This window comes from Littorina saxatilis, linkage group LG17, assembly GCF_037325665.1.
Source record: "Littorina saxatilis isolate snail1 linkage group LG17, US_GU_Lsax_2.0, whole genome shotgun sequence".
Classification (NCBI taxonomy): Eukaryota; Metazoa; Mollusca; class Gastropoda; order Littorinimorpha; family Littorinidae; genus Littorina; species Littorina saxatilis.
Window position 1 is genome coordinate 66,744,197 of NC_090261.1, and position 143,180 is coordinate 66,887,376.

General features: G+C 41.4%; 9 protein-coding genes and 1 long non-coding RNA gene across 14 annotated transcripts in view; 6 read left to right on the plus strand and 4 right to left on the minus strand.

The window, feature by feature from the left end:
- The window catches only part of LOC138952260 (protein numb-like), a 94,957-nt gene extending 94,503 nt beyond the window's left edge, over nt 1-454 (minus strand). The window contains exon 1 of one of the 2 annotated variants that reach the window (XM_070323885.1): nt 181-454. In XM_070323885.1, the coding sequence (XP_070179986.1) occupies nt 181-257 (77 nt within the window). In that variant the 5' untranslated portion in view covers nt 258-454. The remainder of the gene's footprint in view (nt 1-180) is intronic. The other variant, XM_070323884.1, reaches the window with a different exon arrangement.
- Nucleotides 455-6,966: 6,512 nt separating this feature from the next.
- On the minus strand, nt 6,967-36,631 carry LOC138952265 (cytoplasmic dynein 2 light intermediate chain 1-like). Of its 3 annotated transcripts, none has more exons than XM_070323895.1 (15): nt 36,496-36,631; nt 31,404-31,472; nt 28,763-28,818; nt 26,453-26,487; nt 26,106-26,175; nt 22,923-23,011; nt 21,679-21,865; nt 21,190-21,258; nt 18,625-18,702; nt 17,012-17,091; nt 16,409-16,479; nt 14,670-14,715; nt 14,523-14,574; nt 10,218-10,310; nt 6,967-9,219 (listed from the first exon to the last, which is right to left on the minus strand). In XM_070323895.1, exons 2-15 carry the CDS (start codon nt 31,453-31,455, stop codon nt 9,145-9,147), a joined length of 1,053 nt encoding a protein of 350 aa, XP_070179996.1. In that variant the 5' UTR covers nt 31,456-31,472; nt 36,496-36,631; the 3' UTR covers nt 6,967-9,144. The 3 variants fall into 3 exon arrangements, with proteins under 3 accessions (XP_070179996.1, XP_070179995.1, XP_070179997.1); XM_070323894.1 differs by lacking the exon at nt 36,496-36,631 and adding an exon at nt 31,588-31,690; XM_070323896.1 differs by lacking the exon at nt 36,496-36,631 and adding an exon at nt 31,588-31,689 and having other exon boundaries at nt 22,923-23,005.
- LOC138952261 (KIF-binding protein-like) lies at nt 31,867-35,182 on the plus strand. The gene is made up of 2 exons (XM_070323890.1): nt 31,867-32,603; nt 33,039-35,182. Exons 1-2 carry the CDS (start codon nt 31,896-31,898, stop codon nt 34,146-34,148), a joined length of 1,818 nt encoding a protein of 605 aa, XP_070179991.1. The 5' UTR covers nt 31,867-31,895; the 3' UTR covers nt 34,149-35,182.
- A 39-nt stretch (nt 36,632-36,670) lies between the features above and the next one.
- On the minus strand, nt 36,671-47,218 carry LOC138952263 (WD repeat-containing protein 25-like). Its single transcript, XM_070323892.1, has 5 exons — nt 46,297-47,218; nt 45,001-45,170; nt 44,111-44,248; nt 37,426-37,566; nt 36,671-37,126 (listed from the first exon to the last, which is right to left on the minus strand). The coding sequence occupies exons 1-5, from the start codon at nt 47,216-47,218 to the stop codon at nt 36,908-36,910; spliced, it is 1,590 nt and encodes a 529-aa protein (XP_070179993.1). The 3' UTR covers nt 36,671-36,907.
- On the plus strand, nt 40,290-45,128 carry LOC138952266 (uncharacterized). The gene is made up of 3 exons (XR_011451337.1): nt 40,290-40,434; nt 44,132-44,334; nt 44,989-45,128. It is a non-coding gene; the product is annotated as an uncharacterized lncRNA (long non-coding RNA).
- A 1,519-nt stretch (nt 47,219-48,737) lies between the features above and the next one.
- LOC138952264 (tryptophan--tRNA ligase, cytoplasmic-like) lies at nt 48,738-63,174 on the plus strand. The gene is made up of 8 exons (XM_070323893.1): nt 48,738-49,426; nt 54,302-54,416; nt 56,610-56,729; nt 57,339-57,527; nt 57,858-58,065; nt 58,552-58,725; nt 59,336-59,476; nt 60,250-63,174. Exons 1-8 carry the CDS (start codon nt 49,195-49,197, stop codon nt 60,406-60,408), a joined length of 1,338 nt encoding a protein of 445 aa, XP_070179994.1. The 5' UTR covers nt 48,738-49,194; the 3' UTR covers nt 60,409-63,174.
- A 504-nt stretch (nt 63,175-63,678) lies between these two features.
- Nucleotides 63,679-75,044, plus strand: LOC138952233 (tryptophan--tRNA ligase, cytoplasmic-like). Its single transcript, XM_070323849.1, has 10 exons — nt 63,679-63,810; nt 65,436-65,576; nt 66,632-66,740; nt 67,184-67,303; nt 68,763-68,945; nt 69,891-70,098; nt 70,712-70,884; nt 71,029; nt 71,218-71,358; nt 71,707-75,044. The coding sequence occupies exons 2-10, from the start codon at nt 65,441-65,443 to the stop codon at nt 71,863-71,865; spliced, it is 1,230 nt and encodes a 409-aa protein (XP_070179950.1). The 5' UTR covers nt 63,679-63,810; nt 65,436-65,440; the 3' UTR covers nt 71,866-75,044.
- Nucleotides 75,045-75,218: 174 nt separating this feature from the next.
- On the minus strand, nt 75,219-98,872 carry LOC138952603 (leucine-rich repeat-containing protein 73-like). Its single transcript, XM_070324295.1, is given in 6 exon segments — nt 75,219-76,655; nt 81,154-81,366; nt 81,724-81,883; nt 81,885-81,945; nt 90,433-90,593; nt 98,607-98,872. Coding segments are annotated over 6 exon segments (1,068 nt in total). The 3' UTR covers nt 75,219-76,448.
- A 4,161-nt stretch (nt 98,873-103,033) lies between these two features.
- LOC138952234 (tryptophan--tRNA ligase, cytoplasmic-like) lies at nt 103,034-116,269 on the plus strand. Its single transcript, XM_070323850.1, has 8 exons — nt 103,034-103,708; nt 110,350-110,464; nt 111,723-111,842; nt 112,475-112,663; nt 112,992-113,199; nt 113,968-114,141; nt 114,756-114,896; nt 115,673-116,269. The coding sequence occupies exons 1-8, from the start codon at nt 103,474-103,476 to the stop codon at nt 115,829-115,831; spliced, it is 1,341 nt and encodes a 446-aa protein (XP_070179951.1). The 5' UTR covers nt 103,034-103,473; the 3' UTR covers nt 115,832-116,269.
- Nucleotides 116,270-132,829: 16,560 nt separating this feature from the next.
- LOC138952270 (tryptophan--tRNA ligase, cytoplasmic-like) overlaps nt 132,830-143,180 on the plus strand; it is a 306,357-nt gene continuing 296,006 nt past the window's right edge. For both annotated transcript variants that reach the window (XR_011451338.1, XM_070323900.1), the window contains exons 1-5: nt 132,830-133,004; nt 135,680-135,788; nt 136,232-136,351; nt 137,835-138,017; nt 138,509-138,716. Coding sequence is in view for 1 of the 2 variants with exons in the window: in XM_070323900.1 (XP_070180001.1) it covers nt 132,869-133,004; nt 135,680-135,788; nt 136,232-136,351; nt 137,835-138,017; nt 138,509-138,716 (756 nt within the window). In the remaining variant the exon portion in view is untranslated. The remainder of the gene's footprint in view (nt 133,005-135,679; nt 135,789-136,231; nt 136,352-137,834; nt 138,018-138,508; nt 138,717-143,180) is intronic.

A 143,180-nucleotide genomic window follows, 5' to 3' on the forward strand; every position in this document is an offset into this window, starting at 1 on the left:
TGTGTCTGTACTATATGTCTGCTCGTCTGTGTGTGTGTGTGTGTGTCTGTCCGCCCCTCCGTCTCTGTCTGTCTGTCTGTCTGTCTCTCACACACACACACACACACACACACACACACACACACACACACACACACACACACACACACACACACAGAATAGCAAAATCAAATCCATTACCTCGGTGCTGTGTCCAGTAAGTGGTGGTGCACTTCATTCAGCTGGTCAGCCGTGTCCACTGCTGGTCGTTCCGGCATTTTGGCCTCTATACTCAGTCCCGACACGCCAAGGCCTGAGAATCTTCCTCGGTCCAGCCCCACAGGCTCTTTTGATCACTCGCACGTTAAAATGACCGCAAAGGCTATCTTTCTCTTAGAACTGTCAAGACTCGGTCCAGCCACACAGACTCTTCTTTTCACTCACACCCTTAAATGACCGCAACGACGATCTTTCTACCATCAAAAGACAAGAAAGGTAATTTGTTGGAACGTTAGTTATTGACAAAACAATACGTTACAATCACAAATATGTCGACCCAACGGTCTTTTAAAGTGCACAGAGAAACAATAAGTAACAAGAACTTAGCTTGGTTGAGTTTTCGGCCGCTCACTGGAAAATCGCCAAATGTTACTGATTTGTAATTGTCACTTTACATGCGTGAGTTCCGGAAACCTAATGAACTAATAATAACTGTCGGTTGAAGTGCAAGCGCATGATAAAAATGACATTTGCTGGTTTAAGTCGTGTTATAAAATCGACCCCAACCCCCCCCCCCCCCCGGCTCCGCTTAATACATACACGTGTGTGTGTGTGTGTGTGTGTGTGTGTGTGTGTGTGTGTGTGTGTGTGTCAGAGACAGACATAGACACACAGAGAGACGGACGGACGGATGGATAGACAGTATCTACTAGAAATGATGTAATTTTAGTTTGAGAGTACCTTGAAAGCGTGCTTTTCAGCACTACACAGATGGCTATCTCTTTCGCGTTACATTGTCAAAAGATAAGCAGAGTGCTTTGAAAATGTATTTCACAAACTTTAAATTATTCTTTAGAAAGTCCTTTGATGCGTAACAAGTACAGCAAGTATAATGTGACAACAACAACAACAACAACAACAACAACAACTTTTTGTAAGTGTTTACAACTTAAGTGGCACTGTACATAATGGTAACTCTGTGAGTCGTGGGCATTATTGTTTTTTTAACAAATGGGAAAGTGGTAACTCGGCAACAGTGAATGCTGTTAACCCGTGATTTGTAAAAATGTAAATTTTTTTTTACAAATTACGTCGATCCTATAACCGCGATTTGTGAAAATGTAAAAATGTAAAAATATCGCATTCCACAAAGTAATACATGCCTTTCATTATTATTGTAATTCAATCAAGTTTGCGTTTTAATGAAACAGATCCTGTGATTGGTCAGAATGCCCCAACTCATTAAAAATTACTGGTCATTAATTGTCGATAACCACTCGCTAAAAATAGAGAATACTACATGGCTTGCTGTGTCGTACCAGATTTACACGAGGTTTTTTTTTTAAATAGTGAACTGCGAGCGAAAGCGAGCTGTTCACTATTTGAAAAAGCAACGAGTGTAAATCTGGTACGACACAGCAAGCCATATCATTCGCTGTGAGTTCAGTAAGTGTTGAGCATATTTCTTTTCTTTTAAGTGTTTATGACTTTTCGTTGTGGATTTTGCGATTACAGAGATTAGTTGCAAATTGACCATGAGTCGCCGCCGTAATTATCAACTTGATTGGGTCTTTGAGAGTGAATGCTTACAATCGTTGTCCTCGGAAACACAAATCCAAAGCCGCGATGGTTCCACACATCAAACAATCAGCCTGATTGGCTTTTACTTTGACAATCCACGTTTCACCTGAAAGCTCAAACCCATTCACCACCTCGAGTTATTGCATGGGAAACATGAGATTTATTTCCCAGGTGTTTGTGAATGACTTGACAACTCGTGAAAATGATGACAATTGATTTTGTATAATGTTTTACATTTTTACAAATCACGGGTTAACAAATGCGCATGCTGAAAGTCCATCTTACGGCGGAGATAATGGGAAAAGCCCTTGGCAGGCAATCATTTTCCTGGTTGTCACAAAAGACCCACTTTCATTTCCGGGATGTTGAAAGAGCTGCAAGTAATTGTTCTGGGGATTCAAGTAATGAGCAGATAGGCATACATATAGCTCATTTGTGCTGTGCTGTGATAAGCATATTAGCCTACATGTAGTTGAGTGTATTTGTTCTTGATTTGTCACACACACACACCCACGCACTGTCACACACACACACCGGCACACCCACGCACTGTCACACACACACACCGGCACACACACGCACTCCGACTGCGCCGCACGCACGTTCACCTAGGCTGATGTGAAAGTATGCCGCATAAACATTGATGCTCTACGGAATCTTTCCGCTATTGGCACAAGGAACTTAGTCGATAAATATCGACAGGGGGCCGACAAATGGTTTAAATGGGAAATGTGTGTATATGGGTGTGGGTTTGAAACAAACAAACAAACCAACCCATGTGAACCCCGGGCCGCAGGCCTTCGATGTAGTGATTGAAAAAAAAGGATGTTCTCAAATGGTTCAATTCTCATTTGGTCTGATTCTCAAATGGTACCGGTATACTCCCCCCCCCCCCTGGCCGCAGGCCTAGGAGTAAAATTTTTATAGACACTGACCTTCTTCCCAGGGGTCATTGACCCAGTTTTAGCTATGAGAGGTGGTTCGCCCAGAGGCTGTAGAGTATACTGGGGCGGTCTCTTTGATGTCTTGAGAGGAAACTTGGCCAGGGTAGTACATGCACCAGAACTGGTGGACACCAAGGACAAACATGAAATCGAAGCAGTTTGCTTTCAGAGAGAACGGTCGTCAGCAACTCAAACTTCTCTGTTTTCTTTTTTTTTTTAAATCTGACTTTCTTTGTGGCCCCCTGACTCCGCCCCCTCCCTCTGTAAGGACCCTCCTCCACAAGGACCGATTTTTGTCAACATTTTAAAGGTCGCTAGAGAGGGGTTCCACTGTATGACCTAACCGCTACTGGCAGACGGCCTCAATCTTCACGCGCAAAGACGAGATTAATAGGTGCTCGGTTTTGGTATTTTGAATTACATTACATTAAACCTTTGTTGGGTTTCATGGTCATGGCAACAGCCATAATAATATTACATGATGTATAATATCATATTTCAGCATATGTGAATTACATGTCATCATACTAAACTGTCATACATTTTTATTCCTACATTATTCTGATTGATCACAACCAAACCTACTATCATTGGACACATCCAAATGCAAGCGCCTGTTCTTGACAATTTCTCTCTGATCTAAATATAAAATCAGTGCAATTTCCTGGGTCGGGCTTTGCCACAGACACTCACGGTTTGGCCTGTAGGTAAAATGTACAATGTATTTTCTGATTTGTGCACAAAAGCTTTTTTTCTTTTTTCTTTTTTTTAACATAACAATGTTTAATGTCACTGTATGTTTAAAAAACCATGGTCATATTTGTAAAAAAAATGTTAAATTAGAAAATAAATAACATTTTGGTTCATGATTTTTCCTACACCTGTGCTAAAAATAAGAAATAAAAATGTCGGGTATATAAGTCACTCAAATACAGCTAGGTATGAATGGCTCGGTTTGAGTTTGTTGCAGTTGACCCTGCACAATGCGACATATCATGTTTTTGTTGAACAATTTTGACGTCACCCCTCCCATAGGGTGACGTATTTCACAACTTCCTGTGTTACACAAACTCTGTGATGACCAATTTTGACGTCACCCCTCCCATAGGGTGACGGATTTCACAACTTTCTACAGATGAACAATTTTGACGTCACCCCTCCCATAGGGTGACGGATGTCACAACTTCCTGTGTACACAAACTGATGACGTATTTCACAACAAAATGGCGCTGCCCATGGTCAACCTCGAAACTATCCGTATAGAATGGGGGCGTCCTCGCCCCCATAACAATTGGCAGTTAATTGTTATAACCGCGACGTCGTTGTATTGTGATCTTACATTGACATGTCTTTCTGCTTCCTGTTACAAAGTTGTGTAGTGCCTGTCATTGTAGTGGCAAGAAGAAGTTATTGTGTAAGCGAATGTCTTTGACCCAAAACGGAAAGCCGTCGATTGTTCATGGTCTGTCATGCGCAGGCCAATGGCATTGTTGTGTGTGCGCGTGTCAGCGTGCGTGCGCATGTGTTAGTGTGTGTATGGATACGTGCGTCAGTGTGTGTGTGTGTGTATGCGTGCGTCAGTGTGGTGTGTGTATTTGTGTGTGTTTGTTAGTGTGTGTATGTATGCATGCGTCAGCCGTGTGTGTGTGTGTGTGTGTGTGTATGCATATCAAAACAGTGGAGGCGAATTCAGTATTAGAGCTCACAGTCCTGTGTTATAGCTGCCTTGTTTTGTTTAGCGTGTGCTGACAAAACACTAGCCCCTGCTCGTCAAGCGTTAAACGGTTTGTCTTTCGCCGCTAGCCTGCAGGCGAGTTGGCGTTGTTTATCTCTGGTGGCCACTGTTTATAATTCAGAATCTCGGAACCGAGTCTCAGTAAAAACTCTTGGAGAAGTCTGCAAAGCGAAGACCAGAGCTTTTTTGCTATGTATGTGGGGGTTTTGCAGACGACATTTTGAAGCATACGCGTTGCCATGACTGCATCAAAATGTTGTATTAAAAACTTCGATAAAGTATCTCAGTTGCACATTTTAGCAAGGTCAATCATTATGCTAATTTAAAATCGCTTCAAGCACTTATTGATTAAAACCAAAACTGTGAAATATAATCTGCTAACACTTTCTTTTATCTATCTTAGAGAGTAGGCCTATTGCCAGGATGGTCACGTGCTTCCGTCTTAAATAAACGGGATTATGTGTGCCACAGTATGGATGGACCGAGTTGCATTCACTGAAGTGGCCGTAACACAGGTTAAATAGCAATCTGTTTAACAGAGCTCTGTAAAGCACACAATCTCCCCCCCCCCACTCCCCAGCCCCCCAAACAGATTAACAAAATAAAAGAAGATGATTTTAGAAACAGCAGCCGGAGAGAGGCCCGGGGGGGGGGGGGGGGGGGGGATTAAAGATTGGAATTTAATTATTATTGGATAGATCCGCCGCACTGCCAAGAAAAGTGTACAGTGTTTCACCCACTTTCCCGAAAATATATGCATCTGTGTTAAAATTGTCAAAATGGAGTTCCAACTTATCATCAGTGATCAGACATAATTATGTAGATAGATGATCAATGTAGGCTATATTATATCTCTGTTATCATGCACTACTGACTCAACAACACAAATACTTGCTGAATATAATATCTCTATTTGAAAGCATATCCAAAGGAACCTTTTGTCTCTGTTGATAAATATCGAAGTTCATTGCATTATCTTTACTCTAGACTTGTATTCAGTTTCTCTGTCAGAGCGGCAAAGTATCGTCTGCTACAGACACCGACCCAGCAGTAAGAAAGCATAGGCTCTAGCTGAATACATTTTATTTTTTTCTCGTCAAAAGTAGAAAATACATTCATTCGTAAAGAAGAACTAGGGTTTAGATGAAAAGGTTAGTCAGTGTAATATCATATATACCAATAGATTAAGGAAGATTTTTCAAGAAAGTGCCGATTGTGTTTTTTGTGGTTAGGCCTATCTTTTATCGCGAGTTCCGACAGTAGCGGCTCGGTTACTGCGGACCAGCATAACTGAGTTCACACAGAACTATTCTCAGCTGCACTCAACATGGAAAAAACCCTGTGTTAATTGTTTCAAGACAACCACATTTTGTAACACTACTTTGAAACTTCTGCTTCTTGTCATCATTATAATCATTGCAAGGGCTCCAGGAACTGAGAAATGTTAAACACACTTAAAACCACGTAAATGTTACAGGAAGGCGCCTTTACCGCCTATGCATGGTGCCACAGATTTCAGCAGCTAGCGGCCGCCGTGACCTTGCAAGGCGGAGCATCGAAATTTGCGCGGAATATTCAAAAAGCTTAAACCACACTCACTTTTTTTTTCTTGAAAACAGCATAAATATTGTTTTAAGCGTAATAAGTTTAATCTGTATGTATGCTGGAGGTGTAAATGCACTAACATGCATATTTTGTTGCTTGTAAGATGTAGTGTTCACTTACAAAACTTTGACAAGTTTGGTCTTTCGGTTGGCGGTGTAATGTGATTCTTATGTACCGGTTCGACATGTAGGAAACAGCAGTATTTAACTGATTTCTTCCGCATTGAATGTTTCTTTGTGCAATCAGTATAGAAGATTGCAGAGAGTGTATTCTGATGATTTAAAATGTGTGTATTATTATTAAGCAGCCCTGATAGTACTGACTATGTCTCTTTCTACTAAACTGACTCAGTGTGTGACTTCTTAACTGTGCACATTTTCAGCCAGAAATTCATTTCTCTTCCTTGTCTTGCTTGCAAATTTGTTCTTTCCTGGCCGAGCGATAACATAAACACTCCTGCCAAGGGTTGTGTTCTGCGATGTTTTAGAGCTCGGAAAGGCAGCAGAGGGCTTGTCATCAGCTTTCCCTAAATGGATTGCTTGAGGGCTAATAAGGAAGGGATACTGCTATATCAGTGGTGGTTGTTGACATCTTGTATATATACAGCTTGCTGAATCCTAATGCATGGGCCAAAGAAGGAAACTCGGCTCCACTGATTTGATATGGCGCGCGTGCGTGAGTGTGTGTGTGTGTGCGTGTGTGTGTGTTAGTGTGTGTGTGTGCGTGCGTGCGTGTTTGAGAGATGGGGTTGGCTGGATGGTGGGGCTGCAGGTAATAAGTTTCAGGAGACCCTTATCACCAGCCCCCAGCCACACACACACCAAACATGTGTGATGGGGTGGAGAGGACTTGAAGGGGTGCTCAGATCAGGAAGCATTCACATTCACGCCGCAGCCGCAGGGGTTGCAGTAACGTGACTTTTATTTTAACATGTACCAGAAGGCAGTTTAGTAGTCGATCACTCCTCAATGTATAGCACAACTCCTACAGAACTCGTCACACAACTTTCCTCCGACGAAAACCGGTCAACTCGCTGATACAAAACCAGCTCTAAACGATTGTTCAAACACACACCGTGAAAGGCCTCTTCACTTGCTCCTGCCAAACGAAGTTAATAAGGGCTCAACTACACTCCCTGCATTAACACAGCCATCGTTCAATCATAAGTTTGAACAACACAAGGCAAAATCACAACCTCTCACTTCGAAAATCACACCGGGTACTGACGCAGCCCACGCTATCAGTATGATTCTCGCGCGCACCCGTTTTAAACAATCAACGAATTAGGGACCAGAATTAGGGACACACCGGCCACCAGCTACAACAATACAGCGGCGATCCTAACGGCAGACACTAGCGTCAATGGGTCAGGGGAAAATAATTAGATAGGGACTAAAGGAGAGGAACAATTAAATGGCCGTGAATAACTTTACTATATCATTGGTGACGGTGCACCCTGTCACACATGTGCATGTGGTCTGTCAGGCCAGTGGGATGGTGCTCTCTCGCATGCACCTTCCCCACAACACAGTGGGCAACAATTACGTACTTTTTAAGTTGTAACACTATTCCTTTTTCCGTAGGTACTTGTTTATGAACCCTCACTTTTACATACGTAAGTGTGTGTGTATGCGTGTGTTGGTGCTAGGGTGTTGGTGCTAGGGTGTTGGTGCTAGGGGTGTTGGTGCTAGGGTGTTGGTGCTAGGGGTGTTGGTGCTAGGGGTGTTGGTGCTAGGGTGTTGGTGCTAGGGTGTTGGTGCTAGGGTGTTGGTGCTAGGGTGTCGGTGCTAGGGTGTCAGTGCTAGGCTGTCGGTGCTAGGGTGTTGGTGCTAGGGTGTTGGTGCTAGGGTGTTGGTGCTAGGCTGTTGGTGCTGGGGTGTTGGTGCTAGGCTGTTGGTGCTAGGCTGTTGGAGGCAGTGCTTGCCCTTGCCCACAAAAGGTATGATTATTAATTTATATTTTACACAGATCTGTTTGCCCTATTATGAAGAGTCCTTGATGTACACACACACACAGAGAAAAAAACATGCACATATAAATGACAAACAAACCCTTGTGCACACACTCGACATATTTCACTCAAGCACATCCACAAGTACATACAAACACACCCTGCTCCCCGTTCACACAAACTTGACATTTTTTTATTACTCAGACTTTATTCTGTATTCTTCAAGACCGTAGACGCCTAATTTTTGTCAGAAAAGACTGAGTCACATTCAAAATAAATGTAACAAAAGTAAAGATCATTGACATTTTGGAACTCAATATCTCCCACCAAGCCACCACCATACCAAGAAGGGTAACACAGAAGCACGTCTAGGCCCCACCCCATTACCATAAAAAGAAAACATCTCACACAACTTTATGAACAAGTCTTATACCTGACAACAAACTTAACCAACAACCTAGAAAAGATGGACGGAATTTGAACAGAATAATGACACGTTGAAAGATATGTTCACACTAAATGTAGCATAACAGTTGCCTTACATTATGAGTGAAACTGGTTTGAAAAGTAAATCAGGATGGACGGATGATGTAATGTCAATGTCATTAAGGTCATTCTGCGTCAACACTGGTCAGACAGCAAACACTCGCCCCTACTGCGCCTCATCAAGTTCATCCTTCACACTTATTCATTCTATTTTTGAAATGTTCACCACAATTCAGTTTGTATGTAACGATTGAACATTTGATTTCTCTTCTTTGAGCCATGTGATGTCAGAGGCAGACTGAAACTCAGATTCAGGCGGCTGGCTAAGACTACAAAAGAGTGCACGTTTGTGTGCATTCATTCATAAAAAAATTAAAAATTCTAACTAAAATGGATAAGTACATTAATGTTTTTTGTATTTTTGACCATCTGGGCAACCTTTTTCCATATTTTAGCTCGGTCTCATAGAACAACTGGTGTCTCGAGCTGTGTTCTGAATTCGGTCAAAAATACCAATATTGTATCGTTTATTGATGCAAGTTGTTTGTGTTGCTGCCCACACATACCCTGGCTTGACACACACATCACAGATACTGCTTGCAGTGGATGGAATGACGAATAAACATGCTCTCTTCACAAGGTCTCTAGTACGCTGCATACTGATTGTTCTCCGCTTCCTTAGCCCTGCGCTCTGCCAGGCGACGGTACCGCTCCAGTTCCTGTGGACAAGAACAGAGATGTCAAAAACTAACACTGGCTGGATCCCTAAAATCAGAATACGGCTGCCCAAATGACGGGGTAAACACAACCATACTCGTGAAAAAACCCATGAGCGTATGAGGGAGTTTCAGCCAATGAACGAAGAGGGGGAGGAGCAGGAACACTGGCTGGAGAACAGCTGATGACAAGAAAACTATGAAAACTGGACAGCATTCTGGGGCTGCCAAGGCCAAGCCCGTGGGGGAAAAAAAATTTGGACACGTTAAAGTCAATTTAATGTCCTCTCCGTGCAAGTACGAAGCACAGACATGAATGAGGATTCAAACTTGAAAAGATTGCTCATCGATTGTTTTCTTCAGAGAACATTTGATTCCTGGGCCAATTTTGTTCTCTCAGGAAGAAAGTTGCTTTTCTTGACAAATCACGGATCTAAGGAGAGTTCTCCAGATTGCTCACTGTTCCAACAGGCAAGAAAAGAATGGTGTGGTAAGGAAAAGGAAAAGGTCACGTTCAGACACAACTTACATGCAGCCTAAATTATTGTACACAGACATCACAGTCAATATTCAATTCAGTCCAGTAGAACTGCAGTGAAGGGTAGACAACTCCAACAAGTTAAGGTTTCTCTTTCATGTACGGAAAGACCGCTTTAAAACTAGCTTAAAGAAGCGTTGAAGTCCAAAGTCGCTCTGTGAGCATTCTCACTCCCATTTTAATGCATGCACACACACACTATGGACAGCAAGCAATCATGAACTCACAGCAATAAAGGATAAGATGTAATAGGAATGTTGGCTTCATCTCATCTTTCTGAGCTCTCAGGGCATCAATATCATGGTGTGTGTGTGTGAGTGTGAGTGTGTGTGCATGCGTGTGTGCCAGCTTGTGTGTGTGCCTGCTTGTGTGTGTGTGTGTGTGTGTGTGTGTGTGTGTGTGTGTGTGTGTGTGTGTGTGTGTGTGTGTGTGTGTATGCATGTGTGTGTGATCGTGGCCTCACCTCATCTTTCTGAGCTCTGAGTGCGTCAATAGTGTGTTCCTTGTACTGCGGGTCCTTGGCTGGGTCATCTGTGATGGCTGGGTCACTCAATTTCTGCAAGGGAGATAAGATACTCAGCAATACAATGAAAGCCATCTTTTATATACCCCCCTATTCAATACCTCCTCTCTTTAAACACTTCATTGTTTTTTCAGATTTTCTCATCGGCACCTCTGCAGATTTACTTCCATTTGTTAGACTCCCTCCGTTTTAAGACCTGATTTTCTCCTATTTGTGAAGGTTTGAAAAGGGGTGTTCCACTGTACGTGTAAGTCTAAGTATACTCCGCAACACGCATAGTGCTGTGTATTTCCACAAAAGAGCAGCATCATTAAACACTGGTTATTTCTATTTTTTATTACGATACATGTATACTACCTACTCAAAACAAACAAGCAAAAATAGTTAAATCTCTTCGTTTGATTTTTGTTGTGTATGAAGAAAAATTGCAAAGCTTTAAATATCAGACACACAGTCCTCGAGTCCTGTTCTGTTAGATGCTGACTCCCCTTACTTCAAAGTTGAAGTCAGCTGCATACATTCATGCATTCATTTGTTGATGCACATACACACACGTTCAAACACACATGGACTCATACACGTGCACACTCCCCTCCCCCTCTTCCCCCCTTTACACACACACACACACACACATACACACACCACACACACACACACACACACATTAAACACACCCAATGCACTACACAAGGCCCCACAAAGGTGGATTAAAAACAGCAAATGTTCCAAAATAAGTAGGCAAACATAAGTAGAAGTACACATTAATGTTTCAAAAGAAAACGGCAAACACAAACTGGACATATTTGTGAAATGAAACACAAAGCTTTAACAATTAACTGTTTAATCATACGATAAAACTCACAAGCCCTCTGACTTACAACAACTGAAAATCTCAATGATCTCTATGTCTAACACAATGCATAAAGAACAACAACAACAACAACAACAACAACAACAACAACAACAACAACAACAACTAAAGCGGCAGCAGCAGCAACAGCAACAACAACAACAGGCCCCCTGTTCTTTGTTTTGAAGTGTAAAACAGGTAAGGGATAACAGTGCTCATAACATTCTATGCTGTAACCTTCATCTGCTTGTCACCATTTGCTCAGCATGCATATTGTTTAGTTAATCCCTTTTGTGGTTGAAATATGGTTATAAACAATGTGCATATTGTGCATGATTAAGATAATGACTCATCAACAACAGGTAATACTTTTTTGGCAATAATCAATTAATGTAATTGAAAACAAGAGAAAAGCTCACAGACACGCAGAACCAAGCAAAGTCATCCTCTCAAACAAATGAGCATACACATGCACATAAACATCCACACACACACACCCAAAGTGGGGAAATTAAAGAAGTTAACACTGCAACCCCAGATAAATGAACAAATTTTCCACTGAAAGCAATTACATGTTCCATCTTTCTTCTTCTTCTTCTTCAGCGTTCCAGAATTGTCTGGTTACGTGTGAGCTCGTTTGCCCATTTGGGTTCCCCACACTATACTCTGAGAGCATAGTGAGCTCACTCCGCTTTCGTTGAGTAGGCATGCTGGGTATTTTCCTGTTTCCATAACCCACCGAACTCCGACAGGGATAACAGGATCTTTTTTGTGCGCACTTGGTCTTGTGCTTGCGTGTACACACGAAAGGGGTTAAGTCACTAGCAGGTCTGCACATAAGTTGATCTGGGAGATCGGAAAAATCTCCGTTCTTAACCCACCAGGCGGCAGCGACCGGGATTCGAACTCACGACCTCCCGATTAGGAGGCCGACGTCTTACCACCACGCCACTGCGCCCGTCCCATCTTTTATTATATTGCCTCTCTCTGACCCAAGCGACAACAAGCTAACAGCACAACTCAAAGCGTGACACAGCCAATCACAACAAACAAATAACACCAAACTGGACACAGTCACCAATGTACCAAACCTAATCAAATCAAATCAACCTAATCAAATCAAATCAACCTAATCAAATCAAAATAGAAGTGTGATTAACAACACCAAACGTTATGCAGACATATAACACCAATTACCTGCTCCTTTGATGCGGAATGCATGAAATGAGATAACAAATCTAATGAGACATGCAGCAATGAGCACAACCATTATATAAAATTCATTTACTTAGAGCGTACATTGTAAGGTACAAACTACAACCAAGAACTCCAATTACACTTCTTCAAATACGCTTAAAGCAAATTTACAAAGAATCGCAAATACTGGCTTACTTTTTCGGCCAATTTTTCTAATAAAACCAACATGACAACCTGTAAAATTGTCTAAGGAATCATGGGGATGTAGGGTCAGTGTTGCAAAGAGTTGACAAGGCAAAAAAAAAAACAAGTCGCGTAAGGCGAATTTACTACATTTAGTCAAGCTGTGGAACTCACAGAATGAATCTGAACGCACTGCATTTTTTCACAATGACCGTAGTCCGCCGCTTGTGCAAAACGGAGTGAAACTGATGAGCCTGTTTAGCGCGGTAGTGGTTTCGCTGTGCTGCATAGCACGCTCTTCTGTTTCAAGTTTCAAGTTTCAAGTTTTATTTATTCCAATAAAACCCCGTGAGGGTACATGGAAAATTAAAAAACACAATAAAAACACATTTCATTCAACACCAAATAAAAGGAACTAAAACAAAAAGAAATCAGACTATGTACAGAAAAGGGAGTTGAGGGGTGAGGGAGAGCAAAAACAATACAAGAAACAATTCAACAATAATAATAATAAATAATAATAATAATAATAATAATAATGATAATAATAATACAAAAAATAATAAAACATTACAAGTGCAAAGTGATTACATACATTTCTTTACTATGGGGAAAGGGGGGAAGGGAGAGGGGGGGGGGTGATGGGTGGGTTAACATAAGGACGAAAATACTATTACAAACAACACAAAACAGATAACGGAGTATAAAGCTAAAAGAGAATTAAATTTTACTCGCTTCTCAAACAGTCCATGACAAGTGTCATGAACTTTGCGAGTTTTAGCAATAAACTCTTTTTTGTAGTGGAAAAAAGCTCTCTGAATTTAACTGAATTGGGGCGGGCATAATAATAGCACCGTAACAACTGTTTTCTATAATTGGTAAAGAAAGGACATACAAAAATATAATGGAACTCGTCCCCAAGGTCACCTGATGAACATTTGTGACAGATTCTGTCTTGTCTGGGAATACCAAGAGTCCTACCTTTTTGTATAGGCAATTTATGATTCAGTGTTCTAAATTTTAAAACAGCGTTTGCTAAATTAACCGGCAGGATGGACAAGTACTTTTCAAACTCAAAATTCTCTTTATACATTCTATAATTATAATAAAACTCATTGTTATTTATTTCTGAATGCCAGGTTTGGACAAATTGGTCTTGTAGCCTATTTTTCATCAGTGCTTTGAAAGTATTAAAATAACCACCATCTGTGCCTCTCTTCGTTTTAACTTTCTGAGCGTGTTTTTAATCCAAACATATCATATCTATATGCTGTTGGAATCAGGAACCGACAAGGAATAAGATGAAAATGTTTTTAAATCGATTTCGGAAATTTAATTTTGATCATAATTTTTATATTTTTAATTTTTAGAGATTGTTTTTAATCCAAATATAACATATTTATATGTTTTTGGAATCAGGAAATGATGTAGAATAAGATGAACGTAAATTTGGATCGTTTTATATAAAAAAAAAGTTTATTACAATTTTCAGATTTTTAATGACCAAAGTCATTAATTAATTTTTAAGCCACCAAACTTAAATGCAATACCAAAGTCCGGCCTTCGTCGAAGATTGCTTTACAAAAATTTCAATCAATTTGATTGAAAAATGAGGGTGTGACAGTGCCGCCTCAACTTTTACAAAAAGTCGGATATGACGTCATCAAAGACATTTATCCAAAAAACGAAAAGAACGTCTGGGGATATCATACCCAGAAACTCTCATGTCAAATTTCATAAACATCGGTCCAGTAGTTTACTCTGAATCGCTCTACACACACACACACACACACACACACACACACACACACACACACACACACACACACACACACACACACACACACACACACACACACACACACCACGACCCTTGTCTCGATTCCCCCTCTATGTTAAAACATTTAGTCAAAACTTGACTAAATGTAAAAACATGTTAAGAAAGCTAAAAATAGACATGTGGAGAAAGCTAAAAATAGACATGCGGAGAAGGCTAAAAATAGACATGTACACACCTCTTGTGGGAAGTACCCAGTGAAGGCAACCTTCCACAGCTCAAAGGGAGTCCTGCAAAATAACACACACCACATGAATGACAATATTTTGACCTAGAGCCCCTGTCAGGCCTCATTTAAGAGGAGGAAGAACGGAAATGAACTCACTTTGCCTGTACCCTGCCCAGGTCATTGTCTGAGATGGGTGGCGAACCTGAAACAAATGCAATACATGTTATGATAAATCTGCCAACATTGTAGCAGAACAAACTTTGTTTTCTGTCACAAATGATTGAAACCTATTGCACAAGCTACCAGTAAGACATTTCTGCAGTCAACAAATAATAGTGAGATGTGTTTTTTGTGTCATGTTCATGGTTCTAGTGTACTCTTTTCCACGCGCCAGCATCAATGAGTAAAAAAAAGGTTTCACAGAAACTGAATTACAGTAATGTAATCTAATCATGAAAGCTTATTAAGCATAAATCTTAGACGGTTTCTGTGCTCTCCTCGTTACAATAACTACGAATAACAATACACAATTTCAACACTTAATAACATCTAAATTATAAACTAGTTAATAAAACAATAAATGACAACAACATCACATCTACTTTACAGCATAATAACATCTGGGTACTGCAGTTTCCGTTAGGTGAAACCATCACTGTGATATGGGTACTGCAGTTTCCGTTAAGTGAAACCATCACTGTGATATGGGTACTGCAGTTTCCGTTAGGTGAAACCATCACTGTGATATGGGTACTGCAGTTTCCGTTAAGTGAAACCATCACTGTGATATGGGTACTGCAGTTTCCGTTAAGTGAAACCATCACTGTGATATGGGTACTGCAGTTTCCGTTAGGTGAAACCATCACTGTGATATGGGTACTGCAGTTTCCGTTAAGTGAAACCATCACTGTGATATGGGTACTGCAGTTTCCGTCAGGTGAAACCATCACTGTGATATGGGTACTGCAGTTTCCGTTAAGTGAAACCATCACTGTGATATGGGTACTGCAGTTTCCGTCAGGTGAAACCATCACTGTGATATGGGTACTGCAGTTTCCGTTAAGTGAAACCATCACTGTGATATGGGTACTGCAGTTTCCGTTAGGTGAAACCATCACTGTGATATGGGTACTGCAGTTTCCGTTAAGTGAAACCATCACTGTGATATGGGTACTGCAGTTTCCGTTAAGTGAAACCATCACTGTGATATGGGTACTGCAGTTTCCGTTAAGTGAAACCATCACTGTGATATGGGTACTGCAGTTTCCGTTAGGTGGAACCATCACTGTGATATGGGTACTGCAGTTTCCGTTAGGTGAAACCATCACTGTGATATGGGTACTGCAGTTTCCGTTAGGTGAAACCATCACTGTGATATGGATACTGCAGTTTCCGTTAAGTAAAACCATCACTGTGATATGGATACTGCAGTTTCCGTTAAGTGAAACCATCACTGTGATATGGGTACTGCAGTTTCCGTTAGGTGGAACCATCACTGTGATATGGGTACTGCAGTTTCCGTTAGGTGAAACCATCACTGTGATATGGGTACTGCAGTTTCCGTTAAGTAAAACCATCACTGTGATATGGGTACTGCAGTTTCCGTTAAGTGAAACCATCACTGTGATATGGGTACTGCAGTTTCCGTTAGGTGAAACCATCACTGTGATATGGGTACTGCAGTTTCCGTTAGGTGAAACCATCACTGTGATACACTGGAACCCCCTTTAATTAAAAGACCTCCACAATTCTGAAAAACACTCAGGTCTGAAAAAAAGAGGGAGTCTTAAAATGGGGGTAAATTTACGGAAGTTCTGAACAGCAAATCTGAGAAATTAAAAGGAGGGTTTCCATGTCCAAACAGTTCACAGTAACACCTGTGTGCAGTGACTGACCTATCTGCTGTATGGAGTCGAGGCCTGCAGGCACCAACAGAGGTTTGCTGTGTTCTGTCTGCATGCTCTTGCTGCAACCACACACAGACACTGATCATAGTCACACCTACACTTCAGCTGCAGGAATGTCGTTTGGCACAGGCAGTTGGCAAAACGTAGAAGCTTATCTCAAATTGCTGAATGCAGGATTGCCAAATTCTAACACAGCAGTGGCAAGGAGACACCAAAGACTGCCTAAAATTTCCTCAACTTGCAGACATTTGTGAGGCTATTTCAAGAATTTACCAATATATCCCAGCTACATCTGATCAGGTTAACATTGGTCATATCCCATATTTTTACATACTAGTCTGTTACAACCATGTCTTTGCACCATTCAACCAACAGCAAACACCTTTTTTTAATGTATTTTCCAAAAAAGCTTTTAAGATAATGATCACCTGAAGACACTTCAATTGTGAGTGACCATGCCTTCGTGGAAAAAAGCACTGTAAAACATGCATCACTTTCACTGATATCTTCATCTGGTAGTAGCTGCAAATAACACGCCTTGTAAATTGGCAGAAATGACAATGAGGGAGAGGTCAAGAGGTGAGTGTTTACCTTTGAGTGGTGCCGAACAGGTAATGACTGACCAGTGCCCTCATCCTGCCCACCAGCTGTTCCTGCTTGGTGCTGAAAAACTGTCCACACACACACACACACAAACACACACACACACACACACACACACACACACACACACACACACACACACACACACACACACAGGCCTTAGCTGGTACAGTGGAACCCCCATTTTAAGACCCCCACAAATCCCAGAACATTGGGTCTTAAAAAGGAGGGAGTCTTAAAACGGAGGTAAATTGACAGAGGTTATGAACAGCACATCTGGAAAAGGTCTTAAAAAGGGGGGAAGTCTTAAAACGGAGGTAAATTGACAGAGGTTATGCAGAGCACACCTGGAAAAGGTCTTAAAAAGGAGGGAGTCTTAAAACGGAGGTAAATTGACAGAGGTTATGAACAGCACATCTGGAAAAGGTCTTAAAAAGGAGGGAGTCTTAAAACGGAGGTAAATTGACAGAGGTTATGAACAGCACATCTGGAAAAGGTCTTAAAAAGGAGGGAGTCTTAAAACGGAGGTAAATTGACAGAGGTTATGAACAGCACATCTGGAAAAGGTCTTAAAAAGGGGGGAAGTCTTAAAACGGAGGTAAATTGACAGAGGTTATGCAGAGCACACCTGGAAAAGGTCTTAAAAAGGGGGGGAAGTCTTAAATTGGGGGGTCTTAATAGGGGGGTTCCACTGTACAGTTAAACCTGTGCTGGTGACAACCTCTTGATAACCACCATCTTCCCATTACGACCAACCCATGGATCCCTGACGAGATTCTTCCCTGTATAATTGACCTTTCCACAATAAGCACCTGTCTATGAGGACCCCTTTTGGTCGGTCCCTTGAGTGCTTGTTATTGACAGGCTTGACTATACTACTGGCTCTTCCCTGTCACTCCATTCTTCAAATTCTTACATGACAGAGGCATTTGTATTTCTATTGTCAAAACTAAGTGACTCAGTGTTAGGTAGTGGTGGTGGTGGTGGTGGGGAGGGGGGGGGGGGGGGGGGGGGGGGGGGGGGGTTGAGTGGGACTTTGATGTGTGATTCCTGATTTCCAAATGTTCAACATTTTCTTTAGCTGCATTATTTTAGTTATTCATGAGTGGGTGGGTGGAGGGGATGGGCTAGTTCTAACTATGCATTAGATTATAAAATTGTATTCTGTGTAGACCCTTCCACCAGCATCTTAGACCACTCTTTGTACATTTTCTTTTAATAGATGATTGTCATTTGTTTTACCTCATGTCTGCCCTGCGTGTGATGGTGTGATCGTGACTGCTGTAGTGTGGGCGTGTGTGTGTTGGTGTGTATGTCAGTGTATGTGTGTGTGTGGGTGTGTGTGTGTGCGTGATTTTACCAACACTACGCGAAATTCCTTGTGCTTTAAATGTTTTTTAATGTCACTTGGCTCAATAAATACTGTATTCTGTATTCTGTATAAAGATCTCTATCAAGAAACAAAAACATTCAAAATACAATAATCAACTAACATACTCCAAGCAATAAGTAAGTTAGAAACAAGTCTTCCCTCATATGGACGGTCATACAAGTTCTTGTGTTTGCTTCAGATTTCTTTTCATGCTCGTTAATGGTGTTACCTGAAGAGTTGCACCGTGGATGTGAGCCACGAAGCGTAACGTCTTGCAGATCACTTTGCGCTTCTCCGAGTCAAAGTCCTGAAACAAAGTTCGTGACAGTCAGAAACTATCCCTGAACACAAAATGAAACAAACACACACACACACACACACACACACACACACAAACTTGCACGCAGGCACGCAAACACACACACACACAACAACATCCCATGTAGGTGTCAAGTTGTACTGGATATGCATTGATGAACACTTTAAAAACACAAGAACATGAATGTATTATGCCATGTTGCCGAAAAGGCTATTGGTAACTGTCCAACAAAAACCAACTATTATGCCATGTTGCCGAAAAGGCTATTGGTAACTGTCCAACAAAAACCAACTATTATGCCATGTTGCCGAAAAGGCTATTGGTAACTGTCCAACAAAAACCAACTATTATGCCATGTTGCCGAAAAGGCTATTGGTAACTGTCCAACAAAAACCAACTATTATGCCATGTTGCCGAAAAGGCTATTGGTAACTGTCCAACAAAACCCAACTATTATGCCATGTTGCCTAAAAGGCTATTGGTAACTGTCCAACAAAAACCAACTATTATGCCATGTTGCCGAAAAGGCTATTGGTAACTGTCCAACAAAAACCAACTATTATGCCATGTTGCCTAAAAGGCTATTGGTAACTGTCCAACAAAAACCAACTATTATGCCATGTTGCCGAAAAGGCTATTGGTAACTGTCCAACAAAAACCAACTATTATGCCATGTTGCCGAAAAGGCTATTGGTAACTGTCCAACAAAAACCAACTATTATGCCATGTTGCCGAAAAGGCTATTGGTAACTGTCCAACAAAAACCAACTATTATGCCATGTTGCCGAAAAGGCTATTGGTAACTGTCCAACAAAAACCAACTATTATGCCATGTTGCCTAAAAGGCTATTGGTAACTGTCCAACAAAACCCAACTATTATGCCATGTTGCCTAAAAGGCTATTGGTAACTGTCCAACAAAACCCAACTATTATGCCATGTTGCCGAAAAGGCTATTGGTAACTGTCCAACAAAAACCAACTATTATGCCATGTTGCCTAAAAGGCTATTGGTAACTGTCCAACAAAAACCAACTATTATGCCATGTTGCCTAAAAGGCTATTGGTAACTGTCCAACAAAAACCAACTATTATGCCATGTTGCCGAAAAGGCAATTGGTAACTGTCCAACAAAAACCAACTATTATGCCATGTTGCCTAAAAGGCTATTGGTAACTGTCCAACAAAAACCAACTATTATGCCATGTTGCCTAAAAGGTTATTGGTAACTGTCCAACAAAACCCAACTATTATGCCATGTTGCCTAAAAGGCTATTGGTAACTGTCCAACAAAACCCAACTATTATGCCATGTTGCCTAAAAGGTTATTGGTAACTGTCCAACAAAACCCAACTATTATGCCATGTTGCCTAAAAGGCTATTGGTAACTGTCCAACAAAAACCAACTATTATGCCATGTTGCCTAAAAGGCTATTGGTAACTGTCCAACAAAAACCAACTATTATGCCATGTTGCCGAAAAGGCTATTGGTAACTGTCCAACAAAAACCAACTATTATGCCATGTTGCCGAAAAGGCTATTGGTAACTGTCCAACAAAAACCAACTATTATGCCATGTTGCCGAAAAGGCTATTGGTAACTGTCCAACAAAAACCAACTATTATGCCATGTTGCCTAAAAGGCTATTGGTAACTGTCCAACAAAAACCAACTATTATGCCATGTTGCCGAAAAGGCTATTGGTAACTGTCCAACAAAAACCAACTATTATGCCATGTTGCCGAAAAGGCTATTGGTAACTGTCCAACAAAAACCAACTATTATGCCATGTTGCCGAAAAGGCTATTGGTAACTGTCCAACAAAACCCAACTATTATGCCATGTTGCCTAAAAGGCTATTGGTAACTGTCCAACAAAAACCAACTATTATGCCATGTTGCCTAAAAGGCTATTGGTAACTGTCCAACAAAAACCAACTATTATGCCATGTTGCCGAAAAGGCTATTGGTAACTGTCCAACAAAAACCAACTATTATGCCATGTTGCCGAAAAGGCTATTGGTAACTGTCCAACAAAAACCAACTATTATGCCATGTTGCCGAAAAGGCTATTGGTAACTGTCCAACAAAAACCAACTATTATGCCATGTTGCCTAAAAGGCTATTGGTAACTGTCCAACAAAAACCAACTATTATGCCATGTTGCCGAAAAGGCTATTGGTAACTGTCCAACAAAAACCAACTATTATGCCATGTTGCCGAAAAGGCTATTGGTAACTGTCCAACAAAAACCAACTATTATGCCATGTTGCCGAAAAGGCAATTGGTAACTGTCCAACAAAAACCAACTATTATGCCATGTTGCCTAAAAGGCTATTGGTAACTGTCCAACAAAAACCAACTATTATGCCATGTTGCCGAAAAGGCTATTGGTAACTGTCCAACAAAAACCAACTAAGCGATAAAGCTAAGAGAAATGACAATCAGATAATAAAGGAAGCAGTAAGAGAGACGTCACCTGGAAAAGGTCGTACTTGGATCCCACGATGACCAGTGGTACCAGGAAAGGGTCCATCATGTTTTTGTCCTGCAATGTAAGACGTGGAGTGTACAGCTAAGTGAAATGTTAGTGCCGAGAAGCTAAAAACCTCTTTCTCAAATACTTTCTTCCCCAGCGCAGCATTTCTACAACCAATGACCATGTTCTAATCCAAAATGCACTTGTTCTCTAGATTCACCGTCATTTTTACCTTTCTGGAAAAAGAATAACAAAACTTAAGATAGGATTGCTCTGGGTGAGAGAACCCAAGATATTTTGACATCAGTCTGCCCTAGCAGAATGGATAGCAATGAGAGGTTAGCAACCTTAATCAATGCAAAAGTACAAGTAGGTTCACGCATCACAGAAGATAAACATCGAAAGGGAACCCTTCATGATAAAATGACAATACCAATCTATACTTTACGACATCAAAACTACTACCCCGATTAAAATGGCAAATCCTACCGGGTTTTCATCTCCCACTCTCTCCCACGCTGCTTTCTGCAGCTTCTGCCTGATGTCTGGGTCGGAGGACTTCATCTCGGCGATGATGTTTTCCACGCGTGACTTGGCGGCCTGCAGCATCGACTCCAGCGTGAACCACAGCTCCTGGAGCTGAGACAGGTCCAGCACGATGAACAGAGCTGTGTGTCTGGTGAGGAGACAACAACCTGTCACACTTTTGTATCACAATCAATTACTGCAGAGTGACACATGAAGCAATAAAACATAGCTCCTGGGGCTGAGACAGGTCCAGCACGATGAACAGAGCTGTGTGTCTGGTGAGGAGACAACAACCTGTCACACTTTTGTATCACAATCAATTACTGCAGAGTGACACGTGAAGCAATAAAACATAGCTCCTGGGGCTGAAACAGGTCCAGCACGATGAACAGAACTGTGTGTCTGGTGACGAGACAACAACCTGTCACACTTTTGTATCACAATCAATTACTGCAGAGTGACACGTGAAGCAATAAAACATAGCTCCTGGGGCTGAAACAGGTCCAGCACGATGAACAGAACTGTGTGTCTGGTGACGAGACAACAACCTGTTCTCAAGCTAAAGCCTGTCCTTAACTGAGTGAAGTCGACTACGCGAAGTATACTTGACTTAAGGCTTAATCAAGAACGGGCTTAACTATCATTCACGGCAATAAGTGGCACGTGAAGAATGTAATAAAACCAAAAAGAACACAGTAAAATCTTTCTTTTCTGTTCGCATCATATGAGGCAAATGAAGCTAGCGGCTGTGTATGTCCTGTAATCTAAGAAAAATAAGTACATGATTCCTAAGGCCGGTAAGGAGACAGCAGACATATTGAAAGGGGGGGGGGGGGGGGCAGGGGAGGAGGAAGCCAGTGTCAAAGCTGACAGAAACAGTGTATTCTACTTATCTGTTGAACACAGTGCTGCTGTTTCTTCAGTTGAACAAACATGGTTGCATTCTGCATGGACACACCAGTCCGTTTCTCTGACACGGTACAGAGAGATACTTCGTGGAGGCAATGTTTGTCACACACTGTGAAACCTATAGTCCTTTCACAAAGACAATTCGGATTGCTACAGAAAATCTAGAAAAGGGGTAGATTTGGGGGGAGGGGGGGGGGGGGGGGCTGGTGGGAAATGGGACTCTTCATCTGCAAATATGAGCAACAGATGGACAGAAGGGTTAGGATGAATAGTTGTAGTGAGAGCTACACGCTTACCTGATGGTCTCCGGGTTGAGTGGAATGTCAATGAGTTTGGTCAGCCAGGTGGCACCCCCCAGCTCCCACACGTGGCCCACATCCTTTGCCTGCACACACACCAACATTGCTACAGTGCTCACAAGACACGGGCATTTCATTATCACTAACAGCATTTTAACTCTATCTCAGTGTTCACAAAACACATGCATTTAATTATCACTAACAGCATTCTAACTCCATCTCAGTGCTCATAAAACACAGGCATTTAATTATCACTAACAGCATTCTAACTCTATCTGTCAGTCTCAAGTAGCATTAACTGCTGAACAAAATATAAACAATAATAACCAACTCTATCCGTTTACAATGATTTGTTTATATTCAGAGTCAGATTAGACCTCACCAACAGCATGGATACGTTTAAATTTGTGATGTAGTAGGTAGTTGTAGATAAAACCCTACACTTTTTTTTTTAGCAGTTCTAAAGAAAAGTAACAGAACAGGGTTATCAAGCCTTATCATCCTTGCAAACACCAAGCATTCAATTATCATGCATACCATCACCTTCATTGATGATGAAGACAATTACGAATAGAAACAATTACAGAAAAAATAAATAAAACAGACAACACATTTTCAGTGAAAAGATGTGATTTATGCATTGAGCTCCACATATTATGTTAATTAAGATTTTTACTTCAGCTAAACTGTCTCCCAAAATCATCCATTACCTGTCCAGCAAGTAAAGATTGAAAAGTTCATGCAAAGATTGAATAAAATTAGCCCACCAAAGCACTTTTACAAAACTAGTAATCAAAGACGTTTAACAACAAAATAAAAGAAACAGAAGACGTTTAGACCTGTTCATATTGATACACACTGAAAGTAGATTTTTTCATGTGAAATGTACAGGCACCAGAGAGAAGCTTTACAATAAAAATTCAGACGGGCGCTGTGGCGTGGTGGTAAGATGTCGACCTCTTAATCGGAAGGTCGAGGGTTCGAATCCCGGCCGCTGCCGCCTGGTGGGTTAAGTGTGGAGATTTTTCCGATCTCCCAGGTCAACTTATGTGCAGACCTGCTAGTGGCTTATCCCCCTTCGTGTGTACACACAAGCACAAGACCAAGTGCGCACGGAAAAGATCCTGTAATCCATGTCAGAGTTCGGTGGGTTATAGAAACACGAAAATACCCAGCATGCTTCCTCCGAAAGCGGCGTATGGCTGCCTTAATGGCGGGGTAAAAACGGCCATACACGTAAAATTCCACTCGTGCAAAAACACGAGTGTACGTGGGAGTTTCAGTCCACGAACGCAGAAGAAGAAGAAGAAGAATAAAAATTCAGAAAAAAGAAAAGGGAGAAGAAGAAAAAAGAAAAGAGGCAAGCATGTTCACATCAGAATATGACCCACCCCAAATAAACAAACAAACAAATTAAGAAGAAAGCCCACAGCCAGTAATGCACATAACCGGCAAACACTGATACACACAAGAACAAAAGCATGTCTGAAGCAGTTTTCTACACAGATCTGTATCAACAATAAGATCACTACAGAAATTTACAGAAAGCAACTCAAGCCATAAATAAAGAGTACAAGAAATGAACAGAAAATGTTGGCAGTCTGTCGTGTCCAACGTCATGTCAGAAAATATTCAAACAGTAATGCACATAACCAACAAACACTCATGGACATATTTCCCATGACCTAAAGCAAGTCCAAAGCATTTCCTACACACGGAACAGCAAAAGAAGAAAGAATAAGAACACTAGACAACATCTAAGAGAGAAACCCAATCCATCAACAAAGGGTACAAGAAGTGAACGACATGTGCACTAAAGAGAACGCACTATGCAAGATTTTTGTTCTAATTAAAAACAGGAGTCTCACCCAGCAATTAACACAAGTTGCACAATGCCACGGTCAGCGTCAGCCAGGGAAAAAAACAAACCAACAAACATTGCATGAAAACTCACTTATAACCACACATGTCAACCATCAGGTCAATCATCAGTCAGACCAACAAATAAACAATTAGTTCAGTCATTCCCATGGAATTAGGGTGCTAATCACTAAACAGACAAACAAGCCCTACACATATCATTAGCCTTGCAGTAACCGGAAAATAATTTTCTTGAAATACAAATCTACATAATTATGGCTTCAAAGGTGCAGTCAAAGCAAACATATACATGTGAATAACACCAACTAAAATTAGAAACAGTAGTATAACTTCACAAACTGCACCTTCATCTTAAGAGTATCAAGCAAAGACAATAACGAGTGCATGTACATTTAAGGTCTGCAAAATTAAGTGAGCATAATGCGTCATAGTGTCTGCTATCTTGATTCAGCCTTGCATGGAAATCTTGAATTACTGCACACAGCAAGTACATTAAACTGCAGTAGTGCCTTTCATGTCATATGCCTCATCTATCAATGCATCCTCAAAATAAAGGATACATGTACCTTCTTTAGTGCCTTTGTCTATTAACTTGGGAAGTATAGACACCTACAATGAAGTCATAAGGCCCCCCCAAAAATAGGTGTGGTTACGGTAACATAGCCAAACAAAATAGGGTGGGAAGGTAGGCAATCACTTTTTTTTTTAAACTTTTTTTTCTAATGTGTACAAATTAAACCTACTTGACAGGGAAATAAGTGTGCGACTCGGGCACTTTCGCTTTCATTGCGTTTTCTGCACTCGTTTTCTTGTTTTTTGTGGGTTTTTTTGTGACAAATGTAATAAAAAGTTATAGGGTCGGCCCCTAAAAATAGGGTAGGTCGGGTTACCGTAACCACACCTTTTTTTTTTTTAGGCCTAATAGTATAGTATTACTATTATACATGTATTAACTGGGCTTCTTCCAACAGCCCTCTCTCCTGCCAGGCACAGCTGTACTGTCCCACAGACTGCACAGTAATATAGTATAGTATTACTATTATACATGTATTAACTGGGCTTCTTCCAACAGCCCTCTCTCCTGCCAGGCACAGCTGTACTGTCCCACAGACTGCACACTTTACATCTATTTTGTGAAACACTCGCTGCAACACCACATTTCTTACTGAGATATGCCAGGGCAATAATGTGTGTTTTGAGTCAGAATGATGAGTATTTAGAAATCTTCACATCATTACAACCACACTGAAAGGTGCATCTCACTTTTAGCACAGGATTTTGAGGGGAAAGAAGTCTTACCACATTGTGACCTTTGGCTCTTCTGCCAAACGTGTACTCTAGGGCCACTGTTGGCTTGGGAGCTTCGTCTCTGGAAAATGATGTGTACGCAGACGTATCACACAGTGAAACAGCAATTTTTTTTTCTCTCACAAGCTTTCATTGCACCAATACACCATTCACACTTGCATGAAAACAGCACTGACAAATTGTATTTCAGTCTTGATCATAATGCTCTGAATAAGTTTCAAAGGGAGTCTGGATCTCCGAATACTTTCGCCCCCCCCCCCCCCCCCTCCTCCTCCTCCCATACACACACACACACACTTGTATCTCCTGCTTTGGGAACAACGAAGAAGCATACATACCTGTCCAGAAATCTCAGAATGATTGATGTCTTTCCCTGAAAGAAAAAAAGTACATGTAAGCAGAAAGTGTGTTGACAGTGACACTGGACATGTATACTTTCCTGCTTCTTGTAAAAGTACCAAGATATTACATGGATAGTCCTGGCACCAGGCAGGTATCCATATTTTTTATTCAAACAGGTAAAGTTAGAAAACTGTTCTGGACCGAGTAGGCAAAAGAATAATACTGTAATTGCCATAAAAATTACATGTATTTCAGAGAGTCATTTTCTTTGTGTATGATTGTATGAAGGAAAAAATTGACCCTCGCCCATATATATATTTTTCTGTTCATTTTGAATTTGCTCATTTTAATGCGCAATGAATTCACAGAAGAAGACAGATTTCATGCAGTACAATGGAACATGCGATGTGTGGCCCCTCTGAAGAAAGAAAACCTCCCAATAAAGGACACCTGTAGTTCCTTTGTGTATTGTCTTCGCTAAAATATACCTGTCATGACGGACCACCTGTAATCAGACCTGTGCACACTCAAAACGCTCATCAGTAGTAAACAAACCAAATTTCAGTAGTTTTTAAAATGTTTCAGTAGTAAGCTGTAACGACAGTTCAAGACATAATTCTGCTCACAAAGCATAACTGGAGAATAACTGGACTTCCAGCACTGTTGTTCCGTTTTTACATTTAGTCAAGTTTTGAATAAATGTTTTAACATAGAGGGGGAATCGAGACGAGGGTCGTGGTGTATGTGTGTCTGTGTGTGTGTCTGTGCGTGTGTGTGTGTAGAGCGATTCAGAGTAAACTACTGGACCGATCTTTATGAAATTTTTCATGAGAGTTCCTGGGTATGATATCCCCAGACATTTTTTTAATTTTTTCGATAAATGTCTTTGATGACGTCATATCCGGCTTTTTTTAAAAGTTGAGGCGGCACTGTCACACCCTCATTTTTCAATCAAATTGATTGAAATTTTGGCCAAGCAATCTTCGACAAAGGCCGGACTTTGGTATTGCATTTCAGCTTGGAGGCTTAAAAATTAATTAATGACTTTGGTCATTAAACATCTAAAAATTGTAATCAAATTTTTTTTTTTACGAAATGATCCAAAATTACGTTCATCTTATTCTTCATCATTTTCTGATTCCAAAAACATATAAATATGTTATATTCAGATTAAAAACAAGCTCTGAAAATTAAAAATATAAAAATTATGATTAAAATAAAATTTCCGAAATCGATTTAAAAACACTTTTATCTTATTTCTTGTCGGTTCCTGATTGCAAAAACATATAGATATGATATGTTTGGATTAAAAACACGCTCAGAAAGTTAAAACGAAGAGAGGTACAGAAAAGCATGCTATGCAGCACAGCGCAACCACTACCACGCTAAACAGGCTCGTTAATTTCACTGCCTTTTGCACGAGCGGCGGACTACGGTCATTGTGAAAAACTGCAGTGCGTTCAGTTTCATTCTGTGAGTTCCACAGCTTGACTAAATGTAGTAATTTCGTCTTACGCGACTTGTCTTCTTCTTTGAAGACAGAGCTGGTGCCTCCTCTTCACTATCTGAATCTCGCAATCTTTTTTTCTTTTCCATGTTTCACTTCAATCACAAGTTGCCACGCAGACGCTGGACGAACTAAGTCTAAGAACAAAGACTCAATGCTGAGAACACGCGCGCTTCCGGTAAATCGGAAAACGTCTTTTCAGCGCAACGGCCAACTAATTCGTCAAAGCATCTTAAAACAGAAAAAAAGTACACATTTTTTGTTGTTGAGTAAAACATCGGAATTTCGGAATTTTAATTCAAAATCCGTAGCACCGTATTCTGCATATAAAAATCGGAGAAATTACGGAGAAACCGTAGATGTGCACAGGTCTGTGTAATGTAGGGACACTTTTGGCTTGTAATAAGAATGTCCTTTAAATCACAGGTACCACTGTACTGAATAATGAAGAGCCAATCCCATGAGGCAACCTCCATGCAGTTGTCTACCAGTCAGTTAACTTAATCACAGCATAATACAGTGGAACCCCCATTTCAAAACCACAAAACTCTGAGAAATCAGGTCTTAAAAAGCCTGGAATCTTAAAATGGGGGTAACTTTACTGCGGTTATGAACAGGAAATGTGAAAAAGTAAGGTCTTAAGAGGGGGAAGTCTTAAATTGGGGGTTCCACTGCATATCTCTTACTGTCAGAGGAAAACACCGGCCATGTCCAGACACTATGGGCAACGTCCAAAGGATACACGTCCTCTAAACATTGAGCATATGCACTGTGTATACATTCTTCTGGTAATACTTACTGCGTTTTTGCTGCCAAGCAAAAAAACGGCTGAATCTTCACCTGATTTGCTCTCCTCTGCGTAAAAAAATTTAAAAAATGAATGTACTGTAGAAAAAGCATACCAAATTGTTTAACAAAGAACCATGTCCTCAACAAACACATGCACACTACACAATAATAATTCAATTCCTGCAGCCCTTAATTGCTACGTAACAATTACACATTAACATGCTTCCATTTGACGCCCGACCAAAGGTAATTGAAGCCCGACGGAGCGAAGCGACGGAGGGCTTCAATTAGACTTTGGGAGGGCGTCAATCCACGATGAAGACCGAGAAGTTTTAAATGGAAGCATGATAATGTTATTGTAATTCAATCTGACGATGATCTCTTTCTTGCTTTCATGCGATGGTAAACAGACAGAATTGGTTCTGTTCTGTTCACACACTACTTTCAGTCCACCTACCTGCAAGGGTCAAGTCCCAAGAAATATGTCTCTGTATTCCTATCTTATCACTCTGCTCCTGTTTTGTTTTCTTTCACATACATTTTCCCTTCTTTTTTGACAGGTTTCTGAACAGCAAACTCTAAAACAAATTCTTTTCATCACAAAAGCGATCTTTGGAATTGACTGACGTAGTCCGGAAGAATTCATGCATCACTTACGTCACGTATTCGACGTCATCACTTCGCATACCTTATGGTCTCGGTATTTCGTTGGCCTTCATATTTCCTACTTGTAAAATGACCCTTAAAGCTAACCGAGACTAGTTGAGGTTGTATCAATGCGCCTCACCAGCAGGTGGTTAATGGCTTTTTTAGCGAGTGGTTATCGACAATTAATGACCGGTAATTTTTAATGAGTTGGGGCATTCTGACCAATCACAGGATCTGTTTCATTAAAACGCCAACTTGATTGAATTACAATAGGATATATTTTGAGGACAATAGCACGTACCCGTTCAAACTTCTTTCTTGGTCTTTTTCATTCAAACATAAAAATCTGCACAAATCCTCTAAGTTTAGTAGTAGTAGTAGTAGTAGTAGTAGTAGTAGTAGTAGTATGTAGGGGCGGCTATATTTGTTAGCCGAAGGCCGCGAGGCCTTATTGGTGCCCCTTCTTTGTCAGATACTTTGCATGCCTAAATCCCTATTCTTTCAATGCTTTCAATCAAAGTCATAAAAAAGGTTAAGAAATTTTGGAGAATTGTCCAAGAAGTTTTTGAAGGCGTCTACTGTGGGTGCGAATTTTATGTTAGTGGGTAGTGCATTCCAATTGTTAGCAACTCTATGAGAAAACGAAAACTTGCGCTTGTTAGTCTTACAGTGTTGAACAAAGATTTTTCCCTGGCTGTTTCTGGTGTTGTCTGTCTGCTTGAATGTGAATATTGTGTGCATGTCAATATCATCCACCCCATTTATAATTCTATATGTTTGTATTAGGTCACCCCTTGTCCTCCTTCCCTTCAGAGAGTGGAGGTCTAAGTATTTGAGTCTGTCCGCGTAAGACTTATCACGGCACTCCTTTAGAATTTTAGTTGCTCGACGCTGCACCCTCTCAATTGTCTGAGACTGTCTCTTGAGGAATGGACTCCACACCACATTTGCATATTCCACCAGTGGTCTCACAAAGGCTTTGTATAGCTTTAAGAAGGTGTCCTTGTCAAGAAATGAGAACGCTCGTTTGATAATGCCAATCCTCTGATTAGCTTTTGACACAACTCCTCACAACACAACACAACAACTGGGTGGCCGAGTGGTAACGCACTTGCGCTCGGAAGCGAGAGGTTGCGTGTTCAGGCCTGGGTCAGGCCGCAATTTTCTCCCCCCTTTCCTAACCTAGGTGGTGGGTTCAAGTGCTAGTCTTTCGGATGAGACGAAAAACCGAGGTCCCTTCGTGTACACTACATTGGGGTGTGCACGTTAAAGATCCCACGATTGACAAAAGGGTCTTTCCTGGCAAAATTGTATAGGCATAGATAAAAATGTCCATCAAATACCCGTGGGACTTGGAATAAAGTAAAAAAAAAATTCCATCTCACACGGCATTAAGTCTCAGGAAACATGAATACACGCATGCAGGAAAAAAAAAAAATATGGGTAGCGCCGTATGTATGGCAGCTCGCTTTCCCCGGGGAGAAAGCAGCCCGAATTTCCATGAGGGTAACCTCAATGGACTGTAAATCTTATCCAATCCAATCCAATCCAATATGCGGGTCGAATGACAAATTGCTGTCGAAAACAACACCGATGTCCTTTTCTTCATCACATTCATTTATTTTTTCAATAGCATCATTGACAGTCATCACGTAGTCATATTTGGGATTCTTTTTACCAGAATGCAGAACATTGCACTTTGAAACATTAAAAAATAATTTCCATTTATTTGTCCAATCCTGAAGTAAGTGTATGTCTTTTTGCATGACTGAACTGTTTGTTGCTTTATTGTATAGCTTTGTATCATCCGCAAATATCTTCACTATACCACTAACCACATCTGGTAAATCATTTATAAACACTGTAAATAGAACCGGCCCCAAAACGCTGCCCTGTCAGAGGTGTCACGCATAAATGTGGCCATGTATTAAAATCAACTTGATTGATCTTATTATGGTTTGAAAAAATGTGCATGAAGCTCAATTCACCAGTCATACATATACCTTTGGCAACCTTTTCTTGATGGATAGCTAGGTCCCACAAATTCCCTTCCATCTTGTTTTATCTTCAATCTGCAAGAAACACAATTCAAGGGTAATTAGAGGTAATCACATGCACTTGATTACACACTTACATCAACTCAGATAAACAAACGGTTTCTTAAAATTTCCCAAAATTGCTACCAACCCACAAAAGTCGTTTTCAGCGGTTCAGTCTCTACATAGCATGTCGGCTCAACCGGATGTTTTGCAGTCGCCACTGAGGAATTTATCTTCGCAGCAAATAGGATCCAAAAGTTGATTCGGTTTTATTCTTGATAAACTATATCAAACAATTTTTAAATCATCCCATTTTGATACAAAAAAGGGTAAAAGACGTAGCAGGATTATAAAACGACGTACTTGTAATTTCTTATCTTTTTGCAGTTACAAGAATGTAATTACTACTAATTAAATCTGACGTTGTTATTCAGTTCTGTACTGCTGCGCATCAAAATGGCCGACCTGCACACTTTTCTGGAAAACGAGGGATATGAACAGTTTAAGAAGGCCAATTACCTCAGCAGAGAAGCTGCGAAAGAGGATCCTGAGGATGAACCGTACAAGTCCTTCTATGAAGCGCGAGACATTTTGTCTGGCCTTCGAACAAAAATAAGCGATTTCCTAGAAAATGACCCGAACAAGAAAGATTTGGTCTTGGCTCTGGCCACTCTGGACTTGTACCTGGGCTGCAACTACACAGACACCGATGAAAATAGCACAGGAGAGGAGCATCTGTCGAGGGTGCTGAAGAGTTTGGAGGACATGAATATGGAAGATGGTGCCGTATGTATTTACTTGCATGCACTCAACCATCTGGGCGTCTTGTGGTCTGCAAGGGGGCGGCATGACAAAGCAAAAGAGTACTTGGATCAAGCTGAACACATTTTCCACGAGTATAAGAAGAATGTCGGGGATGCACCCAAACGAGCTGATGAATTCTTTTTACAACCTGATGAAGATGAGAGTGAACTGTTGCGAACAAGAGCCAGCAAGTTTGAAGCAACCTACACACATACTTTGTATTACAAGGCTCAGGTGCTGGCAAAACTGGGAGACAGTGAAGCGTCTGCACAATATTGCCACACAACTCTGCGCAGACAGCTGGATTCAAATCAGTATGATGCCACTGACTGGGCTCTGAATGCTGCCACATTATCTCAGGTAAGGGATTTCTACTCTAGCTGTTGGTCACCACAAAACGAAAACAGCATAGCTTTTGTTTCAGAAATGCAGTTTATGGAAGTAAGGTCACCTGTGAACACGACACTATTTACACACAAAAAAAGGATGAAAAGCTAGTCAAATTCTGGAAAATAAATTATCACAGAAATAAGTTGATTTTGCATGAATTAGCTAGTTACATCCTCCGAAGCAAGATTGAAATTCAAAAATGTTGGGCAAGACTTTGTATTTTAACATAATAGCTGAAGAAAAAGAACCATATCTTTAAATGATGGCCCCTTTAGTTTACTTTAAATTCATAGTGCAAGGGGCTTGCAAGGCTAAAGCTGAAAGGTGTGTGTGTGTATGATTGCCTGTATGTGTGAGCAAGACAAAGAAAATCAGCAGATTCAATTACTTTCATTTTTGTAACAGGTGTACATCACTCAGGAGAAGTTTCCGCTGGCTCGACACTGCCTCGCGTGTGCTACCATCATCTTGAAAGAAATGCGGCCAGATGGAGAAGCGTCGGAGGAAGCGAAGGAGGCGTGGGGCTACAAGGAGGCCGACATCCGTCGCTGCTGGATCAAGTACGGCCTGCAGCTGCTGGAAGTGTCCAAAGACAGAATGCTCGACGGGGTCAGCACCTTTGACCAGGACCATGGCCTGGAGGGAAATAAAGACGCAAATGCTGCCACTGCTGACCACAACTACGACAAGGCGTCAGACAAAGGAGACGAAAAAGAGAAAGGAGGGTCAGGTGATGAAAAGTCCTATGAGCCGTTCAATTTGGAAGCCACGGCGCATGAGGAAAAGGTGACTGACAAACTAGTGACGACGTTTGATGAAGCCCGCACAGTGTTCCTCTTCATCCAAGATAACATCACGGAAGCCAAGAAGACGTACCACTTGGACGGAAACTGCACCGACTTCATCGAGCTGACGCAGGACCACACCAAGGCATTCAAACTGCTGGCCTTCTTTGAGCTGGATATGGAGCGACAGTGCCGCATGCACAAGCGACGCATCGACATGCTGCTGGCGCTGATCAACGAGGTCAGCCTGCAGCACTACCTGTTGGTGTGCCGGCAGCTCATTTACGAGGTGGCCGAGACCTACAGCAGCATATTGGACTTGAAGCTCAGCATGTTGGAACTGGAAATGGCCCCTCCCACGCCCCATGCTGTAAAGAAGATCAACACCTTAGCCCATCAGAGCATCAAGCAGTACGAAGCCTACCTGGACACGCTGAAAGGGGGCAAGCCCGAGCTTCCAGAAACCTTCCCTGACGGAAACACACGACCGGCACTGGTGGCCTTGTTCTGCTGTGGACGTCTGTGGGGCAAGATTCTGACGCCGGATGTGAGCGAGCGCCTGGCCTGCATGAAGAAGTCGATGGACTGTTACAAGTTTGTAGTGGACTACTGCAAGCGTCACCCTGAGGCCAAGATAGAGATGGAGAAAGAACTGTCGCTTTGTGAAGAGCTTTCCACGCTCCTCCCGCTCAAGATGCAGAAGGTTGCAGCAGGAGATTTGAACATTTGAACTCATTGAATTTCTCTTTTATATATTTCGTAAAAACTGTCGGGGATCTTTTTGGGTGGGCTTTATAGGCAGGTGGTCTTTATGGACAGTTGGTCTCATGGGCAGGTTCGACTGTACGTTTAAACATCTGTCTTTCAAAGGGACCAATGTTTAGTTTGATAGATTTTGGGGGGGGATAGATAACTGCCCGGCAACCAGGATACAGGTGTGCAGCAATCTCCTTTGTCCCCCTTGGTTTGAAACCAATGATAGCTGATGATATGCACCCCTGGGCTGCCCTGCATTCATGCTTTGAGGTCTGTGGTGAACTGTTGTACAAGAATAATTTTGTCTGGAAGATGAAGAAAAAAAACTTGAGAAAAGCTGCTTATTCCTGCTTTCATTTTTGTGTGTGTGCTGGATCATGCTTCAACTTAATTGTCACCGAAATGGTGGATGAAAGTGTTAATTAAGATTCACAGGTTGTCATTGTATTAGTGCAGTGTAGGTTTGCGCATTTCAGTCTTTATTTGGTGTTTAACGTCGTTTTCAACCACGAAGGTTATATCGCAACGGGTGTGCATTTCAGTGAAGAATTGTTTTGAAAATAGAAGTTAATAACACAATGTACATGTGCACTCTGCCTGTTGTGATACCAGGCATTAGGTGAAAAGAAGTGGCCTGTTGTGAGATATTTTCAGGTTTGATGCATAATTAACAGTCATATTATTGACCTGAGAAGCAAAGGGAAGTAAACGCTCCAAATGCAAAGAGTGAGTGCGAGTTCTGCAGAACCAGTCTCCTGACACCCGGAAGAATAACAAGCATTGAAATGAACAAGCGACTTTCAGCCTCCATTTTTAATTTGACATCTTTCATTTGAGGATGAAAGTCACTTGCTCATTTTAATGCTTGTTCTTCTCTCAGGTGCCAGGGGACTGGTTCTGCACAACTCTAACTTACTCTTTTTGCACATGTTGTGTGCATTTGGAGCGCTTACGTCCCTTTGTTTCTCAGATCCCAAAATAGCACTCTGCCTCATTTGATTAAGATTAGTCAAATGTTTGCTTTTACATTTAGTCAAGTTTTGACCAGTTTGTAAGTGCTTTCATCTCATTTTGTGTGAGATTTTTGTGGAGCAATAATGTGTGTACTACATTAGAGACATCCAGATTTGCCTTCGTCAAAAGTTCGTGAGTTCCGATCTTCGCAAGTTTGTTGAAGTGGTGACGTCACATCCCGTCACGGTAACCACTTTCCAATTTCGGTCCAGATCTACGCGAAGTTCTTCGTGCGCGTTCGTCTGTTTTTCGAAACAGTGATGACGAGTAGTGTTATATATGACGAGTCTTTTTTATCAGAATATTCCTGACATCTGAATATGCTGGGTACACAAGCAACACTGAATTTTTTTTCTGAAAAGCGAACCACACGCGGCACTGGCAGGATATGTCGCCCGTCGACTCAAGTTGTGAGTTTTGTGTGGGTATCCGTGTTCATGCACTAGGCCTCCAAAATGAACAGTTTACAGATGCACAGTCCACAGAAGCGTCGTAAAGATATTAAACTTTAACACTGCGCACATGCTGATTGAGGTTCGTCAAACACGCCTTTTTCACCACGTAGATCCCGGTCTTCGGCAAGCAGTGGAGGGCGCGAAAAACCAAGCGCATGCGCATTGAGGCACAAAGTTAAAAATAGAGAGGAAATCCCCACCACCGACGAATGTTCGTCTGACGAAGGTTGAATCTGGATGTCCCTACTGTTTGGAAAAAATGAACATACTCTTAAAGTTATTTGTAGCTCTTGTGGGTTGTTCATTTCACTTAGGTACAGGTGGTAGTTCTTGTGCTGCTGATTTTTGCTAAGCTCGTGTGCTGGGTAAGAATTTGTGCCAATGTATAACTTCATAGCCTTACTTTCTGTTTCCCAAGTGTTGAGAATGAAATTGTATTGAGTTTATTGGTGTGCACAAGGAAAACAACCAAAGAATACTCTGTGAAAGTGCAAAAATCAATGTGTTTGTAGTTATGTGTTTGTACGTGTGACTGCGTGTGTGTGTGGGTGTGTTTGAAAGACAGGGGGAGATGAAAAACCTGAAGTGTAACATCATTTGAAAAACAGAATTCCAAAACCAGTTAGCAGATAGTAAATTAACCTTTGCTATATTATGCTAAATGGATCACACAGTCTTGAATCATGTATAACTCAAAATCTTGGGAGATGGAGGGGTCACATTTACAAAGTATGGGTCCTCTCCCTCCCTCATTTTTGAATAGGAATGAACATAGTGAACATTCTCCCCCAAGATCCTTGGAGTCAAACATGACTCAAAATGTTCAGACTGTGTGATTTAAGTTAAATTTACCCTTGTATCTGTCTGAAACAAGACGAAGCATGTTGATGTTGTCATGATGTCCCAGCCTGACCTTCAGTTTCAAGATAAAAAACTTCATCATTTCAGTTTCAGAGATAAATGCACTTCAAGCCAAGGGAAAGTTAGCACAGCAAAACAGGCAAGGCACTGATTTTAAACGCACAGAACTTGTAAAAATATTGTATTTCAACAAGGCAAAGTCACAAAAAGTCTGTTTCTTTCTGTCCATTGCACTGCATACGTGTATACGCTTTCTTGTCGATTAACATTATCATCCTGAGAAACATTTGCAAAACTCCACATATCCAAAATCCTGTAGGTCACATTGTTTACGCAGTAAAAGCTGTACTTCTCAGCGCATGAACTAACTGAAGGGTTTTATTGTGTGTGCAACATTCTATATCTACTGGAACACAACAATGTCGCCATCCCAGGTTGCCCCAGCGACAACAGATGGCAACACTGGGTGAGCAGCAACATCCAGCAGTATTCCCCCACTGTTTAAGGTTCGAATCCTCTTGCCGTTGTTAAAGTTGTAACAGAAAAGCCTGCCATCCGACGACCCGCTGTACAGCAGGCTGCCATCTTGCGACAGAGACAGGCCCACGCTGTAACCAGCACACTGAAAGCAGACAGAACATAGGATATGTGAGCATTGTTGTTTGCATTAACAAAATTCATAACATGCTCTATGTTAAATATTGAATGGCTGTGTGTTCAAGTACATCAAGCACACATCTTTTATATGCCTCTGAGCTACAAAAAGTTTATGCTAGGAGTGAGAGAGAAAGAAAAGAGATTCAAAAGAGAGCTTAATTCTGCTCAAAACATAATAAAGGAAAACATTTCAGCGAGATCAGTTCTCACACACTCTCTCAGTCTCTGCACATGATAGATGTACTGAGGCAATGGTGAACCTACCTTGTGCCCTTCAAAACGTTTGTTTTTGTTCATTTTGTACGGTCGTTGGGTGGAGAATACTGCAGCGTAGCCGGCATGAGTCTGAGCCACAAACTGAGAAAGCGTAGGATGTAGGCACAGTCGTGTCACTGTGTAGCGCTCCTGGAAATTAGTAATGAATGCAAGGAGATAAATGACAAAAATCAAACCATAAAGAAAGACTGCATTGCAGTGCCATGGCAAAGTGTCCATGAAAGTTAAATTTAAGACAAATGCAGAATGAGTAAAAATAGAGCTGAAGGTTTGTTAGTGACGATGCAGCCTGCTCTGAAAGTGTGCGAGTGTTTGTACAAGTTTGAGTCTGAAGAAAAGATGTGTATGTTAGTGTTTCTGTCTTTTATTTCTGTGTGTGTGACATGTGTGTGTGTGTGTGTTTGAGATCCTAAAGAATAGATGTGTATGTTAGTGTGTTTCATTCTGTGTATGTTTTTATGTGGGTGTGTGTCTGTCTGTCCCTCCACAATTTTCTATTTCTGTGTGTGTGACATGTGTGTGTGTGTGTGTGTTTGAGATCCTAAAGAATAGATGTGTATGTTAGTGTGTTTCATTCTGTGTATGTGTGTATGTGGGTGTGTGTTTGTCTGTCCCTCCACAATTTTCTATTTCTGTGTGTGTGACATGTGTGTGTGTGTGTGTGTTTGAGATCCTAAAGAATAGATGTGTATGTTAGTGTGTTTCATTCTGTGTATGTGTGTATGTGGGTGTGTGTTTGTCTGTCCCTCCACAATTTTCTATTTCTGTGTGTGTGACATGTGTGTGTGTGTGTTTGAGATCCTAAAGAATAGATGTGTATGTTAGTGTGTTTCATTCTGTGTATGTTTTTATGTGGGTGTGTGTCTGTCTGTCCCTCCACAATTTTCTATTTCTGTGTGCATGAGCATGAAAAAGTGTGTGTTTTGCCTTTTGTGGTGTGTGTGTGTAAGAACAAGAACAAGCACAATTCTTTATTTAACGAGGGTAATAGAGTAAGCAGTGATCTGCTTTTTTACATCTGGCCCTCGCCCTAAAGAGGGACTAGTCTAAAATTGCTAAAGAATAAGCAAGTAAAGAAAACTACTGCTACATGATTAAAATAAAATGAAAGAAAGAACATATCATCAATTTACATACAATACATTGCTTAAATGAAAAATGTAAGTTTATTTGACATGAGTTAAGAATTATAGAGTACATTGCACTAGCTGACGCAACAAATTAAGCTGTACTGAATGCCATGCCCATTGACGCTGATGGTGTCTATGTCGACCAAAAGAGTGGGATTCCCTGTAGGTGGAGTTCCTGGAGTGGGATTCCCTGTATACAGGGAATCCCACAGGGTGGAGTTTTTCAATAAAACTTGCAAACCATACTCGAATTTCTAAGAAATATCAAAAAAGATTGAAAAACATCAAATTCTACCGATGTCGCCAAGCATCACGTGACTTTCAGCGATATCAGCAACACGCTACAGGAACTAAATCCTGTGGTATTCCCTGACATACACTGCATTCGAAAAAATCAGTGTGTATAAAAATGATAATACATGTAAATTGTTAAAAAGCACCGGTTGTTGGTTTTAACAACCATTCTAGCGACAACAGATGTTTATTTAGACTTCATGAGATAAGACGTATATCTGGTCTTAAAAACGTTTGTGCTGCTAGTTTGCCGTAGGATTGTTGGAAGAGTGTTCCAGAGACTGCTACCTGAATAGACTAAACTAGATTTGAATAGGTCAATCCTAGGCAGAGGCATGTTCAGTCTCATCAATTGGCGTGAAGTTTTTAACGTGAATTTGGAAAATATGGTTTGAGGTACACATCCATGAATAATTTTATGCATAAGGGTACCTTTATTATAACTTAGCCTTGCCTTCAGAGGAAGAATGCCTAAGTTCATGTAGTCTAACTCAGATAGGGTTGTTTTCTTTAATAAGACTACTTTAAGCGCTCGTTTATGTAATCTAATTAGTGGTTTGAATGAATTTTCACTTGCCGAGTCCCACAAGGTAGACGCGTAATCAATAACAGACTGAATATGAGCATTAAAGAATAATTTCCTGGCTTCCAAATTCAGAAAGTGCTTGATTCTAGATAATAGATAAACCTTCTTGGACACTTGTTTAGACAGTTGTTCGATGTGGTGTGACCAAGACAGGTTGTTATTAATGGTGACTCTCAAAACTTTATGATGGTCGACTTTTTCAACAAGTTTATCATTAACCGTTAGATCGTGAAATATTGAGGTTATGTTCTGGCGTTTTTGCCTAGTTGTTATTATCATGCTTTTTGTTTTTTGGGGGTTAAGAGACAGTCCATTCACTCAACTGGTTTAAACTTTCTTGCAGTGATTCTGATAAACGACTTAAATTGGTGTTACTAGAATGTATGGTTGTGTCATCTGCAAAAAGTTCACATAAATTCTCAATGTGAAGGGGAAGGTCATTTATGTATATATATATATATATATATATATGAGAGAGAGAGAGAGAGAGAGAGAGAGAGAGAGAGAGAGAGAGAGAGAGAGAGAGAGAGAGAGAGAGAGAGAGAGAGAGAGAGAGAATGACTATATGTTCATTCCTCAGAAACTCAGAATAGGTTTATTTACTTGGCACAATCTATGCCAAAACAGCCTTATCCAAAAAGAATCTATAAAATGCAACATTTTTGAAAAATAATATCGACCCACAAATACGACCCATTTTTCCAAAATGTCAAAAGCACAAATGAACAAACTGGTTTTGTTACTGCAGTAACAATTACTCTACACAAATTCATTGTCAGTGGTTTCATCGTGCAGGATTAGATATCTTAAACACACAGAACGCTCTGACTAGACTGCTATTGACAGGACTTTGGACTCAAGCCAGTATGAAGTCGACTTGTTTATCACAGTGGCCTTTCTGAAAACCTGTTATTTCTTGGTAACACCCGAGACCAATCAATTATTAATTTTGTGTGGCATGTGTGACTAGAAGTGGAAGATAAGGAGGTATGTTTGTGGTAAATGTAATCATTAATGCACACGTGTGTGTGTGTGTGTGTGTGTGTGTGTGTGTGTGTGTGTATGTATGTTATGTATGTGTGTATATAATTGTTTGTTTGTGTGTGTGTGCATGAGTGTATGAGCACATATGCATGTGTGTGTGTGTGTGTGTGTGTGTATAATTGTGTGTTTTGTGTATGTGTCACGTGTGTGTGTGTGTGTGTGTGTGTGTACTAGCACATGTGCACATGCATATAAGTGCGTGTGTGTGCATGCATATGAGTATGTGGGTTCATCTCTGCAATGCATTTTTGTGAATGTGCCTGCATGTGCTCGTTTTGATATCTCACAAGGCAAACACAACACTGGACAGGCTGTATCAGGCAAGGCAGTGATCACAGGGAGACTTGACAGTTCTGAGTGTTAAACAAATGCATGATATCCCCAGCACTCAACAAAGATCATGTTTCTGTGCAAAGAGCAGGAAGTTACTTGCTGGCGCCTAGCACCTGCGTATATCAGACATTGTGATATGCCGCTGAAAATACAGTGGAACCCCCCTTGTAGACCCCCTTTTATAACATAGTTTTTCAGATTTCCTGATTATAAATTCTGTAAATTTGCCTCCATTTTAAGACTCCCTCCCAAAATGTGCAAAAGCAAGGTATGAAAGGGGAGGGGGAAGGAGATGGTGAAAGGGGGTTCCACCGTTTTGCGGCAAGTCTGTTGCCTCATGGCAAGAGAGAAGTTTTAAACGTTCTCCGTTCACATTTTTAAATCTCCTTTTTTGTTTGTTTTTTCACAGCATAACATTCTGTTTTGCCTTCTTTCCATAACCGCATACCACAGCTCTGTTTTGCCTTCTCTTTCCATAACATTCTGTTTTGCCTTCTCTTTCCATAACATTCTGTTTTGCCTTCTCTTTCCATAACATTCTGTTTTGCCTTCTCTTTCCATAACATTCTGTTTTGCCTTCTCTTTCCATAACATTCTGTTTTGCCTTCTTTCCATAACATTCTGTTTTGCCTTCTTTCCATAACATTCTGTTTTGCCTTCTTTCCATAACATTCTGTTTTGCCTTCTCTTTCCATAACATTCTGTTTTGCCTTCTCTTTCCATAACATTCTGTTTTGCCTTCTCTTTCCATAACATTCTGTTTTGCCTTCTTTCCATAACATTCTGTTTTGCCTTCTTTCCATAACATTCTGTTTTGCCTTCTCTTTCCATAACATTCTGTTTTGCCTTCTTTCCATAACATTCTGTTTTGCCTTCTTTCCATAACATTCTGTTTTGCCTTCTTTCCATAACATTCTGTTTTGCCTTCTCTTTCCATAACATTCTGTTTTGCCTTCTCTTTCCATAACATTCTGTTTCGCCTTCTCTTTCCATAACATTCTGTTTTGCCTTCTCTTTCCATAACATTCTGTTTTGCCTTCTCTTTCCATAACATTCTGTTTTGCCTTCTTTCCATAACATTCTGTTTTGCCTTCTTTCCATAACATTCTGTTTTGCCTTCTTTCCATAACATTCTGTTTTGCCTTCTTTCCATAACATTCTGTTTTGCCTTCTTTCCATAACATTCTGTTTTGCCTTCTTTCCATAACATTCTGTTTTGCCTTCTCTTTCCATAACATTCTGTTTTGCCTTCTCTTTCCATAACATTCTGTTTCGCCTTCTCTTTCCATAACATTCTGTTTTGCCTTCTCTTTCCATAACATTCTGTTTTGCCTTCTCTTTCCATAACATTCTGTTTTGCCTTCTTTCCATAACATTCTGTTTTGCCTTCTTTCCATAACATTCTGTTTTGCCTTCTTTCCATAACATTCTGTTTTGCCTTCTTTCCATAACATTCTGTTTTGCCTTCTTTCCATAACATTCTGTTTTGCCTTCTTTCCATAACATTCTGTTTTGCCTTCTCTTTCCATAACATTCTGTTTTGCCTTCTCTTTCCATAACATTCTGTTTTGCCTTCTTTCCATAACATTCTGTTTTGCCTTCTTTCCATAACATTCTGTTTTGCCTTCTTTCCATAACATTCTGTTTTGCCTTCTCTTTCCATAACATTCTGTTTTGCCTTCTTTCCATAACATTCTGTTTTGCCTTCTCTTTCCATAACATTCTGTTTCGCCTTCTCTTTCCATAACATTCTGTTTCGCCTTCTCTTTCCATAACATTCTGTTTTGCCTTCTCTTTCCATAACATTCTGTTTTGCCTTCTCTTTCCATAACATTCTGTTTTGCCTTCTCTTTCCATAACATTCTGTTTCGCCTTCTCTTTCCATAACATTCTGTTTTGCCTTCTCTTTCCATAACATTCTGTTTTGCCTTCTCTTTCCATAACATTCTGTTTCGCCTTCTCTTTCCATAACATTCTGTTTTGCCTTCTCTTTCCATAACATTCTGTTTTGCCTTCTTTCCATAACATTCTGTTTTGCCTTCTTTCCATAACATTCTGTTTTGCCTTCTCTTTCCATAACATTCTGTTTTGCCTTCTTTCCATAACATTCTGTTTTGCCTTCTTTCCATAACATTCTGTTTTGCCTTCTCTTTCCATAACATTCTGTTTTGCCTTCTCTTTCCATAACATTCTGTTTTGCCTTCTCTTTCCATAACATTCTGTTTTGCCTTCTTTCCATAACATTCTGTTTTGCCTTCTCTTTCCATAACATTCTGTTTTGCCTTCTCTTTCCATAACATTCTGTTTTGCCTTCTCTTTCCATAACATTCTGTTTTGCCTTCTCTTTCCATAACATTCTGTTTTGCCTTCTCTTTCCATAACATTCTGTTTTGCCTTCTCTTTCCATAACATTCTGTTTTGCCTTCTTTCCATAACATTCTGTTTTGCCTTCTCTTTCCATAACATTCTGTTTTGCCTTCTCTTTCCATAACATTCTGTTTTGCCTTCTCTTTCCATAACATTCTGTTTTGCCTTCTCTTTCCATAACATTCTGTTTTGCCTTCTCTTTCCATAACATTCTGTTTTGCCTTCTCTTTCCATAACATTCTGTTTTGCCTTCTCTTTCCATAACATTCTGTTTTGCCTTCTTTCCATAACATTCTGTTTTGCCTTCTCTTTCCATAACATTCTGTTTTGCCTTCTCTTTCCATAACATTCTGTTTTGCCTTCTCTTTCCATAACATTCTGTTTTGCCTTCTCTTTCCATAACCGCATACCACAGCTCTGTTATTAGGGTTACATAGTAGCCTCAGTTAACACTTTTGCACCTGAACAGCCTGTATACATTACACAGTCAAACATAATATAGTAGGCTGGGGCCAGTGTCACATTACAAAGTACAGTAGCACCTGTCATGAAAGGACACCCAAGTAACCAGCCAAAAGTCTCCCTGCATTGATTGATATGGTATATTTCGGTCAAGAAAATAATCATGTGGACAACAGAAGGTGTGATTTCATGGGTGGTGCTTCACACCGCAAGCAACAGTGGATTTGGACCCCCTATAAAGACTCCTCCGTTTAAGACTCCCTCTTTTTTGAGACCTTGCTTTATCAGATTTTCTGTTCATACACACTTGTAAATTTGTAAAAGGACCTGATTTTCTCAGATTCTTTGAGGTCTTAAAAGGGGGGGTTCTACTGTAACACACACACTGGCGCAACTCTGCTTTTCAAACTTTCCTCAAAAAGTTAAAAACTTCTCTCCTTCCTCCTTGTCTGCCTACCTGAAATATCTGATTGGACAGAATGACACCTGTGCGGAAGTCCCAGGCCATTACGCTGCGGTCAGCCGACTCCCTGGTCACTACGTCCCCACAGGAGAACAGCTCTTGACCGTCGTGGGAGAACATCAAGTCCTGTGTCTGCAACCAACCGTCAACTGTCCATTTTTCTTATTGAACATGTTTTTGTAAAGTGCAATGAGACTGCTGTTTGGTGGTGAAGTGCAGTATGTAAAACGTTTTATTGTTGATATTAAATGTGAATGCAGACATCCAAACAATTTTCAGGAGAGGAGACATCTCCCAAGTAACACAAGTCGTGACCATCCAGATGAAAAAGAAGTTGATAATAAGAACAGTTCCCAGCTCTATACTGCTTAGCCACTTTTGAAACTGAACTCTTCAAAACTGTGAGTTGTCAGGAGTATACCTGTCTGTTTTCTCTCCGGACCAATATTGTGTTGCACCAGAAGCAATTATCTCATGAATGAAATACCATCAAAACTTGTGGGTGAAAATGGTAGAATAAGATTACTGTGTCACTGCTTGCCATATGGAGGTTGCTTTAAAATGCAAGTCTGGCTGTAATGTGTTTCATGGCCTCCCTTCACGCTTTACATTTTAAGTGTTGTTGCTCAGTAAACACATTCTTATACAGTGGAACCCCCTTTCAAGGCCCTCTCAATTCAAGACTCCCTCCATTTTAAGACCCTGTTATTTTTAGATGTTCTGTTCAAAACCTCTGTAAATGTACCCCCAATTTAATACTACCTCCTTTTTAAGACCTGATTTTTAAAGATTTATGGAGGTCTCAAAAGGGGGTTCCACTGTACAATGTTCACAATGCTGTACATTCTGACAAAGGTAAACGTTGTTTGCAGCGCTGTCCTCACCTGACCCAGTTGTTCCTTGTGGGTGAAGATACGGGCAGGTATGTCAGGTTGCCGGGTATCCCACACCTGGATGCTGTCTGTGGTTCCCGTGACGACCAGGTGGGGAGTGACGGGATGGAACTTGCCAGCACTTACATAACTGCTATGTTCAAACTGCGCTTGGCACTGACCTTGGGGGGAAAGACGTACAGTTCCAGTTATGCAAACATTTCAGTTTAGAAATATCAAGCATCCATCATTAATGCAACTGCATGTGGGACAAGGTCAAACGCTTTATTTCACAGCCTTGAAATGTGACAGGACTGTACCAGGCCATCTCTATTCATACCTTTTTATTTTTATTTTATAGCAATGATGTAGAGGGTCTGAAAATAATTTGACAGAAAATGTAAAGGAAAAAGGGCACACAAAAAAACAACGTTTAGTGAAAAATTGGCAAGAGTATAAGAAGCAAAAATGCCAAAACAGACAGACTGCTTGGAACGTTTCATTATAATATGAGTAAGAAGCAGTTTTAAGTGAATTCTTTTACAAAATGTGTGAAAGTGCCATTATCTTTTCCCCCCCAAATACATTAATAATAATAATAATAATAAATAACTTTTCTATAGCGCGAGTCCCATCAATTGGCTCCAGGCGCTTTACAAATTCATTATAGAATAAACTAGCACAAATCAACAAGCAAACAAAGCATACATTTAACTGAGACATAACACCAAGAACCCAAGCACTAAGCAAAAACTTAGCGTACAATGTTAAAAGTACACACACACGCACACACACACACACACACACACACACACACACACACACACACACACACACACGCACGCACGCACGCACGCGCACACACAAAGATACCATTGACAAATAGACCATAAAGCACATACAGGGTAGAGAGTTCCAAAACAGAATAGAGTTGTGGAGAGTCTACTCAGGCTAAGCAAAGGCTTTACGAAACAGGTATGTTTTGAGTTGTGTTTTGAAGGAGGAAAGGCTGCTGGAGTCACGGATAGAACTTGGAAGCGAGTTCCAGACGGTCGGAATCTGGTACCTAAAGGTTCTTTCACCAAAGGTCTTGGTCCTGGTTTTGGGGATGCGAAGGAGTTTTTCAGAGGAGGATCTGAGAGAACGGGATGGCTCGTAGATACTGAGGGAATGGGACAAATAGGGGGGAAGTGCTTTCTCAAAACAGCGGTACCCTAACCAGAGCAACTGCAAGCATGCAGGGTCATGAAACAATTGTTCAATCACATTCAATCCATCAACAAAATAAAAAGACGTCAGTCCACCTACCTGTGTGAACATCAGTTATAGCTGCAGTGCGATCGTAACTACAGCTGAGCACTCTCCGTCCGTCAACGCTCCACTGGGCGTCGCGCACCGCTGTGCTGTGAGGGGTGAGGGTTCGAACACACTGCGTCTGCTGGCCCCAGGCGTTCCACACACGCACTGTGCTGTCCATGGACGCTGACAGAAGCAGATGACTGAAGGATGCAACGCTGCACCATGAGATTCTGTTGATGACGCCCGTGTGAGCCGCCCATCTGTGCGATTCTTTGCTAGCGCAGTGATTTCCATGGTGACGGTTTAAGTGTGGTGAGATCTTGGGGTGAACTGTGTAAACCTTTACTGTAAGGTCACTTTGTAAAGGGGTGTGTTTTTCTGCACCAGCTCCGTGACTTTGATAGGAATCGCTGGATGACACTGGTGAGTCAGGGTAATTTGTTCTCCCACACTTTTTATGAGACTCCTTGTGTCTTCTGGTTTTAGATGTGTCCAGTGACTGCACTTTCTCATGTTTTTTAGGTATCCATGGAGACTCAAATTTTCTCTTTCGAGATTCTGCACTATCAGCTGCATTTTCTGACTCTTTAGGAACTTCCGCTTCGGAAAAATATCTCCAGAAATCACCCTTTGGTACTTCTACAGAGCTTCCACGGATATGAATAACTCTGTTCTCTTCTTCACCACTTGATTCAGTCTCCTTTGGATTTTTACCAGAATGATCACCGTCAAAACCAAAGAAATTTATTTTTGTGTTGTTTTCTTGTCCCAGCTTGACCTCTGAGGAGTTATAATGTGTATTCTCATTCTCAAAACATTTTTGTTTGCGACTGACACTGACACTAGTTTTTCTGCTGCTATCACTTCCTTTGGAAACCTCTTCACTGCAGTTATCTTCAGAGTCACTGCTGTAAGTAGCAAGTTTATCCATATTTCCGTCAGAGTTTTGTTTCCCTTTTCAGTAGATGACTGTTTTATGAAACAACAGAAAAAGATTTAAAAAAATATACATGTACACTTCAGTGCACACACGCCCTGCATATGCATAATTATATATATGCACACTCAAACACACACAGACACAGAGAAACATAAAAGAATTAAGACACGCACACAGACACTCAGTCCTTTTTTATTGCTAGGGTTTCAAGAGTAATATAATTGTCATGAATGTAATCAACAATGGATACAAACTTTACTTTCTGCATATTTTACTTAATTACCAAAGGTTTGAGTCAGTCACTAGTGTGGCTAGGTGCGCATAGCTACGTGCTTGTTCAGCGGGAATCCTTGCAATTTAACAAGTCAAACAGTATTGACATTTTTGAGAACTACATATGCACCCATGCATGACCCTGACAGGCAGACACTTTTATAAGTAAAAACTTGACAAAAAGAATCTTTGACAGTCAGTCAAAATGTTGCCACAAATTAAATGCATGAGTTAAAATTAGCAAAGTGTGCATGTGCCAGAAAGTTACTGTGAAAGCAATTCATAATAAGGACTGCAGTGAAATAAGCACATACATTATTTTTGTAAGGCAATTCATTAGACCTTTCTAGTTCCTCCCCTTTCTGAGTCTTTCATGAATGACCCCATGACCCCCCCCCCCCCCTCCTCCAAGAGCCCCCAACGCCGGCCACTTCAAAAACCGGCACTAAAATCATTCTGGTCTACTCCTTCGCGAGTAGACACCTTTGATAATTGCTACAATAGCCAGGAACTCAAATCGCAAAACGATATTCTTGTGTACACAAAAGAACATTTTCTCTGAGTAACATTAACAACCAACACACACCAGTCTTGTCATGACTTTTATTCGTCTCTCTCTCTCTTTCTCTCTCTAAATAAAGTTCAATTCAATTCTCTCTCTCTCACACACACACATACACACACACACACCAACCACATGCGCGCGCGTGTATCCCACACAGCATTGTTTGTCTACCTTCTCACACGCACAGCAGTCTACTACCAAAACAACGTTTATCCCCCCTGAATCAGAGTCTTCATACCCCAATTTACAGTAAATTTAAGCACGGCCGCCGAAAACAGCGTAACTAATACCCCATGGTCTTTTTTCCCACAAACCTACTCGTACAACTATTTATAGAAAGCTGTCAATTGCTCTCAAAAGGCAATCCTCCTATTTCTCTTAGTGGCAGCATAAGATTAATGTACCACTTTGGACCTACCACTTTTGTTATTATAATTCTTGTTTCTTTTGGTGAATAAGGGTCAAAAGACGCAACAGAAACGAAAGTAAAGCTACAACAATCTAGTCAGGAGTTCGCTAGACTCGGACCGCGAAACCCTTGGCAGGCGGAACTTACACGTTTGCTAGTTTTCCGTAAATCAGCCTGTGATCTACGCATCGGCTGTTTTTTCCTCGCATTGCGTCAGAAACCTTTCTCTTTATGAATAGGCTGAACTAAGTATCATGTATTTGGTGTTTATGTGCCAGTCAGCAAATTGGCAGTCGCTAGGGGTTGTCATTAGGGATTTAAAGCGTCTTTCTGCAAGGCTTGAGTTTTTGCTGTCTGAGGTAAACTTCAAGCTGAAGTCGTGTTATGAAGGGAGCGAGAAACTGCTGCATGAAAATCCCTCAGTTGACACTTCAGTCACTTGAAAACAAAACGAATATTTCTTTTTGACTGAATAGTAAGTTTCAAGTGAGATTTGGAATAGGGATCTATCAAGCAGGGAGTACACTTTCTGCAAGAAGTGCAAGCATTAAAACAAACGACTGTGCTAGACACATAAATTGTGCAGAATATCTCGGGCGTTGAAAGAAGAACAAAAAGAAGGAAAATTGCAGCGCGATCTTATCAGCTGTAAAACTTAACCTCCCCTCCTTGTGAAGACAAAACCCTCGCGACTACTCAAAACCCCACATTTTCTTCAAAATGGATCAACCAGCGCTGATCTTCGACATCAACCGGCAAATCAAAGATGTCAGCATGCAGATGCAGTCGGCAGCGGGTGAGATGACCCGGCTGACCGAGTTGTTTGGCGAGCTGAAGGGCAAGGCCGCCGTGTTGGCCGGAGAACCGATGGGCGATGGTCAGGAGGATGTCGTTGACCCCTGGACCGTTGAAAGCACGTCAGAGAAGGGCGTCGACTATGACAAACTGATCAGTAAGTTTATTTTACCTTTGACTGAAACTGAGAGAGAGAGAGAGAGAGAGAGAGAGAGAGAGAGAGAGAGAGAGAGAGAGAGAGAGAGAGAGAGAGAGAGAGAGAGAGAGAGAGAGAGATCAAACTCGAACTCAAACTAAACATTTTTATTACAGGATAATAGCATTATGGTCCTTTTATTTCAAGTTTATTTTACCTTTGACTCTCCCAGAGAGAGAGAGAGCTAGAGAAAGAGAAAACGAACAAACTTTATTTTACAAGGATAAAGGTTTTAAGCAGATTGCCTTGTCTAACAACCTGTCCTTCAACAAGTACTTGACATGTAATATTCACTAAAGAGGCATACAAATGGAAAGAAATAATAACACAAAATTTAAAAAATGCTAAATGCAATAAAAAGAATAAAAGAAAAATGCGGAAAAAGTTAGAAAGACCACAATAAAGAAAAGAGAAAAAAATCGGAAAAGAGAAAGAGAGAGAGAGAGAGAGAAGATAATTCGTTATTTACGAGGGTAATGGTTTAAGCAAACATATGGTCGCTTGGTGCCCAGGGCATAAAGGCTTGCAACAGTGGAAGCTAGGCCACCGAGCTACACTCAGCACTGTCAGTGACACTTGATATACATTTGTAGTGCAGACATGACTAGAACAGCTATACATCTGTGGACCCAGCATATCAGCAAATGTTGGCCTTCCAAGGCACAGTCCTTCTTTAATGGCTTTTAACAAAAATAACACATGCAAAATCCAACTCTGTACAAGTAGCAGTTGTGATTTCATTTTTTTGTTTTCATTTTCATTTTCATTACTTTATTGTCCCATCCCTGGGAAATTCGGGTCGCTTCCTCCCAGTGGAAAGCTAGCAGCAACGGAGTCGCGCTACCCAGGTGTCTGCATGTTTAGGTGTATTCAGCCACCTACACTTATGGCAGAATGACCAAGATCTTTTACGTGCCATTGTGATGACACGGGGGTGGGACATGGCTTCTGTCTCTGGGTCTGCACATAAAGTTGACCCGTGTCCGTCCCGGCCCGAATTCGAACCTGCGACCTTTCGATCACAAGTCAAGTGCTCTACCAACTGAGGTACCGGGCCCCCGGTGCTGATTTTTGGTATGTGTCCAGACGGGCGCAGTGGCGTGGTGGTAAGACGTCGGCCTCCTAATCGGGAGGTCGTGAGTTCAAATCCCGGTCGCTGCCGCCTGGTGGGTTAAGAGAGGAGATTTTTTCGATCTCCCAGGTCAACTTATGTGCAGACCTGCTTAGTGACTTAACCCCCTTCGTGTGTACACGCAAGCACAAGACCAAGTGCGCATGGAAAAGATCCTGTAATCCATGTCGGAGTTCGGTGGGTTATGGAAACACGAAAATACCCAGCATGCCTACTCAACGAAAGCGGAGTGAGCTGACTATGCTCTAAGAGTATAGTGTGGGGAACCCAAATGGGCAAACGAGCTCACACGTAACCAGAACATTCTGGGACGCTGAAGAAGAAGGTATGTGTCCAAGAGGAGGAATGGTCTTATCCCATGTAAAGTCTGGGCAGATCTAAGTCTGGGCAGATCTAAGTCTGGGCAGATCTAAGATAGTTTGTTTGTTTTGTTCATGGGTTGAAACTCCCACAGCTTTTACGTGTATGACCGGTTTAACCCCGCCATTTATGTAGCATACGCCGCTTTCGGGGGAAGCATGCTGGGTATTTTTGTGTTTCTATAACCCACTGAACTCTGGCATGGATTACAGGATCTTATCCATGCACACTTGGTCTTGTGCTTGCGTGTACACACGAAGGGGGATAAGGCACTAGCAGGTCTGCTCATTAGTTGACCTGGGAGATCGGAAAAATCTCCACCCTTAACCCACCAGGCGGTCGCGGCCAGGATTTGAACTCACGACCTTCTGATTAGGAGGCCGATGTCTTATCCACTAGGCCACTGCACCCGTCAATCTGAGATAGTAAACAGAGCTGTTTTCGAAGGAAGGATTGTCCCATTCAATAGAACAAAAAACTTTAACAAATCAGCAAGCCTAAGATTGGTTTTCAGGTAAGAACTGAGGTGAAACTCAGGACAGTTTGAATAGGCAGCAAGTGCTTGCTGGATAATCTAGTCATAAAGATGATTAATCTACACAGAAAGTGTCTCCCCCCGCGGGTTAGGGGGAAGAATTTACCCGATGACTAACGGATTCTGTTTCTCCTTTTACCCTTGTTAAGTGTTTCTTGTAAAGATTTTAGTCAAGCAGTATGTAAGAAATGTTAAGTCCTTTGTACTGGAAACTTGCATTCTCCCAGTAAGGTAATATATTGTACTATGTTGCAAGCCCCTGGAGCAATTTTTTGATTAGTGCTTTTGTGAACAAGAAACAATTGACAAGTGGCTCTATCCCATCTCCCCCCCCTTTCCCCGTCGCGATATAACCTTCGTGGTTGAAAACGACGTTAAACACCAAATAAAGAAAGACAGAAAGTGTCATTTTGCAATCATGCATCCACTTAGTTCTGACATAGAGCAACAGATACAAGTTTTAAAGACATAACAACAACAAAAGAAAACCAAACAAGTCGCGTAAGGCGAAATTACTACATTTAGTCAAGCTGTGGAACTCACAGAATGAAACTGAACGTAGTCCGCCGCTAGTGCAAAAGGCAGTGAAAGTGACGAGCCTGTTTGGCGCGGTAGCGGTTGCGCTGTGCTTCATAGCACGCTTTACTGTACCTCTCTTCGTTTTAACTTTCTGAGCGTGTTTTTAATCCAAACATATCATATCTATATGTTTTTGGAATCAGGAACCGACAAGGAATAAGATGAAAGTGTTTTTAAATTGATTTCGAAAATTTAATTTTGATCATAATTTTTATATTTTTAATTTTCAGAGCTTGTTTTTAATCCAAATATAACATATTTATATGTTTTTGGAATCAGGAAATGATGAAGAATAAGATGAACGTAAATTTGGATCGTTTTATAAAAAAACATTTTTTTTTACAATTTTCAGATTTGTAATGACCAAAGTCATTAATTAATTTTTAAGCCACCAAGCTGAAATGCAATACCAAAGTCCGGCCTTCGTCGAAAATTGCTTGGCCAAAATTTCAATCAATTTGATTGAAAAATGAGGGTGTGACAGTGCCGCCTCAACTTTTACAAAAAGCCGGATATGACGTCATGAAAGACATTTATCGAAAAAAAGAAAAAAACGTCCGGGGATATCATTCCCAGGAACTCTCATGTAAAATTTCATAAAGATCGGTCCAGTAGTTTACTCTGAATCGCTCTACACACACACACGCACAGACAGACACACACACACACATACACCACGACCCTCGTCTCGATTCCCCCTCTATGTTAAAACATTTAGTCACAACCTTTGATGTACAGACTACAGAAGGGAAGCTACTCTTGCTCCAACATCTAGGGGACAACACTTACACTAGTTTCGGCCAATGAATGGCCAAATGTTCCGCGGTGAAGAAAAGAAAAACTTCAATCCATAAAACAAGTCGCATAAGGCGAAATTAATACATTTAGTCAAGCTGTGGAACTCACAGAATGAAATTGAATGTAGTCCGCCGCTAGTGCAAAACGCAGTGAAACTGACGAGCCTGTTTAGCGCGGTAGTGGTTTCGCTGTGCTGCATAGCACGCTTTTCTGTACCTCCTCTTCGTTTTAACTTTCTGAGCGTACATGTTTTTAATCAAAACATATCATATCTATATGTTTTTGGAATCAGGATTTGACAAGGAATAAGATAGAATTGTTTTTAAATCGATTTCGGAAATTGGATTTTAATCATAATTTTTATATTTTTAATTTTCAGAGCTTGTTTTTAATCCGAATATAACATATTTATATGTTTTTGGAATCAGAAAATGATGAAGAATAAGGTGAACATAATTTTGGATTGTTTTATAAAAAAATAATTTTGATTACAATGTTCAGTTTTTTAGTGACCAAAGTCATTAATTAATTTTTAAGCCACCAAGCTGAAATGCAATACCGAAGTTCGGCCTTTGTCGAAGATTGCTTGGCCAAAATTTCAATCAATTTGATTGAAAAATGAGGGTGTGACAGTGCCGCCTCAACTTTTACAAAAAGCCGGATATGACGTCATGAAAGACATTTATCGAAAAAATGAAAAAAATGTCTGAGGATATCATACCCAGGAACTCTCATGTAAAATTTCATAAAGATCGGTCCAGTAGTTTACTCTGAATCGCTCTACACACACACACGCACAGACAGACAGACAGACACACACACACACACACATAGACCACGACCCTCGTCTCGATTCCCCCTCTATGTTAAAAAATTTAGTCAAAACTTGACTAAATGTAAAAAAGACAAAAAAAGATCCACCTACCTACCTTAATTTTGTGGGGCCTTGTTACTAAAAACAAACCATCTTGTGCCAATTTCCCCTCCTTGTTACTATATTAGTTGAAAAATAGGCTTATTGAATACTGTGGTACAATGATAGCTCCCTCCCCCTCCCCCTTTTAAGACCACACAAAATCAAAGGAATCAAGAATAACAAGGGAGAGTATTAAACAGGGGTAAATGTACAGCAGAAAATCTGTGAAAGCAAGTTCTTAACAGAAGTGTTCGAAGCTTGAAACAAGAAAGGGGGGGAGGGGGGGGGGGGGGATGTTCCTTAAGAGGGGTTCCACTTTAGCAATGAGTTGAAAGTTGTGTCACAGTTTGTGTATTAGGTTCAGACTCAAATATTTCAATCTCTTTTTCTGAATTGAATTTTTGTTTTTTTACTTTTTGGGTAATGAGTTTTGTCCCAGTTCACATCCCGAGCATTTATCTTGTTTGTGTGTTTCATTTTTTAACTGGCTCAAATGTTTTCCTTTTTTCCTTTTAGCAAAGTTTGGGAGCACCAGAATTGATGATGCACTGAAAGAAAGGGTGCAGAAATTGATTGGTGAAAAGAATCCCATTCATCACTTCCTCCGGCGAGACATCTTCTTCTCGCACAGGTCAGTACATTTGGTCGTTAAGATACATACACAGGTCAGTACATTTGGTCGTTAAGATACATACACAGATCAGTACATTTGGTCGTTAAGATACATACATAGGTCAGTACTTTTGGTCGTTAAGATACATACACAGGTCAGTACTTTTGGTCGTTAAGATACATACACAGGTCAGTACTTTTGGTCGTTAAGATACATACACAGGTCAGTACATTTGGTCGTTAAGATACATACATAGGGCAGTACTTTTGGTCGTTAAGATACATACACATGGCAGTACTTTTGGTCGTTAAGATACATACACATGGCAGTACTTTTGGTCGTTAAGATACATACACAGGTCAGTACTTTTGGTCGTTAAGATACATACACAGGTCAGTACTTTTGGTCGTTAAGATACATACATAGGGCAGTACTTTTGGTCGTAAAGATACATACACAGGTCAGTACTTTTGGTCGTTAAGATACATACATAGGGCAGTACTTTTGGTCGTTAAGATACATACACAGGTCAGTACTTTTGGTCGTTAAGATACATACACAGGTCAGTACTTTTGGTCGTTAAGATACATACACAGGTCAGTACTTTTGGTCGTTAAGATACATACATAGGGCAGTACTTTTGGTCGTTAAGATACATACACAGGTCAGTACTTTTGGTCGTAAAGATACATACACAGGTCAGTACTTTTGGTCGTTAAGATACATACACAGGTCAGTACTTTTGGTCGTTAAGATACATACACAGGTCAGTACATTTGGTCGTTAAGATACATACATAGGGCAGTACTTTTGGTCGTTAAGATACATACACAGGTCAGTACATTTGGTCGTTAAGATACATACATAGGTCAGTACTTTTGGTCGTTAAGATACATACACAGGTCAGTACATTTGGTCGTTAAGATACATACATAGGGCAGTACTTTTGGTCGTTAAGATACATACACATGGCAGTACTTTTGGTCGTTAAGATACATACACATGGCAGTACTTTTGGTCGTTAAGATACATACACAGGTCAGTACTTTTGGTCGTTAAGATACATACACAGGTCAGTACTTTTGGTCGTTAAGATACATACATAGGGCAGTACTTTTGGTCGTTAAGATACATACACAGGTCAGTACTTTTGGTCGTTAAGATACATACATAGGGCAGTACTTTTGGTCGTTAAGATACATACACAGGTCAGTACTTTTGGTCGTAAAGATACATACACAGGTCAGTACATTTGGTCGTTAAGATACATACACAGGTCAGTACTTTTGGTCGTTAAGATACATACACAGGGCAGTACTTTTGGTCGTTAAGATACATACACAGGTCAGTACATTTGGTCGTTAAGATACATACACAGGTCAGTACATTTGGTCGTTAAGATACATACACAGGTCAGTACTTTTGGTCGTAAAGATACATACACAGGTCAGTACTTTTGGTCGTTAAGATACATACATAGGTCAGTACTTTTGGTCGTAAAGATACATACACAGGTCAGTACTTTTGGTCGTAAAGATACATACACAGGTCAGTACTTTTGGTCGTTAAGATACATACACAGGTCAGTACTTTTGGTCGTTAAGATACATACACAGGTCAGTACTTTTGGTCGTTAAGATACATACACAGGTCAGTACTTTTGGTTGTTAAGATACATACACAGGTCAGTACTTTTTGTCTTTAAGATACATACACATGCAGGGCAGGGATGCATTCATTACTGGGGGTTGAATGCAGGGGCTCAAAAAAGTTTCAAGCTGAAGATAAGTTTTTGTTGAGAGGGTGTTGTTCTATTTTGTTTGGTATTATCTGCCAATGTGAATATCTCTTTGTATTTTGTCTTTGAACATGCAAAAGTGTAACTGCACCACTCCTAGGGAAATTGTAATTGGAGATGTTTGGTATAATCACTGACATTGAACACAGTGGAACCCTCCTTTTAAGACCTTCACAAATCTGAGAAAATCAGGTCTTAACAAGGAGGGAGTCTTAAAATGGGGGTACATTTATAGATGTTACAGAAAATCTTAAAAAAAAGGTCTTAAAAAGAAGTCTTAAATTTTTATTTTTGTTTTTGTTTTTGGGGGGGGGGGGGGGTCAACTGTACCTTGATTTACTGTACTTTCAACAAAGTTCACAAGCTTACAGTTTAACGCAGTGTCTGATCTTCCCACCAATACTGTTGTACAGAGACATGGGCCCGGTGCTGGACCTGTATGAGAAGAGGACACCCTTCTACCTGTACACTGGTCGTGGTCCCTCCTCTGAAGCCATGCACCTGGGTCATCTGGTGCCCTTCATCATGACACGGTGAGTGTCAAGGTCATTTACATAACTCTTTATTTGTCCCCCCCCCCCACCACCGTTGTATGGTGATTTATTTATATTCCTCTTGGTATTTTACTAGAATGATGTTATTTCAACGTGAAATTCACAGTTGTGACGGCCTTCAGGGCTGCTTGGTTGTTGTTGTCTCCCTTGTTCCTGCCAACAAGACTTTTAACACCAGAATATTTTGGGGAGCTGTTGATGAAAGGGTGTGATTGCTGTGTTTTCCTGTCTGGCTTGAGCTATTTGTGCAGAAGGCAAAGTCAGTATTTTGTAGATTATTAATAGGTTTAGCACAACCTCACTCTTGATGAGACTGCAGTTTGCTCTTATATAGAGTGTGGTAAGTGGCTATAACCACCTGCTCATAAACTCGATCTTACCTACAAATTAAGATTTGAATGAAAAGGTCCAGGATGTGCAATGCAGGATTTTGCTGAAGATTTCCTTTTATGGTTGCTGTCCTTTCATGGATGTTTTCTGAAGAAAAGAAGTTTATAGAGTGTTGAAATTAACTAGTCAAAGGACATAACAAGATGTCAATTTATTGTTTCAATTGTCGAGCTGACTGATCTTTCGCTCCATGTGCAGGTGGCTGCAGAAAGTGTTTGACGTTCCCCTGGTGATCCAGATGACCGACGACGAGAAGTTCCTGTGGAAGGACAACCTGAAGGACCCCGAGGAGACGCACAGGCTGGCCTACGAGAACGCCAAGGACATCATCGCCTGTGGATTTGAGGAAAACAAGACCTTCATCTTCAGCGACTTTGACTATGTGAAGTAAGCTCTTTACAGGACCAGATTTTGTCAGATGATCCTTCTGATTATGTTTAGAATTGTGTATGCAGAAGAAACAAAAACACTAACAAAATCAATGTTAAAAGAAGATTTATTAAAATGTTCTGTTTACATTTTCTTTCAAATTTTGTTGATACTTCATTGGTTTAAGAATTCCTTGAAAAGAGTCGACATTGTTGTTGTGTGATGTTGTAAATTTGTATTTTTAGCACTTGTTTTTAAGATTTTTGTCATGGGGATAACAACAGAAAAATGCGGTTTTTTTTAAAATAAATTTTTCACACACTAACCAGATGATATTTTTATTAACAGCGGAGCTTTCTACAAGATGGTGTGCCGCATTCAGAAACTGGTGACCTTCAACCAGGCTAAGGCCATCTTTGGCTTTGACGGTTCCTCAAACATTGGTCAGGTGGCCTTCCCAGCAATCCAGGCAGCTCCCAGCTTCAGTGGCGTGTTCCCGCAGATCTTCAACGGCAAGGAAAAGATTCCTTGCTTCATTCCATGTGCCATTGACCAGGTACTTTAGATTATGTTTCCCAGTTGTAACCAAGTGCCGAAACACAACAATCACCTTTGGTGGCAAAGTCCAATCAAACAGGATTGAGAATGTTAGGGCTAATTTCTTAGTAAGACCCCCATTTTAAGACCCCTCATTTTAAGACCCCCATTTTAAGACCCCCCATTTTAAGACCCCCATTTTAAGACCCCTCATTTTAAGACCCCCCATTTTAAGACCCCCATTTTAAGACCCCTCATTTTAAGACCCCCATTTTAAGAGCCCCCATTTTAAGACCCCCATTTTAAGACCCCCATTTTAAGACCCCCTTCTTTTTAAGACCCCCTTCTTTTTAAGACCTCATTTTCTCAGATTTCTGGAAGTCTTAAAAGGGGAGTTCCACTGTACACTTTTGTTACAAGTTTGTGTTGCATTATTGTGTTGCATTATTGTGTTGCATTATTGTGTTGCATTATTGAACTGAAAGTGTTTTCTCCTCTTCCTCAGGATCCTTACTTCAGAATGACACGTGACGCGGCTCCGAGGATGGGTCTGCTGAAGCCGGCTCTGATCCACTCCAAGTTCTTCCCGTCGCTGCTGGGCCCAAAGGGAAAGATGAGCTCCAGTATCAACGAGTCCTCCATCTTCCTCACCGACTCTGCTGAAGTGATCAGGGACAAGGTTGGTTGGTAATTAATTGTCTGCTGTTTCTCAGAAAGATGGCATGAACTTGAAGTGCTTGTGGATCATATTCCAAACTGTTGGACTCATAAAGGAACAATGATAACAAGTGTTAATGAGATGTACTTGTGAGTTATAACTAGTGATCTAAATTAAAAAACCAACAACAAATTAACAAATACATAACAACCAAAACAACTAACTAACAAATACATAAAAACCAACCACCACCACCGCCACTACAACAATAAAAACATCCCTAAACCAATAGGAAAATATTTGTAATGATTTGTTATGAATGTAGAATGCAGCAATTTAGAGAACATTGTGGGAAAGAGAGGCAGAGTGGTATAGTGGTCAGAATGGTTGCCTCTCACAATGGCTGTTGAGGATCAACCCCCACTCAGTGCAAACACAAATACCGTACGTTCGGGACTATAAGGCGCTTCGTTATAAACGGCGCATCCCCCACTTTTAAGTTTGAAATGAGAAAAATCCACACAATGGAGCAGAACTCCTTGTGAAAGGGGAGATTACTGCATCACCCTGTTACAGATGACTTATATGTCAATAACATTCAGTGAATATGGACATGTTTGTGTTGTGACAGGTGCTAAGATATGCGTACTCCGGGGGTCAGGCCACTGAGAAGGAGCACAAGGAGAAGGGAGGCGACTGTGATATTGACGTGTCTTTCCAGTATCTCCGTTTTTTCATGGAGGATGATGCGAGACTGGAACAAATCCGCCAGGTAAGTTCGTTCAGTAGTTGCTGTTCTGTTTTAAACTTGCATTCAAATTTTCCTGAAAAAAACGAAGAAGACAGACTGCTAATACCCCAAAATCAAGCATTAAAAACCAATAAAGGTTTATCACTGCAATTTTGAATAGTATGGAATACAAAACTTGCACGATTTTTTTTATTATTTTATCAATTGAAAGTAATAAGTAATATTAATAATGAGAAATAATAGGCATTGTATTTGATTAAAAATCCCATAATCTAACATCTTTTGTTTGTTGATTCCTGTTTTTAAAAATGTGATTTATATTTTCTCCTCAGCAGTAGGTAAGATTATTTGTGCAATTGACAGTCTTCGTTCAAACATTGCTCTTCCCGTCATTCAATGCTACACACTTACACCACAGTTTTTCTGGCGGGGAAATAGCTCAGTCGGTAGCGTCGCTGGCTTCAATACCAGTTGTTGCTATCGGCGTGGGTTTGATCCCCACGTTCGGCGAGGGATTTATTTCCCAGAGTCAACATAGTGCAGACTCTCCTCAGTGTCCGAACACCCCCGTGTGCATGCATGCGCACGATAAAGAACCCAAGTTCACAGCAACATTCTCAGGGCTTGGAAACCTGAATACATGCATGCAGGGGAAAAAGAAAAAGAAAAAAAGGGTAGCGCTGTATACTGTATGGCAGCTTGCTTTCCCCAGGGAGAAAGCAGCCCGAATTTCCATGAGGGTAACCTCACAGGACTATATGAATCTTATCCTTATCCTGTTGTTCGTGTAACAGGACTACAGCAGCGGCAAGATGCTGACCGGTGACCTGAAGCAGGAGCTGGTCACCGTGCTGCAGAAGCTGGTCGCTGAACACCAGCAGAGACGAGCCAAGGTCGACGACGCCACCGTCAAACGGTTCATGACGCCCAGGAAACTGAACTTTAAATACTGAGACGTCGCCTGCTGACATCAGTACATGTACTTTTAAAGCTTCAAGGCTTCTTAGCTGGACTTTTGAATTTAACATACATACGCAAAGTGTTACTCGCTTTTTTCAGCAGCAGTTTAAAACTACACAGCTTATTGTGTGTTCAGATACCTATGAAAGTGCTGTGCCCTTTTGCTTTTATTCAGCAATAGTTTAAAACAACATGGCTTCTTGTGTGAACTTCGGAATTTCAGATAATAATAATAATAATAATAATGCAAACTTTTATAGCGCTATTCTAGAAAAATGTCTACTCTTAGCACTTTACAATACATACATCGACCAAGCATACTATACACGCACAGGCAAAGAAACCGACCAAACATAACCAACAAACTATACATGCACAGGCAAAGAAAACGACCAAGCATACAATACACGCACAGGCAAAGATAACGACCAAACATAAGCAAACATACTATGACCATACTAGATACCTGTGAAAGTGCTGTACTTTTTTTGGGTGAAGCTTGTTGTAAAAACTCACAACTGTTTGGGTTTAGCAGACTTTTATTGATATTTGTTTCACTTTTAAGCTCCAAGTATGTATGTCTTTTATCAAGTACCATCCATAAAACGTGATTTGCGAAGTTATTTCCATAGCGCATGGAGTGTTCAGCTGATGACTCTTCATAACAAATGTTTATTTGTTATTTTTTATTTGTTATTTTTACATTGATCTCCTTTATTTTTATATGGTTAGCTGACAGATTTATGTAGCTTTTACTGCAAAATGTTAACATCCAGAACTTTTTATAAACTGTTGAGCAACACAGCGTCTTTATAGGTGTTTTATTTAAACTGTTCTACTGAATCCCACACAATGTATATTTTTTTTCTTTCTTCTTTTTCTTCATTCCCTGGCTGCAACTCTCATATATATCATACTAGATGAATACCCGCTTCGCCGGGTACGGCTTCGCCGGGAAGAAGTATAGCCGAATACCCAGCTTCGCCGGGGACCCGGCTTTGCCAGGTATACGCCGGCTTTGCCGACGCACCGTACGAAGGAAGGGAGATAAACGCGCAAAACACTGGAGAAGATAAGGAAGAGTTACTGGGAATGGATGTACAGAAAAACCATAAAAACCAAAATCGGTTCGGCGCTGCGCGCTGAGAGCACGTGTTGAAAATGTTCATCGACCAGATTGTGTCCGGGGTCTACCTGAATATGCCCACCAAATTTGAAGCAGATCCATCGAGAACTTTGGCCGTGAATCGTGAACACACAGACAGACAGACAGTCACACACAAGCCGTATATATAGATATAGATGCATTACCTTTTTTGCAGGAGTAGGCTTTTATGTGTGTGGCCTTTTTGGGCCATTTGTGCAGTCATACTTCCTTTTGGGGTGCGGAACCTTTTTTTGATGCTAAAACAATTATCCACCTGTAAGTTTTACTTTGTTATTACTTTTGGTTTTGATATTAGCATAAAAAACATGAATATATATTATAAAAAGCATTTTTATAATATATATTCAAGTTTCCTTTTGGAGCGTCAAAGCTGTTTTTCTTATTTAAAACCACAGAAATAATATTGGTGCTAAAGGGCTGAATTCTGAACTATTTGAAATTATACCATTTTAATATAATGATGATGACAAATATCAGAATCTCAGCAGATATACAGGGTGGTCCAAAAAAATGTAGACAGTTTTGCGTGCCTGTCATTTCTGCTACAGGGCTCCCACCTATTCTTTTTCACCTGGAATGTCTCACACAAGCATGAAAGTTTAGTAAGGCACAGTTTTTTCTTCTTTGCAACATCATTTCTGGGCGTAGTTCAATAGTTCATCCCATTCTCAATCAAAGCACCTCGTCCCCAGATCTTTCTCCTCCAGATTTCTTCCTCTGGGGGTACTTGAAGGAAAGGGTTTACCCCAACAATCCACAGACAATACAAGCGCTAAAGGAGAACATTCTTCGTGAAATCAGGAGGATTCCACTTGAGACCTTGGACAGAGTTATCAACAACTTCAATGTCCGTGTCGCAGCCGTAATCCAGAGACGAGGTGCTTAGATTGAGAATGTGATGAACTATTGAACTACGCCCAGAAATGATGTTGCAAAGAAGAAAAAACTGTGCCTTACTAAACTTTAATTCATGCTTGTGTGAGACATTCCAGGTGAAAAAGAATAGGTGGGAGCCCTGTAGCAGAAATGACAGGCACGCAAAACTGTCTACATTTTTTTGGACCACCCTGTATATGAAGTACAAAGTATTCATAATCTCGGTTGTTTTAGTTGTAGACTTGTGCATTCTATGAAGGACCTTTCCATGTGTGAATTTTTTTTTTTATCAACTTTCATCAGGTCTTCTTATTTGAGAAATTAGAGGATGTATTGGAAAATTGTTCTTGAATAAATTACTGGATTTCGAAATTCTAGATAGTTTCCAAAGTGTATGTTGTCTTGCTTTGCTTACTGGTCAGCTAAAACATATATAAGTTCTATTTCACTTCAGAAATACATGTGCCACTTTTTTTATCAAGTAAAAAATCCAGTATTCTTGTTTCTCACTTATTCAATGTATGCATTTTGACTGAAATATTGCTTTTGTAAATCAGTTTTGTCTATACTTTGCCTGGTACGTAGTAGTTCGATGGTAGTTTGGCTTTGTTAATCTGCACATCCATTTAAAAGTAGCTCAGAATCTCAGTTGTTATCACATTTTATAGTTTATTCTTGGCTTTTGGGGTACAATAAAGAGTGATACTGAAATATTTCTTATTTCATATTATGAATTAATTTTGTGTGTGTGTGTGTGTGTGTGTGTGTGTGTGTGTGTGTGTGTGTGTGTGTGTGTGTGTGTGTGTGTGTGTGTGTGTGTGTGTGTGTGTGTTTTCTTATTTTTGTGATTGTTACAAGCTTTTGAAACTGAAATCCTGAATCAGCCATTCAAAATGCAACAGTCAAAGCGTTCCACCACCACAGAAACGAGATAATTAGATTGCCTGCAACAGTATACTTGTTCAAATCTCTTTAAAAACAAGTTCAGAAATAATTAAATTCATTACAGGGTATCTTGTCTGTATTCAGTACAGAACTGAACACAAAATTAATGTTACAAAGATACATTTCTAAAACAACATAATTATAGGTCCCCCCCCCCCCCTCCCTCCATACCATCTTACATCTTATCTGGGAAAATGTCTTGTCCCCATACTGCCCAATTCTACAATTGGTGTGAAATGAAAATGAAAGTGCAGATTTATCCAATGAAATGTTTTGTTTGAAGTTAGCACAGACTTGAACCAATGAGAAGCTGCCTTACACCGGTATTCTGACGCAACACATGGTAGCCCCAGTGAGTAACGTGGTCGGTGGACACCCTACAAACATTCTTATCAAATATTAACAGGTCAGGTTCTTTGATGGGATGATATGTCTGGGAAAATTTTTGCTTTATCATTAATTAATAATTGGTGGGGTGTTTCCTTTTTCTTCTATTCGTGATTTTGTGTATATGAAGTTATAAGCAGAGCGAGATGTGTGGTCAAAACTCAAGATCATGGGAAGGGGGAAGAAATTATGACGGGTGGATTAATCGTTTAGTGAACGCAACTTTCTGTACACATACAGCACAAGTATGCCGGTTTTTGGCTCACGTAAGTGTAGCCTATGCGATGATAAACTTTGTCTGTCTGTGCGTGCGTGCGTGCGTGCGTGCGTGTGTGTGTGATAGAAACTTTAACATTTCCGAGTCTATGGATAAAGCTCGCATAAGAAGATTACGTCTCGGTCAAAAGACAGTGTTTGACGTGTGTGATAGAAACTATTTGAAGACGTCACATTATGACGTAAGAGGGTTAGACGTCACGCAAAGGAATTACTGAAAGTCTCGGTCATTGTTATTGTGAGCGGGCCGAGACTAATTGGCAGATCCAGGGTCTCCCTTTCTTGCACAGTTTCACCTATGCTTACTGTGTGTGTATGTGTGACGGAGTGATTGAGTTTGTGTTACTGTTTGTCGATTTCTTACACGTCTGAGCCTTGAAGGCTTCGCCTCTTGTTTTATTTGTGTATATTGTCAGATTACTCCCCTTTAATTTCGCCGTCGATAGCGCGCAACATAGTGTCTCTGAAGATTGATGCACGTTTAAGACCCGCTGAAGCAGACGCTTTTTGGCTCACGTAAGTGTAGCCTATGCGATCGTAACTTTGTCTGTCTGTGCGTGCGTTTGTGCGTGCGTGTGTGCGTGTGTGTGTATGTCTGTGGTAGAAACTTTAACATTTCCGAGTCTATGTGTGAGTGGTTATCCAAGACTATGGATAAAGCTCGCATAAGATTACGTCACGGTCAAAAGTGTTTGACGTCAATTAATGCATCATGACTGCATGCCTCCCTGTAGTCTTTCTCTCTCGCGTGGTGTGTGTGGTCTCGGTCATTGTTATTTTGAGCGGGCCGAGACTATTTGGCAGTCGTGTCCCTGTAAGTAGGCTACATGCAGACACAGACAGATCTAGATCTAGTGTCTCTCTTTCTTGCACAGTCGTCACCTAAGCTTACTGTGTGTGTGGGTGTGTATGTGTGACGGAGTGATTGAGTTTGTGTTACTGTTTGTCTATTTCTTACGTGAGCCTTGATGGCTTCGCCTCTTGTTTTTGTTGCATTCTTCTCATAACAGTACACATCTTTCTGTTAGACGGTTACTCGATCTAACATCATTCATGTTGATCGTTAACGGGAGAAAACTCATGACTACTTTATTTATACAGTGATTGCTTGGTAGGCTTGTAATACTGACATTTTTTTTGTTTTGAAGCTGATATCTTATGTTGCACATGATGGCATCAGATTGTAATATCTATAATGTTCAGCTCACTTCAACTTGATTTGTGCTATTATAAAGATAATTTTGGCAGACAGTTTGTTAAGTTACCCAGTGTTTCATCAGTTATGCTCATCACATGCATACTTATAGAGCCATGTAGTTGACAAGTCTTTGTAGTCTGCTGTCACACCTGTGTTTTCTTTTTGTACAGGTAGAATGGCAACAGAAGAATCCACAAAAGCTATGGAGGACGTGAAGATCGGGGATGCAGCGAAGGAGCAAGACGATATTGTTGATCCATGGAATGTGCAAAGTTCATCGGAAACTGGTGTTGATTATGACAAACTGATCAGTAAGTTGTCTGAAACTGTGTATGAGACAACATTTGACAAAAGGTGACGTTTTCATGTCAGTATGTCCCAAATGACATCACCAGTACATTTTTCATTCTATCTAATCTGTTTTCGTTCTATTTTTTCTAATAACATGCGTTAACAATTGATTGCCAACTGGAATGGAAGAGCACAAAAATTGTAACTTGATATGTAGTTTCTCTAGAGGGAAAACATCTTCCACTTTCATGTCAGTGTGTCCCATGCAACATACATTTGCCAAACAGCTATGCGTAAGTAGATTATTTGTTTGTGGTATAGAACATACTGATCAACAATCAAAGTCAGTTTTCACATTCATGTTCTACCTATTTCTTATATATGTTTATTCTTTTGGCAATGGTGAAATGTCAGCAATCGTGTGTCATTCGGGACAGTAGACATGACACCTGACCTTTTGTCACTGTCTCGTATACATTTTTGTGTTCGCTTGTGTCTGTACAGCAAAATCTGATTTTATGGACATTAAGTCTGTTTTATCAAAACATGTTCATAACATAACATAACACAACATAAACAGCTTATTAGGAATTCAGCCTTTCGGCTGGTATGATGTATACAATACAATGATGTTTAAACTATCATGTTAAAGAATCTGTGACAAACAAGGCACAGTGACTACAAAGGTCTGTCTCCCAGATATCTTCCCAAATAAAAATCCAACAAATGTCTAAAGAAGATTACGCAGAAGTATCAGGATTTAGAGTTTTGTGAGAGAGGGGGGAAAAGTGTGTGTTTGAGGCAATCTTCCTTAATAGCCCTGTGTAAATTTCACCGTCACACGGAATGAATCTAAAATGTTTACTCTTCTTTCAGTGTGTGACATTACTTCCACGGGGCTGTTTTTGGAGATAGCTGTGTTGGTCATGAAGGCCTCCTAGCTTTAAACAGTTATCTCCCCTTGATGACAATGGACACACAAGCTGAAACTGAAAGCTTCCAGAAAGAGTTCAGTTATTTTGTTAATCAGCATGCCTTTTATATCCATATGCTTGTAGTGTGGTTTTTGTTTCAGAACGGTTTGGAAGCAGCAAAATTGATGATGCCTTGATACAGAGAATTGAGAAAGCCACTGGCAAGCCTGTCCATCACTTCTTGAGAAGAGGAATATTTTTCTCACACAGGTATATTTTTTATGGTTACATTTGGTGAACGTTTCGTTTTAAAATTCTGCTTTTGTACAATTGTAATTTAAAAAACCAAAAACATTGCCAACGAATGGGTAGGACTAGGAGAAACAGATTCAGATTCTCATGAAAATATAAAATCGTCTGCCTAAGAATGAAAAAAATGGCAGACTGAGAGGGGAGAATGAAGCTGACATAAGATAAGTTAAGAAAACTTTAATGTCCATTTTCATTTTACACAAACATTTCTTTTGGCACCAAATCGCATTTCTGATAACACAAAGACATGATAAAAAAGCTTAATTTATAAATATATCACAGTAACTGACGCTCTTGCATAAAACACACACACACACTCGCACACACAAGACTGTAATTTCTAAACGAGAGTAATCAGATCCTTTGCTGCTTGCTGTAAGTGTGAGGCTTGTATTGTGCAGAGACATGTATGCGCTGATAGAAATGTACGAGAAGAAACAGCCGTTCTACCTGTACACCGGGCGAGGTCCATCCTCGGACGCCATGCACCTCGGTCATCTGGTGCCCTTCATCATGACCAAGTGAGTGTGGAAAAATAAAAAAACCAAGATGAATTATTGGATTGTTTAATTCAGAACAAAACAATCACAAGAACCTTGACCTAAGTCATTGTTCTGTCATTGCTATGACCATTTTGGAGATAGTCTAAGGCCTCAAATTAACTGGGCGAAGTCAACAACGCGAAGTATACCTCGCGAAGCTGGTCACACGAAGCTTTGGCTCTAAGGTTTCAATAAAAAACTGTGCAGTCTTCGCAAAGTCGACTGGGACTCAATGAAAGACCGCCTTAAAGATAAGTCACACTAGTTTTGTCTGGTGTGTCTCTTGTTTGTGCGCTTTAAAGGCCGTTACATTGTGGTTCTTGTGCTTTAAAGGCCGTTACATTGTGGTTCTTGTGCTTTAAAGGCCGTTACATTGTGGTTCTTGTGCTTTAAAGGCCGTTACATTGTGGTTCTTGTGCTTTAAAGGCCGTTACATTGTGGTTCTTGTGCTTTAAAGGCCGTTACATTGTGGTTCTTGTGCTTTAAAGGCCGTTACATTGTGGTTCTTGTGCTTGTTTTGTATCGGCCTGAATGAAATGTTCCAATGATTTAACCTTTCTTGGTTTTTGGCTCACGAAGTGTAGCCTATGCGATCGTAACTTTTGTCTGTTTGTGCGTGTGTATGTCTGTGGTAGAAACTTTAACATTTTGTCATTTGAAGACGTCACATTATGGCATAAGAGGGTTAGTCGTCACGCGTCTCGGTCGTTGTTATTTTGAGCGGGCCGAGACTAGTTGGCAGTCATGTCCCTGTAAGTGAGCTACATGCAGACAGATAGATCTAGATCTAGTGTCTCGCTTTCTTGCACAGTTTTACCTATGCTTACTGTGTGTGTGTGTATGTGTGTGTGTGTGTGTGTGTGTGTGTATGTGTGACGGAGTGATTGAGTTTGTGTTACTGTTTGTCGATTTCTTACGTGAGCCTTGAAGGCTTCGCCTCTTGTTGATTCTTGGTTTGGAATGTTAGCAGTCTATCTGGGTTTTTTTTATTTTATTTCAAGCGTGTCTGTGTCCATCATGGTCAGTACTCTACTCTGTCGGGCCTTTTGTGTTTGGGCTTTCTTTGTCTTGTGTGCATGAACTGTGTTCAGTATTTGGTATTTTGCATTTTTTTAAGTATTTTTAGTATTTGGTTTATATCTTACTGTCCTTTGGGAATTTTTTCAAGGCAATCTGGGCTGCTATTGGTATGTTTGGTATGTTTGTTAGCAGAGAATGGGATTTTGTTTCAATGAGATGGTCTCCTTATGGTGGTAAAGTTAAATAAATCGTAGAGATGGTTTCTCAGGTGACATAGCGCACCCCCGGTAAGTGTGATTTGTTGGGAAGAGATTAAGATTATGTTTCAATGAGCTTGTCTCCTTATGCTCGTAACATCAAGTAAATCTTTTGGTTTTCCTAGCAACATCCCTGCATGTATCTTGTCTTGTTTCTGCAGGTGGCTACAGGACACGTTTGATGTGCCGCTGGTGATCCAGCTGACAGATGATGAAAAATACCTGTGGAAAGATCTCACTGATGAGGAAGCACATAGGCTGTCCTATGAAAACGCCAAAGACATCATTGCTTGTGGATTTGACGAGGAGAAAACCTTCATCTTCAGTGATTTTGACTACATGGGGTAAACCTTTTTTCCTTTTTGTTTTTGAACACTTTTCATGTTCTAGAAACTGAACAAATAGCCCTGACATTCGCACTCTATGTAATGACACATGGTAAGGGGAAGAAACCTTCAGATGTAAGTTACAAATCAGTTTGGGAAAAAACAGATACTTCTGTTGTTCTGAGATTTTTATTTCATTTATGTTGTTTTTGTTTTGCTGCTTCCATTTGTTTGTTTGTTGGAATGGAATCTGGTTCAGCAGAATTGTTTTCCTGTTAGCATTTCTTTGATAAAGGATAGAGACTTTTGAAGTAGCTGTGAAAAACCAGGGATGTTGACAAGTTGAGTTTTCTTCACAGCCCTAACCTTCATCCCCTTCTCTTTCCTTGCTTGTTTCTTTGGAAATATTAATTTTGTACATTTGAGTGTCTTCTTGTGTTTGTACATTTGAATGTCTTGTTGTGTTTGTACATTTGAATGTCTTGTTGTGTTTGTACATATAGTTGTATTTGAGTGTCTTGTTGTGTTTGTACATATAGTTGTATTTGAGTGTCTTGTTGTGTTTGTACATATAGTTGTATCTGAGTGTCTTGTTGTGTTTGTACATATAGTTGTATTTGAATGTCTTGTTTTGTTTGTACATATAGTTGTATTTGAGTGTCTTGTTGTGTTTGTACATATAGTTGTATTTGAGTGTGTTGTTGTGTTTGTACATATAGTTGTATTTGAGTGTGTTGTTGTGTTTGTACATATAGTTGTATTTGAGTGTGTTGTTGTGTTTGTACATATAGTTGTATTTGAGTGTCTTGTTGTGTTTGTACATATAGTTGTATTTGAGTGTCTTGTTGTGTTTGTACATATAGTTGTATTTGAATGTCTTGTTGTGTTTGTACATATAGTTGTATTTGAATGTCTTCTTGTGTTTGTACACATAGTTGTATTTGAGTGTGTTGTTGTGTGCAGGGGAGAGTTCTACAAGACAATATGCAGGATCCAGAGAAGGGTCACCAACAACCAGGCCTGGGGAATCTTTGGCTTCAACGGTGAATCCAACATCGGCAAGAATTCTTTCCCTGCCATCCAGGCCGCACCCAGCTTCAGCTCTTCCTTCCCGCACATCTTCAACGGCAGGACCAACGTCCCGTGTCTTATTCCCTGCGCCATTGACCAGGTTTGTGGTTCCTTGTGGTCCCAGACAGCTTGATGAGACAATGATGGACGCAATAGTCTAACGGTTAAATCATTCGCTTTCCTTAATCTGTTTGCTGCCAGGACATATTTGTACAAAGCATTACCTGTATTTACCTGTATTGACAATTTACAGTGTGCCCTTGGTGTAAATATGAATACACCACAAACACACAAACACATTGTTTCTAGATTTTCTTCTTCTTCTGTTGTTGTTTATTGAACGGTTGCCGGTAAAAGCAAGCTACCCAGGATGTCAGCTGACGTCCTACTAGCAGCGGAAGTGTTAATTATGGAAAATTTGGGGTTTGAATCCCGGCAGCATCTGCATGATCTCATCAGAATTTATATTTTGAAAAAAAGAAAGAAAGATAAGTTAATGGAACACTTTATCAAAATAAAACAGAACATTCAATAGAACCTCAATTATTTCAAAGGACGAACAAGATACCCAACTGACAAATTATATAATAAAGGGTGATCACTCAGCTTTTGATGTTACTTTTGGAAGATGACAGGAAGCAAAGTCACATCTACTATGTAGATTTTTTATTCTTTCTTGTTAGCTCGTCTTCAAGTAATGTCCAATTTTTCAGGACCCGTATTTCCGAATGACGCGTGACGTGGCGCCACGTCTCGGCTACCCCAAACCCGCTCTGATCCACTCCAAGTTCTTCCCCGCCCTGCAGGGACCCAAGACCAAGATGAGCGCCAGTGAACCCAACTCCTCCATCTTCCTCACCGACACCGCCAAGTCCATCAAGAACAAGTTACGGTCTCACACAAACACACTTGTACAGTGAACCCAACACCGCCAAGTCCATCAAGAACAAGGTACAGTCTCACACAAACACACTTCTACAGTGAACCCAACTGTTGGGACTGTGATAATTTTGCTGGTTTGGGACATGAGAGTGTTGTCCAAAGAGTTCCAATAACACAGATAGTAAATTCACCACAAAACGTTCAACAAGCAAACAAAAAGGAAAAAAAGAAAAGAAAATTGAATGTCAAGAGAGATGATGTGTGATCCCACAGGTGTGTAGGCTTCCTGGCCATATTCCTTGTTTGTACGTTATCCACAATTTTTTTCTCTACGCAGGTCAACAAGTACGCATTCTCTGGAGGGCGAGACACGACGGAGGAGCATCGTAAGTACGGCGGCAACTGTGACGTGGACGTGTCATTCCAGTACCTGCGATTCTTCCTGGAGGATGACGAAAAGCTGGAAAAGATTCGTCAGGTTTGTACACATTGTTTTTGTCTTTGTTGGTACAGTATGAATTAAAATTGACAATGGTCATTAGGATTGCATTTTCAATGATCGACTAGTTGAAATTGTAGGTTATTTGCCTGTACTTATTGGTAACTACTATTATTGACTGTGAATTAATAAGTTTGTGTGAATAACAGTGTCATTGGGAAATTAATCCCAGTTAAGTTTTAGTTTGTTCAATTGAATGGTCAGTGTTGAGTGTTATTTATTACACACTTCTGTATGGAAGATATATACCACTGTAGGTGTGAAACTAAATGTAATCTTATTTGAAAAAGAAAAGTACTTAAAAGGATTGGTTTTTTTTTTCAACAGGACTACGCAAGTGGCGAACTTCTCACAGGATTTTTGAAGAAAGAATTGATAGAAATTTTACAGAAAATAACTTCTGAGCACCAGGAACGGAGGGCGAAGGTCACAGAGGAGGTGGTTAAACGATTCATGACACCACGCAAGCTCAAGTTTGACTTTTGACCACTGACTTTAATGTAGCAAACAGACACTTTCTGTGGCACTAGTCGCAACTATTGACCCGTCAGTTTGACCGTGAATATGTATTGCAATAGACAAGTTTCAGAAATAATTCTGTCAGGGTTTTGGTGGACTGTGAAAATAAGTTGTATTACTTGAAGATGAGGCCAGCTGAGCTATTCAGGTCGTTTTCTCCCAGGGGAAAGCTAGCAGCAACAGAGTTGCACATCCCAAGTGTGTGCGTGTTTAGGTGCAATCAGCCACATGCGCTTCTGGCAGAATGACCGAGGTCTTGCCGCAGTGGTGACATGGGGGTGGGACATGGATACCGTCTCTGAGTCTGCTTTTAAAGTTGACCAGTGTCCGTCCAGGCTTGGATTCGAACCCATGATCTGCGGATCAGAAGTCAAGTGCTCTACCCACTGAGCTACTTGGCGCTCTCAACACAGTGTCCGCTTGATATGATGCCTTTTTCTTTTGAAAACATTTTGATCAGACATTATTATTCACTGTGACGCCAACAGTGTGGCTTCACTGGTTATTCCCAATGAGCTAAACATAGCTCAGTTTGCCTTTACTTCAAGGGATACAACTCTTCCACAGACCATACAAATCCAGACAGAGTTATTTCTGATCTTTGTTTTTTAAGTGAGAGTGATGAGTGGATGCAGCACGATAATTTGAAACAAAAGATGACCTTGGGATGTTCAGCACAGCTCTGTGGTCACTGCTGAAGGATCCATCCACAAGAAAGAGACACTGGACGGTGTTACTGTTTGACTGACCACAGGCAGACATCTCACTGGACGGTGTTACTGTTTGACTGACCACAGGCAGACATCTCACTGGACGGTGTTACTGTTTGACTGACCACAGGCAGACATCTCACTGGACGGTGTTACTGTTAGACTGACCACAGGCACACATCTCACTGGACGGTGTTACTGTTTGACTGACCACAGGCACACATCTCACTGGACGGTGTTACTGTTAGACTGACCACAGGCAGCCATCTCACTGGACGGTGTTACTGTTGGACTGACCACAGGCAGCCATCTCACTGGACGGTGTTACTGTTAGACTGACCACAGGCACACATCTCACTGGACGGTGTTACTGTTAGACTGACCACAGGCAGACATCTCACTGGACGGTGTTACTGTTTGACTGACCACAGGCAGACATCTTACTGGACGGTGTTACTGTTTGACTGACCACAGGCACACATCTCACTGGACGGTGTTACTGTTAGACTGACCACAGGCAGAGAAAGACATCTCTAGCTTAACATACCTCAACAGTCTCTTTCCTTCTGGCTTGGGAGGGAAAGGAAACGGCACACTGAAAGATAAAAGACAGTTTGGTGTAACCACGTGCAGCTGTTTTGTTTTGTTTGTAGTTGTTGTTATTTGTTCTGAATTGTTACCGACAGCGACAGCTTTGTTTTATTTGCTTAGAACTGTTTTAGGATTTGCGCCATATAAATATTCTCATTATTTTTATTATTATTATTTGATCAGAAACAAAGAAGTGACATAAGCATAAACCTGAATTTATGAAGCTTTGAAAACTGAAAATTATAATGATATGTAGCAGTTAATGAACCTCTGATGACGGCCCTCTCTATGTTAAGGCATCCTTGTGGTTGGGGCTAAGTTTTGTATGATTTATTTTTTACTCATTCTTTCTTCTATTTTCTTTATCATCCCCTCAAGTTTTGAACGTGCAACAAACATTTAAGGACCTATTTTGACAAATTTATGATGATTGGGATGTGCAAGCTCAGCTCTTATATTCACTTGCATGTGTTAAATGTAGATGCCTATGCCACACATAACCGATTTTTTCATCTCATGACCAAAATTGTGTGAATTCTCACATTTTAACCAAAGCGATAACTTATATTTTTACCTCTGGGTCACCTGAAACTGGGTCTATGTCAAATCACCGCTTGAAGATTCTGTCATGAGTTTTCTTTTTTGTATACCTTCATGGTAGTAATATAGAAGTTCAGCTGCAGTGATGGTTTGGGGAAGGTCGGCAAAAATGGAATGCGAACATTCTATATGGTTCACTGTGAAATTCATTTGTTTGTGTGCTTGCTGATTTGTTATTTGTTATGAATGTGTCTGGTGTGCATGTAGACAAGAGTGACTGAGATAATTGCTAGGATATATATGTAGATGCTATAATTTATTGCACCACCTCATTTGAAACCACTTTCTGTTTGTTAAGAATGTTAAAGCTTTGTGTTTTGAAAGAGCTGTCTGAACTAGATAAGAGAATACTTTGCTACCAGCCAAAGAGAGTAAAAGGAAGGGGAACTAAGATGAAATATGTACTGTTCTGTGTGACCACTTGCCTTTTTTTTTTAATGAATAAATAAAAAGCGTAATGAAAAGGCAAAAACATATGAACCTATTCTATATGGACTTGGAAGAAAAAGAGGCAACAGAATCTTCTTCAAGCTAAAATGGGCTGGTTATTAAGACATTTAGCATCAGCTCTCAAGATCTTTCGAACAGATCCTTTTCTGAATCCTGTGTGAAGTTGCCAAGGGGTGAGCCCTGCTCAATGAAAAAGTAAAGTTTGTCACAATAAGCTGAGAGTTAATTTTGAAGTCTGCCATTGTCTAGGAATAACGTTTGATTTCTGACCATTGTTCTTTTTGTGCTTCACTGCCAGACAGCTCTTGAAGCGGCCCATTGAAAGAATTCATGAATAATATCAGTCTTACAACCTCAGGTTAGCTGGACATGTGAACAGATTGTCTGATGGTGAATACATGTGATTTTAAATCCTACCCCCCGTGGGTTAGGGGGAAGAATTTACCCGATGCTCCCCAGCATGTCGTAAGAGGCGACTAACGGATTCTGTTTCTCCTTTTACCCGTGTTAAGTGTTTCTTGTATAGAGTATAGTCAATGTTTGTAAAGATTTTAGTCAAGCAGTATGTAAGAAATGTTAAGTCCTTTGTACTGGAAACTTGCATTCTCCCAGTAAGGTAATATATTGTAGTACGTTGCAAGCCCCTGGAGCAATTTTTTGATTAGTGCTTTTGTGAACAAGAAACAATTAACCAGTGGCTCTATCCCATCTCCCCCCCTTTCCCCGTCGCGATATAACCTTCGTGGTTGAAAACGACGTTAAACACCAAATAAAGAAAGAAAAGAAAGATTTAAATCCTCAAATATGTCCGGGTTTGTTCAGATTGTGTGTGCGTGTGCGTGTGTGTGTGAGTGATATACAGTACTGTAGTTGACTAAATCTGCTCCAGTATGCACTTTGATACAGTGCTCCTGTTCTGTTGATCAATTCTGTAATTCCCAGTCAACTCTCACAGAAACATACAGTATATAACTATTTATAAGTTTATTTTTTTTACGTAAACAGGTAATAAGAACAGAAGTAATTCTGACTAAGTGATTTCCAAAAGTAAGTCATCAATTACATGAGCTGTGACAAAAATGTAAAAACACTCAAAACTAACACAGAGATACATACACACTTTCAGACAATGTGTGTTCTAGCATACATCTACATTCATACAAAATAAGTTACACCGAATTCTCTTGTACATGGACGGATACCTTAACAATCTGTATGACTAATTACCCACTCAGCTCTTCTATTCTAAAGTGTGTATTCTATGACTTTGTCTTCAATATTTAAACTAAGTAAAGAATAGAAACAACATCACGCATGCTAAAGGATATGAAGCGAAGAAATACAGTTTATAATGCAGTAACATCAACAAAATAAATATCTTAATCCTCAATAGCAATTATCACATTTTATTCCATATCACAGCAATTTTGAAATTTCAATTATCTTGGGGTTAAAAACTGCACTTCAATCCTTCTACGGTAGTACATTATCAAATGCTGGAATAAAAATCAAAGAAACAAGTGCTACAGCTTGCTTAAAAAAAATGAAAGCAACAAATGGACTTCTGTGGCTTGAAATGCGTCACACATATTACATACGAGGTGTGAACAAAACATCTTGGGAATATATGGGCTAGTTCATCTTCTTGTCTGACAAAATATATGTGCTCAGAACTTTTTAGGTAGCCTAGATTTAGCACACTCTTTTCAGCCAGCTTTTCATCATAAGCAGAGACAGCTTTGGGAGAACGCCTGCCCTCTGTACTTTCTCGCTCCTCCACAACATTTTACCCCTGCATGTGGGCCTTGAATCGTTCTCTCAGAGTTGAAAGTTTTCCAGTGTTCCTTCTCTGTTGACAGTTCCACATCTCACAAACATTGTCAGGCTTTGCACAACAGCAGACAACACTGTGACTGTTTTGTTCACGCAGCAGTGACCAATCTATAATAAAGTCCAAACAAAATTGTCAGCTTTTGCAAAGAGACTCTGCCTTGCAATTTGAACAGCCAGCAGCACACTGTTTAAAAGATAAGACTTTAACTCTTACATGGCAAGTCATACACGAGTTATCTTGCTTCCCCTAAGTGAGACATTTCTGTTGCGTAACTCATTCAAGCCGGACAAAAACAAGAATATGCACCATGATTTGGCAGTGATGGGAATGGCAAATAACGCAGTGACAAAATGTGACACAACCCCTCATGCATAGAACACTGGCACTTCAGTCAGTTCCTCTCCCAGACTGTCCTCGTCATCGTCCTTCTCCTTTTCCTCTCCCTGGTCCTCTTCCTTGGCAGACAGGGCCTTGACGTACTCTTCAGCCGCAGAGCCTTTGATGGTGGATGTGTCGTCATCGCTCTCTGTCTCCGTCTCAGTGGAGCCTGACACTGAGGACGTTTTCTCAGCCTGAAAAAAGCAATAATGAAGAATGTTACTGGTGTCGAATACTGACTGTGTTATGTCTCCATTAAAACTAAACAGATTTTGCACTGAGAGTAGTCAACCCTTTGATACAGCTAATGAACTTTTTGTGTTGTTTTGTGTGTTGTAAATGTTCAATTTTGATTTGGATAGTGATCTTAAACTTTGAAAGAAATTCACTGAGAAAACAATTCTCTGGTATGTGATTTTGGTGCTGTTTACATGTACTGCAGGTGTACCGAGTTACGAAGAAAAGCTCTGGTCTGTTAATGTATTTGATTCAGTCTTTCGTCTTCCAATTCTCTATCAAGAGTAGCGTTGGACCTGAATGTACTGATACCAGGTTTATTACCTAAAACACCACATCCCACCCTGTTCCTGAGAGAGCTAGCAAACAAACAAACTACATGTACTGGAACTCACCTTTATGGTTACTCTAATGAGGTCAATGCAGCCAAGTGATTGGCAGGATTAATGGCAACTCCCGATTAAGATTCTGCCCTTGTGACCACCTCTCGATACAGTAGAACCCCCATTTTAAGATTCCCCCCCCCCCCCCCCCCCCAATTTAAGACTTCCCTCTTAATTTTTAAGATTTTATATTCATAACCTCTGTAAATTGACCTAGATTTTAAGACTCCATGACGCACCATGATTTGGCAGTGATGGGAATGTGGGCAAACAATGCAGCGACACAATGTGACACAATAAAACATTTTAAGACTCCTTCCTTTTTAAGACTTGCTTTTTTCAGATATTTGAAGGTCTTCAAATGGGGTTCCACTGTAGCAACCACCTGCCCACAATAACCGCGCACTCCTAAGGATCACACAACAGTATTTCACCTTTCCATAGCAACCAATTATGGTCAGTCCCTTGGCTGGTCATTACAGACAGGTGACACTGTAGGTCAAGCAGACCAGCTAACTAGCCCACACACTAACCTGTCTGGTGGACGAGTGGTCAGTGGTTTGTGAGGTGACACTAGGTCAAGCTGACCAGCTAACTAGCCCACACACTAACCTGTCTGGTGGACCAGTGGTTTGTGAGGTGACACTGTAGGTCAAGCAGACCAGCTAACTAGCCCACACACTAACCTGTCTGGTGGACGAGTGGTCAGTGGTTTGTGAGGTGACACTAGGTCAAGCTGACCAGCTAACTAGCCCACACACTAACCTGTCTGGTGGACGAGTGGTCAGTGGTTTGTGAGGTGACACTGTAGGTCAAGCAGACCAGCTAACTAGACACCACACTAACCTGTCTGGTGGACGAGTGGTCAGTGGTTTCTGAGGTGACACTGTAGGTCAAGCAGACCAGCTAACTAGACACCACACTAACCTGTCTGGTGGACGAGTGGTCAGTGGTTTCTGAGGTGACACTGTAGGTCAAGCAGACCAGCTAACTAGCCCACACTAACCTGTCTGGTGGACGAGTGGTCAGTGGTTTCTGAGGTGACACTGTAGGTCAAGCAGACCAGCTAACTAGCCCACACTAACCTGTCTGGTGGACGAGTGGTCAGTGGTTTCTGAGGTGACACTGTAGGTCAAGCAGACCAGCTAACTAGACACCACACTAACCTGTCTGGTGGACGAGTGGTCAGTGGTTTCTGAGGTGACACTGTAGGTCAAGCAGACCAGCTAACTAGACACCACACTAACCTGTCTGGTGGACGAGTGGTCAGTGGTTTCTGAGGTGACACTGTAGGTCAAGCAGACCAGCTAACTAGACACCACACTAACCTGTCTGGTGGACGAGTGGTCAGTGGTTTCTGAGGTGACACTGTAGGTCAAGCAGACCAGCTAACTAGCCCACACACTAACCTGTCTGGTGGACGAGTGGTCAGTGGTTTCTGAGGTGACACTGTAGGTCAAGCAGACCAGCTAACTAGCCCACACACTAACCTGTCTGGTGGACGAGTGGTCAGTGGTTTCTGAGGTGACACTGTAGGTCAAGCAGACCAGCTAACTAGCCCACACACTAACCTGTCTGGTGGACGAGTGGTCAGTGGTTTCTGAGGTGACACTGTAGGTCAAGCAGACCAGCTAACTAGCCCACACACTAACCTGTCTGGTGGACGAGTGGTCAGTGGTTTGTGAGGTGACACTAGGTCAAGCTGACCAGCCAACTAGCCCACACACTAACCTGTCTGGTGGACGAGTGGTCAGTGGTTTGTGAGGTGACACTGTAGGTCAAGCAGACCAGCTAACTAGACACCACACTAACCTGTCTGGTGGACGAGTGGTCAGTGGTTTGTGAGGTGACACTGTAGGTCAAGCAGACCAGCTAACTAGACACCACACTAACCTGTCTGGTGGACGAGTGGTCAGTGGTTTGTGAGGTGACACTGTAGGTCAAGCTGACCAGCTAACTAGCCCACACACTAACCTGTCTGGTGGACGAGTGGTCAGTGGTTTCTGAGGTGACACTGTAGGTCAAGCAGACCAGCTAACTAGCCCACACTAACCTGTCTGGTGGACGAGTGGTCAGTGGTTTCTGAGGTGACACTGTAGGTCAAGCAGACCAGCTAACTAGACACCACACTAACCTGTCTGGTGGACGAGTGGTCAGTGGTTTGTGAGGTGACACTGTAGGTCAAGCAGACCAGCTAACTAGACACCACACTAACCTGTCTGGTGGACGAGTGGTCAGTGGTTTCTGAGGTGACACTGTAGGTCAAGCAGACCAGCTAACTAGACACCACACTAACCTGTCTGGTGGACGAGTGGTCAGTGGTTTCTGAGGTGACACTGTAGGTCAAGCAGACCAGCTAACTAGCCCACACTAACCTGTCTGGTTGACCAGTGGTCAGTGGTTTCTGAGGTGACACTGTAGGTCAAGCAGACCAGCTAACTAGACACCACACTAACCTGTCTGGTGGACGAGTGGTCAGTGGTTTGTGAGGTGACACTGTAGGTCAAGCAGACCAGCTAACTAGACACCACACTAACCTGTCTGGTGGACGAGTGGTCAGTGGTTTCTGAGGTGACACTGTAGGTCAAGCTGACCAGCTAACTAGCCCACACACTAACCTGTCTGGTGGACGAGTGGTCAGTGGTTTCTGAGGTGACACTGTAGGTCAAGCAGACCAGCTAACTAGACACCACACTAACCTGTCTGGTGGACGAGTGGTCAGTGGTTTCTGAGGTGACACTGTAGGTCAAGCAGACCAGCTAACTAGCCCACACACTAACCTGTCTGGTGGACGAGTTGTCAGTGGTTTCTGAGGTGACACTGTAGGTCAAGCAGACCAGCTAACTAGCCCACACACTAACCTGTCTGGTGGACGAGTGGTCAGTGGTTTCTGAGGTGACACTGTAGGTCAAGCAGACCAGCTAACTAGACACCACACTAACCTGTCTGGTGGACGAGTCGTCAGTGGTTTCTGAGGTGACACTGTAGGTCAAGCAGACCAGCTAACTAGCCCACACTAACCTGTCTGGTGGACGAGTGGTCAGTGGTTTCTGAGGTGACACTGTAGGTCAAGCAGACCAGCTAACTAGCCCACACACTAACCTGTCTGGTGGACGAGTGGTCAGTGGTTTCTGAGGTGACACTGTAGGTCAAGCAGACCAGCTAACTAGACACCACACTAACCTGTCTGGTGGACGAGTGGTCAGTGGTTTGTGAGGTGACACTGTAGGTCAAGCAGACCAGCTAACTAGACACCACACTAACCTGTCTGGTGGACGAGTGGTCAGTGGTTTCTGAGGTGACACTGTAGGTCAAGCAGACCAGCTAACTAGACACCACACTAACCTGTCTGGTGGACGAGTGGTCAGTGGTTTCTGAGGTGACACTGTAGGTCAAGCAGACCAGCTAACTAGCCCACACACTAACCTGTCTGGTGGACGAGTCGTCAGTGGTTTCTGAGGTGACACTGTAGGTCAAGCAGACCAGCTAACTAGACACCACACTAACCTGTCTGGTGGACGAGTGGTCAGTGGTTTCTGATGTGACACTGTAGGTCAAGCAGACCAGCTAACTAGACACCACACTAACCTGTCTGGTGGACGAGTGGTCAGTGGTTTCTGAGGTGACACTGTAGGTCAAGCAGACCAGCTAACTAGCCCACACACTAACCTGTCTGGTGGACGAGTGGTCAGTGGTTTCTGAGGTGACACTGTAGGTCAAGCAGACCAGCTAACTAGACACCACACTAACCTGTCTGGTGGACGAGTGGTCAGTGGTTTCTGAGGTGACACTGTAGGTCAAGCAGACCAGCTAACTAGCCCACACACTAACCTGTCTGGTGGACGAGTGGTCAGTGGTTTGTGAGGTGACACTGTAGGTCAAGCAGACCAGCTAACTAGCCCACACACTAACCTGTCTGGTGGACGAGTGGTCAGTGGTTTCTGAGGTGACACTGTAGGTCAAGCAGACCAGCTAACTAGCCCACACACTAACCTGTCTGGTGGACGAGTCGTCAGTGGTTTCTGAGGTGACACTGTAGGTCAAGCAGACCAGCTAACTAGCCCACACTAACCTGTCTGGTGGACGAGTCGTCAGTGGTTTCTGAGGTGACACTGGAGAGAGTGACGTCAAGGTCAGAAGAAGCTGTTGTTTCACTCTCCGTGTCCATGTGGTTTTCTCTCAGGTACGTCTTGATGGCATCAACAGTCGATTTTTTCACCTTGTTTCCATGGAGAACAATCTTGCTGAGACCACCCAGGTGGTTTTGTACCAGGTGTAGTATCAGCTGAAAGCAATGCAAGATGTTGTTAGGACTGAATAAGTGTGCACACAAAACCAAACCCAGGAAAGAGGAGTGGATCAATCAAAAAGTCAGATCAGCGAACCCAATCAACCCTGCTCAAAAACAAATCAAACCAAACCCCTCCTTCCAAATAACTGAAACAGATTTATACAACTGACTGACTGAATGAAAAATCCAACATCAGCATCAAACACAATAACATTAAAAGAAGGAAAGCAAAACACAGCAAGACAGAGTTTAATTTTAGAACAAAACGCACCCAAGCTGACCGGAAGGCAATAAATGGAATGCTTACTGTACAAGCCAGTCACAAAAACAGCAACACTTTCGATCACTTTCCTGTGCAGTATGTTCTGATAAACCACATCCCTCCATATCCAAGACCTCCATGTTCTGAGCTGCTGCCACGGCAACCAGGATACAGGAGGCGCCATAGTCACCCAGAGAGTTGTAGTCCAACATGAGCATTCGTAGTGACGTGCAGTTGGCGATGGCCATGGAGACGCGCCCAGCCCTGGCCGGAGATCCTTGGGTTGGCGCTCATCGTCAGCTCCACCAAAGCTGTAAGGATTACAATAACGATAACATTTTATGTAGTCCTGTGAGGTTGCTGTAGGATACTGAAGGATACTGCTTTCTCACACATATAATACAGTTCCAATCATGCTCGAAGCATACAACATCGACGTAGACCGATTTCAAGAACAGCAAGGTTTATTCATGTCTTGACTTCACGCCACGATGCAAGGGAAGAGACTCTTTCGCAGAAGAGTACTTCCGGTAAAGGGAAACAATTCAATGCACAATGTCAATACACTACAGTTACCTTCATGAAAATTGGAGTTGCTGTGAGCAGGCAGGCTGTCAAATCACAGTAAACGTGAATGTTTGTATGAATCTGTGACAGTATTTAGATGTGTGTGTGTGTGTGTGTGTGTGTGTGTGTGTGTGTGTGTGTGTGTGTGTGTGTGTGTCTGTGAATACGAATACGAATACGAATACGAATAAACTTTATTGTCATGAAACGTAGTGTTTATAAGACACGGGAAGATAAATAACCAAATGATTACATTGTTTCTTTTTTTTGGAAGCAATTATATACAAATTCTCCCATTAAATTACATATTCTTACTCCGAATCACATAAAGCATTGACGCAGTCTCAGATGCTAAGGTCTGAAAAGGCTACCCGTCTTAACAATTTAAAGGGAAGCAACCCAACCACAAAAAGTGTAAACGTAGCCATGGTAACGACCATATACCCGGAGAGTTACCTCCCATCTGGGGTATGTGACGTCACCTCCCCTGCTACAACACGTGGTATCCTCATTACGACTTTTTCAGACCTCAGTTTGGTGTAGGGTGTTGACATTCTGGCTCTCCTGGCTGGTGTTGGTTTTTCACCCACCGGCCTCTTACCCGTCTTCCTTGCCTTCTGCTTCGTTAGTTGGTGAGCTCTTTCCATTTTGGTCATTATTTTGACAGGAATGTTGCTGTAGTTGCTGACGTGTTTGTCCGTTTTTTCGGACTTGTATTTTTGTCAGTAACTATTGTTGGCCGCCATTTTTGTTGGCAGCTTGGCTGTCTGCGTTAATGTGTTACGGCCTATGTTTTGGTTAGGTAAGGCCAAAAAAAAAAATAGGTGTGGTTACGGTAACATAGCCCAAAAAAATAGGGTAGGTAGGTAGGCAATCACTTTTTTTTTTTTTTAACTTTTTTTTCAAATGTGTACAAATTAAACCTACTTGACAGGGAATTAAGTGTGCGACTCGGGCGCTTTCGCTTTCATTGCGTTTTTTGCACTCGTTTGGTTTTTTTTTTTTTTTTTTTTTTTTGACAAATGTAATAAAAAGTTATAGGATCGGCCCCTAAAAATAGGGTAGGTCGGGTTACCGTAACCACACCTATTTTTTTTTTAGGCCTAATCCTTATTTTACCTCTTTACTTGCCTTCTGCTTTGTTAGTTGGTAAGTTCTTCCTTTTTTAGTCATTAGTTGACAGGAAGTTCGTTGTAGTTGCTGACTTTTCGTCCGTTGGGACTTGTGTTTCAGTAACTTTTTGTTTGCCGCCATGTTTGTGTGTCAGCGTGGCTGACAGTGTTAACATGGCAAGGCTTAGGTCTTTGATCTATCAGACCATTGGTATTTGTTGTTGTTTCGGACTAAGCATGTACAACTGCTATGTCCGTTACTGTTAAGCATGTCTTTGATTTTCTTTCTTCCTGCTTTCCCTCTGTTTGGCATCGGAGCACGGCGCTCCGGTGTCTATGCTGCGTAGCTCTTTGTTTTCAGAATTCCGCAGTTTTGGGGGAGTAGAAGGCCAGCGCGTTTCTCGCTTTTCGGCTTCGTTGTTGGCCGTCGGCGACTACTTCCGGGCGATGCCCGCACGTTTGGCGTCTTTGTTGGTTCCGTCTGTGACGGCCTCCTGTGACGTCGGCCCTTCCGCTTTTTCTTCTGCCTCCTCTGGGGGCATGCAAGGTATGTTGAGCTTGTCCTCTGGCTCTCGTGAAGCCGCCGGACGGTCCCTTTTTGGGACGGAGCTCGTTGGGTCAGGTTCACAACCTGGTTTCCTGTTAAGTCTCGTCCAGTACATGGTGCGTGTGCGGACGTTTCTGAGCAAGGGCGGTTTCCGGTTTCGGAAGTCGCGCTTCCGGGTTTTCCCGGAAGCGAAGGTCCTCCTTCACATGTGCACGTAGAGGCCATGGTCGGAGTTGACCGTGGACTGGCCTCCGGGCATCAGGGCTTCCGGCCCCAGTCTTCACAATATTCTTTTCCGCATCATGGTGCGGTCTCGTCTGTTGTGTTTCCGGCTCAGTCCGGATCTGCTTTTCCTCTTCCTGACACTCCTTCTCGGATGTCGGTGAGTGAGGATCAGCGTCCTCCCTATGGGCAGTTAGGGCAGTCTTCCTTTACCATGGTGTTGGGTCGACATCCCTTTCAGTTACGGGGGCACCGGGCTTGCCGTCGCGCCACCGATCGGACATGTTCTGGATTTGGTCACTCTCGTCTTGGCTACGGAGGTTACTCCCAGATGCTGTCCGGAGGGTACATCGGCTTCTGATGCTTCCGCTTCGGTTGCTCAGTCGGCGATGTCGGACTTCCGTTCCGTGAAGGAGAATGTTTCCTACTTCCTGTTCGAGAAGCTCCTTCGATGCGCGTTCCACCTTTTGCAGGTTTTGGCTAGTCCATTGCCTTCCGGAAGGGGTATCTATGGTGTTCCGGTTCTGCTGCTCGTTCCTCACGGTTCAGTTCCGGAGCACTCTCAGCCTTGGCTGGCTGCGGCTTCTCAGGCTTCGATCTTTGTTCCTTCTTGCCTTTAGAGGTTCACTTTGCCGAAGCCGGGCCGAACTTGTTGACGTCCTTTGCCCTTCCGCGTACACCTTTACCGGTAACGCAGGAACTTCGTCCTTTGCTGGAGAAGCAGGCTTTAGTACTTGGGTGTTGTGTTTTCAGAACACACCCTTGTCGCTTCGGGAGAATTCGGACGTCAGTTTTTTGGAACGTGCCTCGTTTGTTTTCGGAGATGATCTTTAGAGCGTTTCTCGCTTTTTCTCGGGGTCACTGATTCTTTTCACACTTAGTGTGTATCAGGACGCCGATGACATCTCCTCTCTCTTTTAAGAGCAAATGAGGCTGTCCTCCCTTCACTAGGATCTTACAGTCATGTGTTGGAGGACTTGTTTCTCTCGCATTCTCAGAGCAGGCTGCCTGATTCTCGAGTTTCGAGAATTAAATCACTGTCGGGCAGGGAGAGGGGCAGCTCTAGCAGCTAGCCTCTCCCCCCAGGGAAGTGTCCCCGATTTCACCCCCCCCCCTCCGCCCTCCAATTTGGTGTTGGCGGGGGGGTTTCCTCTTTGCAATGTTTTCATTGGATGGTCTCTGTACACAGCCATTGAATTATGGGAGGGTGAGGCGGCTCCCATCGATATAATGAAGCATTTTTGCCTATGCTTCAGTCCGTTTTTACTCAGCGATCTAGGTACATCAGCTCGAGCACCCGCTGAGGTTCTCTTCTGGTCGAATCTAGCGCTGGCCTTCGGGTATACTGTCTTCAGTCATCAGTCAGTGTAACAGCAGTTTCAGCCACGGGCTGCCGCTTCTGTCGCACTTCCGGTTACCGGAGATGTTGTTTCTCTCTCAGACGTCTTAGGTACGTCTGGGTTTTTGGAACAACGGCTGACCTTAGGGCTTCCAGGTTTTTTAGCCTCGGCCGGTGTAACAGCCACTCCTCCTGTCGGCGGTGGTGGTTGTTGCTTTCCCTTTTCTTGTGGCTTCGGACTTTGACAAATCTTTCCTTTATTCTCATTTTATGCAGGGGATGAGATAGGACGATTTCCGTTTTGAGTGGGGTTTTCTGTCTTCTTGTCACAAGCATCTGGACCATGGTCCTTGTTTGTCTTTCGCCGAGTCTGACTCTGTCTTTCTCTAGCGATCAGACATGTTCTGGTGTTCCGTCCTAACTTAAGGTACTCTTGAGTTGTCCTCGGAGGTAACATTCAGTTTTTCCTGAGGGAGCATTGTCTTTGGCAATGGATGTTTGAGGCGTCCTTCTTGGTGGCGTTTCTCTTCTCTCAGGTTTTTGGCTACCCCCCTCCTTCTGGCAGAGGGTTAGCTAATGTTCCGGTTTCTTTTGCATCTTTTTGACAGCTGAAACTTCCGTTTCTTACGTTTACCTGTGTACTGTGGTACTTTGGTACAATGGCTGTCCTACGGGCATCACGGCTCTCTGCCTTAGCCTGTGCAATAGTCTCCTGCCTGTCGTGGTGCGACTATGGCATTTTTGCTTCCTGTGGATTCGGATTTGTCTCTTCCTCTTCTCCCTCATCCAGCATGAGGTGAGTCAGGATGACTTCTGTTGGGTCGGGTTTTTCTTTACAGTCACCCTTCTTCCACAGGCAACTATGTCTACGTCGGCGTTTGCCCTTTGATCTCTGCGTATGACTATTAGTCGTTCAGAGTTAGACAGACGCGTTCTGGTTTCGGCCAACCTCAGGAATGCTCTTGATTTGGCCGCGAAATTATCTTCCGGTTTTCCCTGAGAACTTTTGTCTCGGGAGTCTTAGGGCTGGTTGTATTCACGGTTTTCCGATTATGCTTACCAGTCTTGTTTTTCTGTTTTGGGTTTTTGATTCGTTCGATTACCTACAAGCAGACTGATCTGCGAACACTCTGGCTTTTAGTCATTTTGTTTAGGGTCAACGGTCACATTAGTCTTCGACCACTGTGATTCTCGCTCTTATGCCGTCTTACGCATTTTCGTAAGTCTCTGCTTCCTCGTTTTACCTCTCTCTCTGCTTCGCATGGACTGGTAGAGGATAGCTGGCGACCGTCTCTTTTTTGAGATTTTCTCATCGAGTTGGACTCTGGTATCTTGTACTCAGGTGTCTCTCTCTCTCTCTCTTTGTTGGAGATTGGTCACTCTTCTCTGGAGCTGACTTTTATCTCACAGACCTTTCGGGTTTTCTCTCCATCCCAAGGTTTTCTTTCCTTGGCATGATGGTTTTACGGTCTCCGTGAGGGTTTGTCCTTCTCAACACTGAGTGGACAACCTTGCGCACGGATCGTTCCAGTACATTAGTATTTCCTTCCAGTTAAAAGGGGGGGGGGGGGGGCAGCTTGTCTGTCCCTCTACTCGGCTCGGGTCTTTCCAAGGCTGTGTCCTCTTTCCGGGCCGTTTTACGGCCAGGAGATTGGAATAAGTGCTGCGCACAGCTTACTGGCTCTCTGATGTTGCTTTTGCAACTTTTGCCTGAGAGACATCTCGGCTGTCAATCAGGATGGTTCTCGGGTCCTTTCCTGCCTTTTTTGGCAGTGGGCCAGTTCCTGGCAAGGGTTTAGAGTGAGTCAGATTTTCTTTCTCACCGGGCCCTTCCTAACTTCTTGGCAGCCGGCCAGTTTCTGGCAAGGTTTTAGAGTGTGTTGGATGTTTCTTTCCCACCGCCTTGTTGAAGCTATCTGCTTTATGTGATTCGGAGTAAGAATATGTAATTTAATCGAACATTTTATAAACTTAAATTTTCATTTGATTAATATACTCACCCGAATCACATAGTGGATTCCCTCCCGCCAACCCCGCTTATGGTTTTTTAGTTTTCTTTAAAGCCGTAATGAGGATACCACGTGTTGTAGCAGGGGAGGTGACGTCACATACCCCAGATGGGAGGTAACTCCCCGGGTATATGGTCGTTACCATGGCTACGTTTACACTTTTTGTGGTTGGGTTGCTTCCCTTTAAATTGTTAAGACGGGTAGCCTTTTCAGACCTTAGCATCTCAGACTGCGTCAATGCTTTATGTGATTCGGGTAAGTATATTAATCAAATGAAAATTTAAGTTTATAAAATTTTCGAATTTAGTTTGTACTTTGTCTACTTGCAAAAGTTGACTTGGTACATCATATGAATATATAGGTAGATTAATTTCACTCATGAAAGATTTTCGTAATTGGTTGTTTTCTATGCAGTTATCTAGAAAATGTATTTCATCTTCTATTACTCCACATGTTTCACATAATCTATTTTCCCTAGGTGTATTGCTGTATCTACCAGTTTCAATTTTCAGGTCGTGGGCACTTATTCTCAGTTTACACAACGATTTTTTTATATTTTCTTTGTTTTATGCATAACAGATATGGTTCCGTTTTATAATTTGTTACTATTTTTTGATAAAAATTTAACTTTGGTGAACTTCTTATTTGACCTTTCCAGAATTGTACTTGTATATATTGGAGTTCCAATTTTTGACATATAACATATTTTAACCTTTTGACATTAAAAGTGGATTGATTTTTCCACACATGATCTAATCCAACGACTTGTAACAATTGTTTTACAAATGATATCCATGGATATGTTTCACTGCCTTTGGTGTACATAACATTATATACTTTGCTCAGATGAGATGTTTTTGGAAGATCCAATATGTGTAACCAGTACGCAATGATATTACATATTATTGTAATGCTAACTGGGAATCTTTCTAATTCTCCTAGTACTGGCACTACCATAGTTTTCTTATGTACCCCAAGAATTTGTTTACAGAATTTTGAATGAACTTTTTCATGTTGATATTTACAAGTCATGCATTCTTTAAACATTTTTGATAAATCTAATAGTTCATTTGTATTAATCTGGTGTGGAAACCAGATTTCTGCACCATATGTTGATATTGGTGAAATCAAACTATCATACAATTGTAACATAACTTTTATGTTGATATCAGTTTTACAGAACGTTCGACGTAAAGCATGAAGTGCTTTGTTTGCTTGTTTGCTCAGATGATCTTGTGCTCTATTTAGATTGCCGTTTTTATGTAGTACAACTCCCAAATATTTATATTCTTCAGCTGTTTGAATAATGTCTTCTCCACAATGAAAATATATTGGCACCTTTGGATCTATTTTTGAAAATACTATTACTTTGGTTTTGTCTCTGTTTATCTGTAATCCCCATTTTTGGCAATACTCATATAAGTAATCTAGTTTCCGCTGTAGGCCTTTCTTTGTAGATGAAAAAATAACTAAATCATCAGCATAAAAAAGACATGAAATTCGATCATTAGAATGAGTTTCAATTTTGGGGGAATCATTATCCAACAAGTTTTGTGTAATATCATTTATGAATATGTTGAATAAGGTTGGGCTTAATGTATTGCCCTGATGTACTCATTTTTTCACAATTAGTTCCCTACTGTATCCATCAGAGGATTTTACACAAACTGTGGCATCAGAATACATATTGTTGATAATGTGAAAACATTTTCCTGTTATTCCTATTCGATTTAATTTTACTAGCAATGCATCATGCCATACATTATCAAATGCTTTTTGAAAGTCAACAAAACACCCATACAACCTGCCATTTCTTAATTTTAGGGCTTGATCTACAAGTTTCTTAATAATGAATATTTGATCTGTTGTTCTATTGTTTTGTCTGAAACCAGCTTGCTCTGGAATCAATTTATTTTCCCTTTCTAAAAATGCGTTTATTCTTATATTGATGATAGTGCTGAAAACTTTCCCCAGTGTATTAGCTAATGTTATTCCACGATAATTGTTTGTATCTGTTGGACAACCGCCTTTGTATAATGGAATATTTACACCATTCTTCCAATTTGTTGGATATACGCCTGTCATAAATACGATATTAAATATTTTTTGTATAAGTGCTATCAAATTTGGAAGACTCGCTTTAATCATTTCATTTGTGATTCCATCTTTTCCTGGAGATTTTTTATTCTTTTGATGATAACATGCATCTTTAATTTCTTTGTCTGAAATTTTTCTATCCAATATTGATAAAGAATTGTAGGGACACATTCTTAAATCGTTTAGTTCCTGATTTATCTTTTCTCTCTGTTCTTGCATCACCTGGGTTTCTGTCCCAATTAATTTTTCAAGATGAGACATCCATTTTGAAGTATTTATATGGTGAGTTTTAGTACTTCTCTCACCCATTGTTTGTAAATCCTTTGAGATTTTCCATGCAGTGTTTGGATCTTTATTAAAATCATCATTTAATTTATTTACCAATACATCTTTAAATTTGCGTTTCTTTGACTTTATCAAACTATTGTAAATTTTGCGTTTTGCAAAGTATTTTTGTTGTAAATACTTATTAAATGGTTGTCTATTTAAAGCGTTAAGTATTGATTTTATATCTTTTTTGTATTTATGACAATCTTTATCAAACCATTTTTTATTCGCCTTTTTCCTATTCTTTTGTATTTTAATATTTCTGTTGAGGCTTATATCTGCAGCTGATTTTATAATCCCTGTCATTTCGTTGACCATCGAATTTATTTCATTAGAAGGCAGTGATTCGTTTATAATATTGTTGTTTATATTTTTTTCCAAAATTAAAAATTAAAACTAATGTGTGTGTGTGTGTGTGTGTGTGTGTGTGTGTGTGTGTGTGTGTGTGTGTGTGTGTGTGCAGTGGTTGCTATTGACTATTGTACATTGCCATAAGCTCCAGTGAGAAGGGGCGATTAATAAGTGTTCAGTATCATTATTATTTTTATTATTATTTGCATTATTTGTGAGGGGCTGACCTGGCCTGTTGTTTTCCGGCAGCAACAGATCGTACAAGACGTCAACCGCAACGTCCCCCAGCTGGCAGTCACCAATGTCAAGGGAGATAATGCCTGGGTGTGACACTAGTGACTTCCCCAAAAGCTGGATGCCATCGTCACCAAGGCTGCTTCCATGGAGACTGCATCAAAAGTCAAACATGTCAAGTTTAGATGTTGTCTAAAGTTTGTCAAATTTACCACAAAAGAAGTTTTGATTCCAGGCAATAAACGTTTTTGGCTCACGTAAGTGTAGCCTATGCGATCGTAACTTTGTCTGTCTGTGCGTGTGTGTGTGTGTGCGTGTGTGCGTGTGTATGTCTGTGGTAGAAACTTTAACATTTGACTAAACACCGAAATACTCATTTCACCTGGTTATTTTTCAAGCACCATCTTCAAAATATTGAAGCAATGATCAACATTGTGTCGGCATGTGTGTAGTTAAAGCGTGTATCCAAAGAAAACGGGTGGTGGGGGGTTTTGAAGGGGTACAAGCAGTTGACTGGTTTCTGTCGTGTGTGGCATGTAGACCAGGTCAGGTGTCAAGACCAGGTCAGGGGTCGCGCGAAGGATTGTGGTATAGATTCACTTCTCCAGTTCTCACTTCTGCATTCGCCGATTCGGGGAAGACGACTTCATGTTGTTCGGTTTCTAAGCTCCAGAAAAGTAAATAAAGAAGCTACCAAAGGGAGATTTCCTACAATTTGATCTGCACAGCGTTTTTCCAATGTCCACGCGAGGAAGAGCTGTCGAAAGCGCAGTGTCGATCTGGCAGCCGTATCCCGGTAAGTACAGAGACAGATCTAGTGTCTCCCACTCTGATAACGTGTCACCTACTGTTTTAATTTCTTTTTATTTCAGCAGACACGGATGTCAAACACAGTGCTAGGGGGCAGTCACCTCTAGTGAAATGAGTTGATCAAAAGTGCCTGTAATGTTTGGATGTCTTTAATTGTTCGTGGTTCGATTTATGTGAATTTCAAGACTTGCAGTAGAGTCTCAAGTTAAGTTTACTCTGCCCGAAAAAAACTGTCCATCATTTACTTGAACATGCAGATATAAGGAAACGGAATGAATCTGTTCTCAAAGTCAAAATGATCACGATTTTTTCCTCAGATTCAAAACATGCACTGTCATGGTTTTATCTGTACAATTTAGTAAGTCTTACCTTGCAACAACTTCCTTGAACTTGAAAGACAGTTTTTGAATGCTAGATCTGTATCGCGTTTCATTCCAGACTCGATTCTCTCTTTGATTGTACTGTTTGCTGTTTACGCACTATCATGATTCGCTGTAACGTTTGGTAAGCTTACCTTGCAACAGCTTTCTTGTCTTTGTTGGCATTTTCTTTCAATGCAGTACAACGTAAGATTAGATTCTTTCGGACAGAAGGTAGAATGTGAGTTTTGAGACAACGACAGTCGTTCAAAGAAAGCTTGCTGTGGCATTTGTTTGTAAATAATGGTACATGTGTCACAGTGATTCTGTATTTTTCTGCGGTTGATGTGGTTTCTTTTTTCCTCTCTTGTTTTTTCCCTCCTGAGTTGATCGTTATCATTTAAACAAGACCCTCAGAGAGTACCTCCGTTGTTCCTTAAAATGGAATGTGAATAGTGTGTTGGTTGTGTTGACCTTCAGAATTATTTTAAGAACCAGGCTGCTGCAGTCAGTTGACATGTTTCGCATATTGTAGGGTTACCATGCGGCTAGGTAAAGTGGCTTGTATAACCTGACTATTCTGTTTCAAAACACTGTTTATATTTGTGTAGGTTGTAGTCATCATAACTAATCGCATTTTGCCATTTGTTTCAGAAAGGAGGTTAACCTACAAGATCGACGCTATGTATGCCTCAGCCACATGAAGACTTCCGAATTTAGATCCACTCGGCATGGTGACAAGTCTTGATGAAAAGTATGGGACTGAGGACAGCAGTGGAAAAAGTGGCCACATGGCAGGTACCTATTGCTTAGTGTCTGCAGTGCAAAAGACAGATAAGCTGATGGTAGATTTGCAAATGAACACAGTGCCTGTGTGTGTGTGTGTGTGTGTGTGTGTGTGTGTGTGTGTGTGTGTGTGTATGTGAGGATTGCACAAGATCTCATTCAAGGACAACTGCACCAACAACAAATACACAGTCATTTTATCTGTTTGCCTTCTTTTGAAAATTATACATGGAGTTGATATGATGCTTTAGTTTTAACTGTGTGTGTGTGTGTGTGTGTGTGCGTGTGTGTGTGTGTGTGTGTGTGTGTGTGTGTGTGTGTGTGACGGATGAGTTTGTGTTACTGTTTGTTGATTTCTTACGGGAGCCTTGAAGGCTTCGCCTCTTGTTCATGTCTATGTCTGCCTCTTGGTGGAGTATAACTGAGATAGTCACTGATGTGAACCTGAGGAAATGTCAGGAGTGGTGTAGATAGAAGTGACTTGATTCATTACTGGATACTGTCATCTGTAAAGCTGTTGCAAAGGAGATTGCAATCAATATTGTATACAGATTGTGTTGTTCAGAATGAAGTGGTGGATAGCTGTATCTATTGCTGTACATGTATATTTGCATCTGTGAACAGCTCAGATCAATAAAGTGTTACACAGATGGTCAAAATTAAAGTACAAGATATTGCACTGGAAGTGGTACTACACTGTTGCTTTGTGTCTGTATGAAGCTACAAGGTGAAAATAGAAAAGGAAAAACACGATTCTTGACTTTGATGGGCTTTTTCTGCTCGTAAACACACATTCTTCTGCTCATCACAGCATGCCCCATTATTGAGTTTAAAACACCAATTAAATTTGTTTTGAATAAAACTGACTCACAATTTTACAATAAGAATTTAGAGACCTGAATCACTAGGTATATCATACTTAGTTTAACTTTTGCAAAACTAAGTAATTACACATTAAATTGAATCAGTCAGACAGACTGAGACATAGAGAGACAGACAAAGGGCAAACACAAATCTGAGAAAGAAACCCCTTTAAAAATGTTACCATGTTTGAAATGAAATATCGCAAGGTGAAGCCATAATTCATCACCTTTCAGTATGACGTCATGAGCGTGTTCCACACTTGAAATGACGTGCTTTTGGAGCTTGGAAGTATAATTTCCATTCAACGATCCGAGTTTGTTAAGTTTGAGCATATTTTCAACGTCAAACACCATGAAACTATATATATTTGGAATCAGAAAATGATAAGGAATAGATAGAAGTTGTTTTTAAAGTGTCTTTTTTCATAAATAAAGATAGTGGTTATTTATCGGTTTTCTTCATTTTTAAGCATAATTATCAATACAAAACAACAAAACGATATAGTTTTAGATACAGGACGCAATAGGGAATACACCAATATAAATTTTCTGTTTCAAATATTAGTTTTTAAAAATGTGAAAAAATGACATATTTCGAAAAAACATTTCAATAACAAAACTTTAAGTGACCAAGCTGAAATGCAATCTCATAATCCGGCCTAGATCTGAGATTGTGTGATAAGAAATTCGATTAAATTGATGAAAAACTGTAACTGTGAAAGTGCTGCCTCGACCTTTTGGCAAACGGTAAAATATGACGTCATCAAACTGTCCTATCAATAAACAGAAAAACCTTCTATGAGAAAATCCAGTCAAAAATATCAATATCAAATTTCATAAAGATCCACTCAGTAGTTTTTGAGATATGATCTGCAGTGTGAAAAAAAACCAATCTCACGCCCATAACGCAAACTCATTTGGTCGTGTTCTGCCGATACTATAATGTTTTTCTTTCCTAAAACATACTATAATAGTAGCCCTTCCCAATGTCTATGCTAAAACTGACTTGTCTGTGTTGTCAATGATTTTGCTACAGTGTGAGAACAAAAAGTATAAAAATCTCACGCCCATAACGCTGTGACACGAAAACTCATTTGGTCGTGTTCTGCCGATACTATAATGTTTTTCTTTCTTAAAACACACTATAATAGTAGCCCTTCCCCAATGCAATGCTAACAAGTCGCGTAAGGCGAAAATACAACATTTAGTCAAGTAGCTGTCGAACTCACAGAATGAAACTGAACGCAATGCAACGCAGCAAGACCGTATACTCGTAGCATCGTCAGTCCACCGCTCACGGCATAGGCAGTGAAATTGACAAGAAGAGCGGGGTAGTAGTTGCGCTGGGAAGGATAGCACGCTTTTCTGTACCTCTCTTCGTTTTAACTTTCTGAGCGTGTTTTTAATCCAAACATATCATATCTATATGTTTTTGGAATCAGGAACCGACAAGGAATAAGATGAAAGTGTTTTTAAATTGATTTGGAAAATTTAATTTTGATAATAATTTTTATATATTTAATTTTCAGAGCTTGTTGTTAATCCAAATATAACATATTTATATGTTATTGGAATCAGCAAATGATGGAGAATAAGATAAACGTAAATTTGGATCGTTTTATAAAAAAAAGTTTTTTTTACAATTTTCAGATTTTTAATGACCAAAGTCATAAATTAATTTTTAAGCCACCAAGCTGAAATGCAATACCGAAGTCCGGGCTTCGTCGAACATTACTTGACCAAAATGTCAACCAATTTGGTTGAAAAATGAGGGCGTGACAGTGCCGCCTCAACTTTCACGAAAAGCCGGATATGACGTCATCAAAGACATTTATCAAAAAAATGAAAAAAACCGTCTGAGGATATCATACCCAGGAACTCTCATGTCAAATTTCATAAAGATCGGTCCAGTAGTTTGGTCTGAATCGCTCTACACGCACGCACACACACACACACACATACACCACGACCCTCGTCTCGATTCCCCCCTCGATGTTAAAACATTTAGTCATAACTTGACTAAATGTAAAAATGACTGGTCTGTGTTGTCAATGATTTTCTGCGAGAATGCGATCTATCTGTTTGTCGCAAAGACCGTGTCAGTGACACGAAAGTTATGAGCGGAAGACAAATCTGCTGAGTGCAATTACGTTTCAGAAGAGAGTTGGTTAAAACTCGATGTGAATGCGTGATATATTGTGTAAAAAATTCCATCTCATACGGCATAAAGCGCTTTGAACTTCGGATAAGGCGCTATATAAATAAAGAGAATAATAATAAAAAAAACAGTTTATCACTCAGACACGCAAAGGAACACTATAACTTTATAATTCAGGCCATATTTGCTTTCCTTTGTCATGTATGAAAGTACTGGCCTTGGTTGAAGAAAGTGACCTGTCGCTGTGCAACAAATTTGTCGCCATTTTCCGCCGTGTTTTGTAAATAAAGCGTGTTTACTACCCACACATACAAAACGATGTTGTTGGTTCTTTTTATATTTAGTCAAGTTTTGACTAAATATTTTAACATCGAGGGGGAATCGAAACGAGGGTCGTGGTGTATGTGCGTGTGTGCGTGTGTGTGTGTGTCTGTGTGTGTGTGTAGAGCGATTCAGACTAAACTACTGGACCGATCTTTATGAAATTTGACATGAGAGTTCCTGGGTATGAAATCCCCGAACGTTTTTTTCATTTTTTTGATAAATGTCTTTGATGACGTCATATCCGGCTTTTCCTGAAAGTTGAGGCGGCACTGTCACGCCCTCATTTTTCAACCAAATTGGTTGAAATTTTGGTCAAGTAATCTTCGACGAAGCCCGGACTTTGGTATTGCATTTCAACTTGGTGGCTTAAAAATTAATTGATGACTTTGGTCATTAAAAATCTGAAAATTGTAAAAAAAAATAAAAATTTATAATACGATCCAAATTTACGTTTATCTTATTCTCCATCATTTGCTGATTCCAAAAACATATAAATATGTTATATTCCGATTAAAAACAAACTCTGAAAATTAAATATATAAAAATTATTATCAAAATTAAATTGTCCAAATCAATTTAAAAACACTTTCATCTTATTCCTTGTCGGTTCCTGATTCCAAAAACATATAGATATGATATGTTTGGATTAAAAACACGCTCAGAAAGTTAAAAACAAAGATCGGTACAGAAAAGCGTGCTATCCTTCTTAGCGCAACTACTACCCCGCTCTTCTTGTCAATTTCACTGCCTTTGCCATGAGCGGTGGACTGACGATGCTACGAGTATACGGTCTTGCTGAAAAATGGCAGCTACTTGACTAAATATTGTATTTTCGCCTTACGCGACTTGTTATTATTACATTTAGTCAAGTTTTGACTAAATGTTTTAACATAGAGGGGGGAATCGAGACGAGGGTCGTGGTGTATGTGTGTGGGTGTGTCTGTGTGTGTGTGTGTGTGTGTGTGTGTGTGTGTAGAGCGATTCAGACTAAACTACTGGGCCGATCTTTATGAAATTTGACATGAGAGTTCCTGGGTATGATATCCCCGGACATTTTTTTCTTTTTTTCGATAAATACCTTTGATGACGTCATATCCGGCTTTTTGTAAAAGTTGAGGCGGCACTGTCACACCCTCATTTTTCAATCAAATTGATTGAAATTTTGGCAAATCAATCTTCGACGAAGGCCGGGGTTTGGTATTGCATTTCAGCTTGGTGGCTTAAAAACTAATGAGTGAGTTTGGTCATTAAAAATCGGAAACTTGTAATTAACATTATTTTTTTATTAAACGATCCAAAAACAATTTCATCTTATTCTTCGTCATTTTCTGATTCCAAAAACATATACATACGTTATATTTGGATTAAAAACAATCTCTGAAAATTAAAAATATAAAAATTATGATCAAAATTAAATTTCCGAAATCGATTCAAAAATTATTTCATCTTATTCCTTGTCGGTTCCTGATTCCAAAAACATATAGATATGATATGTTTGGATTAAAAACACGCTCAGAAAGTTAAAACGAAGAGAGGCACAGCGCAACCGCTGCCGCGCCAAACAGGCTCGTCACTTTCACTGCCTTTTGCACTAGCGGCGGACTACGTTCAGTTTCATTCTGTGAGTTCCACAGCTTGACTAAATGTAGTAATTTCGCCTTACGCGACTTGTTGGCTCACGAAGTGTAGCCTATGCGATCGTAACTTTGTCTGTCTGTGCGTTTGTGCGTGTGTGTGTGCGTGTGTGTGTTTGTGCGTGTGTATGTCTGTGGTAGAAACTTTAACATTTCCGAGTCTATGTGTGAGTGGTTATCCAAGACTATGGATAAAGCTCGCATAAGATTACGTCACGGTCAAAAGTGTTTGACGTCAATTAATGCATCATGACGGCATGCCTCCCTGTAGTCTTTCTCTCTCGCGTGGTGTGTGTGGTCTCGGTCATTGTTATTTTGAGCGGGCCGAGACTATTTGGCAGTCGTGTCCCTGTAAGTAGGCTACATGCAGACAGACAGATCTAGATCTAGTGTCTCTCTTTCTTGCACCGTGTCACCTAAGCTTACTGTGTGTGTGGGTGTGTATGTGTGACGGAGTGATTGAGTTTGTGTTACTGTTTGTCTATTTCTTACGTGAGCCTTGAAGGCTTCGCCTCTTGTTTTCTTATTGTTTGATTCATGCTTAGCCGTTTAGTATGCTTTGTTTTCTTCTCAATTCAATGGATGGCTATAAAATAAGCATTTAAATGTGAAGGTGTTAAACTTACCCATGATCTGAGCTGTTCACATCTGCATTCAGTCGTCAAAATAGCCAGTGTGGGCTGCTGTTTCAGCAGCATGCAAAGAAAATGCTGCTTGAAATTTTTGTAAAAGTTTTTCTTATACTCTGAGTTGTCGCGGTTATAATCAACTTTCATTGGGTCTTTGAGAGTTAGTGTTTACAATCGTTGTCATCAAAAACACAAATCTCAAACCACAATAATTATGGTTCCAGGTACCGTTCAAACACACTTTAGCTTGATTGGCTTTGAAAATCCACATTTCACCAGAAGCTTTAAATCATTCACCACTTAGATGTGTCATTTTTCCATTTCATTTTCATATACTAACATGTTTTTGTTTTTGTTACCCAGGTAATTATGAATGAAAATGACAAAAATTATGATAAAATGGTTTGCGGGTTGCCCCTTTAACTTCTTCCACGATGGAAGTCTTGACGTTTTCAACATGGTTCCCCTGGCAAAAATCTTAAAAGTAATGCAGACTCACGACAGGTAGTTTTAGTTAAGTATGGAGAAACGTTGAAAGTAACACAACCTGGACAGAGACAGCAGTTCTAAGAAAAAATGTACTGAAGCAGGGCAAGTTACTCACTGCAAACCAGTCAAACTGTTGTTCTTGGCAACGCATGCAGAAAGAAGCTCGACATGCCGGGGAAGAGATATCATTCCGACATTGAAAGTTAGCTGGTGTAGCGATTGACAGGACCCAGCCAGTTTCAACACTCGCTGTAAATCCGACCCTTCCATGGTGCATTCTCGCAGACTCAGCAGACGTAACTGGTGCTTTTTCAGCGCCTGGCAAATGTTCACGACATCTGCCTGCGTCAAAACTTCGCCTTCCTTTCGGATAGTCCCCATGTCCGTGGGGTTATCTCTGATGTTTTTCAAGCTAGACCTCTAAAACTGTGCACACTTTTAGGGTGTGATGATCTCATTTTGCTCTTAGTAGGGCCAACACTCTCGCTGGTCTGCATCTCCTCAACTTGGATTTTTTTAAAAATATCAAAGTGTGCGCTGATGTTCAAGTGGAAATGGCAAGACTCAGAGTCAGAGAACAGCCCTTGGTTGTTGTTAACCACCTTTTCACCATTGGCCAAAGTTACCTCTTTCTCTCTGATTCTTGTGCCAATTAAGGTTCAGTCTGTAGTGGATATACTGGGACAGCGTCCAGGTACTATGCCACAGTTCAGTCTGTAGTAGATATACTGGGACAGCGTCCAATTACTATGCCACAGTTCAGCCTGTAGTGGATATACTGGGACAGCGTCCAGGTACTATTATCACAGTTTAGTCTGTAGTGGATATACTGGGACAGCGTCCAGGTACTATGCCACAGTTCAGTCTGTAGTGGATATACTGAGACTGCATCCAGGTACTATGTCACAGTTCAGTCTGTAGTGGATATACTGGGACTGTGTCCAGGTACTATGCCACAGTTCAGTCTGCAGTGGATATACTGGGACTGCATCCAGGTACTATGCCACAGTTCAGTCTGTAGTGGATATACTGGGACAGCGTCCATGTACTATGCCACAGTTCAGTCTGTAGTGGAAATACTGGGACAACGTCCAGGTACTATGCCACAGTTCGGTCTGTAGTTGATTACTAGGACTGCGTTAAGGTACTCTGCCACAGTCTTTGAGGACGTCTTTTCCGTTTTTGTGATAGCTGGGGCGGAACTGTCAAGTAATCTTTGACTAAGTCGGGACTTTGATATTGCATTAGAGCTATGTAGCTTGAAAATAAGCGAATAAGTTCGCTCATTAAAATTGTCATCAAAAACAAATATTTCATTACAGATTCAAACATTACTACATTGTACTTCTTATCTTTTCCTGATTTAAAATATATATACATATGTAATGTTTACTTTAAAAAAGCGTTCAGAATTAAAGAAAACGGGTTGAGTATGCTTCGCGGAGACGAGTGTGACCCGTGACGGTTTTCGGGTATGGTTAACCGAGACTATCTGAAATTAGTCTCGCCGATGACTATTTTTTGAGTTTATCCTTCAATTTGATGCCTATTGGATTGGATTGGATGGATTGGATAAGATTTACAGTCCAGTGAGGTTACCCTCATGGAAATTCGGGCTGCTTTCTCCCCGGGGAAAGCGAGCTGCCATACATACGGCGCTACCCATATATTTTTTTTTCCTGCATGCGTGTATTCGTGTTTCCTGAGACTTAATGCCGTGTGAGATGGAATTTTTTTACTTTATTCCAAGTCCCACGGGTATTTGATGGACATTTTTATCTATGCCTATACAATTTTGCCAGGAAAGACCCTTTTGTCAATCGTGGGATCTTTATAGATTGACTACAGGTTTATATATCGCTTCACGCGACTTGTTTTACATTTCGTCAAGTTATTAAAGTTCAGAATTGTATTGTATTAAATTTTGTTACATAACATTCTAAAAATTGCAAATAATAATAACACTTTTGATTACAGATTCAAAAGTTATTGTATTGTATCCTTTGGATTTCCTGGATCCCAATGTATAAACAGATATGGACATGCTTAGTGTGAAAGTCTGCTCAAATGAGAAAAATCGCCTTTTTTGTTCATATGCATCGCGGAGGCAACCCGTCTCGGTCTTCTGGTTTCGGCTAGCCAAATCTCACTAGCATTGTTTAAATGACTCGTCCTTGATTCCAATGTTGATCTTTTAGTTTCAAACCAACTTAATGTTTTATTATCGCTTCACATGACTTGTTCGGTATTTTGTTCGCTGTCATGATGTCACCATTTAGAGGGTAGGGTTACATTTTCAGGTATTTATTTCTAAGAATATTCAACTTTTTTTCCAAGATCGTATTTTTTTTTATTGGTCAATGATTCTACTTTAAAAAACAAAAGAGAAATGGAGTGCAATTAACATTGTTACTTTTTGAAGGTATGCTCATGACGTGCATCACAGCGAAATACTGTAGCAGTTCAGAAGAACGAAATTCCCACAATTAGTCCTTATTTGCTGCTTTTTTCACTGAGCTCGGAAATGATATTTTGCTTGCATTGTTATTGCTTAATTTATTAAAGCCTCTGGACAATATTCTTTGAATAAATGGTTATCCAATTCTGTTTAAGTCTATCCCTTTGTTTGATAGAGTACTGTAACAAGATATCACATTATGTCGACAAGAATGCGTCTGCATACAAGTTTTTGTCTTGATTCCATCCAGGAGGATGTAAGGCTTTAATAAAAACACTATTTTAAAGGTCTCTGTCAAGATTGATTTTGTTGAAAAAAAAGGAAATCTGTGATTGAAGATTGTGAAACCTGCCTACAACAATCTATACTGTTCAAAAAAAGAAACGCATAGCTTGTAATATTTGGTTAATTTAGTTATATGGCTACAAGGATATCCACCAAACTGCAGAAAATGTTTATCTGGTCGTCGACCTTTCGTCCATTGCCACAAGTGAGCTCTGCACGTGACGCATGCGTTATCAGTGGCTACAATGTCAAAATTGCTCATTTGGCATGACCACTCGTCATGCTTCAGTGTAATCTCGTGAAACTCGGGGAATATTGAGCTCTCACCATGTCTTCCAAAACCCATAAAAGCGGATTGTTCGCCACAAAGAAATCAGACGACAATTCAGCGACGAAAGATGGCCCGATTGAGCAGAGAAGACCGCCAAATTGCATTGGGTCGTTTACAAGCAGGCCAAAGTCAAAGTGCAATCGCCAGGCACTTCCACGTGTCCCAGAGCACCATCAGTAGACTGTGGGTCAGGTTTCAAGCCACTGGCTCCGTTGCTGACTTGCCACGAGCGGGAAGACCAAGGGCGACAACTGCTGCTCACGACCGCTTCATACGGCTCCGCCACCTCCGGAATCGTTTCCTGTCGGCCTCATCTTCTGTCCAGGCTCTCCCCGGGCCACACCGATTATCGGACCAGACCGTGCGGAACCGCCTGCATGAAGCTGGTTTGAGAGCTCGCAGACCTCACAGAGGAGCTGTCCTCACCCGCCGCCATCGCCAGAACCGAGTGCAGTGGGGCAACCAGCACCTTCGCTGGACCGTCTGGAATCACTGGAGTCACGTGTGGTACAGCGACAAGTCCTACTTCCTGCTCCAGCGACATGATGGTCGGAGGAGGGTCTACCGGAGAGTAAACGAACGTTACGCGCCCAACTGTGTGGATGAGGCACCCGTTCATGGTGGTGGAGGCGTCATGGTGTGGGGGGCGATCAATACCGCTGGAAGGAGCACCCTGGTGCACGTCCAAGGGCGCATAACTGCCCAGCGATACGTGGAGGAAATTCTGCGCCCACACGCCCTTCCTCTTCTGGCTGACCAGGATGCCATATTCCAGCAGGACAACGCTCGCCCGCACACAGCACGACTCGCCACCCAGTTCCTCACCGACCACCATGTCCAGGTGCTTCCCTGGCCATCCATGTCGCCAGACATGAACCCGATAGAACACCTCTGGGATGAATTGGACAGACGTGTGCGCAGGCGAGAAGAAGCGCCGGCAAATCACCGCGATCTATTGCAGGCACTTCAGGAGGAGTGGGACACCATCCCACAGCAAGATATCCGGCATCTGATCCAGTCCATGCCCAGAAGGTGCCGGGCAGTTGATGCTGCTCAAGGCAGTCACACCCCCTACTGACTTGACAGCCTCGGCACCCAATCGTATTGATTGACTGATTGATTTGAAGATGCAAATGAACTGTGTGTGCATTCAACTGTGTCCATACCAAATTTCAAACAAATAATCTAAATATTGGATTTTCTGTTAATTTTTTCGAAAAATAAAACAAATTTGGCAAGTAGCAACTATGCGTTTCTTTTTTTGAACAGTATAGTCAGGAGTTCGCTAGACTCGGACCGCGAAACCCTTGGCAGGCGGAACTTACACGTTTGCTAGTTTTCCGTAAATCAGCCTGTGATCTACACATCGGTTGTTTTTTCATCGCATTGCGTCAGAAACTTTTGTCTTTATGAATAGGCTGAACTAAGTATCACGTATTTGGTGTTTATGTGCCGCCACTGCCCAGTCAGCAAGTTGGCAGTCGCTGGGGGTTGTCATTGGGGACTTAAAGCGTCTTTCTGCAAGGCTTGAGTTTTTGCTGTCTGAGGTAAACTTCAAGCTGAAGTCGTGTTATGAAGGGAGCGAGAAACTGCTGCATGAAAATTCCTCAGTTGACACTTCAGTCACTTGAAAACAAAACGAATATTTCTTTTTGACTGAATAGTAAGTTTCAAGTGAGATTTGGAATAGGGATCTATCAAGCAGGGAGTACACTTTCTGCAAGAAGTGCAAGCATTAAAACAAACCACTGTGCTAGACACATAAATTGTGCAGAATATCTCGGGCGTTGAAAGAAGAACAAAAAGAAGGAAAATTGCAGCGCGATCTTATCAGCTGTAAAACTTAACCTCCCCTCCTTGTGAAGACAAAACCCTCGCGACTACTCAAAACCCCACATTTTCTTCAAAATGGATCAACCAGCGCTGATCTTCGACATCAACCGGCAAATCAAAGATGTCAGAATGCAGATGCAGTCGGCAGCGGGTGGGATGACCCGGCTGACCGAGTTGTTTGGCGAGCTGAAGGACAAGGCCGCCGTGTTGGGCGGAGAACCGATGGGCGATGGTCAGGAGGAGGATGTCGTTGACCCCTGGACCGTTGAAAGCACGTCAGAGAAGGGCGTCGACTATGACAAACTGATCAGTAAGTTTATTTTACCTTTGACTGAGACTGAGACTGAGAGAGAGAGAGAGAGAGAGAGAGAGAGAGAGAGAGAGAGAGAGAGAGAGAGAGAGAGAGAGAGAGAGAGCTCAAACTCGAACTCAAACTAAACAAATTTATTACAGAAGGATAATAGCATTATGGTCCTTTTATTTCAAGTTTATTTTACCTTTGACTCTCACAGAGAGAGAGAGAGAAAGAGAAAACGAACAAACTTTATTTTACAAGGATAAAGGTTTTAAGCAGATTGCCTTGTCTAACAACCTGTCCTTGAACAAGTACTTGACATGTAATATTCACTAAAGAGGCATACAAATGGAAAGAAATAAAAACACAAAATTAAAAAAATGCTAAATGCAATAAAAAGAATAAAAGAAAAATGCGGAAAAAGTTAGAAAGACCACAATAAAGAAAAGAGAAAAAAATCGGAAAAGAGAAAGAGAGAGAGAGAGAGAGAGAGAGAGAGAGAGAGAGAGAGAGAGAAGATAAAAAACGCTCGCGCTGGACCCGAGTACTCTTCAGACTGGCTCGCTCCCCCAGTATGAAAGTTTTTGTCTTGTGCACGTTTAAGACCAAGTGATTGATCTGTGTGAATTACAGGCATTCCCTTTGCTATATAAATACATTGCATGCGAGCCGAGGATGTGCGTGGTGACTGGCCTCTCTCTTTTATTTGTAATTTGATCACAGTGAAAATGCACACACACACATTCACACACACACACACACACACACTCTCTCTGTCTCCCTCACTCTCTTCCTCTCTATCTCTCTCTCTTACACACACACACACACACACACACACACACACACACACACACGAGTACACTCATGCACGCGCACACACACACACACACACACACACACACACAGTAACACTAACACATGTGAACACACACACACCGCGCGAGAGAAAAAGACGTCAAAGACTTTTGACCGTGACGTAATCTTTTTATGACGCTATATTTCTCGTCAATGTGTGACGCGTTCGGCTGTTCTATGAGACTGCCTGGCTGGCTGTGGCTCCGCGAATTCCCCCCGCCGCCAAGTCGGTTTTTTGTGGTTTATTTCGCATTTAGGTCCCAGGTAACATTATGAAGTTTTAATACGATCAATCGGACCTATTATCAAGTTAGTGTATCAACTTTTGAACGAACTGCGCCCAGTAGTTTCCCAGCAATAAGCTGTTAAGTCGAGACACACACACACACACACACACACACAGACAATTAAAGTCTGCTGGACCCTTGTACTAGCGTACTCGGGGATAATTCGTTATTTACGAGGGTAATGGTTCAAGCAAACATATGGTCGCTTTTGTACAACTACCCCTTGCCCTAAAGAGGAGATCTCAGAACACATATTTGGTGCCCAGGGCATGAAGGCTTGCAACAGTGGAAGGCCACAGAGCTACACTCGGCACTGTCAGTGACACTTGATATACATTTGTAGTGCAGACATGACTAGAACAGCTATACATCTGTGGACCCGGCATATCAGCAGATGTTGGCCTTCCAAGGCACAGTCCTTCTTTATAATGGCTTTTAACAAAAATAACACATGCAAGATCCAACTCTGCACAAGTAGCAGTTGTGATTTCTTTTTTTGTTTTCATTTTCATTTTCATTACTTTATTGTCCCATCCCTGGGAAATTCGGGTCGCTTCCTCCCAGTGGAAAGCTAGCAGCAACGGAGTCGCACTACCCAGGTGTCTGCGTGTTTAGGTGTATTCAGCCACCTACACTTATGGCAGAATGACCAAGATCTTTTACGTGCCATTGTGATGACACGAGGGTGGGACATGGCTTCCGTCTCTGGGTCTGCACATAAAGTTGACCCGTGTCCGTCCCGGCCCGAATTCGAACCTGCGACCTTCCGATCACAAGTCAAGTGCTCTACCAACTGAGGTACCGCCCCCCCCCCCCCCCCCCCCCCCCCCCCCCCCCCCCCCCGGTGCTGATTTTTGGAATGTGTTCAGACGGGCGCAGTGGCGTGGTGGTAAGACGTCGGCCTCCTAATCGGGAGGTCGTGAGTTCGAATCCCGGTCGCTGCCGCCTGGTGGGTTAAGAGTGGAGATTTTTCCGATCTCCCAGGTCAACTTATGTGCAGATTGCAAGTGACTTAACCCCCTTCGTGTGTACACGCAAGCACAAGACCAAGTGCTCACCGAAAAGATCCTGTAATCCATGTCGGAGTTCGGTGGGTTATGGAAACACGAAAATACCCAGCATGCCCACTCAACGAAAGCGGAGTGAGCTGACTATGCTCTGAGAGTATAGTGTGTGGGGAACCCAAATGGGCAAACGAGCTCACACGTAACCAGAACATTGTGGAACGATGAAGAAGAAGAAGGTATGTGTCCAAGAGGAGGAATGGTCTTATCCCATGTAAAGTCTGGGCAGATCTAAGATAGTTTGTTTGTTTTGTCATGGGTTGAAACTCCCACAGCTTGTATGACCGGTTTAACCCCGCTATTTAGGTAGCATACGCCGCTTTCGGGGGAAGCATGCTGGGTATTTTTGTGTTTCTATAACCCACTGAACTCTGACATGGATTACAGGATCTTTTTCGTGCACACTTGGTCTTGTGCTTGCGTGTACACACGAAGGGGAATAAGGCACTAGCAGGTCTGCACATTAGTTGACCTGGGAGATCGGAAAAATCTCCACCCTTAACCCACCAGGCGGTCGCAGCCAGGATTTGAACTCACGACCTTCTGATTAGGAGGCCGATGTCTTATCCACTAGGCCACTGCACCCGTCAATCTGAGATAGTAAACAGAGCTGTTTTCGCAGGAAGGATTGTCCCATTCAATAGAACAAAAAACTTTTAAAAATCAGCAAGCCTAAGATTGGTTTTCAGGTAAGAACTGAGGTGAAACTCAAGACAGTTTGAATAGGCAGCAAGGGCCCTGGTGCTTGCTGGATAATCTAGTCATAAAGATGATTAATCTACACAGAAAGTGTCTCCTCCCGCGGGTTAGGGGGAAGAGTTTACCCGATGCTCCCCAGCATGTCGTAAGAGGCGACTAACGGATTCTGTTTCTCCTTTTACCCTTGTTAAGTGTTTCTTGTATAGAATATAGTCAATGTTTGTAAAGATTTTAGTCAAGCAGTATGTAAGAAATGTTAAGTCCTTTGTACTGGAAACTTGCATTCTCCCAGTAAGGTAATATATTGTACTACGTTGCAAGCCCCTGGAGCAATTTTTTGATTAGTGCTTTTGTGAACAAGAAACAATTGACAAGTGGCTCTATCCCCTCTCCCCCCTTTCCCCGTCGCGATATAACCTTCGTGGTTGAAAACGACGTTAAACACCAAATAAAGAAAGAAAGAAAGACAGAAAGTGTCATTTTGTAATCATGCATCCACTTAGTTCTGACATAGAGCAACATATACAAGTTTTAAAGACATAACAACAACAAAAGACAAGAGGCGAAGCCTTCAAGGCTCACATAAGAAATCGACAAACAGTAACACAAACTCGATCACTCCGTCACATATATACACACACACAGTAAGAATAGGTGACACGGTGCAAGAGTGCGAGACACTAGATCTAGATCTGTCTGTCTGTAGCCTACTTACGGGGACACGACTGCCAGATCGACACTGCGCAGACACTGGAAACACGCTGTGCAGATTAACCTGTAGGAAATATCCTTTGGTATCTTCTGTATCTATTTTTCTGGAGCTACGAAACCGAACAATGTGAAATCGTCTTCTCCGAATCGGCGAACTGCAGCTCGGTGATGACTGTATCTATACCACAATCCTTCACGCGATCTGACACAACCTTGACCTCTGACCTGGTCTACATACCACACACGACACAAACCAGTCACCTGTGTTTACCCCCCCCCCCCCCAAAAAAAAAAACCACCACCAGTTTTCTTTGGATACACACTTTAACTACATACGTGCCGACGAAATGTTGATCATTGCTTCAATACTTTGTAGCTGTTGCTTGGATAATAACCAGGTAAAATTAGTATTTCGGTGTTCAGTCAAATGTTAAAGTTTCTATCACAGACATACATACATACATACATACGCACGCACGCACGCACGCACGCACGCACAGACAGACAAAAGTTAGCATCGCATAGGCTACACTTACGTGAGCAAAAAAAAAAAAAAGAATATTTTTCGGTTTTCCAAACAACCCTATTTTATTCAGGGGGGGGGGGGGGGGGGGTGACCACAACCTTTGATGTACAGACTACAGAAGGGAAGCTACTCTTGCTCCAACATCTAGGGGACAATACTTGCACTAGTTTCAGCCAATGAACGAGGTGAAGAAAAGAAAAACTTCAATCCATAAAAAAAGACAAAAAAAGATCCACCTACCTACCTACCTTAATTTTGTGGGGCCTTACTAAAAACAAACCATCTTGTGCCAATGTCCCCTCCTTGTTGCTATATTAGTTGAAACATAGGCCTATTGAATACTGTGGTACCATGATAGCCCCCTCCACCTCCTCCTTTTAAGACCACACAAAATCAAAGGAATCAAGAATAACAAGGGAGAGTATTAAACAGGGGTAAATGTACAGCAGAAAATCTGTGAAAGCAAGTTCTTAACAGAAGTGTTCGAAGCTTGAAACAGGAAAAGGGTTTTTTTTTTTTTTTTGGGGGGGGGGGGGGGGGGGGGGATGTTCCTTAAGAGGGGTTCCACTTTAGCAATGGGTTGAAAGTTATGTCACAGTTTGTATAGGTTCAGACTCAAATATTTCAATCTCTTTTTCTGAATTGAATTTTTGTTTTTACATTTAGTCAAGTTTTGACTAAATGTTTTAACGTAGAGAGGGGAATCGAGACGAGGGTGTGGTGTATGTGTGTGTGTCTGTGTGTGTGTGTAGAGCGATTCAGACTAAACTACTGGACCGATCTTTATGAAATTTGACATGAGAGTTCCTGGGTATGATATCCTCAGACGGTTTTTTTCATTTTTTTGATAAATGTCTTTGATGACGTCATATCCGGCTTTTCGTGAAAGTTGAGGCGGCACTGTCACGCTCTCATTTTTCAACCAAATTGGTTGAAATTTTGGTCAAATAATGTCCGACGAAGCCCGGACTTCGGTATTGCATTTCAGCTTGGTGGCTTAAAAATTAATTAATGACTTTGGTCATTAAAAATCTGAAAATTGTAAAAAATATTTTTTTTATAAAACGATCCAAATTTACGTTCATCTTATTCTCCATCATTTTTTGATTCCAAAAACATATAAATATGTTATATTTGGATTAAAAACAAGCTCTGAAAATTAAAAATATAAAAATTATGATCAAAATTAAATTTTCGAAATCAATTTAAAAACACTTTCATCTTATTCCTTGTCGGTTCCTGATTCCAAAAACATATAGATATGATATGTTTGGATTGAAAACACGCTCAGAAAGTTAAAACGAAGAGAGGTACAGAAAAGCGTGCTATCCTTCTCAGCGCAACTACTACCCCGTTCTTCTTGTCAATTTCACTGCCTTTGCCATGAGCGGTGGACTGACGATGCTACGAGTATACGGTCTTGCTGCGTTGCATTGCGTTCAGTTTCATTCTGTGAGTTCGACAGCTACTTGACTAAATGTTGTATTTTCGCCTTTCGCGACTTGTTTTACTTTTCGGGTAATGAGTTTTGTCCCAGTTCACATCCCGAGCATTTATCTTGTTTGTGTGTTTCATTTTTTCAACTGGCTCAAGTGTTTTCCTTTTTACATTCAGTCAAGTTTTGACTAAATGTTTTAACGTAGAGGGGGGAATCGAGACGAGGGTTGTGGTGTATGTGTGTGTGTGTGTGTGTGTGTGTGTGTGTGTGTGTGTATGTGTGTCTATCTGTCTGTCTGTCTGTGTGTGTGTAGAGCGATTCAGACCAAACTACTGGACCGATCTTTATGAAATTTGACATGAGAGTTCCTGGGAATGATATCCCCGGACGTTTTTTTCTTTTTTTCGATAAATACCTTTGATGACGTCATATCCGGCTTTTTGTAAAAGTTGAGGCGGCACTGTCACACCCTCATTTTTCAATCAAATTGATTGAAATTTTGGCCAAGCAATCTTCGACGAAGGCCGGACTTCGGTATTGCATTTCAGCTTGGTGGCTTAAAAATTAATCAATGACTTTGGTCATTCAAAATCTGAAAATTGTAAAAAAAAAATTTTTTTTTAAAAGATCCAAATTTACGTTTATCTTATTCTTCATCATTTTCTGATTCCAAAATTATATAAATATGTTATATTCGGATTAAAAACAAGCTCTGAAAATTAAAAATATAAAAATTATTATTAAAATAAAATTTCCGAAATCGATTTAAAAACAATTTCATCTTATTCCTTGTGCGTTTCTGATTCCAAAAACATATAGATGTGATATGTTTGAATTAAAAACACGCTCAGAAAGTTAAAAAGAATAGAGATAAAGAAAAGCGTGCTATCCTTCTCAGCGCAACTACTACCCCGCTCTTCTTGTCAATTTCACTGCCTGTGCATCGAGCGGTGGACTGACGATGCTACGAGTGTACGCTCTTGCTGTAAAAATGTAGTGAGTTCAGTTTCATTCTGTTAGTTCGACAGCTTAACTAAATGTTGTAATTTCGCCTTACGCGACTTGTTTCCTTTTAGCAAAGTTTGGGAGCACCAGAATTGATGATGCACTGAAAGAAAGGGTGCAGAAATTGATTGGTGAACAGAATCCCATTCATCACTTCCTCCGGCGAGACATCTTCTTCTCCCACAGGTCAGTACATTTGGTCGTTAAGATACATACACAGGTCAGTACTTTTGGTCGTTAAGATACATACATAGGTCAGTACTTTTGGTCGTTAAGATACATACACAGGTCAGTACTTTTGGTCGTTAAGATACATACACAGGTCAGTACTTTTGGTCGTTAAGTTACATACACAAGTCAGTACTTTTGGTCGTTAAGATACATACACATGGCAGTACTTTTGGTCGTTAAGATACATACACAGGTCAGTACTTTTGGTCGTTAAGATACATACACAGGTCAGTACTTTTGGTCGTTAAGATACATACACAGGTCAGTACTTTTGGTCGTTAAGATACATACACAGGTCAGTACTTTTGGTCGTTAAGATACATACACATGGCAGTACTTTTGGTCGTTAAGATACATACACATGGCAGTACTTTTGGTCGTTAAGATACATACACATGGCAGTACTTTTGGTCGTTAAGATACATACACAGGTCAGTACTTTTGGTCGTTAAGATACATACACATGGCAGTACTTTTGGTCGTTAAGATACATACACATGGCAGTACTTTTGGTCGTTAAGATACATACACAGGTCAGTACATTTGGTCGTTAAGATACACACACAGGTCAGTACTTTTGGTCGTTAAGATACATACACAGGTCAGTACTTTTGGTCGTTAAGATACATACACATGGCAGTACTTTTGGTCGTTAAGATACATACACAGGTCAGTACTTTTGGTCGTTAAGATACATACACATGGCAGTACTTTTGGTCGTTAAGATACATACACAGGGCAGGGATGCATTCATTACTGAATGCAGGGGCTCGGTCTTACAGTCCCTGGATAAGGGTAAAAAAAGTTTCAAGCTGAAGATAAGTTTTTGTTAAGAGGGTGTTCTATTTTTTGGGTATTATCTGCCAATGTGAATATCTGTCTTTGAACATGCAAAAGTGTAACTGCACCACTCGTAGGGAAATTGTAATTGGAGATGTTTGGTATAATCACTGACATTGAACACAGTGGAACCCTCCTTTTAAGACCTTCACAAATCTAAGAAAATCAGGTCTTAACAAGGAGGGAGATGTTACAGAAAATCTTTTAAAAAAAAGTCTTAAAAAGAAGTCTTAAATCTGGGTGGGTTTTTTTTTTTTTTTGGGGGGGGGGGGGGGGGCGGTCAACTGTACCTTGATTTACTGTACTTTCAACAAAGTTCACAAGCTTACAGTTCAATGCAGTGTCTGATATTCCCACCAATACTGTTGTACAGAGACATGGGCCCGGTGCTGGACCTGTATGAGATGAGGATACCCTTCTACCTGTACACTGGTCTCGGTCCCTCCTCTGAAGCCATGCACCTGGGTCATCTGTTGCCCTTCATCATGACACGGTGAGTGTCAAGGTCATTTACATAACTCTTTATTTGTCCCCCCCCCCCACCACCGTTGTATGGTGATTTATTTATATTCCTCTTGGTATTTTACTAGAATGATGTTATTTCAACGTGAAATTCACAGTTGTGATAGCCTTGAGGACTGCTTGGTTGTTGTTGTCTCCCTTGTTCCTGCCGACAAGACTTTTAACACCAGAATATTTTGGGAAGCTGTTGATGAAAGGGTGTGATTGCTGTGTTTTCCTGTCTGGCTTGAGCTATTTGTGCAGAAGGCAAAGTCAGTATTTTGTAGATTATTAATAGGTTTAGCACAACCTCACTCTTGATGAGACTGCAGTTTGCTCTTATATACAGTGTGGTAAGTGGCTAACCACCTGCTTATAAACTCCATCTTACGTTAAGTACAAATTAAGATTTGAATGAAAAGGTCCAGGATGTGCAATGCAGGATTTTGCTGAAGATTTTCTTTTATGATTGCTGTCCTTTCATGGATGTTTTCTGAAGAAAGGAAGTTTATAGAGTGTTGAAATTAAGTAGTCAAAGGACAATAACAAGATGTCCATTTTCTGGGCATTTTACAATGATTGTTTCAATTTGTCGAGCTGACTGATCTTTCGCTCCATGTGCAGGTGGCTGCAGAAAGTGTTTGACGTTCCCCTGGTGATCCAGATGACCGACGACGAGAAGTTCCTGTGGAAGGACAACCTGAAGGACCCCGAGGAGACGCACAGGCTGGCCTACGAGAACGCCAAGGACATCATCGCCTGTGGATTTGAGGAAAACAAGACCTTCATCTTCAGTGACTTTGACTATGTGAAGTAAGCTCTTTGCAGGACCAGATTTTGTCAGATGATCCTTCTGATTATGTTTAGAATTGTGTATGTAGAAGAAACAAAAACACTAACAAAATCAATGTTAAAAGAAGATTTATTAATATGTTCTGTTTACATTTTCTTTCAGATTTTGTTGATACTTCATTGGTTTAAGAATTCCTTGAAAAGAGTCGACATTGTTGTTGTGTGATGTTGTAAATTTGTATTTTTAGCACTTGTTTTTAAGATTTTTGTCATGGGGATAACAACAGAAAAATGCTTTTTTTTTAAATTCATTTTTCACACACTAACCAGATGATGTTTTTATTAACAGCGGAGCTTTCTACAAGATGGTGTGCCGCATTCAGAAACTGGTGACCTTCAACCAGGCTAAGGCCATCTTTGGCTTTGACGGTTCCTCAAACATTGGTCATGTGGCCTTCCCAGCAATCCAGGCAGCTCCCAGCTTCAGTGGCGTGTTCCCGCAGATCTTCAACGGCAAGGAAAAGATTCCTTGCCTCATTCCATGTGCCATTGACCAGGTACTTTAAATTATGTTTCCCAGTTGTAACCAAGTGCCGAAACACAACAATCACCTCTTTGGTGGCAAAGTCCAATCAAACAGGATTGAGAATGTTAGGGCTAATTTCTTAGCCCTATAAAAACTGTTCTGGTTACGCAAAGGAAACCAAGAACATACAGGGAGACAGCAGCCGCCGGACCCCATCACAAACAGAACTCTACAATCCACAGGTGTCTAGCAGGCAAGCTATAAATAGCTCGCACTCAAAGGCCAACAACTCTGCAGAGCCTGCTGTGAAGGGCGACAGTAGTCTCCCTGTCACACTGTGCTCTGGTGCAAGAACTTCATTGTTTTACTCCGGGAGCATATTTTGTTGTTGTCCATTTGCTTTTAATTCCTTGTTCAAAGTGAAGTGGAATAATTTAATTAATTCAACGGAACAGAACTTTGAACTAGACGACACATTCTATTAACCTCACGAAGCAGGTATAACACAGGGGAAAGTGTTGAAATTTTTTGTAATGTTTGGAATGTATGCATAATCTGCCATGCATTCTTCTGGCTGGTGAAGATAAAAGTGATAGTGCATTAGTCATCTCATTGGTAAAAAAACCACCTGTTGGCTTTAAGACCCCCCATTTTAAGACCCCCCCATTTTAATACCCCCCATTTTAAGACCTCATTTTCTTACATTTCTGGAAGTCTTAAAAGGGGGGTTCCACTGTACACTTTTGTTACAAGTTTGTGTTGCATTATTGAACTGAAAGTGTTTTCTCCTCTTCCTCAGGATCCTTTCTTCAGAATGACACGTGACGCGGCTCCGAGGATGGGTCTGCTGAAGCCGGCTCTGATCCACTCCAAGTTCTTACCGTCGCTGCTGGGCCCAAAGGGAAAGATGAGCTCCAGTATCAACGAGTCCTCCATCTTCCTCACCGACTCTGCTGAAGTGATCAGGAAGAAGGTTGGTTGGTAGTTAATTGTCTGCTGTTTCTCAGAAAGATGGCATGAACTTGAAGTGCTTGTGGATCATATTCCAAACTGTTGGACTGATAAAGGAACAATGATAACAAGTGTTAATGAGATGTACTTGTGAGTTATAACTAGTGATCTACATTAAAAAACCAACAACAAGCTAGCAAATACATAACAACCAAAACAACTAACTAACAAATACATAAAAACCAACCACCACCACCGCCACTACAACAATAAAAACATCCCTAAACCAATAGGAAAATATTTGTAATGATTTTTTATGAATGTAGAATGCAGCAATTTAGAGAACATTGTGGAAAAGAGAGGCAGAGTGGTATAGTGGTCAGAATGGTTGCCTCTCACAATGGCTGTTGAGGATCAACCCCCACTCAGTGCAAACACAAATACCGTACGTTCGGGACTATAAGGCGCTTCGTTGTAAACGGCGCATCCCCCACTTTTAACTTGAAATGAGAAAAATCCCCACAATGGAGCAGAACTGTTTGGCCTTGTGAAAGGGGAATTACTGCATCACCCTGTTACAGATGACTTATATGTCAATAACATTCAGTGAATATGGACATGTTTGTGTTGTGACAGGTGCTAAGATATGCGTACTCCGGGGGTCAGGCCACTGAGAAGGAGCACAGGGAGAAGGGAGGCGACTGTGATATTGACGTGTCTTTCCAGTTTCTCCGTTTTTTCATGGAGGATGATGCGAGACTGGAACAAATCCGCCAGGTAAGTTCGTTCAGTAGTTGCTGTTCTGTTTTAAACTTGCATTCAAATTTTCCTGAAAAAAACAAAGAAGACAGACTGCTAATACTACAAAATCAAGCATTAAAAACCAAGAAAGGTTTATCACTGCAATTTTGAATAGTATGGAATACAAAACTTGCAAGATTTTTTAATTGTTTTATCAATTGAAAGTAATAAGTAATATTAATAATGAGAAATAGTAGGCATTGTATTTGATTAAAAATCCCATAATCTAACATCTTTTGTTTGTTGATTCCTGTTTTTAAAAATGTTGTGATTTATATTTTCTCCTCAGCAGTAGGTAAGATTATTTGTGCAATTGACAGTCTTCGTCCAAACATTGCTCTTCCCGTCATTCAATGCTACACACTTACACCACAGTTTTTCTGGCGGGGAAATAGCTCAGTCGGTAGCGTCGCTGGCTTCAATACCAGTTGTAGCTATCGGCGTCGGTTCGATCCCCACGTTCGGCGAGGGATTTATTTCCCAGAGTCAATTTTTGTACAGACTCTCCTCAGTGTCCGAACACCCCCGTGTGCATGCATGCGCACGATAAAGAACCCAAGTTCACAGCAAAATTCTCAGGGCTTGGAAACCTGAATACATGCATGCAGGGGAAAAAGAAAAAGAAAAAAAGGGTAGCGCTGTATACTGTATGGCAGCTTGCTTTCCCCAGGGAGAAAGCAGCCCGAATTTCCATGAGGGTAACCTCACAGGACTATATGAATCTTATCCTTATCCTGTTGGTCGTGTAACAGGACTTCAGCAGCGGCAAGATGCTGACCGCTGACCTGAAGCAGGAGCTGGTCACCGTGCTGCAGAAGCTGGTCGCTGAACACCAGCAGAGACGAGCCAAGGTCGACGACGCCACCGTCAAACGGTTCATGACGCCCAGGAAACTGAACTTTGAATACTGAGACGTCGCCTGCTGACATCAGTACATGTACTTTTAAAGCTTCAAGGCTTCTTAGCTGGACTTTTGAATTTAACATACATACGCAAAGTGTTACTCGCTTTTTTCAGCAGCAGTTTAAAACTACACAGCTTATTGTGTGTTCAGATACCTATGAAAGTGCTGTGCCCTTTTGCTTTTTTTCAGCAATAGTTTAAAACAACATGGCTTATTCTTGTGTGAACTTCGGAATTTCAGATACCTGTGAAAGTGCTGTACTTTTTTTGGGTGAAGCTTGTTGTAAAAACTCACAACTGTTTGGGTTTAGCAGACTTTTATTGATATTTGTTTCACTTTTAAGCTCCAAGTATGTATGTCTTTTATCAAGTACCATCCATAAAACGTGATTTGCGAAGTTATTTCCATAGCGCATGGAGTGTTCAGCTGATGACTCTTCATAACAAATGTTATTTATCCGCAACACTATTTACACGACTTGAGGTGTAAACCAATCCGCCTAACTAAATTTAATAACTACAATAACCACCGGTTACAGAAACATACCCCTATTTGCAGAGGTGTAAACCAATCCGCAACACTATTTTCACGACATAAATAATCCACGGAGGTGTAAACCAATCCGCAACACTATTTTCACGACATAAATAATCCACGGAGGTGTAAACCAATCCGCAACACTATTTTCACGACATAAATAATCCACGGAGGTGTAAACCAATCCGCAACACTATTTACACGACATAAATAAATGCTTTGCTCCGAACAGAATATCCTGCCTTTGGCAAACAAAATGCAGCAATCGATCTGAAATATAATACAGAAGCATGCCCCTATTTGTAGAGGTGTACCCCAATCCGCAACAGTATTCACACGATATACATTAACTACGGAGGTGTAAACTAATCGGCATAACTTAACTTAACAAACCCAATAACAACCGGTGGCGTAAACCATGTAAGCACCCGACCGGGTTCAATTTAATTGTAATTGTCTGGTACTTACTGTACAAATTTGTGTAGCACTGCATTTGGATGTCTGGGCCTGATCTCCTCGACCGATTTTTGCTATACTAATAAGGGCTGCCTACGTGCAGAACAATACATTTTGCTAACCTGTTTTCACTTCTCCCGATACTGTACCCAAAATTCTGCGGCTAAAACCGTACCTAAGATGGTTTGCATTTACTTGTTTGGGGTAATGCCAATTTTGAACTAAATTTACTGGGCAGATGAGCCGGTTGGCTAAGCCAGCAATGCCTGGCTTGGAGGGGTGTCAACCGCCTCTCAGTGACTTCTGCCTTATAAGGTCATAGATTGGCGGGAGACAAGCATCTTTCTATTCTTAGGGGTACTACTTTACATGAAAATTGACCCCCCTCCCCCCCAAAAGCCTACCCCAGGTTGGCTGGCAACATCCAGTCCTATCTTAACTGGGAACCATATTTTTCCTCAGTCAGCTTGGTAGGGGTGAGAATACATTCCCATGCCTTTGCTTTGGCACCCCTGCTGCTGGTTTGTTTTGATTTGCTACCAGCCCCAGGCTGCAGCTTCTGGGGGGTCCACGCGAACCCGGGATCGACAACACCCTGTGTCCTGCATGTTTACCATGTTTATCCCCCGCCACTAGCAGCTATACAATAGGTGTCCCGCGAGGGGTTTTAATATCTAAACCGAGGCCATCTGGCTCTTAGCACCCTTACTTCTGATTCCTGCCTAGCCCGATAAGCCACCTCTTCTAGAGACCCTTACCTGCTAAACAAACCATTAATACCGTGCCCCTGCTAGGGTTCCTGCCCCGTGGTGTCCGGTGGCCCTTCAAACCAGGCTCCTTGGCTGTCGCTGCTGGGAACGGGAGCTGACAGGCTGCCGTCGTTGTCTGGCACCGACCTTTGCTCCCAGCCTTACTGGGCGCTTTCCTTAGTTTCTCCACGCCCGGACGTCCTTGCACTGTACAAACTATCAGTAGCACAATTACTGACTTACTTTATAACATCTGGCCTGACATATTTTTGCCAGATTCCCCCTCCCAATAAGCGAGGCCTAATTCCTCACTTACACTATGATGGTGTTTAATATTGTACTTAGGCACTGACAGCCAAATTGCTTCATTTATTGTATTCTACTAATTCTTAAAATTGTTTACCCCAATGAATTCTATTTCCAAAGGCACCATGTGCAGATACGGTTTTACTGCCCCCGGTCGACGCCCTGCGCAGTTTCTAACTATTCCAGTTTAAGAAGAAAACTTAATCACTACTATACATACTATGCCGCTGCAGTTGCTTCCCGTAGCCACTACCGCTAAGTAGGTCGCGTGACTCGGACCCCAGCATGCTAACTTACCCGTGTATAACTTCATTCCCAAAGCAACCGTGGGCCGATATTATTGTACTGCCCCGGGCGTCGCCCTGCGTAGGCCCGGTTCGAACTTGACTAAAACGCCCCTAGAATAAGGATTGGCGGAACATCTATTGCATGGCTGTATGTGGCGGGAGATAAGCATGGTAAAGGGGGACACTGCATTCTGTTGTATTTTAGTGAATTTTACCTGACTTAGGCAGGGTCCACAATGTGAGCCCAAGCGAACCACGGGATGTGGCTAGCGTAACCACGGGGGGTTGTCTACCCCGTGGCCGGTTCTGGATCCTGCTCCCTCCAGAAGATCTGAAGCCTGGGGCTGGTAGCAAAGCCCCGCAAAACAGCAGCATGGGTGCCGTAAAGTAAGCACATGGTAATGGTTTCACACCCCGGCGACCATGCTGACTCAGGGGTAAATGAAGGTTTGCAGCGGGAGCTCAGACACGTTGTTGCCAGCTAACATGGGCCAGCTTTTGGAGGGATTCAATTTCATGATTAAGCAGTTACCCCCCCTTAAGGAGGGGTTGAATTTCATGATAAAGCAGTTACCCCCCTAACCATTCTTATCTTCCGCCAATCCGTGCCCATATCATGCCAAACTTTTACCTATATCTTTTTATCAGTCTAGTAAAAATGAACTTGACTGATCATAAGCCTTGTGTTTTTAGTATGAGGGGGGATATTTGTGTTGCATGGTTGTTGGTATTGTCATAAACACATTTCGGCTTTAGCCATAAATGATTTTATGACAAGCAAGACAACCACTGCAAATGGTCCGTTTGAGGAAAGCTTAAGCAAGCGTTTAATTCTCAAACGGTTTGCTTGACCCTATTCAGTTTGTTCCATACCTGTGTCCTACTTTTGGAAGGGACGCACATACAGAAGCTGAAAGGAAAAACCCACCCTCCTTCCCCATTTTTAATTTGGTCATTGATTTTGAGGGACATACCTGGCTCGTTAACTTGGTTGGTAAATAGTGTTTTACATGTTTTTAGCAGTTGCTGGCGGATATTACCTGTGTGTTATATTAGTTAGTTATGTTAGGGGTTATCTTTACGAAGGCACGGTAGGCTATGTCTAGGTGTCCATATGTAGCAATATCTTTCTTAGGCTAGTATAAAATGTTAACATCCAGAACTTTTTATAAACTGTTGAGCAACACAGCGTCTTTATAGCTGTTTTATTTAAACTGTTCCACTGAATCCCACACAATGTATATTTTTTTCTTTCTTCTTTTTCTTCATTTCCTGGCTGCAACTCTCTATATATCATATGCATAACTTTTTTTGCGGGAGTAGGCTTTTATGTGTGTGGCCTTTTTGGGCCATTTGTGCAGTCATACTTCCTTTTGGGGTGCGGAACCTTTTTTTGATGCTGAAACAATTATCCACCTGTAAGTTTTACTTTGTTATTACTTTTGGTTTTGATATTAGCATAAAAAACATGAATATATATTATAAAAAGCATTTTTATAATATATATTCATGTTTCCGTTTGGAGCGTCAAAGCTGTTTTTGGCTCACGTAAGTGTAGCCTATGCGATGCTAACTTTTGTCTGTCTGTGCGTGCGTGCGTGCGTGCGTACGTATGTATGTCTGTGGTAGAAACTTTAACATTTGACTGAACACCGAAATACTAATTTTACCTGGTTATTATTCAAGCAACAGCTTCAAAGTATTGAAGCAATGATCAACATTTCGTCGGCACGTATGTAGTTAAAGTGTGTATCCAAAGAAAACGGGTGGTGGGGGGTTTTGGGGGGGGGGGGTAAAAAAGCTGACTGGTTTGTGTCGTGTGTGGTATGTAGACCAGGTCAGGGGTCAAGGTTAGGTGAGATCGTGTGAAGGATTGTGGTGTAGATACAGTTATCACCGAGCTGCAGTTCGCCGATTCGGAGAAGACGACTCATGATTTCACGTTGTTCGGTTTCGTAGCTCCAGAAAAATAGATAAAGAAGATACCAAAGGAGATTTCCTACAGGTTAATCTGCACAGCGTGTTTCCAGTGTCTGCGCGTGGAAGCGCTGTCGAAAGCGCAGTGTCGATCTGGCCATCTGGCAGTCGTGTCCCCGTAAGTAGGCTACAGACAGACAGATCTAGATCTAGTGTCTCGCACTCTTGCACCGTGTCACCTATGCTTACTGTATGTGTGACGGAGTGATTGAGTTTGTGTTACTGTTTGTCGATTTCTTACGTGAGCCTTGAAGGCTTCCCCTCTTGTTCTTATTTAAAACCACAGAAATAATATTAGTGCTAAAGGGCTGAATTCTTAACTACTTGAAATTATACCATTTTAATATAATGATGATGAAAAATATCAGAATCTCAGCAGATATATATGAAGTACAAAGTATTCACAATCTCGGTTGTTTTAGTTGTAGACTTGTGCATTCTATGAAGGACCTTTCCATGTGTGAATTTTTTTTTTATCAACTTTCATCAGGTCTTCTTATTTTAGAAATTAGAGAATGTATTGGAAAATTGTTCTTGAATAAATTACTGGATTTCGAAATTCTAGATAGTTTCCAAAGTGTATGTTGTCTTGCTTTGCTTACTGGTCAGCTAAAACATATATAAGTTCTATTTCACTTCAGAAATACATGTGCCACTTTTTTTATCAAGTAAAAAATCCAGTATTCTTGTTTCTCACTTATTCAATGTATGCATTTTGACTGAAATGTTGCTTTTGTAAATCAGTTTTGTCTATACTTTGCCTGGTACGTAGTAGTTCGATGGTAGTTTGGCTTTGTTAATATGCACATCCATTTAAAAGTAGCTCAGAATCTCAGTTGTTATCACATGTTATAGTTTATTCTTGGCTTTTGGGGTACAATAAAAGAGTGATACTGAAATATTTCTTATTTCATATTATGAATTAATTGTGTGTGTGTGTGTGTGTGTGTGTGTGTGTGTGTGTGTGTGTGTGTGTGTGTGTGTGTGTGTGTGTTTTCTGATTTTTGTGATTGTTATGTCGTTTTTTTATTTGTGTATATCGTCAGATTACTCCCCTTTACTTTCGCCGTCGATTGCGCCCAACATATAGTGTCTCTGAAGATTGATGCACGTTTAAGACCCGCTGAAGCAGACGCTTTTTTTGTTGCATTCTTCTCATAACAGTACACATCTTTCTGTTAGACGGTCACTCGATCTAACATCATTCATGTTGATCGTTAACGGGAGAAAACTCATGACTACTTTATTTATAGTGATTGCTTGTAATACTGACATTTTTGTTGTTTTGAAGCTGATATCTTATGTTGCACATGATGGCATCAGATTGTAATATCTGTGTTCTGCGCGAAGTTAGAATCCGGTTTCATTCTAGAATGGACCGGGTCCAGGTTGGAATTCTAACCCTGCGCAAGTACAGGGGTGCCATTCTAGAATGAAACCCTTGTTGCTGGTCCATTCTAGAATCGGCCGTGCGCAAGGTTGGAATTTGGGTCCAAGTTGGAATAGTCATTTCAGTTAGACTATCACAGCCAAAGCCACAAATGTGGATTTTCTGTTTGTTTTTGTTTTTTGTGTGTTTGGTTGGGTGTTTTTTTTCGGGTTTTTTACACTTTACTCAAAGACATCGTGAATTGGGATTGTGATGTTCTGAAAGTGATTACGATTTTGAGAGACACTCAGCACTGATCGCTACGAACGGAAATTTCCGGACTGACAGTGTTTTGCCGATCTCGCTTGTAACTTTTAATCTTATTCATATACATGAAGTTGGTCTTCTGAATTGTGAAGATAAAGTCTTTAGCTTTGTATCGATATATAATATGACTATATAGTTTGAGCGAGGGAAAGGCTTTTTTTAATTTTTTTAAATTTTTTTTTTAACTAGCTTTAACGTTCTATCAGGCATGCGCCTCTTAAGAACGGTGCTGCTTTGACCACAAGACTCGCAGCCATAGCAAACCCCTCGTTATGAGCGCCGACCACAACGAAAGCAATTGGCTGCGGTGGGCCCCACGAAAATCGGCAAAGGCGAGGCTAGTTTCTGTAGAAAATCGTCTCTGTTTTCTCCAAAATGACATATCATCCCATAACTGGCGTTTGTATTTCGACATAAGGTCTTGTAGCATCTAATCATCGATTTCATTCTTTCATTTGATTCATTTGTGAACGCTGAGCTTCGAGTATTTAAGCTTTTCAGGGAAATTTTTTGAAAATTCTGACTTTCCACAGTTATTACGGAAAATCAAGCTTGTCAATCAAGATGCTGTGAATTGGAATGTCATTACTAATCATTAGTTGACCTCTGGCTCAAGTGGTGTCATCTTGCTACACGGTTGAATTGCAATTCGTCAATCTCTGCCGTCACTGGGCACTGAGAACGTCAGGAGCCTGTATTTTTTTCAAGGGCAATTAGAGGTTATTTGAAAGTATGACATGGTATAATGTTGTGATTTTGGAGAGAAAAATTAATTGACTGTCATTGCAATGAGGCTTGGTCAGAAATAAAGGGTATTCACTGATTTTAAGCTACAATTCAGTTGCTTGGAAATGACAGACCTCCAATCCATTTGTAAATCAAGTGAACTCTCTTGAATGATTGGTACTTCCTCTACAAATAAATGTGCACCAGGATATAATTCTTGGAACTTTGTTCTTTTGTGTAGTAGTAATGCAGGGTTGTAGGAGTTTGAAACGTGGGCATATCACAGTTTGGAAGGTAGGGATTCTGATAGATTAAATAAAAACTGTCAAACTTTTAGGCATGGAATTCCCCTTTGAGAGTATTTGTTGTGGTAGTACTACTACTATGAATTGCTTTCAATGTTTTCCCATAATATTATAAAACCAGACAAAAGTTGTTGTTGATTTCTGTTTTTGTTAATGTCAACTTTTTTTTAAACCTGTGACAACAGCTCTATAACTCACTCTGTCCTTCTGTTGGTCTGTCTGTCGGTTAGTCGGTCTGACCGTCTGTCTGTCTGTCTGTCAAAAAACCGGACATTTCCGAGAGGGAGACAGCGCTGACATTGCAAGCGGCCGCAACCGGCTCTCATCACAAAAACAACTGCCCTGCAAACATTACCGCCCTGGTAGTCCCCCTTGCTATGGTCTGCCTTTGTTTATTGCGTACTCAGGAGTGTCAACTGACTTTCTTGACATGACATGACATCGCAAGATCGCCAAAGGATTTTTTTCAGGGGTAGACAAATCAGCCCCATTTTATCAAAGGGAAGGTGCAGGTGGAGATAATTCAAGGGAAGACAACTGTCTTACCTACAAACATTACGGCCCCCGGCGACTGGTGAATCCGGTTTCATTCTAGAATGGCACCCCTGTACTTGCGCAGGGTTAGAATTCCAACCTGGACCCGGTCCATTCTAGAATGAAACCGGATTCTAACTTCGCACAGAACATCTATAATGTTCAGCTCACTTCAACTTGATTTGTGCTATTATAAAGATAATTTTGGCAGAGAGTTTGTTAAGTTACCCAGTGTTTCATCAGTTATGCTCATCACTGTAGAATAGTGTTGTCTGATGCAACTACCATAATATTATTCCAGTCATGCTCTAGGCATACAAACACTTCGAAGACGGTTTCAATGAACAGCCGATTTATTTTGTACTTCTCACATGGCCGTGATACAAGGGAGAGCAACCCCCCCGGTTCAAGGGCAGTAACTCTATTAATACACTACAATCCCTTTCTTTCTTCATTCATTTTTTTCTCTTTTCAAATAACTGCAAACATGATTACTGACTGCAACAAATACGCATTATCATTTTGACTCCCAACTCTTGACTACAAATAAAACACAATCATTTTAAGTGAAAGAGAAACAATCTGTTTCTTTCAAACAATAATCTCAATGTAACTTCAAAAACTTACATTTATCAAACCATGGACATGGAACCAATATTTGGCACAAAACTGCTTCCATACTTTCAATTTATCTTCATTCACTCGACAACATAATCTTGGAATTTGTCTGGCGCTTTTCGCACTCTCCCAGACCTTCTCAGTATGTCAGTGTTTTCTGCTTTGTTTGTGTCTTCATGAATGATGTCCTCTGTGTGAGAGTTTGTGTTTGTACCAGTTTGTATGCCTGTATCTGTATTTGTTGTCTCTCCTGGTTGTTCGCGAGTAACAAACTTCTTTGTGTGTGCTACATTTCTTTTGTACTTTTTCGCTCCATCTGGTGACTGAACTACAACCTGAGAACCTGTTTTCTCTAGGTCGGAGTCAATTTGTCATGTTTCTTCTGTTGAAGGAGTACAGCGTCCCCTACATTCACATCAGACTCTTTTGCACACCGTTTCATGTCTGCATATTCCTTCCCCTTTTCCTTTCGGAATTTGTCACGGTCGCGAATGTTTTCTTCAAGCTCTTTTCTCGGCACCGGATCTAATTCAGGTAACTTGGTTCGAATCTTTCGCTTGAACATGAGTTCAGCTGGTGTTGCACCAGTCGTTTGATGTGGTGTACTGCGGTACGCGATCAAGAACTTGTTTAGTTCGCGTTTTAAGGTATTAGAACACACCTGACAGTACGCTGGAGTAGCCTCCCTTCCCGGATTTAGAACGCGTTTCGTGTCGTAACAGATTATCCACTTATTAGCCATATCCGTATGCAAAATAATGAAATAAACATTAGGAAATGTCAGAAGTTTACAACCATCGACATTCTCTATCAGTGCAATAAAAAACAATCGTTAGAACTTGCATTTACGACATGTCGTGCGTGAGAACGTGTCACTGTAAACAAGCACTTCTTGCCTGGCTGAAGAACCATACGAGTCAATCTAAAACAGACAAGTAATGGAAAGCAGTCTGCGGATAAACATAACAAACTGCTGATGAAAAAGTGTGTTCGTCCCTGCTCAGGATAAAAGACATTGGACTGATGACAATAACGTGGCAGCGTTCACGCGAACAGATTTTTTTCAGATTATCGCTTCTACATTTTATTGCACGTACTTGGGGCAGATCAGAATTTCACACTGGAAGATGACAAATTGGTCTTGTGAGTTGAGAACCACATGTTCTTTGCCGACAGAAATCACGATGGGACAAGATGCAGATTGTGTTGAAGAGATGTTTGCAGATTATCGCATCTACATTTTATTGCTCAGATCAACGCACGAAGTTGGGGTAGATCTGAATTTCGCAATGCCGGAAGACGACAAATCGGTCTTTTGAGTTGAGAACCACATGTTCTTTGGCGGCAGAAATCACTATGGGGCAAGATGAGGATTGTGTTGAGGAGGTTAATACTGACTGACTTTAGATGAAGAGTTCCTAGACCTGGTTTTTGTAGAGAGGCATCATGATGATATCCTGTGTTTTTTTAACGTTCTTGGTGACAACGCACCAGAATCGCACGAAGATCGAACTCTCGAAGAAAACAAGTTTATCGCTGAACATCGGAAATGTGAAAGTATTACTCTTCCTGTCTGATCAGTCTCCCCGTTAAATCTACAGGCTACATTATTTATCAGGTAACTTACCAAACCGGAGTGTGTGTGTGTGTGTGTGTGTCAGTGTCAGTGTGTGTGTGCCGGATTACCATCATTAACGCACTTTTGGACTTTTCTACGTAAGGCCTAAAAAAAAAATAGGTGTGGTTACGGTAACCCGACCTACCCTATTTTTAGGGGCCGATCCTATAACTTTTTATTACATTTGTCAAAAAAAAAAAAAAAACGAGTGCAAAAAACGCAATGAAAGCGAAAGCGCCCGAGTCGCACACTTATTTCCCTGCCAAATAGGTTTAATTTGTACACATTAGAAAAAAAAGTAAAAAAAAAAAAAAAAAAAGTGATTGCCTACCTACCTACCCTATTTTTTTTGGCTATGTTACCGTAACCACACCTATTATTTTTTTTGGCCTAACCTTACTATGCCTGCTGTGACATTCACGAGGATTATTGTGATTCTTGGACAATCGTGTGCCTGTGCTGGACTTGCAGGAAGACAAACGGCGTCGGAACGTATTATACGTGCTGCCAAGTGTGCATGCCCAGAGCGCAGTGTGAACCGAGAGTGAATGTGTCATTGTGTGGAAGTTTTGCTCGATTGATTTATTCATGATTTAATTTGCCTTTTGGTTCAATAGAAAAATCTGTGTACGTTATACTTTGTATTTTGTGGTGTGATTCGCCCGAGTGCGAGACCCCCATCCCCGAACGCCTCTGTGGGTAGAATTGTATAATTGTGTGAGTAACGTGAGTGTGTAGATGAGAATGTGTAGATGATAATGTGAAAGTTGCTTTGGACCCAGACACACACAGCAGACTTCAACGCAACAGCTAAGTTTCAGCCTGACAAAGAAATTCGAGTGACACAGCTAAGGGCTGTACTTGTTATTTCTCTATTAAAACAAATGTTTCAAGATCTTTAGGCCAATAAAAAATAAATTGTCTGTTTCTAATAACATGGGTAAACAAAATAGGGTAGGTAGGTAGGGATTTTTAATTTTTTTTGCCAGGATAGAATTCTTCAAAATAACTAAATGACACAAAGAGACAAGACTCGCTATAGATAAATTTATAAACAAAAAAATGTGACAAAGAATATAAAATGATTGTTTTACCTGGTCTGGAATCTTCAGTAGTAATTGCATAAAAAAAAGTCTGATATATATATATTTATCAATTATCATGTTAACTTTTTCTTAAAATGGGTGCGCTAAATCCTAGTCTGTTTGTTTTTAATGGACTAAGCAATCCTTGGACTGACAGAAAATATGTATTTTAAAAATGTCCAGTTGCAAATTACTTTTTTTTCTAATTGGAAGAGAATATACACTCTTTTGTGTTCAAATGGGTAGGGGGCAGGGGTGGTAAAAGGATCACAGTTCAAGATTGTGCGCGACAAGAGGTGTGTTTCTTTTAACTGTGATAAAGAGCGACAACTCAACTTGGTATCTAACACTATTTCTGAACACTGTAACCACTGTAACCACTTTAGCACTTTTAATTTATTTTTTCTGTCTTCCAAACTTCTTCTTCTTCTCCTCCTCTTCTTCTTCGTTCATGGGCTTAGACTCCCACGTTCACTCATGTTTTTAGCACGAGTGGATTTTTACGTGTATGACCGTTTTTACCCCGCCATTTAGGCAGCCATACGCCGCTTTCGGAGGAATTCCAAACTTCTAATTCAGCTTCAAAAAATGAGAAAAAAAAGGTGTTTTTTTAATTCAACAGTTAAATCACTATGTTGGATATTCTATTTTGCTTCCCTATTTATCTTAAGTTTTTGATCATCTGATTACCTTGCTTTCCTATTTGTAAGATAATATGCACTCTTTTCTGAAAAATAGGTAGGGGGTGGGGGTAGTAAAAGCATCAAAGTTCAAGATTTTGCGCGACAAGAGGTGTGTTTCTTTTAACTGTGATGAAGAGGGATAACTGAACTTGGTATCTAACACTATTTCTGAACACTGTAACCACATTAGCACTTTTAATTTTTTTTCTGTCTTCCAAGCTTTGAATTCAGCTAATAAAATGAGTAAAAAAGTGGTTTTTTCTGAATTCAACAGTTAAATTACTATGTTGGATGTTCTATTTTGCTTCCCTATTTCTGTTCTGAAGTTTTTGATCAACTGACTACCTTGCTTTTCTATTTGGAAGACAATATGCACTCTTTTCTGAAAAATGGGTAGGGGGTGGGGGAAGTAAAAGCATCACAGTTCAAGATTTTGCACGACAAGAGGTGCGTTTCTTTTAACTGTGATGAAGAGGGATAACTCAACTTGGTATCTAACACTATTTCTGAACACTGTAACCACTTTAACACTTTTAATTTATTTTTTTCTGTCATCCAAGCTTTAAATTCAGCTTATAAAATGAGTAAACAAGTGTTTTTTTTCTGAATTCAACAGCTAAATCACTCTGTTGGGTGTTCTTTTTTGCTTCCCTATTTCTGTTCTGAAGTTTTGGATCATCTGATTACCTTGCCTTTCTATTTGGAAGATAATATGCACTCTTTTCTGAAGAATGGGGAGGGGGTAGGGGTAGTAAAAGCATCACAGTTCAAGATTTTGCGCGACAAGAGGTGCGTTTCTTTTAACTGTGATGAAGAGGGATAACTCAACTTGGTATCTAACACTATTTCTGAACACTGTAACCAGTTTTGCACTTTTAATTTATTTATTTCTGTCTTCCAAGCTTTAAATTCAGCTAATAAAATGAGTAAAAAAGTGGTTTTTTTTTCTGAATTCACCAGTTAAATCACTATGTTGCATGTTCTATTTTGCTTCCCTATTTTTGTTCTGAAGTTTTGATCATCTGACTACCTTGCTTGTCTATTTGGAAGATAATATGCACTCTTTTCTGAAAAATGAGTAGGGGGTGGGGGTAGTAAAAGCATCACAGTTCAAAATTTTGCGCGACAAGAGGTGTATTTCTCTTAAAATTTGTGAAGAGGGATAACTCAACTTGTTATTTAACACTATTTCTGAACACTGTAACCACTTTAACACTTTTAATTTATGTTTGACTGTGTTCCATGCTTCAAATTGGGCTTCAAAAATGGATACATAAGGGGTTTTTTCCAAATTCACCTGTAAAATCACTATGTTTGATGTTCTATTTTGATTTCCTATTTCTCTTCTTCAGTTTCTGATCATCCGATTGTTTTTTTGTTAACATATTCACAATACAATATCACAATTTCTTCAGTAGGGTTTGCGTGAAAAAATCTCATACCTATGCTCAAACTTCAGTCGCTATCTCAAAATTTTGCGCGACAAGCTCTATTCATTTTGTTTTTTTCTGATAAACAAAACACTGAACTAACATAAAAACAAACCTTTAAAACTGCCTAACCACTTTGAAATATGGCCTCAGGTGTGAACTCCAGCCTTAAGTCTTTTTTCTGAGCATGAGCAATCTTGAGTGTTTTGAGGAGTGTACGGTTTTGTCTTTCAACCTCTCCATTGGCTTGCGGCCACAGCGGTATAGTTTGAATGAGTTCTATGTTGTTCACGTCTAGAAACTCTTTGAACTCAGACGCAGTAAACTGAGGTCCGTTGTCCGAACGCAGCGATTTGGGTAAACCATACCTCGCAAAAATGTCTTCCAACACTTCGATCACTTTGGTTGTCACTGTCGACCTGAGTATCGCGGTCTCAAAGTAACGACTATAGTAGTCTACGACTACAAGTATGGATCTTCCATCCGGTAATGGTCCTAACAGATCCACAGCAATGGCTTCCCAAGGTGCCTCCGGAAAATCTGTACGCACCATCGGTTCCGGTACGGATGGTTGACTCACGATTTGGCATTCGTAGCACGATCGTACACGGCGTTCTGCATGTCCGTCCATCCCTGACCACCAAACTTTTGTTCTCAGTCTCTCTTTTGTTTTCACTATCCCCTGGTGACTCTCATGTGCGATATCTACCACGCGGTCTCTGAGACTTTTCGGAATCACAATCCGTGTTCCTCGCAAAACTAGTTTTCCGAGTGTAGTCAGCTCGTTCCTGAGTGTTCTGTAGACAGGATTCGGACAATCATTCCAGTTCTCGGTTTTGATGCACCTACGCACCTCTGTCAACTCTTCATCTTCCGTGGATGCTTCTTCGATTTCGCGAGCAGTCATGGCTTTTGGAACAGCTTGTTCCGCCGCAAAGTAAACGTACTCTTCAGCTACGTTTCTGTCGTTCCGTTTCTCCTCTTTTCTCACAAGTCGCGACAACGAATCTGCTATGCTCTGCGGTCCGGGTTTGTATTCAACACGAAAGTTGTAGCTTTGCAGCCTGAGAACCCATCTCTCGATCCTAGCGGACGGTTTTGACTTCTTCGAATAAATGAACTGAAGCGGACGATGATCAGTTTCGAGAACGAAGTCAATTCCGAACACATACTGATGGAATCTTTCGCAAGCCCACACAGGAGCTAGACCTTCTTTTTCTGTTTGCGAGTACCGTCTTTCGACATCTGAAAGGCTACGGCTCGCATAGGAAATCACGCGTTTTTCACCGTTCTGCGTTTGTACTAGCACTGCACCCAGCCCCACGGGACTAGCATCAGCGATGATACGTGTCTCGGTCGTGTTCATGTCAAAATACCCTAGAGTTTCGGCTTTTGTGATCTCTTCTTTCAAGAGATTGAACGCTCTCTCCTGTTCATCATTCCATTCAAATGGAGTGTTCTTTCTTGTCAGTTTACGCAGCGGTTCCGATTTCGTAGCCAGGTCACTAAATGAAACGTGCGTTGAAGTTCACTAAGCCCAGGAAACTACGAACTTCTGTTGCGCAAGTCGGTCTTTCAGCCTTCTGAACGGCTTCAACCTTTGCTTCAGTTGGTCCTACCCCCTTTTCGGATAAGAGATACCCCATGAACTTGAGTTCATTCATCCGGTATTCGCATTTCTTTGCGTTCAGCGTCAACCCTTTTTCTTTCAGTCTCTTGAGTACGCTTTCAAGTCGCGCGTCATGTTCCTCGACTGTATCTGCGAAGATAATGATGTCATCTGTCATGTTGCGAGCACCAATGCAACCTTGCAACGCTTGCTGTATCGTGTACTGATAGATCTCCGGCGCAGACGTCACTCCAAACATTAGTCGTTTATACCGAAACAACCCGATGTGAGTGGCGAATGTCGTGATTGGTCGAGATTCTTCGTCAAGTTCGAGTTGGTGAAAGCCCAAATTTAGATCTAGTTTTGAGAACACTTTCGCACCGTTCATTTCCGCCAGTACTTCAATCGTCGGCATCGGGAATCGTTCACGTTCGATCGCCTCGTTCGATTGACGCATGTCTACACAGAGACGAATATCTCCGTTCGGCTTCGGCACAACCACGATCGGACTAGCAAATGTAGTCGGTCCTTCGGCGCGTTCGATGATATCGAGTTCTTCGAGCTCTTTGATTTTCGCTTCGACTTTTGATCTGAGACTGAACGGCAGTCTTCTAGCTGACTGAACTACGGGTTTTGCGTTTTCTTTCATGTGCAAATGAATCTGTGTGTCCTTCAACTTTCCCAGCCCAGAAAACAATGGTTTGAATTCTGCTTTTGTTTCAGGTTTCTCACTCACAGATCCAACAAGTGAAATCCCAATTTTGAGTACCCCCAGACTCTCTGCAGTTTCTTTCCCCAGAAGTGAAACTCCCTTTCCGTCTATAACGACAAACTGTGCCTTGCATGCCTTTTCAGAGAAATGTTGCAATGAAATGTCAGCCTCGAATGAGCCCAGAATCTTCAATGGTGTGTCACTACCATAAGCGTACAGCTGTTTTCCTGTAGTGTTTGCATGCGATCTGCATTTGATGTGCTTCTGTTTCATGTTTTCCCATGTGCTTTTGTCTACTATGTTGCTGCTTGCTCCAGAATCCACTACAAATGAAGTCTGAACACCCCCTACTACAACATCAACGACAGCAAGTGACTTTTTCCCGTCTACTGTGAATGCACAAACATCATCATCATCAACATGCACAACATTGCAAGCACCATCATTCTCACTGACAGTGTTCACTCTCCCACTCTTGCATACCAAAGCAAAATGGTTCAATTTCTTGCACTTTGCACAGCGTTTCCCTTTGGCAGGGCATGTCATGTCTTTGGCACAATGTCCTGATTTGCCACAGCGGTAACACAGTTTATTGTCAGTACTAGATCTGACTTCACGGGGTTTCTTGTCTTTCTGGTCACCTTTAGCACCTCCATGATGAGTAGATTCAGAATGAGTTTGCCAACGTCTGTTGTTTCCTCTTTCTCTCCTGGACACAGCACCAACCAGTTCTTGACCAGGTTCAGAATCAGTGTCTGTCATCATCTTCAACTGCCTCGCTGCTGCTTCATGCGCACGCGCAATATCCAAAAGTTGGTTCACGGTCAAAGTTCCTTTCTCCAGATACTTTGACTTGAGCCTTTTGTCTCGACACTTGTCGATCACTTGATCCCTGATGTTTTCATCTACCTTGTTGGCAAAATTACAGTTTGTAGCTTGTTGTCTCAACCTTGTCACAAACTGAGCCGTTGTTTCTTCTGGCATCTGTGCGATTTGCCGAAAAACATGCCTTTCATAAGTGAAGTTCTGTTGTGGTTTGAAGTACGCATCAAGTGCTGCCACAGCTTCATCATAGCTGTCACCTCTTTCTGGTAGAGTGTCAAAAGTGTCCTGAACTTCGAAGCCTGCACAGTGGAGTAACAGCGCTTTTTTCTGACCTTCCGGAGTCTCACCCCTTGCCACCAGAAAAAGTTCAAAACCTCTCTTCCACCTCGTCCATCTTGTAGAGACACTAGATGGATCGCCTTTTGGATCAAATGGTCCTACACTTCCTATGCCACTAGCACAGCTCATTACTCTCTGCTGAGGAACAGCGTCAGCGTTATCATTTCCATTTCCTGCCATCTTTTCTCTCGCGCACGTGGTCGGATGACGTCACGCAGTCTGGAAAATTCTTTCTGATTCACACGAAAGTTCTTGACAGAAAAATGCCGCTTCTCACCTTGTTCACACTCCTTTTCCTCGTCGCCAATTGTAGAATAGTGTTGTCTGATGCAACTACCATATTCCAGTCATGCTCTAGGCATACAAACACTTCGAAGACGGTTTCAATGAACAGCCGATTTATTTCGTACTTCTCACATGGCCGTGATACAGGGGAGAGCAACCCCCCCGGTTCAAGGGCAGTAACTCTATTAATACACTACAATCACATGCATAGTTGACAAGTCTTTGTAGTCTGCTGTCACACCTGTGTTTTCTTTTTGTACAGGTAGAATGGCAACAGAAGAATCCACAAAAGCTATGGAGGACGTGAAGATCGGGGATGCAGCGAAGGAGCAAGACGATATTGTTGATCCATGGAATGTGCAAAGTTCATCGGAAACTGGTGTTGATTATGACAAACTGATCAGTAAGTAGAGAGGGCCCCAAAGGGGGGGTATCATCACGATCACGGGAAGGGAAATTTTAGCTTTCACGATCACAGTTACCAAGGCTTGATTTTTGTTTTCACGATCACGAACACCAGTGGCAAATCACGGTCACGGTAAAAGTTGCATGTACAGAAAGCACGTGTCAAAGTAAACACAACCACACAGTAATTCGCCCCTCTGCATCTATTGTTTATTCAACACAAAGTGAGAACTGTTGCACTTTCTTCTTATTATTTTTTGAATTCTCTTTCATACACACATAGAAATAATATCATGATTTGTAATCAGTAACAAGAATGTTGTTTTCATTGTTTTCTCTCTCTCTCTCTCTCTCTCTCTCTCTCTCTCTCTCTCTCTCTCTCTCTCTCTCTCTCTCTCTCCACTCATACACTGACATTCAACTCCCACACCCTCACCGTCTCACACACATGAATATATACTTGCACAATTTCACATTTCCAGAGCTAAATCTTGTAAACCTATTTTCTCAAAAACTATTGGGTGGATTGAAATTAAAGTACATGTATGTGTGATGGGTTCTTTATTTTCAACTTTGCCATACAATTTGAGGTACACCATCGCCTGGTTTCATGGCCTTGAAAAACAAACAGGAATGCTACAGGCCAAAAATGGTTTTACCCAAAAGAAGCGCGCAGTGCCAGTGGCGAAGCCATAAGCCTGAGCCTGCGAAGCAGGCGAGCCAACTAGGGGGGGTCCGGGGGCATGCCCCCCCCCCCCCCCCCGACATTTTGTTAAAAAAACGGTTAAAATCTGTGCAATCTGGTGCATTCTGGGCATCATTTTCAGGGAGGCTGTAATAGTGTTGTGATCTTGTTAAAAATCCCATTTTAGCCTCCCCCCACCACCATTCAACACACCTCCAAACTGGTGAAAACGACACTACTGTGGGCTGGCTTCATCACAGTGGCTTCATTCAGACCGGCGCCCGGTCGAGTTGCGCGATATTCACACGGATCGTTTTTGCGGAAATTTTTCAACTTCACCGGAATAAATTTGACTTTACCGGATTTTGAAAACGGCTTTATCGAATTTCCGGCAATTACTGGAAAAGTAGCATGCCTGACAAAATCCCCAACGAACATGACTTTGATCGTCTTTGACATGAGGATCAGTGACCCAAACTGGCACGTCTCCCCGCCATTGTTTCTGAATTTAACCCATTGTTGATATTAAAGTTTACAGGCGCTAAAATAAATCCAAGCTTAATGCAAAGAAGCGACAATTAGAATCTATGCCAAGCGTGTCCACGTTGCTGGGACTGATGAAAAAACACATTTCTAGTTTCGGTTTTGGCTACACGCAGACTCGATCTCGAGCCAGTTGAGGTCACGCTGAGCGAGTGACAGCCGGACGTGGCAATGTCGACAATGTCAATGATCTCACTCAAACTCAAAGATCTTGAACAAATTTCAAGATCTTTGCCTACATTCAGAACAGTCATAGAGCAACATAAATCAACATACCTTGATATTTCGTCTTCGGAAAGACCGACCCGTAGAAGGAAGGCATTCTCGCCGCCTGCTTTGGTCTGGCTTGAATCCACAAAATATAACAGAAGTTCGATGACAGTACCGCTGCACGCCATTTTTGATCTTCGAATTCGAATTTGACTGAATGCACTCAAAACTTTTGCACGAAGCCCTTCCATTGGATGAAGTTTGGCAGACTTTTGCAATTTGCCTTCTGATTGGATCTCTGTCAAAATCATATTTCTGAATGTGTTGTTGCTTCCCTTCAATCGGGATTGGCTCCTTGACGAATAGAGGATCATAGAGTGATACAGCTGTGAAAAATGTACGTTGAAAATAAAATGCTTTGCAATAATGCCCATCACGATCACGAAAACAAATGACGATCACGATCACGAGACTTGATTTTTTTGTCATCACGGATCACGGGCAAAGTCCCATCACGATCACAGAAATGGAAATTTCGGCAATCACGGTCACAGAAAGGTCAAAAAACGCCAATCACGATCACGATTTTAAACCCTTTGGGGCCCTCAGTAGATCTAGTCTGAAACTGTGTATACATTTTTGTGTTCGCTTGTGTCTGTACAGCAAAATCTGATTTTATGGACATTAAGTCTGTTTTATCAAAACATGTTCATAACATAACATAACACAACATAAACAGCTTATTAGGAATTCAGCCTTTCGGTTGGTATGATGTATACAATACAATGATGTTTAAACTATCATAAACTATCATGTTAAAGAATCTGTGACAAACAAGGCACAGTGACTACAAAGGTCTGTCTCCCAGATATCTTCCCAAATAAAAATCCAACAAATGTCTAAAGAAGATTACGCAGAAGTATCAGGATTTAGAGTTTTGTGAGAGAGGGGGGAAAAGTGTGTCTTCCTTAATAGCCCTGTGTAAATTTCACCGTCACACGGAATGAATCTAAAATGTTTACTCTTCTTTCAGTGTGTGACATTATTACTTCCACGGGGCTGTTTTTGGAGATAGCTGTGTTGGTCATGAAGGCCTCCTAGCTTTAAACAGTTATCTCCCCTTGATGACAATGGACACACAAGCTGAAACTGAAAGCTTCCAGAAAGAGTTCAGTTATTTTGTTAATCAGCATTCCTTTTATATCCATATGCTTGTAGTGTGGTTTTTGTTTCAGAACGGTTTGGAAGCAGCAAAATTGATGATGCCTTGATACAGAGAATTGAGAAAGCCACTGGCAAGCCTGTCCATCACTTCTTGAGAAGAGGAATATTTTTCTCACACAGGTATATTTTTTATGGTTACATTTGGTGAACGTTTCGTTTTAAAATTCTGCTTTTGTACAATTGTAATTTAAAAAAACAAAAACATTGCCAACGAATGGGTAGGACTAGGAGAAACAGATTCAGATTCTCATGAAAATATAAAATCGTCTGCCTAAGAATGAAAAAAATGGCAGACTGAGAGGGGAGAATGAAGCTGACATAAGATAAGTTAAGAAAACTTTAATGTCCATTTTCATTTTACACAAACATTTCTTTTGGCACCAAATCGCATTTCTGATAACACAAAGACATGATAAAAAAGCTTAATTTATATATACATCACAGTAACTGACGCTCTTGCATAAAACACACACACACACTCGCACACACAAGACTGTAATTTCTAAACGAGAGTAATCAGATCCTTTGCTGCTTGCTGTGAGTGTGAGGCTTGTATTGTGCAGAGACATGTATGCGCTGATAGAAATGTACGAGAAGAAACAGCCGTTCTACCTGTACACCGGGCGAGGTCCATCCTCGGACGCCATGCACCTCGGTCATCTGGTGCCCTTCATCATGACCAAGTGAGTGTGGAAAAATAAAAAAACCAAGATGAATTATTGGATTGTTTAATTCAGAACAAAACAATCACAAGAACCTTGACCTAAGTCATTGTTCTGTCATTGCTATGACCATTTTGGAGATAGTCTAAGGCCTCAAATTAACTGGGCGAAGTCAACAACGCGAAGTATACCTGGCGAAGCTGGTCACACGAAGCTTTGGCTCTAAGGTTTCGATAAAAAAGACTGTGCAGACTTCGCGAAGTCGACTTGGGGCTCAATGAAGGACCGCCTTAACAGATAAGTCACACTAGTTTTGTCTGGTGTGTCTCTTGTTTGTGCGCTTTAAAGGCCGTTACATTGTGGTTCTTGTGCTTGTTTTGTATCAGCCTGAATGATATGTTCCAATGATTTAACCTTTAAAGGCCGTTACATTGTGGTTCTTGTGCTTGTTTTGTATCGGCCGGAATGATATGTTCCAATGATTTAACCTTTAAAGGCCGTTACATTGTGGTTCTTGTGCTTGTTTTGTATCGGCCTGAATGAAATGTTCCAATGATTTAACCTTTAAAGGCCGTTACATTGTGGTTCTTGTGCTTGTTTTGTATCGGCCTGAATGAAATGTTCCAATGATTTAACCTTTAAAGGCCGTTACATTGTGGTTCTTGTGCTTGTTTTGTATCAGCCTGAATGATATGTTCCAATGATTTAACCTTTAAAGGCCGTTACATTGTGGTTCTTGTGCTTGTTTTGTATCGGCCGGAATGAAATGTTCCAATGATTTAACCTTTAAAGGCCGTTACATTGTGGTTCTTGTGCTTGTTTTGTATCAGCCTGAATGATATGTTCCAATGATTTAACCTTTAAAGGCCGTTACATTGTGGTTCTTGTGCTTGTTTTGTATCGGCCGGAATGAAATGTTCCAATGATTTAACCTTTAAAGGCCGTTACATTGTGGTTCTTGTGCTTGTTTTGTATCAGCCTGAATGATATGTTCCAATGATTTAACCTTTCTTGGTTTTTTAATTCTTGGTTTGGAATGTTAGCAGTGTATCTGGTTTTTTTTATTTTATTTCAAGCGTGTCTGTGTCCATCATGGTCAGTACTCTACTCTGTCGGGCCTTTTGTGTTTGGGCTTTCTTTGTCTTGTGTGCATGAACTGTGTTCAGTATTTGGTATTTTGCACTTTTTAAAATATTTTTAGTATTTGGTTTATATCTTATTGTCCTTTGGGAATTTTTTCAAGGCAATCTGGACTGCTATTGGTATGTTTGTTAGCAGAGAATGGGATTTTGTTTCAATGAGATGGTCTCCTTATGGTGGTAAAGTTAAATAAATCGTAGAGATGGGTTCTCAGGTGACATAGCGCACCCCCGGTAAGTGTGATTTGTTGGGAAGAGATTAAGATTATGTTTCAATGAGCTTGTCTCCTTATGCTCGTAACATCAAGTAAATCTTTTGGTTTTCCTAGCAACATCCCTGCATGTATCTTGTCTTGTTTCTGCAGGTGGCTACAGGACACGTTTGATGTGCCGCTGGTGATCCAGCTGACAGATGATGAAAAATACCTGTGGAAAGATCTCACTGATGAGGAAGCACATAGGCTGTCCTATGAAAACGCCAAAGACATCATTGCTTGTGGATTTGACGAGGAGAAAACCTTCATCTTCAGTGATTTTGACTACATGGGGTAAACCTTTTTTCCTTTTTGTTTTTGAACACTTTTCATGTTCTAGAAACTGAACAAATAGCCCTGACATTCGCACTCTATGTAATGACACATGGTAAGGGGAAGAAACCTTCAGATGTAAGTTACAAATCAGTTTGGGAAAAAACAGATACTTCTGTTGTTCTGAGATTTTTATTTCATTTATTTTGTTTTTGTTTTGCTGCTTCCATTTGTTTGTTTGTTGGAATGGAATCTGGTTCAGCAGAATTGTTTTCCTGTTAGCATTTCTTTGATAAAGGATAGAGACTTTTGAAGTAGCTGTGAAAAACCAGGGATGTTGACAAGTTGAGTTTTCTTCACAGCCCTAACCTTCACCCCCTTCTCTTTCCTTGCTTGTTTGTTTGGAAATATTAATTTTGTACATTTGAGTGTCTTCTTGTGTTTGTACATTTGAATGTCTTGTTGTGTTTGAACATGTATATAGTTGTATTTGAGTGTCTTGTTGTGTACAGGGGAGAGTTCTACAAGACAATATGCAGGATCCAGAGAAGGGTCACCAACAACCAGGCCTGGGGAATCTTTGGCTTCAACGGTGAATCCAACATTGGCAAGAATTCTTTCCCCGCCATCCAGGCCGCACCCAGCTTCAGTTCTTCCTTCCCGCACATCTTCAACGGCAGGACCAACGTCCCGTGTCTCATTCCCTGCGCCATTGACCAGGTTTGTGGTTCCCTGTGGTCCCAGACAGCTTGATGAGATTATGATGGGTGCAGTGGTCTTATAGTTAAGTCTGATTAACAAAGGGAAGTAAGCGCTCTAAATGCATAGGACATGAGGATGGAAGTCCATTGTTAATTTTAATGCTTGTTATTTTCTCAGGTGCCAGGAGATTGCTTCCAAATAACTCTCACTTACTATATATTACACATGTCGTAGGCATTTAGAGTGCTAACTTGCCTTTGTTTATCAGATCTCTAAACAGTACTCTGCCTCATTTGTTTAAGATTCTTTCTAGTAGTTAAATCATTTGTCTTCCTTAACCTTTAGCACGCCAGCGGCGATTTTCGTCGCCCAGCCATTCCCCCCCCCCCCCCCTTTGCCAGCCAGCGGCGATTTGCGTCGCCAGCACAAGGCTTGTTCGTATGACCAACTTCTCGTTCGTATTTGCATATGAGAATAACGGTATTTTTAACGGCACTTGAGCCAAAGCGAGGCTCACTTCCTTCCGTTATCTTGTCGTGTCGTCTGCGCTGCATTTGAGTCGGTTTCGTCGAAGTTTTCTGCTTTTGTTTTTGCATCGATAAGTACTTTAGCGCTTCGACAAGCAAGATGGAGGATGATGAGTTTTAAACTTTCCTTCGAGTTGTTTCTTGACAACAAAAAGTATGCGGAATTGGAACGAATTACCAAGGAAGATCTTCGCAATGAACAGTGTATCGCGGTGAAAAAAATGACAGTTCGTCCAGTGACGGTTACGAAACGGAATTAAATTACATATCTTACCCAACTCACATATAGCAATTAACCCTAGTTCAGTGCTGGTTACGCTGTACGCGTCCCCTTGGTAACCAAGGGAGACCACTCTAAAAAGAGAGTGACCTATCCCATAATGCCAGACTAACCACTAGCCTGACTTCCGTATGCGCGCGCATACACCACCATCTTATCATTCCAAAACTCAGCGTCAGACTGGCTGGTCGCATTTACGTACGCTCTGGCTGTTGTTCAGCCGATATTGCTTGGTCTGTGGGACCGGGTTTCTTCTCCTTGGTATTCTTTCGTCGTCTTACCTTGCTACTGTATTGAGGTGAGATTGTTCTTGTTTTGTACTTGTTTTAAGGCGTTGTTTGGCCATTTTGGACTTGTGAAATTTTCTGAAAATTTTTTCTGAAATTTTTTGACCAAGTCTGTCTTGCTATGGCTGATACCGTTTGGTTGGGGCAGAGTTCTAAGCAGGTGCTGCTGAGTCCTCTCCTCCGAAAAGACGCCTAGATAATCTAAACAAACCGTCGGCGGTGTTTGAACTTGACTCAGGCTAATGTGTTGATGTTTTGCTAGACATGCCTTATGCCGCCATTTTGTCGGCGGCCATTTTGCCGGAGTAGCCTTTGGTTATGGCCGCTCATGTTGCTGAGCCGGCTAAAGCGGTTTCTGCTTCTGCTGTTTTCTGGGCTGGCGGCCGCGGACGTGGCTTCGCTTTTGCTTGCACTTTGTTCACAGGTATCTTCACTGGCGGAAGAATTTTCGTCTACGCGAGCTGAACTCCGTTCACTCCCTCCCGGGGTGACAGGATCGTCATCTTTGGCCAAGTTTGTGGCGGGCCCTTCCGCTGCGGTGACCAGAGCGGATGTTCACGCTGTTCGGGATGGGGACAAGGTTATCCCACTTTCGTTGGGTGTGCCGTCTCCTGGTGGTTCGCTGTCACAAGGTATGTCTGCTACACGAGTACCCGGGTTCTCCGGGGAAAGTGTAGCGCGTCTACAGTAAAAAGTAGCCATGGGCATCGCGCTCGCGGGTGAAAGTTCTGATACTCCGCCTGGCCATCGACCGCTAAGCGGCCGGTCAGGGGGGGGTAGGGACACTGTAGAGCGTACGGAAGGTTGTTGCTTTCTGCCGCGTCATTTGACGTTTGGTTAGTCTGTGCGGCTTCCGCTTCCGCCCTGGGGGCAGGAAGAAGACAGTTAAGATGGCTCTCTGTTTGACTATGGCAGTCAAGCAGGGGGTCACTGTCACAGGGTTGGTCTGCTACACGAGTACCCGGGTTCTCCGGGGAAAGTGTAGCGCGTCTACAGTCAAAAGTAGCCACGGGCATCGCGCTCACGGGTGAAAGTTCTGATACCCCGTCTGGCCATCGCCGCTAAGCGGCCGGTCAGGGGGGGGTAGGGACACTGTAGAGGGTACGGAAGGTTGATGCTTTCTGCCGCGTCGTTGGACGTTGGTCAGTCGGTGCGGCTTCCGCTTCCGCCCTGGGGGCAGGAAGAAGACAGTAAAGATGGCTCTCTGTTTGACTATGGCAGTCAAGCAGGGCGTCAACTTCCGGATTGCGCTGAGGTGCATGAAGGCTGTCTGGACGATGGTGCTTACGCTTTGACGGATGGCGTCGGGTTCCTGTTGCCGTCTAAGTTCAAGCGCAGTGGTGCTTGCAACTGAAACGGCAGCAATCCACGGCCGGTTCCGCTGCCGTTTTTGCGGCTGTGGCTTCGGCCGTTAACACTGTGGTGTTTGGTAGGCGGCTCTCGTCAGCCTTCGGCTTTAGGTTCCGCTACTGCGGTTCCTCTGCCGTTACACAGGCTGCGTTCACTTCCTCTTCCAGTCTTTCAGCTGGGATGAGGCAAGTGGATGGAGAATCTGTTCACGAAGTTCCGGCTTCAGGGGTTTTTCCCTGCCTTTCCCTCTTCTTGGCATGTGTTGCCCTGTCGGGATTGGTTGCCGGTTCTCATCCTTTCGAAGTTCGTTGGGATACTGCTGAACAGGATGATGAGGGTATAGAAGATGGGCTTCTGTGGCAGAGGGTGATACCTCTTTTTGCCTTTCGGCTAAGCTGCCGTCTTTTTGGCGCTGGCAGCAGGGGTTGCTACACGCTACTTTCCCGAAGGGGTTAGCGGTAGCATCGTCATATGCCGTTTTTTCTCCATCTTTTTTGGCGTGTTTGTTCCTCCTCAGGATCAATCTGCGTACTCTAACGTTGTTTTGGCCCCACCTCTGCCTTTGCTGGCAGCTTTTGGGGAGGCTTTGATTGCTGCGGTTTGCGGCTCCTTTAGCTGATTTGAGCCTTTGAAGGGAAGTCTTTGAACGTCTAGTTTTTAGCTCCTTCATCGGTGGTGGGTGGAATTGCGGAAGGTTTCTTACGAGTCTACTTCCTCTCTTCTTCCTTCGAAGCAGCGCTTGGCTGAGCACCTGTTGCGGTGTGGCTTTAGCTTGCGTCATCCGCTCAAGTAGCGCATCGCTCGCTGAGCGTGTTGCGTAGGCTCGGTTAGCGCCAAGCCTAGGAACTTAAGGTTTTCTTTTGTTCTGCCTACGGAACTACCCCCGGGTAGCCTGGGGTTGACGGGCGTCCTTTTTTGGGATGTGTATAGCAAGGGGAAACTGTCTGTTTGTAAGAACAATTTTCCCCGGGCTGTAGAAGACACATTTTTAAAGGATTTAGCTTTGCTGTTCGCCTGGGAGAAGGCCTCGGCCGACAGTATTGTTCTGTTGGGAGTCGTTAATCTCTCCCTTGCGTGAGGATTTTCTTTCGTTTCCTCTTCTTTGCGAGTGGACTCTTCCCTATCAAAGGGAAGCTCACAGCAAAGAAAAGCCCTCGGTCTGTCTTATCAAGGAAAAGCGCTAAGCTGGCTGTTCTCAGCTTCTGCTGTTAGCTTCTTCCCGGCTTGTCACGTTGCCAAATACCCACCATTTTATCCCCTCGGGGCTTCTTACTGGTCGGGTTCAGTGGGCAAACAATAGCACGTTTTCGTTCATACTATTGACAGTTATGTCAACTGGAGTCTGAGTGCTTGGATTCACTTTTCTTTCTGCCTTCGTGTTTTACACAGCGGCCGGAGGCGGATTAGGACTATCACTTTATTGGGGTCCTTCCTTGGGTCTTTTACGAAGATCGTGTTGATGTTTTCTTCCACGTTTGGGGGCACAAATGTCAGGGGATAACATGTGTTGTTTCAGTCAGACAGCACCTCAGTGGCCTGGTTTCTCAATAAGCAAAGGGGGGGCATCTCGCTCCTTATTGTGGCCACATCGAGCATGCGAGATTTTGTTGTGGTGTTACCACCACTAGTTCTTTTTAGCAGTGAAGTACCTTCCGGAGAGGCTCTATGGCTTGGCAGACTCTCTAAGTCAGTTGGCCGAGTAGGTCCACACGGATTGGACTCTATCTCTCTATGCGCTTCTACTCCTTCTGGTGGTGTTGGAGGTGCCGCTGATAGAAGTTTTTTGCCTCATGGTACTATCACCTTCTGCTAAATGTTCGTCTCCCCGTTCCCGGTTAATACTCTTGATTTTACTGTGTGCGGCTTGTGGGTCGCACACTATGGGCCCATTCTCATTGGTTGACAGCCCTTAAGGCCTTTAGGGCTGTCGGGAGGGCGCCGTTGTTTACACTTGAGCCACACGGGTGTCTACTGTTCGGGAGTCATGGAGACGCTCAGGGGCTTCTGCCTCAACTCCGGATTTGGTCTAGAGACCCCA

What these genes read in the sequence shown, in the direction of transcription:
- LOC138952265 (XM_070323895.1), bottom strand. Translation starts at nt 31,455, where the DNA reads ATGGAAGGGAATTTGTGGGACCTAGCTATCCATCAAGAAAAGGTTGCC. An exon ending in GAGCCAAAGGTCACAATGTG is followed by an intron (nt 23,012 to 26,105) that starts GTAAGACTTCTT and finishes GTGTGTGTGCAG; the next exon opens with GCAAAGGATGTGGGCCACGT. An exon ending in TCAGAGCTCAGAAAGATGAG is followed by an intron (nt 9,220 to 10,217) that starts GTGAGGCCACGA and finishes TCTTGTCCACAG; the next exon opens with GAACTGGAGCGGTACCGTCG.
- LOC138952261 (XM_070323890.1), top strand. Translation starts at nt 31,896, where the DNA reads ATGGCCGACCTGCACACTTTTCTGGAAAACGAGGGATATGAACAGTTT. An exon ending in ATGCTGCCACATTATCTCAG is followed by an intron (nt 32,604 to 33,038) that starts GTAAGGGATTTC and finishes TTTTTGTAACAG; the next exon opens with GTGTACATCACTCAGGAGAA.
- LOC138952263 (XM_070323892.1), bottom strand. Translation starts at nt 47,218, where the DNA reads ATGGATAAACTTGCTACTTACAGCAGTGACTCTGAAGATAACTGCAGT. An exon ending in TATAACTGATGTTCACACAG is followed by an intron (nt 45,171 to 46,296) that starts GTAGGTGGACTG and finishes TTTCCCCCCAAG; the next exon opens with GTCAGTGCCAAGCGCAGTTT. An exon ending in TGTCCAATCAGATATTTCAG is followed by an intron (nt 37,567 to 44,110) that starts GTAGGCAGACAA and finishes ACTAATTTCCAG; the next exon opens with GAGCGCTACACAGTGACACG.
- LOC138952264 (XM_070323893.1), top strand. Translation starts at nt 49,195, where the DNA reads ATGGATCAACCAGCGCTGATCTTCGACATCAACCGGCAAATCAAAGAT. An exon ending in GACATCTTCTTCTCGCACAG is followed by an intron (nt 54,417 to 56,609) that starts GTCAGTACATTT and finishes ACTGTTGTACAG; the next exon opens with AGACATGGGCCCGGTGCTGG. An exon ending in GACTGGAACAAATCCGCCAG is followed by an intron (nt 59,477 to 60,249) that starts GTAAGTTCGTTC and finishes TTCGTGTAACAG; the next exon opens with GACTACAGCAGCGGCAAGAT.
- LOC138952233 (XM_070323849.1), top strand. Translation starts at nt 65,441, where the DNA reads ATGGCAACAGAAGAATCCACAAAAGCTATGGAGGACGTGAAGATCGGG. An exon ending in GGAATATTTTTCTCACACAG is followed by an intron (nt 66,741 to 67,183) that starts GTATATTTTTTA and finishes TGTATTGTGCAG; the next exon opens with AGACATGTATGCGCTGATAG. An exon ending in AGTGATTTTGACTACATGGG is followed by an intron (nt 68,946 to 69,890) that starts GTAAACCTTTTT and finishes TGTTGTGTGCAG; the next exon opens with GGGAGAGTTCTACAAGACAA.
- LOC138952234 (XM_070323850.1), top strand. Translation starts at nt 103,474, where the DNA reads ATGGATCAACCAGCGCTGATCTTCGACATCAACCGGCAAATCAAAGAT. An exon ending in TTGCCCTTCATCATGACACG is followed by an intron (nt 111,843 to 112,474) that starts GTGAGTGTCAAG and finishes CTCCATGTGCAG; the next exon opens with GTGGCTGCAGAAAGTGTTTG. An exon ending in CTGAAGTGATCAGGAAGAAG is followed by an intron (nt 114,142 to 114,755) that starts GTTGGTTGGTAG and finishes GTGTTGTGACAG; the next exon opens with GTGCTAAGATATGCGTACTC.